This window comes from Vombatus ursinus, unplaced genomic scaffold, assembly GCF_900497805.2.
Source record: "Vombatus ursinus unplaced genomic scaffold, bare-nosed wombat genome assembly UNPS02014813.1, whole genome shotgun sequence".
Taxonomy (NCBI): Eukaryota; Metazoa; Chordata; class Mammalia; order Diprotodontia; family Vombatidae; genus Vombatus; species Vombatus ursinus.
In genome coordinates, this window is record NW_020954591.1 from 21,260,641 (window position 1) to 21,404,819 (window position 144,179).

A 144,179-nucleotide genomic window follows, 5' to 3' on the forward strand; every position below is an offset into this window, starting at 1 on the left:
TTTGTCTTTCTTTCTCTTAGTTAATGGAGGAGGGGAAGGAAAAGTGTTGTCCTCAGGTTAGGAAAAGTGATATCAAAAACAAGACTTTTGAAACATTTTTTAAATGCACAAAAGAGAACAGAATGTGATTCAGAAGGAAGCATAGACAAGCAGGACAATTTTGAAAGTAATGTGTAGAATTTGTATGTGTTAAAAATAGCAGATGATACAAAATGGAAATTCAGCTTCATAGAAAATACTCTTGTTTTCTGAAATGTATGGAAATACTCTTTTTTGTGTTTAAGTTCAGAATTTTAAAAAGAAAAATTTTAAATTTATGCTAAAAATCCCATAATTGGAGGTAGTCAATATTTACAGCTAGGTCAACTAAATAGTAAGTCTGTCAATAACCATTTATTAAGCATCTACTATGTACCAAGAACAATGCTAAGTGCTGAGGATACAAAAAGAGGCAAAAGACAGTCTCTGCCTTCAAAAATAGAGGAAATATGTTACTATGTCCTCAATTAAATTATTCATGGGATAGCAATCAAAAAAAACTAATGAGATATTTCATAGAATTAGGTAAAATGATAAAATTTGTCTAAAAAAACAATCACGAGTATCAATAAAATTTATGAAAAAAGTAGAAGGAAGATAGGAGACAAACTGAGATCTTAAATTGTACTATAAAGCAATAATTATTGAAATTATCTGGAATTGGATTTTAAAATGGATCAATGACCCCCATAAGGTAATGCAGAACTAGCGCCAAAAGGGTGCAAAAGACTGATGTTTGATAAATTTGAGAATACAACAGAATGGGGAAGGGATTTATTATCGAATAAAATTTGTGGAAAAATTGGATATGATATAGGATATTGATACTACTACAATTTCAGACAGAATTTATATGATGTTAATAAATTGTCATTACTAGGAGAACTGAAAAACTGCCTGATTCAGCAAACACTTGCCAAATGAAGAGACTTTGGAAGTCAAGAACAACATCAGTTTAGAATATAAAGTCATTTGTAAAACCTTACGGGGAAAATTATGAACAATATCTCCTTATAACACAGTGAGAAGTGGTGGAAGAAAAACTGGTTTAGGGAAAATTTGGCAAGAGACCAACTAAGCAGAATCATCCTGGGTGCATTTAAGGATAAAACTTGAAGGAAGACAACAAATAAATGAGAGAGATGGAGGAATGTTACAGAGATGTTTGTAACAAACTCTGTTCACCATCAAGGGCAGTGGAACTAAAATTTTTAAGGGTTCTAACTCAGATGTGCTTATAGAGGAGGTAGAAATGATATTAAAGAGGACAAAGATAGGAAAAGCAGGGCGACTAACCCGAGTGCACACAATGGTGAAAGGATTAAGTGATTGATTCTCAAGGTATCTGAAGGAAGGTGTAAGACCAAAGGAGTTTGATTCAATAGAGAAGAATTTCACCTTAAAGGGTGACCCTCCCTCCAGCAATGAGGTTTCTCTCATACATATGTTAAATAAAATTCTTGAAATTTCATATATAATGAGTAATCTTGTTTAATGACCCTGTGACCATTAACATCAAGCTAGAGATAAAACAGGGAAATATGCTTGCTATCATCATGGAAGATGTCTATTTCAGAGTTCAAGTTGACACAGAATTCCTTATGGCAAGGTCCCCCAAATAATGTTTATGGATGACATTCTGCTGACTTCATCAAGCCCTAGAGCAGTGGTGTCAAGTTCAAATAGCAATGAGGCAACTAAACTGTACATAAGGATCCCTGCAGAGCACATATTGACTTAGAAAACCACATATTAATGAAAGAAAGAGAGAGAAAGAGGAAGGAGGAAAAGAGAAGGAAAGAAAGAAAGGAAGGAAGAGAAAGGAAGGAAGGAAGAGAAAGGAAGGAAGGAAGGAAAAAAGAAAGGAAGGAAGAAAGAAAAAAAGAAATGTTTCAATCTGCACTTTGAGTCCATTAGTTTTCTATTTGGATATGAAGGGCATGTTTCATCATGAGCCCTTTGGAACTGTGGTTGGTCATTGTATTGATCAGAATTCCTAAGTCTTTCAAAACTGATTATCTTTACAATATTAAAATAAATAACTTAATGGGCTCTTGGTGGAACCATGAACTGGTTCAGTCATTCTAAAAAGCAATTTGGAATTATGTCCAAAAACTATTAAATTATGCATATCCATTGACCCAGGGATACTGCTTCTAGGTCTATATTCCAAAGAAATTAAAGGAAGAGGAAACAGACACCTGTGTACAAAAATATGTATAGCAGCTCTTTTTATGGTAGCAAAGAATTGGAAACTGAGGGGGTACTCATCAATTGGGGAATAGCTGAATAAATTATAGTATATGAAGGTGATAGAATACTATTGTGTTGTAAGAAATGATGAAGATGGTTTCAGAAAAGACCTGGGAAGATTTGTATGAACTGATGTAAATTGAAATGGGCAGAACTAAGAAAATAAATTACACAATAACAAAAATTTTGTAAAGATAGTCAACATAGAAAGACTTAGAAACTGTGATCATTACAATGACAAACCCAAATTCCAGAAGACTCATGCTAAGATATACTATCCACCTCTAGATAGAAAGCTGATGAACTCAGAGCAGATTGAAGCATATTTCTTTTTTTGTTTGTTTGTTTGTTTGTTTTTTGCAGGGTGTGGGGAGGAGAGACATGGCTAATGAAGGAGTTTGTTTTGTACGTATATATACATATTTATAATGAGTTTTGTTTTTCTTGACTTCTCAATAAATGGGGGAGGGTGAGGAATGAGGGAGAAAACTCAAGAGCTGAAAATAAAATAAAATAAAATTGATTTTTTAAAAGATGAGAAAGGGGAGCAGCTAGGCAGCACAGTGGATAGAGCTCCAGCCTTGGGGTCAAAAGGACCTGAGTTCAAATCTGGCCTTAGACACTTGACACTTACTAGCTGTATAACCCTGATCAAGTCACTTAACTCCAATTGCCTCACCAAAAAAAAGAAAAAAGAAAACAAAAGATGAGAAAGAGAGCAGCCTGAATTTTCTTTGGGAAATCATAAAATTCTTTTAATGACTCCAAACTTCTCTCTGAAATAAAGACAAATCTTTTTATTTTTATTTATTTATTTTTTTTTTGGCGAGGCAATCGGGGTTAAGTGACTTGCCCAGGGTCACATAGCTAGTAAGTGTCAAGTGTCTAAGGCCAGATTTGAACTCAGGTTCTCCTGACTCCAGGGTCAGTGCTTTATCCACTGTGCCATCTAGCTGCCCTGATAAATCTTTTTAATACCAATATTCATCCAATGTAGTTATGTGACTGAGAGTCATGGGACACTGCAGCCTCTGAAGAATTGAAATGGAAAATTCATCCAAAGGCTAATGGAGGAGAAATAAATTAAAGGATGTCATCAAAGAAATTTATGGCTGAAAAAGAGGATGATCTGGTTATGTGACAAGACTAAGGGATAACCATTGGGTGGCCCATGTGCTCCACTGATAGCTTAATGATGTAAAAGGAAAATGAGGAAGGTCCTGGCATATTAGGGTTACTCCCTGTGATGAATTTGTGGGAAGATATGGATGATCATGCAATATGGACAGGAATGAATAGATTGCAGTCTTTGTCACTGGATAGGATACCCACATCAATGGGTCACACATCTTGGGTATTAAAGAATATGACATTCTTAAAGTGGAATTTGATCTAGATCTGACAGCATGCACTAAAATAAGTTACAAATTAATCACTGATCTAAACATTTTAAAATCATTTTAAGTATCATAATGGAATATTATTTTTATAGTAATAGTTATAAAAAAGATAGAAAATTCTTATCTACTCAAAAAGTAGAGGAAACTATAGTGACAAAATTGATGAATCTGAATATATAAAAACAAAGCTTTTATACAAATAAAAATGCATTCAAAATAAAAGAGAAAGAAGCAGGTTGGGAAAAATTTGACAAACATTTGATAATTCTGATAGCCAATATCTACAGAGAATTGAAAATATATAAAATTAAAGTTTATTTCCAAATAGATAACTGGTCAAAAGGTATGAATAGGCCATTTTCTTTAAGTAGGCAATTAATTAATTTATTTTTAGTTTTCAACGTTCACTTCCATAAGCTTTTGAGTTTTAAATTTTTTCTCCCTCCCTCCTCTTCTCCCTCCCCAAGATAGTGTGCAATCTGATACAGGCTCTACATGTACATTCTTATTAAACATATTTTCACATTAGTCATGTTGTAAAGAAGAATTAGAACAAATGGGAGGAACCACAAGAAAGGAAAAACAAAACAAAACAAAAAAAGAGCGAATGCTCTCAATCTGTATTCAGACTATATAGTTCTTTCTCTGGAGAAAAAATACAAACCATCAATATCCATCTAAGAAAATGTTTACACACTTTAATGATTAAAGAATGCAAATGAAAACACCTTATATCCATTAAAGTACCAAAGATTATATTCACTCTGTTATAGTTATTAGTTTATTTTGAGTGTACAAGCAATATAATGGCACCTAAGGTCCATATGATTCCCTCTACAGTTTAGGAACTTCATGTTCGACAAAAGTTACTAATTCAATCACAATTACTCCAGGCCCCTAATTAGGAAGATGACTAACATTTAGGTAGAAACTGGACTCTCTGCCTAAATTTATATTTGTATCTGTCTCTACCTACACCTCTTTGTAACTGAAGCAAAATTCAGTTTACTAGAAGCACTTGGGTAACAAAAGGATTTACATTATAATGCCTCTGGACTGACAGGCATTGGAAGGGGAAGTTGGAGAAAGACCAGACCTTGTCTCAGGATTTCCTTTGTCCTTGAATGCATGACAGCATCGGTGGCATTAATCTAGATCTTCTGCTCCGTGAGGCCAGTGACCCTCCTTGAAACCTCCTTTTTCTGATGCATTCTGTTCTCTTTTTATTGGTTTTCCCAGAGCTATCAGTTCTTGGCTTAGTTCTATATGACTCTGCGCCTTCCTCTCTTCCTCCAGACCTTCAAAATCTCTCTGATTCTGAGATAATGGGTGGAGCAAATCATGGTTTATCATAATGAAATATTATACCCTAAGAAATAATGAAGATTATTAAAGATATGAAGAGAAACATTAAGTGATATCAAGTGAAGAAAGTAGAAGCAAAAGAACAGTATACACACTGATTACAACTATGTAAGCAATAACAGTAATAAAATCTATAAAATATATAGAAAATTGGGGGAAGAGACAAACAAATCAGAAGAATGCGAAATTACTTTGGTGAAGTTAATTTATATAGTTTGTTGAACTGTAATTGATGTAAGTTTGTGATTTTTATACTATCTTTTTAGCTTTTGTTTATGCACTTAAAAGTTTGTATTTGTTGCTTTCTGCCTAGATTATAATGAATTTTTTAATTAGTGGAAAATATGGCCAAAACTGCATAGAGATTAATCTAGCAGTGATATGAAGAGTGAATTGGAGAGAGGAGAGAGTGGAAGTACAGTGGCCAGTTGGAGGGAGTAGTCCAGAGAGGTGGTAAAGTAAATAAGAAGGTGTACTTGAATGAGGGCAGTAGGAACAGAGAGGTGATAGATATGCATTGCAGCATTAGAATGGACTGGAAATTATAATGAATTGGACATGAAGGTGAAAAGAAACAGTCAACAATATCTTCGAGGTAAGGTTTTGAACATGGGAAAACGAGTGAGTGGTGGCACTACTTGTGAGGATGGTGGTCAGAAGAAAGGGTAGGTGTAGGAAGAAAGGTAATAAACTCGATTTCAGATGTTTTGAATTTGATGTGCCAGTGGAACCCTCAGGTAGAGATGTACTGAAGACACAGATCTGGAGCTCAGAAAAGAGGTCATGATTAGAGATCAGATTTGGGATTTTGATTTTCCCAAGGAAAAGAGTAGATAGCCAAGTACAGACCCCTGGGGAATACCTGAAGTAAGAGGCCAAGGAGAGAATGAGGAATCATTGAATGAAACGGAGAAATGGTAAGAAAAAGGAAGGGGAGGAGGAAAGTGTCAGAATTGTCCAATACCATAGCAGGGTAAAGAAAGACAAAGACTCAAAACAAGACCATTGGATTTGATGATTAGTGGGGCCAGTGGCAGCATCCTAGAGAAAAATCTTCAGTAGAGTGATTGAGACAGAAGCCAGATTTTGCAAAGGTCTGGGGGGGGTGGAGAGGAAGGGGGATAGTGAGGATGGGGGAGGGGGAGAGAGAGACAGAGAGAGAAAGGTCAGATGTAGAAAACTTTTTCAAGTTAAGTAATGAAGAAATGGATGGTAGCTAGATGAGGTAGAAGGGTAAAAGAGGGTTTTTTTTAAAATATTGAGAGACCTGACCATGCTTGTGGGCAGATTTGAAGAGGTCAGTGGAAAGAGGATTAATATTTAATGAGAAAGAGGGGAGGATCAAAGGAATAAGATCCTATATCCTTACTCCTCTGCAATGTGAGGAAAAGAAAGAGAAGACTTAGCAGAAACTGCTAAGTTTTGGTTACTTGAGGCAGTTAACGTTAAATCCTCTCAGTAAAATGGGTTTTTATAAAAGGAGGTAGAGAATGAGCAAAGAGGAAAACTTCAAAATAATTGTTGTGGGGAATGAGATACAGAGGATTGCAGTTGGAATGGATCTTGGAGGTCTTTCTGGGCTCCAGATTTGTGTCTTCCTTCATTCAGCCTTGTCCTGAAAACCTCCAGTGAGTGTGAACCTCTTACTCTCTTGAACAGCTCTAATGGTTAGGAAGTTTTTCCTTATACCAAACCTAGATTTGTTCCTTTGCAACTTTCAACCATTGCTTCTACATCTGTCCATTGGGACCAAGAAGAACAAATCTAATTCCTCTTACACATGGCAGCCTTTCAAATGCTTAAAGATGCTTATGTCATTTATTCAACAAATATTTATTAAGCACTTACTAAGTACAAGGTCCTGTGCCAAATGTTGGGAAATATAAAAACAAAACCATTTCTGGCTTCAAGGAATTTATATTGTCCTAGAGAAATCAGGCACATAAATAAATAGATCAAATGCGAGATCAAAATGCCCAAAGAACATTTGAAGAGGGAGATCATTCAGAATCAGGGCAGGGTTCATAGAAGACATTACACTTGAGCCATACCTTGAAGGAAGAGAAGAAATCTAGAACTTGCAGATGAGGTGTGAGTGCATTCAAGGTATTGAAAATAGCTTGCACAAATGCATATAAGCAGGAGATGGTCTGTCAAAATTGGGTAATAGCTTAGTAGTCCAGTTTAGTTAAATAACACTGATTACCTTGGCCCCACTGCTTGAAGGCCGTGTTTGTTACATTTTACCCCTCCTCCAGGTTCTCCAGTACCTTTAATGGGGTTTAAGGTATCTAAACTATCTATAAATGGCCCAATCTCCCACCAATGATTTTCTTTTCAGTGTAAGTAAAGTCCTCTGTACCTCAGTTCCATTTGAGCACAAACTGTTGGATTATCTTTTACAAAGGATTATTTACTTCAAAAGGTATAAATCACAAATATACAAACTTACTCCCCCAATATGCAAAAGGCATAATCCTTCTCCTCTTCCCCATACCACCTCAGTCTCTAAAGAGGGGAAGGAGATTGAGTTCATAGTTCAACTCAGTTCCTATACAGTATAGACCTAGTTCCAAGTAAATACCTCCCTTTGGGCTCAAGTCCCAGGTATTCTGACTTCTCAGGGCTTCCCTTCAGGGCTCTCTCTCTCTGGCTAAAACACCCTACCTGCAATCCTGGCTCCACAGTCAAAGAGGGATTCTGAAAATTAAAGGAGAGTTTAACAAAATTGAAAGTTTGAAAAAACCCACTGATGTTTAATTGGGGGATTTTAATTTGTTGGTTGGTGACAGGGAAACTTAAGACACAAACACAGAAGAAAATAATGACTTGAAAGCATCTGCAGGCAAAGCCCTCCCATCCTACCCTAAAGAAAAATGTAAATTGTACACAAACCAAACAAGAATTCCTAGAAGAGCTAAAGAAAAAGATTTTAAAAAGCCAACAAAATATGATTTTAAAAACCAAATAACAGTGGTAGAAGAAAAATTGAAATAATGCGAAAACAAATGAGAGTTAACCAAGAAAGTTATAAAAAGAGAATTAATAGCTTGATAAAATGCAAAAATCTTTCTGAAAAAAAAAACTCCTTAAAAATTAGAATTGGCCAAATGGAAACTAATGACTCCATGAGACAACAAGAAATAATAAAATATGGTAAAAAGACTGAACAAATAGAAGAAAATATGAAATATCTGACAAGAAAAACAACTAACCTAGAAAAGAGATCAAGGAGAAATAATTTAAGAATCATTGTCTACCTGGAAGCCATAAACAAACAAACAAAAAGGATCCTAGACGTAATATTTCAAGAAATCATAAAGGGAAATTGCCCAGATATCTTAGAACCAAAAGGCAAAGTTGAAATGGAAAAAAAAACCCGAAATGAAAACTTCAAGAATATTATATCCAGAATCCAGAACTCCCAGGTCATGGAGAAAAATATGTAAGCAGCCAAAAAGAATGAATTTAAGAACCATGGAGCCACAGTCAAGATCACACAAGATGTAGCAGTCACTACACTACAGAAACAGAGAGCTTGGACTATGACATTCTGGAAGGCAAAGGATATAGGATTACATCCAAGAATAACCTACCCAGCAAAACTGTGCATAATCTCCTCAGAAAAAGAAAACTATATATCAATTTCCCTAATGAATATTAGTGCAAAAATTAAATAAAATATTAACAAGAAGATTATAGCAATATACCATGAAGATCATACACTATGACCAGGCTTGATTTATACCAGAAATGCAGGTGCAGTTCAATAACTGGAAAACTACAAGTATAACTAACCATATTAACAATAAAAACAACAAAAGTTGTATGATTACTTCAATAGATGAAGAAAAGACATTTGACAAAATATAATACCCATTCTTGTTAAAAAACAAACAAAAAACACTAGAAAACACAAGAATGAATGGAACTTTCCTTAAAGTGACAAGTAAAATCTGTCTTAAACCAAGAGTCAGCATTACATATAATTTGGATAAACTAAAAGCCTTTCCAATAAGATCAGGGGTGAAGCAAGGATGTCTACTATCAGTATTATTATTCAATATTGCACTAGATACCCTAGCTATAGCAACAAGACAAGAAAAAGATATTGAAGGAATAAGTACAGGCAAAGAAGAAACAAAACTATCTCTCTTCGCAGATGATATAATCATTTTCTTAGAGAACCCTAGAGAGTCACCTAAAAAACTAATCAAAATAATTAACAACTTCAGCAGAATTGTAGGCTATAAAATAAAGCCACAGAAATTATCAACACTTCTATATGTTATCAACAAAAACCAGAAGGAAGAGATAAAAAGAGATGTACCATTTAAAGTAAATACAGACTGTATAAAATACTTGGGAGTTTACCTGTCACGATACACATAGGAACCATATGAATATAATTACATAATACTCTTCACACAATTAAAGACAAATCTAGATAACTGGAGAAATATTAATTGCACATGGGTAGACCAAGTCAAAATTATAAAAATAACAATACTACAAAAATTAATTTACACTTTTAATGCTATATAAAACAAATGATTAGGATACTTTATAGAACTTGATAAAAATAACCAAGAAAATGATTTAGAAAAAACAAAAGATCTAGAATATCAAGGGAAATGATGAAAAGAAGTAGGGGCAAGGGGAGAATAGCATTTCCAGGTCTCAAACTATATTATAAAGCAGTAGTCATCAAAATCATCTGGTGTTGACTAAAGAATAGAGAGATAGATCAAGACTAAACAAGGGACATTCAGAAACAATAGAACTCAATAATCTAGTGTTTGATAAAGTGGAAAACATAAATAGGCAAGGGGAAAACACCATATTTGATTTTTTTAAAACTGCTGGGAAAACTGGAAAGCAGTCTGGCAGAAATTAGGCTTAGGGCAACACTTTGCACTATATTCCACAATTTACACTAAATTTAAATGCAACCTTAATATTACAGATCATATAATACATAATTTGAGAAATAGATCATATACCTCTTATAACTATGGATAGGAGATAGAGTCTTAAACAAACAAGAGATAGAAGCAATTACAAAAGATAAAATAGATAATTTTGATTATTAGAAATTGAAAAGCTTCTGCACAATACAGGCATCTAGAATAAGAAGGGAAGGGATTGAATCAGAAAAGCCTTTGTATCAAATTTCTTTGATAAGGGTTTGATATCCAAGATATACAAATAATTAATAAATATCTATAAGACTAATAGTCGTGCTCCAATAGATAATGGTCAAAAGCTATGAATAAATGGTTCTCAAAAGAAGAATCTCAAAGTATTCAGCACCACATGAGAAAGTGCTCTAAAAAATAAACAGACAACTTAGAGGCAACTAGGTGGTGCAGTGGATAGAGGACTGGCCCTGGAGTCAGGAGGACCTAAGTTCAAATTCAACCTCAGACACTTACTAACTACGTGACCCTGGGCAAGTCACTTAACACTGATTGAACAAAGAAAGGAAGGATGTTCCAAATTGCTAATAATAAGACAAATATAAATTAAAAATACTCCAAGATTCCAGTTCATTTTACAAATGAGGAACTGAAGCAAACAGGGTTAGGTGACTTGCCCAGGGTTGTATGAGGCTGGATTTGAACTCAGAAAGATGAGTCTTCCTGACTCCAGGCCTGGCACTCCATTCGCTATGCCAACTGTCTGCCATTGCTTTGACTTTATGGGCCTTTGTTGGCAAGGTGATGTCTCTGCTTTTCAGTATGCTGTCCAGATTTGTCATAGCTTTTCTTCCAAGGAGCAAGTGTCTTTTAATTTTCAGGCTGTAGTCACCATCAGCAGTCATTTTTGAGCCCAAGAATATAAAATCTGACACTGCTTCTATTTGCCAGGAAAGAATGGGACAGTTGACAAGATCATAGGTTTTTTTTTTTTAATGTTAAGCTTCAAATCAGCTTTTACACTCTCTTCTTTCACCCTCATCAAGAGGCTTCTTAATTCTTCACTTTCTTCCATCAGAGTTGTATCATCTGCATATCTAAGATTGTTGATACTTCTCTCAGCAACTTTCATTCCAGCTTTTGATTCATCTAGCATTTCATATGATATACTCTGCACAAATTTAAATAAATAAGGTGACAAAATTTTTTTAAAAATGCTCCAAAGTTTCACTTCACACCCGACAAACTGGCAAAAGTGACAAAAAATGGCAACAGTCAATGCTGGATGTGCTGTAGGACAGGGACTTTAATACATTGTTGATGGAGCCATTTTGGAAAGCAACTTGGAATTGCTAGGGGAGAAAAAGTTATTAACATGTCCATATCCTTTGAACACCAGGAACTATATTCCTGGGCTTATATACCAAAGAAGCCATAGATAAGAAGCAAATCTCCATATACTCTAAAATATTTATAGTAGCACTTATTGTGATAGCTAAGGATTGGAAACAAAGCAGATGCATATCAATTGAGAAATGGCTAAATAAACTGTAATACATGAATGTAATAGAATACTGTATTACTGTGCTGTAAGAAATGATGTTTGAGGAGCAGCTAGGTGGCACAGTGGATAGAGCACTGGCCCTGGACTCAGGAGGATCTGAGTTCAAATTCGGCTTTGGACACAAAACACTCACTAGCTGTGTGATCCTGGGCAAGTCACTTAACCCCATTGCCTCGCCAAAAAAAAAAAAAAAAAAAGAGAAAGAAAGAAAAGAAAAGAAATGATGTTTGTGATGGATACAGAGGAAAGATCTATACAAACTGATGCAGAGTGAATAAAGTAAGCAGAAACAAGAAAACAACATATATAGTAAGCACAGCAATGTAAACAGAAAAGATGACACATCAAAAAATCAAAAGTAAATGTAACAAAATTATAAAGATCCAGAAGTACTTGAATGAAGAGATAGGAGAAGACATTTTCACCCCACCCCTTCATGGAGGTGGGAGGTCATAAGTATTATCCATTGCACATTATTTTGGACTTTTTCAATGTATCAAATTAACTGTGCTGATTTTTTTTCCTCTCTAAAAAATACTATTTGCCATATGGGATGGCTCTCTGGGGAAGGGCGGGGGGGAGGCATATTTGGAATAAAGTTTTCCTTTATAGTCATATTACGGTAGGTCCCTCCCCTCCTGCCATATAGATACCTATGAGACCAAACTTATGTTCTTGCACTTGTCTCTAGGTTTTTCTGGTTTTTTTGGTTTGTTTATTATACATGCTATTTGCATTTTTGTATATTGGCATTCAAGCCAATGGACTTTTTTGGCTGGTTCTTTCCTTAGAAATCATCTCTTGTGAATTATTGGTTCTATCTGCTGTTACTCTCTATGACAGTATTTTCTGAAGTGAGGGCTCCACACTCAGAGTAAATTTAATTAATCACATGGAGAGTAGGAAGATGGGATATATCCAGGAGCATGCTGGTAAATATTTAACAACTGGGTCTTGCTGGGCTGGGTGGTGGTGGTGGTGGATTATATACACTATATACTTTTAAGTTTCCACGTGAGCATTTGCACCTCAGAAATCAGCAAAACACTGAAAATTTAACAATCAGGTAATATGGGCTGGGGCTTGCAAGCACCTAGATGTCACATTTTCTCTGCAATAGACAATCACGGATTTGTATCCAAAAATGACCACAAACACACCTTCACTCTTATGGCTCAACTCTGCCCCACTCTACACTCTCCCAATGCTAACTTCCCCTGTGCTAGGCTTTCACCCTTTTGGGGGGGGGGGGGTATGTGGTTACAATTTAACTCGGACTCAGGCACCCGTAGGAGTTGCCCAGCAAAATTCACTGACCTCTCCCCTACCCCAGGCTACCACACCCTACCCCTCCCCAGTCTGTGACTGCCATAGGCACCCTCAGTGAGCAGTCTTGTACTCCAAAGCAATGGCCAATAAGACTCTTCCTCCCCTCTGCCCAGCACAGACTTCATTTTTGTAGTGGGGAAAAGTGAGTAAGCACAGGCTGTGCAGATATGGATCGGTTACAACCTTCATTGTGGATCTCATTATATTTTGCCCAAAAAACCCGCCTCTCTTCCAAACTTCACAGTTTCTGTGGAAGTCACTATCCTTTCAGCCTCCCAGGTTCTGGTCCTCCTAGTTATCTTTGACACTTCATTCAACTTCATTCAACTCAACATTCAATTGCTGTCTTTAAAGTTATCAGTGATCCCTTAATTGACAAATCGAATGGCCTTTGGCCCAGTGGATAGAGTGCCAGGCCTAGAGTCAGGAAGACCTGAGTTCAAATTTGACCTCAGACACTTACTGTGTGACCCTGGGCAAGTCACTTAACCCTGTTTGCCTCAGTTTCCTCATCTGTAAAATGAACTGGAGAAGGAAATGGCAAACCACTCCAGTATCTTTGCCAAGAAAACCCCAAATGGGGTCACAAAGAGTCAGACACGACTGAACAACAACAATGACTTTTGCTACGTCTTTATTCTTCTTGACCTCTCTATAGTATTTGGTGTTTTTGATCATCCTCTCTTCCTAGGAACTTCCTATATTTTCTTTAGGTTGTCTACCTACCAGTCTGGCTACTCCTTTTCTTTCTCCTTTGCTGAATCATCATCCACATATGATAACGCCTAATTGTAGGTGTATCCCAATGCTCTGTCCTAGGCCTTCTCTTCTTCCTGTAGTCTTACACTTGATGACCTCATAAACTTCTGAGGGTTTAATTACCATTTCAGTGCAAATGAATCAAAAATATATAGTTATCCCTTCCACACCATGACTTTCCCCATCACAGTTTCAATACATTTCAGGTCAGTATAAGGAATCAAATGGGAATTTTAGAGGAGTTTAGCAGAAGCTGCAGATGACACACAAAAGCCAGCAGATGATGCAAAAAACTTCAGAAACTCAGAAATGCATAATATATACGTATGGTATCATATAATATCAATATATTTCATCTTTTGATACCATAACTCAGACTTCTTCTCAGTACAAAAGGAGAGCCAAAAAATTTTACATAGATTTTCCAGAATGTGGAGGTGCTATGTCCCTAAACCCTGCAATACAGAAAGTATAACTGTATATCTATCCCTGGTCTGTCTCTGAACTTAATTCCCACATCACCAGCTGCCCATATGGATCCCTATGTCCCATAGACATCTCAAATTTAACATGTCCAAAATAGAATAGTGCTTTGCCCCCCAAACCCACCCTTAATTTCTGTTTCTGTCAAAAACATCACTATCTTTACAGATATGCAGGTTTATTTAACTTCTCATTTGCCTTTATCCCACATATAAAGTCAGTTACCAAATCTTGTCATTGTTATTTCCATATCATCTCTTTTATCCATTCCCTTCTTTCTAACACAGTTCATTCTAATGGGTCCTTATCATCTTGTGCCTTAGTTGTTGCAATAGCCTAATTAGTCTCCCTGACTCAAATCTCTACACTCTCTAGCCTGTCCTCTACACTGCTACACGTGATTTTCACAAACCACAGGACTGATCATGTAACCCTTATACTGTTCCAAGGCCTCCCTACTATTGACTTTGGGGTCAAATCTTATTTCATCCTTTTTAAATGACCATTTTGTGTTTTATGAGTTATTAGTATAGTTCTACAGGTATAAATTATAACTAAGCAAATAAATATATTAGGGGCACATGTTCAAAAATTTCTTTGCTAAATTTCCATCCCTTCAAAGTTACTTTACACATATTTGATATTATATTGTATGTTCTGATTTATTCTGTTGTTCCTTCCATTTAAATGTAAGCTTCTTGAGGGAATAGACTTTTTTTTTCTTTTTCTCTTATCCTCAATGTTTTAAGCACATGATAAATGTTTATATAAATGTTTGGTGATTGTCTGATAAGGATGTATAAGTATGGAAAACAGTTGTATGGTAACAGGCTTGATAGACATAAACAAGCAATTTTCTATTTTCCCCTTTTTTCAATTTAAGGTTCTCTTGATCAGATTTGCAAGACTACAGGCAAATACATTTTTATTGGCCCTTGTTTGGCATATTCATCCTTGGTCAAGGGTTCATAATTCCTATTTTTCAAGCTTTGGCCCAGATATCCAAATTCTGCTCTCAAACACTAGCTGATCAATAATTCTTCACTTTCTAAACATACTTATCTCTTCTGAATCCTCTATCTTCATCAGGGAAGAGTAATGAAAACACCACTTATACACTTAAAAATTTCAGATTTTCACCCAGGGCTTGATTATCCTTAGCAATATTTTCTAGGTTCTTTCTGAAACTATCGTTTGTCTCCATATGAATCACTAGAAGTGGTCATCAGATTTAACAAATCTTTGCTTCACGGCATCTTACCAATCCTGTCTTCGAACCCTTTTGCAATCTATTATCTCAGAGTCTAGAATATACTAGAGACACCCATATGACTTTTCCTTAGCTATCATGAGCCATATAAAGGAGGGATTACTTGCTTATTCTCAGTCTCTTCTCATGTACAAACCCTGGGTGGTGTGAGCTGGCTCCGGCATACCCTTGGATTCCACACTATCTGTCAAGTAGACAAATAGCTACCTCCATACTCCTAAAGAAGGAATCATTTGTTTGGTCCCATCTTTTGTTCAAAAATGGAAAACCATTCACCCAGTGACAACTAGGGACCCACATCATCATTCCTCCTCTAAGTTGATAGGAAGATGTGAGAGAAAGATAAACAGATATTACTTAGTTCTTCTTCCCTTTCTTCCATGTCATATTCTACCACCCTACTCCCCAAATTAATGGCACTGGTTAGGATTCCCTCTGCTTCTTCACTTCCTTTTTTCCTTCATTTTTGTCCTTGTGCTCCACCTCCCCAACCCATTTTTTATCAAAAAATACTTCATTCTCCCTAATTACCTGGTGGGTAGAGATGTATTCCTTTAGCCTAAATTTACCTTTTCTCCCATAGGGAGAAGACTTTGCATAACAAAGGGGTTTCTCAGTACCAGCAGAAAATTAAATATTACCAATCCCTGAGGATCACTGCAAAATTCCTTGTTTGAACGAAGAACTTCAATCTCTTGTTTTCTCTTTAGTAGCTCTCTGGGCTAACCTTTGTGGCTAACTACTAATGCAAGCTACCTGATGACCAGGCTTGGTGACTAGTGGAATGAAGGGTATTAGTCCTTGAAATTTTAATCTGCTAAGGTACCTTTAATGGGATGTTACCACATTGCTGCCTAGCTTAAAGATATCCAATCATCTAATTAGGTCCACAGCTCATTAAAAATTCATGATCCCTAGGTTCATTTGTTCTTTTCTCTTACTGGACAACATTCTACTTCAAGGGTCAACTTTTTTTGTTGTGGATCCCTCTGACAGTCTAGTGAAAACTACAGGCCCCTTCTCAGATTTAAATGAATAAAATAAAATACATAGAATTACAAAGGAAATCTATATTAAAATAAGGCTAGCAAAATACTTTTTAAAAATTCACAGATATAAACTATTTGGAAAAATAGGCAAAGAAGGAGTCCTATCAAATTCATTCTATGACACAAATATGGCACTGATACCTAAACCAGAAAGAGCAAAAACAGAGGAAGAAAACTGTAGACCAATTTCCCTGATGAATACTGATGCAAAAATTTAAATAAAATACTAGTAGGGAGATTTCAGCAATATATCACAAAAATCATACACTATTTTATACCAGGAATGCAGGTTCAATATCAGGAAAACTAATTGACTATATCAATAATAAACATAATTGACTGTGTCAAGAATAAAATCAACAAAAATCTTGATTATCTCAATAGATGCAGAAAAAATTTTTGCCAAAACACAACACTCACTCCCATTAAAAACTCTAGAAAGTATAGGAATAAATAGAGTTTTCCTTAAAATAATGAGTATCTATCTGAAATAATCAGTGTGCATTATCTGTAATGGAGACAAGCTAGAAGCCTTCCCAACAACATCAGTAGTGAAGCAAGGATGCCCACTATCACTACTACTGTACAATATTGTACCTGAAATGCTAGCTATAGCAAATAAGAGAAGAAAAAGAAATTGAAGGTATTAAAAAAGGCAACGAGGAAACAAAAGTAACACTCATTGCTAATGATGATCATATACTTAGAGAATCCTAGAGAATCCACTAAAAACCTAGTTGAAATATTTCAGCAAAGCTGCAGGATAGAAAATAAACCCATATAAAAATGTTCACAGATCCAAGGTTAAGAGTCCCTGCTTTAGGGGCAGCTAGGTGGTACAGGGGATACAGCACAGGCCCTGAAGTCAGGAGGACCTGAGTTCAAATCCGGCCTCAGACCAAACACTTGACACTTACTAGCTGTGTGACCCTGGGCAAGTCACTTAACCCCAATTGTCTAAAAAGAAAAAAAAAATCCCTACTTTAGTTCTTATTAATTTCAAATCACATGCCCCAAAACAAGGAGTCGAATAGAAAGAACCTGGCTTTGGGAATCATACAACCAGGATTTGAAAAGGAACTCTCTCTACTGACTAGTTATGTGAGGTAAGGCAGATCATGTCTACCAAACCAGAGGCAGTATGGTGCCAGTCAATAAACATTTATTGAGACAAAAAAATTGTCTCTGCCCTCATGGAACACATTATATGTATATGTGTATATACAAATATACACATACATGTGTGTATATTTATATTGTATACATATGCATGCGTGTGTGTGTGTGTAAGTTAATAGAGGCAGTTACGTGGCTCTGTGGATAAAGTTCTGGGTCTAGAGTCAGAAAGACCTGAGTTCAAATCCAGCTTCAGATACTAGCTTGTATGACCCTGGGCAAGTCAACTTAACCCTATTTGCCTCAGTTCCTCATCTGTAAAATGAACTGGAGAAGGAAATGAAAATGGCACTCCAGTATCTTTGGCAAGAAAACTCCACATGGGGTCACAAAGAGTTGGTCATAACTGAATACACACATACATACACATATATATACTATATCTAGCTAGCTATCTCTTTGAGGGAGCCACTTGGGCAAATGACTTAACCTTCCAGACTTAGCTTTCTCTTCTGTAAAATTAAGGGATTGGATTAGGTGACCTATGAGGTCCCTTCCTGCTCTAAATCAATGATGTGACTATTCAGAACTCTATTCAGAACATGTACCAAAGCTTCACGAAAGCAACAGAGGAACAATCTATTCCTCAATAATATTAGGATGTCATTGCCAATTTACTTTTTTTTATTTTTGGTTTGGAGATGGTACATTAAAGTACATTGTATATTACAACAATGTAGGATTTAAAATTTTTAACTGCATTACTCAAATTAATCAATTACATTTTGCTTTCTCTAATATGAAATTCTTTCAAACTTGTTTTGCATGATGTTCCTGATTTTTCACTGTTAACAAAAGAGTGGTTACATCAACATTTCATTGTATGTTGTGCCCACTCTGTGGTTACAGGGTCTTTGTTGTGTATTGACTAGAAGCTAGGTCATATGATTGTCTCAGACACTTACTACAAAAGGATAAACAGCCTTCTTGTCAGCATCACCAGATCTGGGGAGGGAGAGGGAAAGGGAGGAATGAAGGTTGCATACAATTACCTCTCATTATAGGACTCCCCTTTTACAGAAAACCCTTTGAATTGGTGGGCCTTCATTGCTTAACTGAAAAAAGAAAATTAACATCCCCAGTACTTCAAGTATCCTTTACTATATTAAAAAAGCCACAATGGAATGGATTCCTCTTCTAAGATAAATCTAAATCTTTCTAAAGTTGAATCACAAGACTTCAAGCCGGAAGGTACCTTCAAGTTTACCCATTCCTAATTTATTTAACAAATGAAGAAATTCAAGACCAAAAAGGTGAGATGGCTTTCTGAAATTCATACAGTGAATTTATCAGTCAGAGCCTGCCTAGACATAACCCAGGTCTCCTGAGCCCCAGCTGTAATCAAATCAACAAGCATTTCTTACTCTTCTATGTGCTAAACCCTGAGAATATGACAAAAGCAAAATAGTCCCTATACTGAAGATGTTTACTGTTGTGGGAGACATGTTCATAAATATAGACATGTAAAATAGATAAGTAAGGGTTTTGGTGAGAAAGCGAGAAGCATAGCAGCTGAAGGGATCCAGGAAAAGTCTTTTGTGACGCTAGAGCTGAGACTTGGAAGAAACTAGAGGTTCTAAGAGACAGAATTGTGTAGAGTGCATTTCAAACAGCCAGTGCAAATGCACTGGAATAGAAATATTTCTCATTTTCAGCAAGTTGAAAATGAGACAAAGATGAGGGTCATTTCATAAATTTTGACTTTGAAACAAATCCTCATCTTCAGAGAGGAAACAGTGGATATGATACATAACAAATGCATATAAAGTACAAAATACTATTATTTGAACTTGGTTGAATTACCAAAGTCCTCAAACTGAAATAGGCTTTGTTTTCCTATCTAAAGGAATAAAGACTTTCCTTAAGCTGAAGCATATGGCAGCCAACTTCAGAAAACACAAAAGGAAGATTCCCTCTGCCTCTTGGGTGGCTTTTTCTCCATGAGATACAGGTTCTAACCCTTTAATATCAATGATCCTCAAATTTGCCATTTTCCAACTAAGGAATTTCATTACTCTAGTTAATTTCCTAGCACTCCTCAAATAAAAGTCTTACTATTTTATGTGTAGCTCAAGTGTCTCTACCACAATGGAACCTGGTGTCTTCTCTGACTTCTCCCAATACATGTTAATTGTACCACGTTTTGGCACTTAGTAACATTGTCAATGCTTTTTTTTTTTAAGGTAATTTGAGTTTAGAAGAGATTTTCAACTCAACTTTAAAATTTCTGAAAGGCATGTGTCTATGTATACACACACAATATATATATATATATACACACACACACATACTTGTGTATACATATGTAGTGTATGTACAATATACCTGTGTGATATGCTTGTATTTTCCATGGTCCCTTGCATGTTAGTCTTTCAGAGTAAAACAATTCTTAAATACTATACTAAATTGAAACCTTAGTTATCATGGGAACTATGGGGATACCCATCAACTGACAAATAGCTGAATAGCTTTTGGCCTATGAATGTGGAGTATAATTGTGCCATAAGAAAAAGATGATTTCAAAGAGACATATAAAGACTTAGATAACTGATTTAGAATGAAGCAAGCAGAATCAGTACAATTTATACCACGCGTGTGTATGGGTGTATGCATATGTATATAATATATATGCATATATGTATCTGTAACTCATGTAAAGCCATTATGAGAATGTTTTTTTTGTTTATTATCAGAAATGTAGCTTTTTTCAGTCAGGTAAAAGGGTAGAGGAAAAAAGTTTTTTTTTTTTTTTTTTTTAGAAATGTGGGGGATGCTAAACATGTGAGATATTGCTTGTATTTTCAGATGAGGTTTTTATATTATTAGTTTTACTTAACTTTTTAACTTTGTTACAAAATACCTCACAAAGTAGGATTAATTTGAAAATATTTGTAATGTAAAAACAAAACACGTCAATAAAACTTTTTTAAAAAATCACAGTGCAATAGATTCATAGAGCTAGAAGGGACATTAGACCACCTAGTTCATGGGTTAACCTGGGAGGTCCAGGAACTAGGATGGGAAAAAAATTACATTTTCTTTACTGAAACAAAAGCTTTGTATTTCCTTCAATTATAAATGTTGGAAACATTCTGAGTCAACCCTTGGCTTCTCCAGACTGCCAAAGGGATCCATGACACATACAAAAGTAAAGCCCTAATGTAGTTCATTTCAAAGATGAGGGCTCTGAGGCCCACTGATGTGGCGCCCTCAGGCTACAGGTTACACTAAATCAGTGACTTAACTGGGACTAGAATCTAGGTCTCCTGTCTGGGGCTCTTCCCACCATATCAATATCTCGTACTGAATAGACCAATAGACTTTGTGTTGTTGCTTTTGAGGTGGTTTTATCATCCAACATCAAAATGAAGTTTAATTCAAATATCCAACGTTGGTGAAGTGGCATGGGCTACGTTGCTCTATTTGGTAATATCATGGACTTGGTAATCATTAATAGATCTGGCTCTTCATCTTTGAGGAGCTTTACAGATTAGCCCAGATTAGACTGTTAGCATAGCATTAACTGCTCAGAAACCATCATAGATACCATGAGGTGGAGAGAAGCACCAGTCATGTCCCCAGCCCCAGAAGATAAGTCTTTAATAAAACACAAATATAAATGAAACTAATCATAGAGGTTAATTGTGCAAAGTCGTGTAGTATATATTATAAATACTGTAGGTGTTCTGAATGGATTTATTTACAATTAGGTGAAGCAAAAGCAGGGCATTTGCTGGGCCACAAAAATGTGGATTTAAACACGCAGAGGAAACCAGGGTGGTAATTAAAGGCAAAACCAATGAGTCAGAAAAATAGCAACTGCGTAATGTGAAGCCTTAGCATTATCCATCTATTGAGTGTCTAGTCTAGATGTTCTGTAACACGGTCTAGCAAACCATGGCCCAAGGGACAAACCTAGCCTTCCAGGACATAAGCTCAGAATTTTGTTTTTTAATACTTTTAAATACAGTAAGATTTTAAAACATGAAAACCATTCTTAGCTCACACACAGTAGGTGAGTTTGCCAACCCTTGTTCTAAACCGCTTCTTCTAGCTTTAAGAATGGATTCTCAATTTCTGAGAACCTAAGGAAACTGTCTTGACTAAAACATGGAATGTGCTTATGAGTAGTGGGAAGTAACATTGGATAGGTAGGATGACAGCTTGGAAATTCAGAAAGAGTTGAGATTTAAAGCCACAGTGTTTAAGGAGCTATGGAAGGTTTTGGAGAAGGTTAATGACAAAAGCAAGTGTTCATGCAAATTGAATTATTGGTAGTTTGTATGATGGCTCTGGAGTCTGGAGGAGGCTGGAATCAGAGAGGTGGTGGCTCTGGGCATCAGCCTTGTAATCCTACTTTATGCTTAGGTCTAATTATCCTGCATACTTTTTTTCAAGCTGCTTTCTCTGCTAGGAAGACCCTCGCTGCACTGTCGGGTTAATTCTTGCCTACCCTTAAAAATCCCAATGCAAGAACTCACTACCCTAAGAAGCCTTTCCTGACCTTGACCTCCTCCTTACCTTTGCCATTCAGATCTCTGTCTTTGAGGTTTCAAATCTACATTGTTGGGAAATAGTACCAGAGGAGAAATGCATGTACAGATGGCTGCGGGTACAGGTTGGTTTGGTTTTAGGCAGATTCAGTTTGACCAGACTACAAGTGGAAATCACAAATATAGAAAATGTATACAAGATAAATATGTATTGGTATGTACAAATGTTATAGTTTGGTTGAGTTTCTATTCTTTTACCGTGTCAGAGAATGCTTCATAGAAACAGCAGATTACACTACATATACTATGGAAAGTGAGAAAACATTTGGCTATAGGATTCAAGGCCAGCGATGCATCAGTCTCACTGGAACAAAGTGGTAGCTGTTTAATGACTAGAGGAAAGGTCAGAGATCTTCAACCATAATAATCAGTTTTCAGTCTCTTATTCACAAAGCCCATTATTTTACACGAAGATGCTAACAATCAACAGTCAACTAGGCAAGTTCCTAGCAGAGATTAAAAATACTATCTTTACGATGAGCTTTAGCTAACCTTAATTTCAAAAATTATTTGACCTCTTCCAGTCAATTTTCATATTTTCAAAATTTTATCCAATAAGGACTACTATATTTAAGTGTTTCATTAAAACAAATGCTAGTTATTTTAACATTATTCTGGAATCTTTATAAAATGAGCATTTTCCTTGATTTGCTGTCCCAGGAAAGCATCAGTTAAAAATTGTCTCTTCATCAACACTTTTGAAATAAGTAGTTTAAGTACTTTACTAAATTTTCCTCCATTATGTGCAACTGTCATCAACTCGAAACTGAATCACATACAAAAAAACAAAGGATAGCTGCCATAACTACCTCATTTTCACATCCACTCTGCCCCAAATCTGTTATCAGAATACAGGCTCTAGCATTCAGGTAACTTTGCACAAGCTGTTTGAACGGCCACACAGAGTTAGGAGTACAGAAGGATAAAATTACAGCATCTTAAGTGGTATGGCAGACCGGCTCTTTAAGTTCAGGTAACAAGTTTAACAAGATCCTCTCCTTTCCCTTCTTCCCCTTAGTGCAGACAGAATTGAAAGACACGAAGAGGGAGATTAGTGGAAGTTGTGCTACTTGGGATTGTTCTCCATCTCTAACATTAACTGCCATATGTTGTGTATTTAAAACACAAAAACTTTTTTTCTCAGAAGGATACATGCAGACATATCTGTGCCAGATGAACATGTTGTTTTGTTCTACACTGGCAGAGTACCTATAGAATGTAACCCTGCACCTGTGAAATTTCCAATTCCACAAGCACTGAATCTTAAGTCCATAATCCTCCAAAACTTCAGAAACACTGGAAGAACAGACAGGAATGCTAAAAAGTAGTGGCAGGAAAATGAAACATACTTGTCCTATCCTTCCAAATGGAAATTAACAAATATTTCTTCATATACCCAAGGAAAGGACTTGAGATATTGAAGCATCAATGAAGCAGGACAATAACATCTAGGTCATGCTTGCAAATTGTTTCTTTTGGACTTCAGATTTTCCAAAGAGCTTTTTATATATTTGGAGGTACCATTGAAAAAATGCACAAAACCTTCACTAATCATTTTCAATTTGTAGTAATTTCCAGCTGGCTGGTTTCTTTTTGACAATTAGCAACAAGAGATAATGTAATAAAGTATCAATTAATAATTCAGATTACTGAGGTCTCCTAAGCCAGGTTACCCATCTACAACTATTGCCCAGGTCAAAGGAAAAGCATCCTTTTCTATTACAATCAATCAAAAGGCCTTTGCAGCCTTGCTAGCATGTGTATCATTCAAGATGCTCCATAAACTAAGATGATTTGTTAACACTAAAATCATAAAAGTTTTATTTGGAAGGCAAACATAGGCATTGCCAATATTCATATGATTTCTAAATGCCAGTACCTAGAATGGAAAGTGTATGACATCCGTTGACCTTAATGTTGCACAAGAGTAAGACAACAGAAATGAAAGCATTTGAGGGAATATGTGGATAGAGCACTGGCTCCAATTAACATAGGTCCAAATTCTGCCTCTTCATTTTTGTGCGGCCTTAGGCAAATCCAACTCCCTATGCCCATTTACTGCAGAAGGATGGGGCTGAACTACATGGCCTTTGAAATCCTTCCGAATAGATGATCCTGTGATCTCACAATTTTAGAACCAGCTATCTTGTTGGTCTCTGCTGCCATCTTCTGGCTTCCATGCAGAACTACAAACACACAGGTACAATCCATTGATGAAAACTGTGAACATGAGTCACGCTCAAAATAAACAGCCATTCTTTTATCTACAGTGTCCCTGAGAAGTTGCCCTAGGCTTTTGCACTGACACCCCAATTTTCCATTTGCATACTGAAAAAAAAATTTCCAATAGAAACAAAATCCCCTGTGGAATTAGTTACAGTTCGGGGTAGTTTAAAAAAAAAGAAAGCATGGAGGCAGTTAAGTGTTCAAGAAAGATATGGGTTGTAGCATAGACGAAGCTTGTGTTTCAGCAATACTAGATTGGCAAAAAATTGCTCTACCACATTCATTCCAGCATACTTTAACAAAACATCATCCCTATGACCTGGAGAATCACCTCGTTGGGTCACAAACCTTTTGGCCTGACCTTCGGGTCAGAACTCTTTTGGGTCCCCTTCCACATCTTTTTAAACTAATCCTACTAGACCAAGGCCAGTTAGCATCACTATTAGAATCAGATTATTTTTTGTGAGGTTGAAATTAAGAGCGTAATGGCATTTTTTATCAGCTGGGAGTTGGGTGGGGTGGAGTTGAAAAATCTGCTCAATTCTAGTATGCAATATAGTTCCCATATTAGAAAAGGATCTACTCCTTCCCAGATTTCATCTTTCCTTAGCCCTGCTCCACAGTAATATTTCACCTTTCTATGGCAGTCTTTTTTGAACCATACAGGCCAAAATATGTAGTAACATTAAAAAGCTGTATCTTTTGCTTCTTTTATTACACCATACACTAATAAGGTGCCAGGAATAGAATAGGCATGTTTAATAAATGCTTACTGACATAACTGCTAGTGAGTTTACATGTATTAAATTTATTGTCTTTAAGGATACCTGTGTATATAGGTCCTTCAAAATTCGGTTTCATATATATATATATATTATATATTATATACACACACACACATATATACATACATATATATATTTGAGAGAATGAAAATGTTTGTGCTATTTTAGGAAACTAAGTCCCTAAGAAAACTAAATGGATGTAGAAACTTCAAGGATTAAAGTTACTTTTTGTGCAGGAATAAAATCATAAATCATTTGTTCACAAATCACATCAAAAGCATTAAGTCATGCATCTGATGCCTTCCAGTGGAAGTAACCAGCAGTGACCATTAAAAAAAAAATGCCCTGAATCAATAATTTAACTCAACTAGAAAAGTGCTTCTATGTCTATATAACTTCTATGTCTAAGATGTAACACTGCTTTCTATCACCTACAATGAGCAGAAACTGAACTTTGTCTGAATATAAATCCAGGGCTATTTCCTTAGGACAGAAATCTGTTAAGTATTTATACTGAAGCTCTCCTTGGCCCTATCATTATCATCTTACCATCTGCATGTTAAGCATTTTCTTTGGTCAGTTTACGCTCAAAGTTTCATTTTATGAATCACTTTAGAATATAACTTGGTTTACTAAGGATTTTATACCGAGATCTTCAGGAAACACTTTATATGGCCAGAACTGTTATTTCTTGGATCTTTATGACTGCCAACTAAATATAAGGAGTAAGAGTTAGGGGGCAGATAGGTGGCGCAGTGGTTAGAGCACTGGCCCTGGAGTCAGGAGATCCTGAGTTCAAATGCTGCCTCAGACACATAACACTTACTAGCTATGTAACTCCGGGCAAGTCAATTAACCCCAATTGCCTTGACAAAAAAAAAAAAAAATTAGGCTGCTCAGCTATTCAGGTAAAGAAACATAACATAGGAGGAATCTTTTCCTTTACTACATCCCCGCCCCCAACTTTAAGATATTACAACTAGCCAATAAAAAGTCTGTTTCTGAATTTGAGAGGTAGATTTTAATATATTTAGGCTGTGGTCAACATTTGAATATTTATGTATATGAAGGGACATATATTACTTAACAGGAAGCTGAGAGAAGCTGGTAAAGATTCCACTTCTACATGAATTGGTTGCTTACAGGTGTGGGAATAACAGGCAAACTTGAGTTTAAGAAAAAAAGCAGGGTCATCACTAGGAGTTAAATGAGAAAAATGAGAAATTTTAATACTAATAAAATTTCACCTCTCATCCCTCCTGCAGACAGGTTTTCATTGAAAGCAAGGGAACACAGTGAAAGAGAAGAGGGAAAAAAGAGTAATCTAGGAAATAGGAGAGGAACTTATTAAGGGAAAAGTCCAGGATTAAAATTGTAATTGAGGAAAGGAAATTAATTCTTAAATACTAAAAAACAACTTAAGTTTTCAAAATGTTCGTATGTACTGAAGATTGACTGGGAATGCCTTATGGGCAATGCTGACTTACTGGAACCAAGAGTAACTGACATATTTGTAAGAGATAAAATTAAACTGTTCCTTACTAAATGCTTATGATAGTTTTAGACAATAAAAAAAATCTTTTAAAAAACAGGCCCAGGGCATTGGTGAATGAAACAACCTAAAATTTCTCAACTTGGGGATAGCTCTTCTATTTATTTTTTAAATGTTATAAATAAACTTAAAAAAAAATAAAATCCCAGTAACTGCCAGGAAAATACTGAAAACATCCAAATGTACAGTACAATACACACCTTCTTCCCATTCCAGAATTTCACCATGTAACACCATGTAAATTAGTAACAACTTTTTAATAAAAAGAAAACCATGAACCAGTTCTTGCAACTTACAGATAAAAAACTATTTAAATATCAAGTATTATTATAGTGATAAAGATATTAAACTTCTTACCTAACCAAACTCTTTTAGTATCTTTGCCTGCCTTCTAACAAAAGTTTAAAAAAACAAAACAAAAGAATGAGTTATGGAGACTCAATTATCTAAGAAAACCATTTTACTTAATGTGGTGAGGATAACTTGTACTCAATGATGGCAAAACATACTCTGTGAACAAGCTCCCCACCCCATCCCAAAGAAAATCCAGCAGCTCTCACAGCCCAGCATATTTAAGACAATGCAAAGTCACGTTTACCAGATGCTACATTCAGAAATCACCAAAGAACAACAGAGAACTTCCATGTCCTCAATGGCATCTATAACTACACAAACAACAATCCAGGAATGAATGGAAATGTGGTTGGGAAGAAGCAGCTCAGACTAGTAAAACTTCCATTTTACAATTAACTAATTTTGGAAAATAAACAGAACAATTGCTGGGCTAAAATAAAGTTTATAATTTAAACCTTGAATTGTGTCAAGGTCTGAATTATACTGCCAGTTCCTTTAAGAAAATAGATATTTTTGAATCATTGTTAAAATTGTGAAACAAAAATGGTTAATGTAAATAGCAGTATGGCAGAACCTTCTTGCTCACTGATATCATGCCAGTTGTTTACATTTGGTTAACTGCATGTTAGATGACATTTGGAAAAAAAACATTATTGCCCTTGATAAGATTATTAGCACCATTATGCGGAATAAAAGAGTACTGGTATCAACAATTTTCTAATGTCATCAAAATGTAGCTAAAGCATAAGTATTCATAACGGCCTGATTATGATTAATGTTCTGAAAAATGGGAAAAGATTGAGACAGTCATTTTTTGCATTATAAATTGAGACCTGCTTACTCAGCTAAATAGAAAAGTAGCAATCTATTTTAGATAAGCGGTATCGAGATTTGCTACCGGCAACCTGATTTTTTTTAATCAACAAATATAAAACACATTAAGGAATAGAAAAGTTATTAAGACTTATTAAAAATCTCAAGGACATGGAGCATTATAAAGTAAGTTTCATAAGCCCAAAACAATTCAAATAATTATTGCCTGAGTATATATTATCACTGGACTTGTGAATTTTTTCTAAATGATTAATATTTTTGTAAGGTATACTAAATATCTTTCTGACAAAACAGGACAGAATATCCTAGGAATATGTAGCAATTTCTTGGGCACTGTGGAGAATAAGCTTGATTTTCCCAGCAAGCATAATAATCTACATTAGTTATCATGATGTTTCAGTAATTATAAAGAAAAGATTACTACATATATGCTATAAAGTTAGCCATATGTTCTTACTGATGATCTGCAATTAGCATTTTTCTCAGTATCATGGAAAAGTACAATTTCAAATGAACTTCTTTCTTTTCAAAGAAAGGGTCTTAAAGTATAAATTGCTATGCAGAAGCACAAAGCCTTTTAATGCAATCTTCTATAAGAAGTAATTTGAATTTTAAAAGACAATCTAACAGCAGATATGATTCCCACTGAGATACACCTCAATCCTTTCTTTCCTCGTTCTCTATTAATATTTGAACTCTAGACATTAATGAGCTGTACTAACAAGCATCCAAAGTATCAGAATTACCACACTGGAAATTTTTGTAGAAAAATTGTGAGACCATCTTATTTACATGAGCTCAACTTCTGTTAACTACTGCTTCTGGGGTTGTATTGCTTAAAACAACTCTACTCAATATAATATTTCACCAGTTATTTTTGAGTGCAGATAAGTGAACTCAAGAGATAAATTGGTAAAGTTTCAGATTATTCCAGCTAATACTGCATTATGGTCCATTTACTAGGGGCAAAAAAATAACCCTATAATAGAATGCTAAGGATATTCGGGTACTTATGGTTGGCTAGTGAAAACAGAAGACAGTTAGAGCAATTTCATCAGACATTTTTACAAAGTAAATGTCTTGATGAGTATGTGCTTTAAACTTATAGTCATTCTTTATATTTATTTTATTTATTGGGGCGATGCAGAAAGTCACAAATGAGGAAAGGACACTAAGGTTTTAATGAGGGGAACAGAAGAGTTGTTTTCACCAGTATAGATTCACATTACAGTACACCAATATTGACAGCATTCTTTTGTCTATTTTTGGTACATAAGATGGAATCTCTCTACATAACCTCGTAAGGCTTCAGAAACTAAAAAGTTAAAAAAAAAAACCTATTAGTTTACAGTTTATTTAAAAATTCTGAAAGACACTGCAAGTTCTAAACTTTAGTAGTGCTAACCCATAGACAGCCATTGGGCTAAGAACCCAGTAAAAGAGCCCCCTTCCAAGGAAGCTTGGTGACAGTGGAGTTGTGCAATATGGATGTTTCTTACTACAAGAAAAGAAATTACACATGGCACATTCTCATTCATATTCTGTAATGTAAAAAGTTACAAACATACCTAATCAAATAAATAATAAAAAAATGAATTTGAATGTGTTTGTTAAGTATCCTAAAACCACTACATAGAATAATGGCAACTTTCACTCACAGATTATTTACATGGTAATACCCAGTATGGGTACACTGCTACAAAACTCAAAACAGAAGGAGTAAACTTGAAATGTTTTCCATAATAAAGATCTAGCAGCATGACTATCTAATGCTGTTTTATCCCAACTGCTTCCAAAAAGTTTATTTTAATCCGTGTCTTCATCCAGTTCATAATTGTCTTTATCATAAATATCTTTTACTAAAAGAACCCGTACAAGCATATTTTCCAATGTGTTTCGGTCCAGTGAAGTAGAAGTATACCAGACAGGACTATCTGTTGAACTTGAACACTCTGGTTGCAAATAAAAAACATCCGTTCTTTGATTAAGATTCTGTGGACTATTAGAAAAAGAGAGAGAAAGACAAAGAGAGACAGAGAGAGAGATCATTTTCATATAATAAATATATATATTTCCCTACAATATTCTCTTTTCCCATTACAGAATCTAACCAAGACCCATTAATCTCAGAATGTTACAATTATTGCTCTAACATTGTTTTATAAAGTACATGAGACAACCATATAGTTACAACATTAAAATCATGAAACAAAAGAAATATTTTTAAATAGAAGTCCCACACATACAAATAGCTATTGCAGACAATTGCTCTTATTGTACCGGCTGTCAGGGCCTCTCCTGCCACTATACTCATCACAAAACTATCAACTATTAATATGGTTTGACTACATTTTTTAATTGTACATTTAGCAGTTGGCCTAGTTACCTAATCACCACCTGTATTATCATTCCTATAAAAATTCAAACTATAAAATGAACTTCTAGAAGAGAATCTGTTTGTAAAATAGGAATTGCCCACATTAGAAAAAGATGGGAAACATCCTAAGGATTCTAAATTGAAAAGTAAACACAGGGAATAAAAGACAATTTTTCTCTTGATACTGGAAAAAACCCTGGTCAAAAAAAAAAAAAAAAAAAAAAAAAGATATAACTAGTCACTACATTCACTTCTGTTTCCAAGTACTACTGCTTAAAATCTTATTACTGCTTGATTCCCACTTTTGTCTTTTCTTTTCTTTTTTTTAAGGCAATTGGGGTTAAGTGACTTGCTCAGGGTCACACAGCTAGTAAATGTCAAGTGTTTGGTCTGAGGCTGCATTTGAACTCAGGTCCTCCTGACTTCAGGACCGGTGCTCTATTCACTGCGTGACCTAGCTGCCCCACAATTTTGTCTTTTCAAAATAGCTTTGCAAGACTGGTATCACAGAAGTTCAAGTGCAGAAAGGATAACAAAGCACTGATGAACATTCTAATAGTTTGGAGAACCTTCTTAAAGTTTTACTTGGATTCCAAAATTCTCACTTGGCTGATCTACTAAAAGGTCTAGAAAAATATGAGTGAATTAGGAAACTAAAGAGGAAAGAGTTAAAGGCAGGAAATCTAACTAAAAATAAGAAAAAATGTAGCAGTTCCTGAAGTTGTAAAATCCTAATCCCACTCTTGAAGACATAGCCAGTTGACTTCACATACGCTACTATACATTATTATGCACTACTATTTACCTTTTTGATAGATAGCATTCAAACATTTTCACAGGACATCTAGAAGGATTGGCTGTGTTTTCAATTTGTTCAAATACTGGCTCATCATCTTCATGTTTTCTTTTTCCAGTAGTAATTTTATCTTCAAAAAATAACAATAAGGAAAAAAAAAACTTCCTAAGCTCATTAACATAGAGTAATAGCTATTTTGTCGCTATAAACTACAACAAAGACAGCCACAAAGGCAATTTTAATCTATGGAAACTCATGGGTTTTAAAAACAAGAACCACCAAGTAGCTGAAATTGGTAGCCACTATGTTACAAATATTATTTTTGAAGAAAAGCAGAGCTATGAACTGCTTAAGTTTTGTTAAGTATAACCCTTGGATACCTGGCATATCAACGGGGTCCCCTCAGTTAGACAAAGTAGGGGCAACCCTGCCATAAATAGTCCCAAAATGAAAATTGGCTACTCTACCTTCACTATCAGCTCCACACAAGGAAGACACTTGGTATCGAAGACATGCTTTGTTTTCCATTGTTACAGAATTTTTTTTCCACTGCCTAAATACGGTGCCAAAGGAAAGCCTTAAATGTTGCTCCACTGTTTTCAGGCCAAAATATTTAGTGTTAAAGTAGAACAATGTGTTCAGAAGAGCTACTGGAGAGTGTGATCCTAGCTGTTTAATCCTCCAGAGATAATCTTCTTCAACACGAGAAAAAATTGACCCTTAAAAAAGAATAAGTATTAAAGGCAACAGACAATAGAGGTAGAGATTAGGTATGACCTTAAGAAATATTAATCAATCTTCTGTATCCCTCCCCCAAGCCCATATCATGCTTCTGATATGTGCCAATCATAAAGAAAATACTGAGAGATTCCAGGGATTTTTATCAAACTGATCAAAAAAATTCCTATCTGAAATTTCAGGTTAATTTTAAACTGCACAAATAGATAAAAGATGGCCCACTCTTATGCTGTGACCATCAACCTCTACTCCCCTCCATTTCATTAAGATAGAATGAAAGCAAGAAAAGGGAAACATTTTCCATCAATTGGAAAATGGAAGAATAAATTATGGTGTATATTAATATACTGAGGTATTACTGGACCATAAAATGATGAGTATGAATTGAAAGAAACTTAGGAAGAAGTGTAAAAATTGATGAAGAGAAAAGCAGAAATAAGAAAAAAGACACCAGAAGGCAATGAACAATTTCAACCTGATTTCCTGAGGACTGATAAGAAATAACTCCCTTCTCTCAGCAGAGACTTAGTAGTACAGGTGAAGAATAAGGTATACAGTAACAGCGTGGGTGGATGTGTTAGTTTGGTAATCTTATTGTTTTTGTTACAACAGAGGAATCTATAGGGATAAAGAGGGAGTTATGGGGAAATGATAGCATCATTTTTTTTTTAAAACATCAAACTTTTTATTAAAAAGAGAGTAAAATCAAAATATGGCTCCATTCCAGAAAGGATGAGCAGAACATTCACTTTTTAAAATACGAAAAACATTTCTGTTGCATGATTGAAATTACTTTATGGATTTTCTCTGAGCAGAAAAATTATCAATACCTTTATCTGACATATCTTAATTTCTTTATACTATCCTTAAACTATATACAATTTAACACCTTATATCTGTTTATTTTAAATAAGCACACAAAATATTAGGGAAAATATTCATAGCAAAAAGAATATTACCATCTGGAAGTATACTTGGTTGCCAACTTCTAAGAATTTTACTTAATTCTTGTTCAAATGTCTGGTAACCTGGATCAATAAATATGTTGTCTTTTCGATTACTACCACACAAGTACTAAAATTTTAAAGAAATAAGGGGAAAAAAAGAATTAATTCTATTAGAATCAAAATAGCCAGTTAGGAGCATCAAGAAATTATCAGGGCTTTACTTCCATCAGTTTATTCACTACAAACACAGTACCTGGAATATAGTAGGTGTTTAACAAATACTTGGTCCTCCACTCCCTCTTCCCCACCCCATATAAAAAAGAAAACCATTGGCTTTGGGTAATTTACAGCAGAAAATGACCAGTACTTAATGACTCTAAATTAATCATGAATTACCACTGAAGTACTATTTTTAAAAGTAAAAATAATCACTAAGGACTGCAAAATTATCTTCCTACTAGCCAGTTGTCAGTTTCAGATTTCAGATTATTAGAAATGAATCAGAAAAAGTTTAAAAGGAAATATGTGGTAATGATAAAAAGTGTGGAAAAACATCCAGGATGATAATGGTCCTGTTAACTCACCTATAGACCTCTCTGTTCTCCCTTCATAAGCTTAACTCAAAACACACATTTCACATCTGAGCAGCAAAAAAGTTCGCATTTTGTTGAGAAACTGAGTTTCATTAAGACAGTAATTTAAGAGTGAAGGTTGTTAATGAAAATGACTATAGAGTAAAAGCTATGAAAGCCCATCTCATGAGCCTAGACTAACTGTTGTCTTGTCAGTTATTTGAATAGTGCATAGAGCTAAGTGAGTCATGGGTTAGACTATCACTTGGAAATGAACTTTGTCTCTCCTTGGTTACATAAGTCCAAACTATACTACTCACCCCATCCCTCCACTCTTGCTGTATCTTAAAAAAAAAAAAATGCTTTCTTAACTAAGTTCACAAAATTGCACTAATAATATTCATAAAGCTCAACATCAAAGCTAACTTTTAGTATTCTACCTTCATATTCTGGGGCTACCAAATTACTAACCTCTTGGATGCCAAGGCAAAGATAATAGATGCTGTCAGGTGCATAATTCTCTCCATTTGGCCTTCGGATTTCATTGACAAAATGGGCCAACCCATAATTAAGTTCAGCTGTAGTGTGAGACAGTAGATCCTCTTTTAACTTTACTGACTTAGCTAGAAAAAAATAATATAGCAATGTGGTTAAAACTAATTTATGAGTATTACTTAAGACTGCTTCAAGCCACAACCAAATACATTAAGATTCAATCTAATTCATACAGATTTCTTTTTGGTTGGGTTTCTTCTCCCACCCCTCCACCCCCCATACGAAAATAACAATCAAAAGCCTAGTTCAAAAGACAAAATTCTAAGGAAACAGAATCAAAATACTCACTGGATTTTAGTTCATCTGATATCAGTAGATCTTCATCAAGTTGCCTAGTTTTGACCCAGTGTTTCCACGCATTCACACCATATGTATATTTGAAAGGAAAGCTGCATTCCGAATTATCAGAACTATCATCATGGGACTGGTATCCTGATACAGCTTTTCTCTTTGCTCCCTGTTAATGAAACATCACTGTAAAATCTTTTTTTTTTTTTTAATTTTTAAACCTAAATTCTTTTGCATGTAACAAATCACCACTCTTAAAAACAATTTTCAAACTGTTAAGTAAAGCTTATAACAGTTGTAAATTTTGCTGAATGCAGTGAAATTACGACTGTTTGGCCCAAAGAAGAGATGTAAGAAAACATCCTCCCCACCCACCCACCCATAAAAAGTGGGTAACTATGGAATGCTATATATAAAGCAAGACTCAATATTTTTATTAGCTTTGGAAACTGCTTTCCCTTTCCTTCTAATATGGGATTGTCTCCTGAGGAGAGAGAAGAGATACACTGAGAAATGTAGACGAAATAAAACACATATTACAACAAGCTGCATATTTTGAATTTAAAAACATTTCTGAGGATAAGAAAACTTTTTCAAGTATCACCAACATGTCACTTCAGGAATACCACGTTTCTAAAATCACTCTGTTTCTGAGAAAATATAACATGAGTTTAAGTATGTTTGCCTTCCAATGGAAGTTAACGTAGGATGGGTATTATTTTTTTAGAAAACATCCTTAAATGAACACATAACCTAAAAATAATTGTGCACCAAAAAAAGAAAGGAAATTCAAGAAGCTACTGTTGAGACATAAGCACGTGTAATCAGGTTCCCTCCAATTATTATTTTTGAAACTACCAAAGTTAGTGTTTCAATGACCCATAATGGATGTGATATACCTCAGAAAATCTAAATCTAGAAACCTGGTGATAAAATATTCAATGATACTACTGGATTGGCTAACTTAAGTCTGCCTACCCACAACTCCTGCAGGGAAAATTATTGGTCAAATCAATTAGGTTAATTTCTGTATACCTCTAGTCCTAATAGCCATTTATATTCACAAACCACCTTGTTCAAAGAACTGACTTTTTTGAAGCAACTGTTTAACGACAGTATATTATGAGAATAAGTAAAATGTTAAGTGAAGTAACTTATTTTTAAAAAGTTACAGATGAACAAGATAGAAAAGGTCCTTGTAACTTCAAAATAACCTATGTATGACACCTCTTAAAATATTTTTTAAAATTTAAGAGGAAAAATGTAAAAGATTGCTTTCTCCTTATCTTAAGGGTATATCAAAACCACACATAACTGCTATTCTCAACAGCCAAAGAAGACAAGAAAGCAGATAGCTGTAATTTTATACCTTCTTTTTAGACCGAGGTCGCGGCTGCTCCTCATATTCTTCCCCAAAGACAGGTGGTAATAGAAATTCATTTTCCATGTCAAGCTCCTCAGCGGCTAAAAAGTAGATTAAGTTATTTTTTCATAAAAATATAAAGTGTCTTACGTTCCAGAACTACAATAATAATGGGGACTAAGATGGACTGCAAATCAAATGAGCCCTGGCTGGGCAATGGGTAAGGATGTGTTTGTATTCTGTACCTCCCAGGAGAGAGGTCAATCACTCCCCCGCCCCCCCAAAAAAGCAAATCTGCTTTTTTATAACCAAATCAAAACTATAGAGACAATTCCAGCATGAAATCCATAGAAGAGTATTTAAAATAAGTTAAGAAAAATTTCATGAGCTCTGAAAGAAAAGATGCTTACAAGAGGGCCCAAAATAGAACTGTTGATCAAAATTACAAAATTTCATATATGCCTTATGGTCAAAAGTAACTTCTGACAAAGAATTCACACTGATACACATATTCTGGTTATTTCATTTCATTTTTTATTTTACCTGGATAATACCTATGAATTTGATACTTCTGTGACATGGTAGGACAACTTCCTAGGCAGATACGTAAAAACTAATCTTTTCTTCCTTAGTGTAAATATATTGTCTTGATTTTCAAAAAAGTTCCCCAAGACACTACCTGTTCAATCCCCACTACTTTAGAACCACTCTCCTATGATTCTAGTGAAAACCTACAACTGTGTTCCCTAGATATGTCATGCTCATTCAGGTTAGCCAATTGTTACTGATACCAAATAAATCTTCTATATGGCATTTTTGCTATTTCTGTGCCATCCCAGGTAGTGAGTAAGAGCACCAGGCAACAAAGGCAGTGATGCTACAGTTTTAAGTGACTGAAAAATTATAAAAACAAAACAAATAAAAATACAATGAAAGTATATAATGATATTTCAGTACCTCTAGGAAAATCAATTTCAATGTCCAGATCTGGTTCATATGGAACATCAGGCATATTTGCTTGTGTTTCTGTGTCAGAATTCTTCATGGCATCTCTATCTACTATTACATCTGTTTCAATAATTACACCTGAAATAAGTTTGGAAATTACATGTGGAAAAATACCGACACAAAACACGTAACATATTCAAAATTATGAAATCCCATCCCCATTCAATTTTAGAAAACACAAAATCAAGGGAAAGCACTTAACAAAACACACTAAACATCAAAAGAAATGGAACAAATCTGCCAAATTCTCATAGAAAATTCCAGAAAGGATAACAATAAACAACTGTCTAAACCTACAAAATTTACACTTTCATAACCAATAATCATACCATAACAGTCAAATCTAAAAAGTCCTTAAGTTCAATCTACCTAATTTCTTACAATTAATGACGAAGTAATAATATAGTCTTAATGTGCAGAGTATTCTGGAAATGTTCTGATTAATAATACTCAAAAACATTTTAGATTAAAACGTGTTATTTCATATTCCAAGGGAAGCACAAATACCCTCACTGAACAACAGAATCAATTATTCTACATTCATTATTAACGTGTTTATCTAAACCACTGGTTTTATCTAAACCCTTTATCATTGAATCCAGAAGCTCCCAATCAATTGTTTATGGTCCGTCTGTTGTCTGTCACCAACTGGCCCAATGTACTAGACTGCCTCCAATATAGCTTTCACGCTTTTTATTTTTTGTAGTGTCCTTCATTTTTACCTGGAAGAAGGGTTCAGTATATTATTTTTTTCTATGTAAACTCAATGACCTCAAGCTTATAATTAATATTTTATTCTGAACTGACAGGCTAATGTGTGAAGAACTGGGTAATAATATGATTTAAGGTAAACTTGTCAACCAATAATCCCACTGTAAACCACCATAACAATGAACATTTTTGACCTTCTGGTTCACTCTCTATCCAGTTAATTCAGATGCAGATGATAATCATGGAATATACATGTTCCACTACTATCAAGATTTCCTAATCATGTATGCATACAATGTCTTGAATGTTATCTAAATGTATTTCTTATTCACCTGGATATCTATCCCCAGCTATCAGTCCAAGGACCCTTGAAAAGCCTTTGTATACAAAACAAAAATAATACAAAAAGAAAATGCATGAAGTGATCAACATGAAACAGAATGTTGTTTTAATATTCAAGGTAGCAGGAAAATAAAAATAAAACTCTAATGTAGCTATGAGCCTAACAGTTTGAGGAAGATTCAATGTTCTTTGTGGATAGTGATTCAAAACAATTCTACTAACAGTTTGATTTCAGTTAGCATCTGCTATTTATACTCTTCATGAAATCAGCACACACTTTATTTATAGTTATCTTTCATATAAATGCATTCAAAAGTTCTTTTTATTTAATGCCTTTAGGAAATCCATAAGTTTAGGTATATTTGTGGACTACATATAATCTTTACATTCTTCCTGAATTATGTCACCAAAATTATTTCTTGCAAAACCAACACAAAAATCTGAAGGCTCAAAAAGTTAATGAGGATTGTAAGGCTTTATGAGTTATAATTAAGAGGCAATATGGTATAATGGAATTAATGTTTCATCTACAAAATTCATGTCCATCCACTGAGAGGTCTAAAAAACATTCTAAAAAATAAATAAAATAAAAACTAAAAAAGTTAAAAAAATTAAATGAAAACATTCTATCACTGTGGCCATCATCCTACTACCCTGATGGCATATTAAGTAATTCAAAAGATTCATGATCACATTAGTATGACAGTGTCTTACTAACACAGAACAGTCTTCAGCCCCAAAGAATGGCATTCAGGAGTTGCTATGGCCAAAAAATTAGAATCTGGTGGCCTATTCTATGATGATGAGCATCTCTTAATTTAGCTAGAATTTAAATTAAGATAACAAATGCTAAGCTGGCACTCCAAAACTTTCTAAGTAATAGACTTTCAAGAAACTACAATGAGGAACTGGTGAAGGATTTAAGGGAAATGTCAAATTATTTGTGCTACTTTTGCTTAAAATATAACTATGATGATTATCTACTATCAAAAAAGCATTATTCTCTAATGTCAATTACTGAATTACTGGTGCCACTGCTCTCCTTCCACTATCACTAATGATGCAAATGTATCTCTATACAGAACAAATCGTGTTAAAATAAAAATGCTAAATGTTGTAATGTAATGTCATTACCATGAACATTGTTTCGAAGACGTAAGTCATTACTAACAACAGGGAACATTGGTAAATACATGATTAATAAAAATTTGAGATAAAGAAAAAATGGGAGAGGGAGGGAAAATAGGGGATAGAGAGTAACAGGATTTAAATTATGAGGACCATTTGGATACCTGTTTGAGTAAGGATAGCCAGGTAGACCAATGGATAGAATAGCAGGCTTTAAGTTAGTAAAATTCATCTAACCTAGAAACTTACTAGGTGTGACTCTGGAGAAGGAAACGGCAAATCACTCTAGTATCTTTGCCAAGAAAACACCAAATGGGGTTACAAAGAGTCAAACACAACTGAAAAACAAGTCTGAGTAAACTGGCTTACACAACACACATTTCTCACTACTGTACTCACTACTGTACTCACTATTAATGTCAGTAGCTTCTGTTTTTTCTTCTTCCTCAGCCATTATATCTGCTGTCATCGTAAGCAGCTCACCACCAAGGGGATCGGAACATACTTTATTTTTTAACTCTTCAGGTACTACAGGAAATTTTTCATTACTCTCTGGTGGAGTAGGCAAAAATATAGGTACTGGCACCTAATAAACCAAAGTATCCACTGTTATTATAAACTAAAAACTGTTAGTAAATATCTTTTACAGTGAAAATGATTTTGATACTCAATTTACTTGTACTATGCTACAATGTGTGCAACTTTCAAAAGAACATCTGTTTTTTAATTGCGACTATTTTTCAGGTAAATATAGAAACGTTCTTCAAGCATCTACAGAAAATTACAGAAAAGAAAGTTTTTGGAAGCTGAATTATTCAGATACCCAGTGATAGACAGTAGCAGAACATTATCAACAACAAAATGAACAAGAGATAAAACTGATTCAGAAAGAAATAATGAAGTTTAAAGCATTGTGATCTAGTCCAGAATTAAAACCAAAGGCAGATGATATTCCAGCATTTGAAAAAACCTAAAATAGTACAGGAATATGGAGGAGAACTGACAGAGTGAAGTAAACAAGAGCCAGGAAAACAATGTACACAATGAGTGCAATAAACTTAAAAGGAAAAAATGATTACAAAATATCCAAAACTGAATGTTGCACAAGCAGAGACAACAAAACAAGCTTTTTGCTTGCAGAGGTCAAACATTCTATATAACATATTTTTTTTAAAGTGCTGATCTATTTTGCTGCCTTTTCTTTTCATTCTCTTGTTCTTAAAAAAAATCTTATATGGGATGACTCACTGGGATGGGGAGAGGTACAGGGGGAAATCTAGGCTATGTTGAAACAAAAAATAAATAAAATCTATTTCTAAAATGTGGAGGAAAAAAAAGAAAAATCCTAAATAACAAAATGTTGGGGAAAGTGAATTAAATTTAAAAACTGTTGGGGAAACTAGATAATATGGGGAAGGAGGAGAGAAAAGGCACACTGAGCTTAGATCCATATCTCATAAGACAATCAGAATAAATTCCAAATATAACAATAAATATTAAAACATATGATTAAAATATTGGGGAAAAAGCAATTTGAAGTTTGAAATTATGGAGATTATTTACTCAATGAACAGTATCATCAGGAAGAAAGTAAAAGGATTTAAAGATACCAAGATGTTTTCCATGTTCCTTCTGTGTTCATCATACTGAGTTTAAAAAATTTTTTATTGGTGTCTCTTTTTTTAACTTATCAATATTTTCCCCCAGTATCCTTCTCCCCTCCCTCAAAGCCCCAGAGACAAAAAGAAAGAGGTCTTAAAAAAATCATCAACACAGATCAAAATACTACAAAATTCTGAAAATATGCACAATGCACCATGCTTATGGATCTCCCACCTCTTTGGTGGGGATAGCTCTTCTTTCAAATCATTTGTAATTTTGTAACATTCGCTTTTATTTTTTTATAGCCGGTCTTTCCATTTGCATTGTTGTAGTCACCAGATACATTGTTTTCCTGGCTTTGTTTACTTCAATTTGCACTAGTTCATAAAGATCACTCAATGCTTCTCTGTATTAATCACATTTGTATTTCCTTGAACACAAAATATGCCTTTGCATTCATGTACCTTAATTTCTTTAGTCACTTCCCAAGCAACAATTACTTTGTTTCCAATCTTTTTCTATCACAAAAAGTACTGCTAAAAATACTTATCAACGGCCACCTTGGGTATAAACCTAATATTAACTCTGGGTTAAGGGGATACAGACAGTTTAGTTACATAATACGTATTATTTCCCAAATTGCTTTCCAAAACTGCTACACTGATTCACGGCTCCACTAGCAATGCACCAGGGTACTGTTCTTCCCACAACTCGTCTAACAGTGAAATATTCCCCATCTTCTGTCACCTTTAACCATTTGCAAGGTGTCAAGTGAAACTTCAGGGTAATTTACATTCTATAATACTATCATTCAGGGATCAAAACTTGAGTAGCCTTAAAGTACCCAATAGATAATGCATCAGCTTTGTTAATTTCTTTGAACTGATTACAAAAGTGAAGTAGAATCAGATGACCAATATACACAATAACAGTAAACACAAACATAATCAATTCAAAAAACTGTTGCCAACACTATAATGAAAAAATTTATACTCAAGTAAGTGTGAGGTGGCACCACACTACCTTCTGGGCAGATAGAACAACATATACCCAAATTATTTTTCCAATACATTGTTATTTTTTATGAATGTTTTCCCTCTTTTTTATCCTTTATTATAAAAGATGGCTCTCTAGGAGGTGGAGGGACACCTCGACCAAGGTAGGGGATGAAAGGTTTTTACAATTAATACCCACTTCTCTAATAGTTAAATAGTCAAAAGACAGTTACGAACCATTCTAAAAGAAAGAGAAATTATCAGTATCATATCAAATTAGGAATAAGTCACTAGAATGGCAAAAAGGGACTTAGGAATACATATACATCAGATTTTAAAAACTGAACAAAATCCCTCTATTTCAGCAGCCTCACTGTGCTCAATCAAATTACTATCTTATTTACAAAAGCCTGATGGATCTCAAAGATTTAACTTACTGGAACAGGAACAGTTGTAGGAACAGGAATGTTCTGACTGTACATATGCATGGGCACGGGGATATACACAGGTACAGGTATTGGAACTGGAACATATTCAGTCTTCCAACTATCTTCTAAAAAGTCAAGATAAGTAAGTTTAGGCAATGATATTAAATACTACTTATGTTAACTGGTAAGAGTCAAATGAATTCAGAGAATGATAACATTCAAATAAATATGAGTAAACACCATTTACAAACTCCACCATGAGAAAAAGAAGGCTTACAAAAATAATTAAGAATTGGATCCTCTTGAAGCTCTGATGTTCCTGATGTAGAAGAAGTTATACTTCTCCTGATATATGCAAAAATGGAATTTAGGCATCCACAACACTCCTCTCCCTCAAACAAATGGACACAGAAAGGAACTTTTTAAAGTATTAAAAGTCCTAAAGAAAACGTTTGGTTCAATGAAACAGTCCATTGGTCAACAGATTAAAAGTGAATGAACCTAAGGTTTTTATAAAGAACCAGTGCTTGCAATATTACAGTTTATATTAACAAAGAGATAATTTTTTCTGTGTTTACTGAATTCATTTTAAGGAATGAGAAAACTGAAATAAATTTTAATAGACTTAAAAAATGATTTGTCTACAATCACACAAATTTTATTTTTAAAATAATGAAGGGAAACCATCATTCATACATTTCTAACACAACAAGCAGTTACCAATATTTTTTCAATTTCTATACTTCATCATGACTATCGTATATTTTCTCAGAAAATTCTTATTTTTCATTTCCATTATTTAAAATGTTTGTTATACTGAAGCATGATAGGATTTCCCAAGAACTGACAAGCCAAATTCAACTCGCAGTTTTTCTGAAACTGAAATGGATCTGTTCCACTTAGTGAAGTAAACCAGGAGTGAAATGTACAATAAGTCACATTGTCAAAAAAACAAAACAAAATAAAAAACAACAAACTTACCTGTCTGACAAGATTTTGTTTGCATGTGAGGTTTACAATATGTGGCTTTTGTCATTGTCAAAGGTTTACAAAGAACTGCTTTGTTCTTCATCTCTTTGTTAGGCGTTGGAGAAGGAGGTGGTGCTGAACTCTAAGAGAGAAACATACAAGAACTGATTTCTAAGCTACCCACTTTGCATACCCAAAAGTTAGGAGTTAGTTTGTATTTTGAAGTTATGTTATGATTCTATAAATATTAATGTTTATTATCTTAAGAAGTAAAAAATTCAATCAAATTTTATACAAGAGTAATGGAAATCAAATACCAAGTATGAAAATCAGCTCTCTTTTTGGAAATCCATCAGTAGATTAAAAAAAAAAATTAAAAGTATATGCCCTAGAATTGTAGGTCACATGCAGCATCTTTGAAATAAAAGATTACTTTATTTTGTCAAAACGTATGACAGAATACCGGTTTTTAATAAAATAGTACAATGTCAGACTTGAACAAAAAGTTTATATCATGCAGTAGAAAAATATTCTGAATTCAAAAAAGACTTTTAGAAGAAAAATACTTCTTCCTGAACAGCTCAAGTATAAACTTAACATTCTAGCCCCCTCTACTGGATAAGTGCAAAGTATTTACAAAGGCAAGAAATTTTAAATAAGAGAAATATCTTTACCTCACATTAGACTACTTTGATGTTATGAGTACAGTTTCAAGAAATAGAGGAAAGGAAGCTGTAATCAGTGGGATCAAGGCACATTAATGGATAGGGGAAGCTAAAAGACTAGAAACATTTCACAACTGACAAAATAACAAAAATAGGCTTGAAAGACCTATTGCCTCTTACAAAACTACCTTTTCCTCCCATCTGTCTCTCATGAAGCAATGGTTCTAAATTTCCTTATACCAATATGATAAATCTCTGATACAAGAAATGCAATGGAGCTGACGGCTAATTTCCTCTATCCCAATGTACATAAAATCCAAAGAACTTAATAGAAATAAAAATTAAAATCAAAATCAAAATCTTTCTTAAAATAAACTTGCAAGGACATAAGAAGCAGGAATTAATTTAGTATAGGTAAACCTGTAGTTCATTTTGCAGCACTCACTGTTTTTTAGCAGAGTAAAACATAATCTTAATATTCAATAGTATCATATGAGGAAAGATAATTTGGTGATTTATTATGTTTGAATATGTGTATTTGTTGCAAGGTTTTGTTTTTATTTTTCCCCCAAGGGAAAGGGGCAAGGAGGAGGTAAGAATATGGTAGCAAAAAAAGAAAAAGGGGGGTGAAGTAATTAGGGTGTTGAGGCATCTTTAACAAAAAAAAAAAAAAAAAAAGACAGGAAAAAAGCCAAATAGGATAAATTCGAAAGCGACAGGTTGATCTTGTGTGTGTGTCTCACACACACACTTTGTCTCTCTCCCTCAACAAGAATAAGCCTTACATAACAGAAACCTGAAGTTTCATGTAAACTCCTCTTTTTCTCTTCTCTGTACATGCAATTTCCCATTCTACTTGGTGTGTGTTATGTTCAGAACAAGAAGAAAGATTATTTAAAATGAAGTCAAAAAAGTAACAAATTTAACAGACTTACTGTCACTTTCGTCCGAGGAGTCTGGCAACCCTGGTCTAAATACAAAGAGAATGAAAATAAGACACCTTTATTTCATTCCATAAATCCTTTAAAGAAACATTACATCAATAAGACCTGTGATGTTGTTAGTATGAGAACTGCCACCCAGAACATTAATCTCAACTCTTCTGAAATTTACAGGATGCAAAGCTGCCCGACAATCAGAGAAGTAAAGTGATTATCTATAATGACATCATTTATCAATCAAGAAAAATTTATTAAGGGCCAGGCACAGTGCTCAGTACTGAGGAGATAAGGATAAAAATACCATAATCACTACACTCAAGTTTACATTCTTACGCAAAACATAAGTGTAAGAAAGGGGATGTGAACTCAGGTCTTTCTTACTCCCGAATCCAATCCATTATGGCACATTATCCCTCTAAATTAATATTACTTCTATTAAATTGTAGTGAATTTTAAAATAGTAATTTGAAGATCAAGTTCCAAAATTCTGGTATATTTAGAATGGAAATTATTAAAATATCCTAGAGCTTATCTGGCATAATCTCTCTGCTAATTAGGCAATAAAATAGGTTTGCTGAATGAATTATAAAAGGAAAAATAAGCTTATCTCAGCAAAAATGGATTTTCCTTTATGCCATTATGAGTGTTCCATATATAAGACACAGTGCTAGATATATTTTAAAACACAGGAACATAGTAAATACAAAAAACCATTTTAAAAAAATTATTTCTTGGGGCAGCAAGGTGGCACAGTGGATGGAACACTGGCTCTGGAATCAGGAGGACCTGAGTTCAAATTCGGCCTCAGACATATAACACTCACTAGCTGTGTAACTCTGAGCAAGTCACTTAACTCCAACTGCCTCACTAAAACAAACAAAAAACATTCTTCCTTTTAGTAAGTTAAATTTCAGAAACAGTTTTTATCTCAGATTCTTTCTTAAGAAGTAGTAATTCCCTAATTTCAAAAGCCCTGAGATTTTGAAACATGGGATGATAAAAGATAATGAAGCAGCTAGCCAAGTGGCAAAATGGTTTGTTTTCTAGATCTGGAAAATCTGAGTTCAAATTCAGTTGCAGACATTTATTAGCTATGTGACCCTGGGCAAGTCACTTAATCTGTTTGCCTCAGTTTCCTCAACTGTAAAACTGGGATAAATTCACCAAATCCCAGGGCTGTCGATAAAAGGAGATATTTGTAAAATGTTTTGTAAAGTTTAAGCCACTACATAAATGCTAGTCATTTTATTATTGGCAAATAAATTAATACTAACATTTATAAGAATGGCTACTAACATGGCTTTGGAGATTTGTCATGTTTTCTTTATGGTATTTAATTATTCAGAAGCTATAAAATTAGGTAGAACTTAGCCACACACAAATTCAAAAATATCTACAAGCCTATTAAAAAGTTCAGCAAAACAGCATTTTCATTTAAAGCTGTAGATAAAAATATGCGTACGTCAATAACATCTGGAAATAGGTGTAAGTGTTAACACATTTTGCACTATTTTCATGAAGTGCCATTTAAGGAAACCTGATTTCAGGTAACAAAGCTTTCGAAAAATGTCAATCTTGAACCTTGCCTCAAAGTCCATTCCAAGTAGAATAGGAAATAGATTGTAGACAAAAATAGATCCTTCCAACCTCAGATTCTCTGATTCTAAGCTATATTTAATTTTGTCCTCAAAATCTGCAAGAAACGGAATACTGTATGGTTTCAAAATGGAGAAACAGAAAACTTTGCAGAAATTTTCCAAGTTACTACCTGAAGCATTACATACCATAATGTAGGTTTTCAGGTCCTTTTTGGGTTGCCATGTTAGGTTCATTTTGCTGACAATAAAAACGCAGTAAGCAGTGCTGATCACAGAAATGCTTCATTTCCCCACGCCACTGCACGCGTTCTTTAAGAGTTCCTTGGGACTTACAACAGTCACACCTTGCAGCCTTAATATAAAAGGAAAAGTTTCAGATATTTTCAGTAAGAGGTCTTTTAAAGAAAAATCCAATTGTACACATATGCAAATTAAAAGATCTCTTAAATTAACTTTTCTCATCAATTTCAAAATTCAAATCCAAATGAGATTTTTACAAAAAAATCTGATGAAAAAAAAATTATGCCCCAAGTTATGCTGTATATACATGCAATTTTATTAACAATCTAAAAAAATTCTTCTTCCTCAGCGAAAAATGACTGGTTCACCAAATTTTCAATAGTCTCTTATTACTTACCAAGAGTCAAAAAGACCAAAATCATAAAAGTATCGAACTTGTGTGTTTTATTAACCCAAGTTGATATGTCAATACCCAAATTTAATGGAGGTATAGTTTTAGGCCCACCTGGATATACTTAAATTGCAGGCTAATGCAAAATTGCCAAGTCACATGTAAATACACCAGTCAAAAACCATAAAAATCTAACAATAAAATTAAATTTGATTGCACAATAAAAGATTTCCTTTCCAAACCTCAACAGATGTTGAGTAAAAATAGAACGTATAATAAGGATTTTAACAATCCTTAAGAGATCACTTCGAAAGGCTTTGACCTGAAATACACCATTACAAGCAACACTAAGACAACTATTTGTATTAAACTAGAATAGCATCAATTAATGCGTTGAGGTTAAAATTTTTTAAAGAAATTATTTTTAAGAAGGTCAGTCTCTAATCCCTCAAGTCAAGATGTGGCTAGGTCTTATTTCAAACATTTCTAGAAAGAAAAAAGAGTAATTTATGATGAAAACAAGGAAATTATCACGCTATTAAAAATATACATATACAAACAGTAGTTCATTAATGTGAAACTATCCAGGGATATATATATTTTTATTTTGGAGCCTATCCTTGGCCTGTTTTCTCCACCCTTTGATCATTTTCACTATCCCCTAACATCTCTACAAGAAGGCAAGCAAGTATGGGAAAGATAAAGGTTGAATTTCAAATTCAGTTCCTGTCAAATGTTTCTAAATTTCTTGCAAATAAAAAAAAATTCTATGCAATTTTAAAAAATCATCCACCTAAGTGCAGGTAAGGTTGAATAACTGTAAGACATCTATACCCATATACTTTAAAATTTTTTCTGTAGCTTAAAGCAATCCTGGCCATGATTTTCCCAGATGACCCCAAATAATCAAAGAACTGGTAAATGGCTTCTATTTACTTAATAATTTAATTTATGGCTAGGGAGATCTTAGAAAAGCTGCAACTTCAAAATTCCTGTTCAAGAATGTTGACTGTTATGTTCTTAAAGTCTTACGTAACAGACATACCCAAAGATTAGAACACAGGATCTTTTTTTTCTCCAGGACAGGTTTTTCCCCTGCTAAATAAAGGTTGAATAAATGATTCTCAGTATCAATTATGAATACCAGTGATGGCAATGTCACTTCTCATCAGCAAATTTCTGAGACCAAAATTATAATGCTACCTAGGAGTCATTATCCATACTTACAAGCCAAAAAATAACATTAATATTTAGTTAGACATAATATTAACACAGGTAATATTTTAAAACTGACCATGGATTAAATAACACTTTCTGAATACTACTAGAAATTAAACTGTCAAAAGACTGCTTTCAATTGCCCTATATTACACTCAACAAATAACAACTAAATACAGAAAAATGGTAACTTCATCTAATCTACAAGGGGTTAGAACACAACAAAAGTTGTAGAAAATTCTTGTCTGCATTATTATTAATGATATGATTATCTCCATGAATAAGTTTTTCTACTTGTAGAGGCTCATTTTCACACCTGTTTTATTCTCTGCAATCTTTATTCATTCAATACATTGCAGACCTACTAGTACTATTAGATATTGTCAGTATCTGGCTCTGGGTACATATACTGTTTTAATTAGAAATCTAGAGGTCAGAGGTATACAAAAAAAGTCTGACTAGTTCTAATTATATGATGGGAACAATGAGAAAACCATAATCTTTCATTTTATAATTACTGATTTCTATAATTTACACTGAGAATTTAACATAATCAATAAGAAAATGTATAAAACCCCAAAATAACACCCAACTGCAGACATGCATTTTCAGAGCACTCCAAAGAGCAATTACCATTGTAATCCCTTCTTTCCAAACACATCCACCGCCCACACACACACTTAATGGATGGGTTTCTGTTGTGGTTTTTTTTAGAGTAGTGATTTGCTCAGCATTGAATGTATGCAATAAAAAGCCAAAACTCAGAACTTAGTTCAAGTTTAGTTGTATTCCAAAGATAAGTGTTTTCTAAAGTAGCAGATACTTTAAAAAAAAAATTTAGAGTGTCCCCATTACCTAAAAATCTTTGTTTAGAATATGGGTCACTGAATGTGTTTCATGAATTAAACATAAATTACCTACTACACTTTTACTTTTCATGGTACTTAGGGTTTAAGGATCCCTGGCATTCCGTGGAATAAATTTTGAAAATCACTACACTAGACTTAAAATCCAACCAAAATCCAACTGAACAATCTACTGGGCAATATTGTCATTTAAAAATTCTGACTACTTGTTCTGTTCACTCCTGATTCTCACCCCACTCCCAATCTTGATGACTTTCACCATTCTAGGAGAATGAGAATTTATTATTTTTCATAGTAAAAACATGTGTTTCTCTTTAGTTACTGGGTAAACCTTGCCTCTCTAATGATCAGGCACGGACAGAATAGAAAAGAATGTAATTTTAAAAGGGAAAGACCATCTTCCCATCCACTGTAGGAATCCTTTCAGGTACATCTCTAGAATGTTGTTGATCCAGCCTCTGCTTGAACTTATCCAATGACTGGAAAACACCCTACTCCAGGAGGTAGTCCCTTCCAGAGTTGGACAAGACTAACTAAATTCATATCAACTTCTTCCTTATATCAGGATGTTTAGGTCTAACCTAGTTCCAGTTCTGAATTCTGCAGCAATAATCAAACCCCAACTTAAAATTAACCTCAGGGAATGGGATGGAAAGGTGTTAAAATCTAAAAGATGTAAAAAGATTTTTACAAATCTTTTGTTAGGAAGCTTTTATTATTTTCTAATTACTCTTTTGACTAAAAAAACATACTTGGTAGCCAAAATGAGGCTACCAGGCAAGTGGATAACTTCGCACACTGCCAAGTACCAATAATAAAATGGAGTATTTGCAGTTGAGTAACTGTGTATTTGTAAAATGGCTTTCAAAAATAAGTAATAAATAAAACCATATTCATAACAGATTCTGGAGAGATGATGATCAATTAGATGCCATTTCAGATATTCTAGGAAAACAGCTTAAAGGGACCCGTATTAAATAAGTTTTTAATGTGGTCAAAGGTCATAAAAGCTTTTTAAAACCATGAGAAAGCTCCAGTGGCAAGGGGAAAAAAATGTCAGATTTCTATAAAAAAGTTTCAGACAGCCCGAACAAGAAAAAGAGTAGGGGCATCTTGCAGAAATAGTAGGTCTTTTTCAGAATGGAGACTTTTATACCAGTCTATACCAGTTGTTTCAACTGGTAGGTGTAGAGAAGGAGCAATAAGGGAAGAAAGAGGATGATGGTGAGATAGTAAATTGAAAAAAATTCTAGATAAAGGCAAAAAAAAACCCCACAATTAAATTTGTGCCAAGACACCAAGAAATATTTATTTTGGGAAACAGCTGAAAGATACTGCCTATCTAGGCATGCACGTGAGAGAAAGGTCACTAAATTTGTTTCAAACATTTTTGGCTGACTGAATGCCAATACATTTGATTCCACTCTAAATGTACTTTTCACAAGATGACAAGTCACTTCAATTTTAACTCCTACTATGTTGTAATAAACCAAGGAAAATAGAGAACATATACTATGAAACTTGATCATCTAAAAGTACAGTATAATCAGGAGCTTAAGAGACCATAAATGTGAAAATTTCAAAAGAGTACCCAACAACTCTATCATTTGTGTCAAATAGTACAAGTATAAGATAAGATATGCTAGTTTTGTTTATGATTGATACAGCCTGGATTAATTTATATGATTAAGGCCAAACTCCAAACTGAATTAAGATAAAACTATGGGTATGGTTAAAGAGAGTTCAGTAAGAAATTTTTGTAGAAACCTTAAATAAAAAAGCTGGAGTAAAATAACGATATATTTTGCCAATTAAAAAAAAATCCTTGGAAAAAACTGAATGAAGGAGATTAAAATAAATGTATTATTGCATTTAAAAAAATGGCTCAGCAAAAACAACAATCAAAAAAACCCTCTTTCTACTCTGCCTCTAGGCAACCTTATCTAAGATACCTAAGATAAATCATCTTTAGCTCCTTTAGATCAACCAGCACATAGCTGACTGTGTTAAGATACCAATTTTTTTGGTTTACTCAGCTGGTCCTTGTCAGATAACTTGCTACTTTACTCTCATACCTTGGATCAGTAAATACAAATGTTTTGCCTGAATAAGAAAATTACTATCTTGAAAAAAATACTTTCAAATATACAAAAATATTCTGGGCTTAAAATAAGACAGAAAATACATAATAAAAATGTGTTTAATGGATAGAATACTGGCATTAAACATGACTACATAATTAACTGGCTATTTCACCAATTTTTTAATATTTTGAAATAAATTGTTTTATTGACTTTCCAACATTGGACATTGCATGAAAGAGAACATTAAATACAATTATCCTTTAAACAAGTGGCAAAATGAACAAATTACAACTTGTTGAATTAGTCTGCATATTTAATGACAAATCATTTATGTCTGCTTCTCAAGAAAAAAAATTAACAGATTTCTACATTTAGCTTACGGTATGAAAATAAACACAAGGTAAGACCCTCAAAGAAAGCAATAAACTAGAGACAGGGACATTCATAAAGTTGTGAACACATTACAAAATTCTGCAAGATAATCTTAACCACCTAAAAATATAGAAGGCTTAGGTTCACAACATGCCAACAAGGCACCAAATTGCACAATAACTACAAATCATCACAGGGTTAACAATTTCTGTCTCTAGTATTAAAATGTAAGATAAAAATTAAATTAGTGGCAGGATCAAGTTTCTTAGTTATGATTTTTCCAGTACTAAGCTGAGCCAATGTTAATGTGGCCCCCCCCCCAAAAAAATCCTGAATGCAAAAGTAATTTTTAAAAATTTTAAATCAGGCTCTAAATTCTTTCAGTGTTTACCTGAAGCCAATTAAAAAAAACCCTCAAATGGAGTAAAAACTCATAAATGGAATACAATACAAGAAACGGATTAAAAAACAAAAACAAAATTCTAAACTCTTGTCATATTACAGAAGGTATGCGTCAACCTATGTATTAGAGGATATTTTATTTCTCCCCTGCCTAGCTTTTCAATTTAGACCTGAATTTCAAAGATTTAGATCACTATCAACAAAAAAAAGCAGTAATTTTTAAAATGACTTTTAAACAAAATAAAACCTTTAACCTCAATTTTGCATACCTGACAATTCAAAAATTATATATTGCTTAATGTTCTAGAATGGCATATTCAAAAATTGTTAAGTGCTGCTTTTTGCCTAAAAAACTTAATAAGTAACTATATATTTAACTGCAGATCTTCTGGAGTCATTCCAAGTTCAAGTCGTCAAGAGTTAGTTCCATTTCAATGGCAAATCAATTTCATAAATGGAATGCATAATATTCGCCAACATTTCAAACTCTTATTGTTTATTTCCTCAGAAGTAGCTCACAATTTTGTAAAGGTGGTGATGAATTCTGTCTTCTTATGCTTTAGAATTGAATCCATAATGTAGCTTTAGTTATTGAGATGGCTTTCCATGTTGCTGGCACAGGAACTAGTAAATACTTTCTCCAGGGTAATATTTGACTACCTCAGTCCAATTTTATACTCTCTCCCACCTATAAGATAATCAATGCTGTGCAAAATGGACTGAAATTATTAAACCTTCCTGAGTATTAAAAAATAAAATAATTGGATTAAAACTTCAAAAGAAATGCCTTTGGTGTCTTGTTTTTCCATTGAGAGTCCTTTCACCTCGAAAACACTGAAAAAAACAAAATCTCCAAAATTCACAATTAAATTTAGGAGTAGGTTGAGGTGGCAAAAAAAGAACACATCTAAAATACATCTCAACTATTCAAAGCAATAATTGCCTGCTAATATTTCTAAATATTTGTAAATGGCTATCAAAAATATTTTTATTAATTAAAACGAATGGTATAAAAATAACCTGATTTATAAAATTAAATTGGGGAACAGATATCTATTGTATTATTTAAGACTACACAACAAGGTTCACAACATGCCAACAAGGCACCAAATTGCACAATAACTACAAATCATCAGAGTGTAACAATTTCTGTCTCTAGCATTAAAATGTAAGATAAAAATTAAATTAGTGGCAGGATCAAGTTTCTTAGTTATGATTTTTCCAGTACTAAGCTGAGCCAATGTTAAAGAAAAATGCTACTTCAAGTTACAAACATCGACGGAAATGACAAAAACCGTATTTTTACTGACTGCAAGGAAGAAACTATTCTAAACTCACTCAGTGGACATTTTAAAGAACTACGGATTGTAACATTTGTAATGAGGTATTCAAATGTAGCTGTTAGTGACCACTTAAAGTAGCTGGAGGAAGACATCTAAAATTGTGAGTTACTTGCCTTATAGTACCAATCTTGAAATTTTTTACAGCATTCTTCACCGCAGAAATCTCTCACCACGCCATCAAGTTCTTTAGTTGCTCCCTTTTTACAAAGCTGGGAACAATAGTTGCAAGTAACACATCTCAATCCTAAACGTCTTGCAAAATCTTGTTTATAAAGCAGCTTGCAGCCTGAAAGAGATATCAATATTTAATATCGAAATAACCATTATGGGTCATTTTCTTCAAAAGGGGGGGGAAGGTGAGTCATCTGTAGCATCCCCATAAAAACACATGGTGCTATATTACCTACACAAACAGATTCAAATAATGCGTAAATTGCTGAATTTAAGAAACTTGCAATCTAATGTGATAAGATTGAAAAATCAAAAGTACATTATTAAGACTTCATAAAATGATTAAATGGCAAGTAATACATCATTAGGTTGAGTCAAATAAGACCTTAGGGTAGTACAGAATCATATTTGGCTGCCCTTCACAATTTTATCTTTCTCTATTCTATTATCTGATGAATGATAAATAAGCAAACTCCTTCACTATCTCCTAAAGAAGCCTTTCCATTTCCTACCTCTGAGATTTTGTTTGGACCATTTCACCAAAAAGCCTATGTTATCACACCAATGTGAAATGATTTCCCTCCTTCCTAAACTACTAAAATAACGTAAGCTCCTAACCCAGGGTCCATGAACTTGTTTTTTGCAATTCTCAATAACTGTATTTCACAATAATTGGTTTCCTTTGTAATCCTAGGTATTGTATTTTAGGCATTTAAAAATATCCTGAGAAAAGGTTCATGAGCATCATCAGATTGCCAAAAGGGAATATGACACAGAAAAGGTTAAGAATTACTGCTAGAGCCAGCTAGGTGGCACAGTGGACAGCGCAGGCCCTGGAGTCAGAAAGACCTGAGTTCAAATCCGGACTCAGACACATAACACTCACTAGCTGTATGACTCTGTGCAAGTCGCTTCACCCCAACTGTCTCAAAGAAAGAAAAAAAAAAAACACTGCTATAGGAAGTTTTTTCTTTTAGTTACCAATTTCTTCTGCTGGTACAAATATTGTTCTTATTTAACCTTGTTAATGTGTTTTTAATCACTAACCTAAGCACTAGCTTAGGGCAAAAGTCATGAATTATATTTACCTGTATATCATCCACAGTGCCTTGAACAATAATAGACAATGAAATTATGTTATGACAGATATAAATATTAAAGAAATCAGTATCAACTATTTTACCCAAAGGGACTATGCTACTTGATCAATTTTTATTATAATCTGAAAGATTACATTTCAATTCTTTCTTCCCAAATCAAAAAACAATAATCATACTGTATTTATCATTCCAAAGGACTTTCCCAGCATTTATAAATGACTTTAATTTTATAATTTCCCTGAAAAGATAGAAAGGTCAAATAACTATTCCCATTTTATAGACAAGAAACCTCTGATCCAAATCTATCAAACTAACGAAACAATCAGTACAAAAGACAAAAATGATTTTTTCTACTGGCCTGCTTAAAAAAAGGTTTGGCATAAAAATTACCCAAAAAATTAATGTGAAAGTTTACAAAGCACCTACCTTCACTACAGAATGGCCTCTTAACTCCAGAGAAATTTACTGTTTCATGCAGGGTTTTCTCCTCTTGACAGTATTCACAATATGTAACAATGCAATGCAACTTTTTATAGTCATCTGAACATGTTTTGCTGCAGAACTGATATACTTTGTTCTAAACACAATTAAAGCAAGAACAAACTTAAATGCCAAGTAAACATAGTAACTGCAGTTAATTTAGCTTGGGGGGGAGGGGCAGAACCATTACAAAAAAATTTCAGACTCAATGTGGGCATATATATACGTGGACCATAAATTCCAGGCACCTAATTTACCTGTCTTCCCTGGTATACCAGGTATTGTCCTCCAAAATGCTCGCTCCTGCTGTCTTTAAATTAAAAAGTAGAAACAAGCAAGCCAGAAATCTAGCTTTGCTAATAACAATATGGAGTAGGAGCAAAACAAAAGTTCAAAATTATGAAGTATTGTAAGATTTATGAGTAGTTACAATCCTGAGAGGTAGGGTAATTCAAGTATTCAAACCATCACTTATAGTTTCAGAATGGTTACATGACTAGTTCAGTATCACACAGCTATTTAAGGGTTGGAAATAGGATTGAAACAGAGATCTAATCCCAGTGTTCCTGATGACCATTCTCATTTCTGCCATCTACCTCAAAAGCCTTACTTTCTACTCTGGGAAGATCAGAATTTCTGAGCAGGCATACATCCATTTTCTACCTCTGAACTATCACTAGCGGCACCAACTGCCTTATGAAAACCAACCCTTAACCACCTACTTGTAACAGTTCCACCTTAAATCATTCTGTAATTCACCTATCTGCTTACGTTACATACTTTCCACCCCAGTGAAACCTAAGTTACTTGAGAGCATAAATCATGGGTTTTTCATTTTTGTGTTCACCAAACAGGCCTAGTAGAATTCTAGGAGTCCACATTAATTAATTTCATTGATGCGTGGAACTCCCAGTGTGTCAAGTAGTACTACTGATACATGTCAAAATCTCATCTGACGTACAACCGTAACTGGTTAAGTAACTGGTTTATGTCTTTAAAGCCAATACATAACTGAAGCAGGATATGGACTCTGGCCTTCCTGACCACGTTGACCCAGAATGTTCGTTTTCTCTCAGGTTCCCAATAACTGGGTATTAAAATCAAACTGAAGACAAGCATGCCCTTTCTAAACCAAAATTAAGGCCAATCAATGGTAGCAGAGTTTTCAGTGCTGAAACTCTTAATAGTGGAAGTAGCTGAAAAACTATAATAAAACAAAAGGGTATGCTGAATTAGTCCTACAAGATTGGGCAATGACTAGTACTCTTCTCCCAAATGATACTGTGCAAGAGTTAGGTACAATAACCAACTGAATATGTAGCCTGATAGCTTCATAAGAGTGGGAACTTGGAGAGAATAATTTTTACCCCCTTAATGAGAAGAGCTTAAAAAAAAGTACTTCAACTTGACAATCATGGGGTAGTGGATGAAATAGACAAATTGGAATGAACTATGTGCCAAACACACCCAAATATACATTGCAAAAGCAATGAGGGTACTAGTATATCATGATTATCTGAGAACTAAATCTGATAGCACTTTAAATGTGTTGAGCCTTCATGGCCATAAAAAAGCACCTACTCTCAACCACTGAACTCACTCCAGAAATTGACATTTCCCTTCTCCCTGTTAACCAATGGGATACAATGACTAAACTATGCCTCCCATTAAAGTAATATTAAACCTTCTGCTAGACTGGACTCTTGGTTCCCAATGTATACAGCATCAGAACACAGCTCTAACAAAGATCTTGGGTTTTTTCCACCCAAACTCTGCCTAAGATTAGAAGCAATTAAGGTGAACAATGAAAGATGCTGGATTTGGACCAGGAAGACCAAGTTCAAATTCTGCCTTAGATATTTACCAACTATGTGACAACAGGCAAGTCATTTACCCTGTACAAGCTTAAGTTTCTTCACCTATAAAATGAGGGTAACAAAAACTTCTACTTCACAGAGCTCCTTTCAGGACCATATGAGAAACATATGTAAAGTACTTCAAAAATTTTTACATGTCATTAAAAATCTAGCTATTATTGAGAAGCAACTGGGTGGCAAAGCTCCACGGCTAGAATCAGGAAGATCTAAATACAACTATAGCCTCTGACACTTCTTACTAGTTGTGTGAACCTTGTCAAGTCATTTAACCTGTCTGCTTCAGTTTTCTCAACTATAAAATGGGGATAATAATAACACCGACCTACCAGGGTTGTTGTAAAGCGCAAGCGACATATTTTTAAAAAGTGCTTAGCACAGTGCTTGATATATAGTTAGCACTATATAAATGTTTATTTCTCTCTCCCTTCCCAAATTTTAACTGTTTCTTTTTTCAAAGATATCAAATAAGTGTTTTCACAATCAACCTCTTAGAGAACACCCTACCATCAAACATGGGCTTAACTAAGGGCTTTGATGATTTCCTAAAGGTTAAAAATCAAAAATACAAATAAATTTTTAGATTAAAAAGGGCCTTAGAAAGATCATCTAAGCCAATATACTGATAATATGGCTGAGGAAACGGTGAAGACCCAGAGAAGTGATTAAAAAAATATTGGTCAATTTCAACTCAAAAGCTAGATTCTACACAAGTTAAATATATGCCCCAAAGACAAGACAAGCTTAACTATGAATGTAAGACAACACACCTGAGTACAGAATGTGCCTTAAAAGGCAATCATAACCAGAAAAAAAATTCCCTAATTGGGATACATATTAACAAACAGAACCATAAATGGGAGAAGATCAAAGAAAAGGAAAAGACAAAATGGAAAAGGAGGGAAGGCTAATGAAATAGCAATTTTTAAAAATATTTAACAAATTAGGTACTTAATATCTTAGGACACAATTTAAAAATAAAAACCTGGTATGACAAAGTTAGCAAAAGCTAAAAATAAAAGTAATTATTTATAACTAAAGAAAAAATGTATAAATTTCTGGGGAAAGAATGTTTTTACAACAACTAAAATTAGTATTTATTTCCTACAAAGAAGTACTCAATGTAAAAAATAAAGCTAACCAAACCAATGTTACTGTGAAATGCGTACTTTCTTTTGACTGATCACATTTACTCCATTGACTGAACTGTTCCAAAACAGGGAAAAAATTCAAGAAATTATTATTAAACACTTAATAAATGCTATATTATTGTACTGTAATGACTAATGTTAACTATTCATTATCATTACTATGTTTAAAGTATTGGACTAAGACCTGAGAAAACTAAATAAAAGACAGTTAGTACACCATATTTAATTAATAACTGAGTCAAACATCTAAGTAATTTTGACAAAAAAAAATTCTATATATCTGCAAAATTACTCATTCTAAATGATAAGGCTAACTTTAAAATAACAACAACTTGCCTCCCATTCCAGTATCTCAGGTTTGGAACAAAAGGAATTTTTGCAGTAACTGCATTTCAACTGAATATCACTTGGTGCTGCAAACTGACCATTTGGGGATGACTGCATACTAAGAGCCTGAAACACAAATGGAATAAAAATAATTTTATATTTTAATTAACTTAATGATTCTTGAAATGATGTGAAATTTATAGATCATAAAAATATGAACTTGAAATTAATTTTTAAAAACCAATGATATATTCAATGATATATTAAAAAGACAAAAAAGAGTTTTTGTATATTTAAATTCAGAAACCTTGGTAATTCACAGCTAAAGTTACCTTAAGAAGAAATTTCTACAATTCCCTCATGACAGACATTCAGAAACTAAAATACAGAGCAGTTACATAATTTTCCTGAATTACCTGAACCAGGAGTGGCAGAGCTAGAACTAGAACCAAGGCGTGAACTGTTTGTTACACCAACAAATCTATCTACCTCCCTTCCAATCAGAAAATCCTTCTTCAAATGTCCATTTTAATTTTAAAAACTCTAAATTAATTAAATGTAAAGAAATTCTTTTATGATTAATCATTCTTATCTCCAAATTAAAAATGTAAAGATCTGAACTTAAGCCGTGGCACAAGACCAGCTCGCAGTTTGAGCCTAATATACCAACACAAGTCTGTGACACCTAAACTATGAGCTTATCAAGTCATAAACTTTGGTTCTAACTATATATCAAGAAATTAAGGGCAACAAATGCCAGTCCCAAGACGCATCTGCAACAGGGATGCCAATTAATTTGGGGAGCCATATGCTATGGCAGCCCAAAGATTTAGGGTAAATCATACCACAGCAACCTCAGAACTCTATAATGGACTAAAATATGTTTGACACTATCACATGAAATTAATTCTTTTTGATAAAATATAGTTTATCAACTTCATTTATACATAATTTGTATGCAAGTATGTTATATTTCACCTCTTGAATATCAGGGGTGTGAAAAAATAATACAGATGTATTCTGTATTCTCTGGCTCAGATTTTATGCACTACATTAAAATTTTCTGTAATACCATCAATAAAACCGGTGTACAAAAAATAAAATTTTGATTATCCAGTCTAATTAAAGGAATGTGGTTAAAAAATATAAAATAAAGGATAATACAAAAGTAATTTCTATAAAACATTCTGGCACGTCTCCTCCAAAACTGGACACAGTTTTAATTAAACTTTCGTGTTAGTATTCTGAGGCCCAGTAAAAGAGAAGTATAAAGACAATTTGGAGTTTTCATATATTATTTCCCTATCAGAATAGGTAGGAAAGCAGAATTAAACAGTCTAAGAGTTGATGGCACATACAAAAGTAACCTATACCACGTATGTATATGGATAAAGATTACATAAAACAAATGTCAAACCTGAAATTTAGCCACACAACTGGAATTGCAAAAGTTGTACAGTTTTCCATCAGGCATTGTGGCTTGGTACTGAGGTAAAGAATTTCGCTTACAAAAGTGACAAATGATTCCCACACCTGAGAGAGAAAAGGTCCACATATGATCTCCTTGCAAATTAAAGTGATAAAGTAATTGGTTTTAATGACTAAAAAAATAACTCATCTATTTAGCACTTTAAGGTTTCCAAAGTGCATTGCTCAAAACAACACCATGTGGTAAGTAGTACAACAAGCATTATTATACTCATTTTAAAAATGAAGAAACTGAACCTCAAACAGGTTAAGGGAGTCATAGCTATCAAGTTTCTAGGGGTGGGAGTTTGAACCCAGGTCTGATGATTCCACTGTTTCCTATCCATGATGTTACACTGATGCTCATGAAGTAAAATCTAAAGCACCTTAACAATTTTAGAGGCTATCCAGTCTGGTAATTATGTGATATAAAAAGAAAACAATAACTGTCATATGGCATACTTTTCATAGGATCACAAGATAACAGACTATGGAGCTGAAGGAATCCTTAAGGGAATCCATCTATTTCAAGTCCCTCATTTTATACAGATGAGGAAAATAAGAAATAAGAAGGGATGACTTTAGAAAAGATCTGAACGCAACCTTCTCCTGTCCTCAATCCTTAATATCATATCACACTGTCAATTAATTCGTAAGGCTAGTGTCCTATATTTTAGTTAGAAAGCACAAGGGAAGATATAAATAGTTCAGTCTTTCCTACATTTTAGAAAAACAAATGGAGCAAAAATTTCAGCCATGAGGATAAAGAAGAGGGCATAAAATTTTACCAGTATTTTAATAACCTGGAATTGGTAGAGCTATGAAAAATATAATTTACTTTGAGGTTTTATAATTTCATTGGTTTGGTTACTCTGAATCCTCTAACACTTAAAAAGACTGAGAGTTCTCTATAATTTGGCAGATAAATTAAGAATTGCTGTGACTGAAGATTTCATTACCCTGCAGCTAAACATGGTGAAGAACCATATTATGATAATCTGGGGCCTCAAAGACTAGGCCCAGAGTGAAAGTTCTGATGGGTTCTACTGAGCTGGTTAAGCTCTGAATATTGGCCCTCCTGTCCAAGGAGACCTCAATGAGAACATTTAAAGAAAGGATCTTTTTAGTGGAGTATGAATTACTATTTTCTTACTAAATTAATAATGTCTTTCTTAAATAAAGAAATCCAGACAGATGTCCATGGGAGGGGGAAATGTCATTTACACACATGCGCGTGCGCGCATACACACACACACACATATATATATACACATATATATATATTTCTGGGGGGTAATTTTTAAAAACTTTAAACTTACTTGGTGATTTTGCATATTTTGTCTTGTGTGTGTTCATGCAAGCAGTTGAACAGTATGGTTCCATATATCCATTAGGACCTATGCACTGAGTCATATCAAAAAACCGGCATTGAGTTCTACAACCAGTACAAGCTGTCAATTTGCCATATTTCTAAAACATAAAATAGAAAAGTGTCTACTTAAGACATTAAAAATCAACTGAACTAAAAATTATTTTAAAAAAAATTAGTCTATGTATTACGGCATGATGATGGGAAACTTTTATATAGGTAAGCAAAGATACTTAGATATTTAGATGAATCAAAAAAACTTATTAACAAAATACTAATAAATTCAATCAAAATGATCTCATTTAATTATATATACTACACATACATACTATATATACACACACACACACACACACACACACACAAATACACACACACACAAACTTTTTAAAATAAAAACAAATACATCCGAAACAAAAGCAACCACAGTCAGGAATTCAGTTTACCTACAAAACATCAGTCCATAATTATGCAGACATTTGGGCGTGAACTTTTTTTAAAAAGAATTTCTTCAAAATTATGGGTGCAGATTACTAAAACTTCAACAGTTTACAGTTATTTTAAACAAAGATGCTAACTTCAAAAAAAAAAATCACTTAGGTCTCTTTTAAAATACAGTTTTCTTCTCCACCAAAATTCACATCACATGTAATCTTGGATTACAGATAAAAGACTAGACAAGAATTCAAAGATCTCAACTTTGTGCTTATTTAAGAAAGACAGGATACACATTTCTATATTAATTGACAGACAAATTAATTGTGGCTAATAAAAATAAGGAAGTGAAACTACTAATCAGTAGAACAAGTTTGTAGGAGTTTGAATTCAACATATACAAACCATAAAATATATAATTGCAAATCTAGGTCTATTGCCAGAAAACAAATTCAAGTTAATAAATCAATCCCTAAATTAAACTCCAAATAACTTCTGAAGGAATATTTGTCGCTTTCAAGAATATTCAAAAGACTGCAAGGCAACTCGTGAAGACTGAAGCAATATTAAGAGCTGCAATGATTCCGAGCTATAGAAGGAATTAATTCAAATTTATGGGAACAAAAGCCTTTCAAATTAATGTATGTTCAAAAGATATTAAAAGATGGTTCTCGATCCGATTAATAACATGTTGTGAAAAAATGCTGAAAATCAGTAACAAAAAATGCAAATTAAAGCAATTCTAATCTAAGGTTCTCACACCCTTCAGTGTCAATAAGGGATGAATTGTAGAAAAGCAGGCACTTTAATTTAAGACCATTAATTAAGGCCATTAATTAAGACCAAAACCAGAAACTATTATTATGTACTGTTCCTTATAAAGTGGTAGCTAGGTAGCAGTTAGTGGCAGTTATGTGGCACAATGCGCAGAGCACTGGGCCTAGAGTCAGGAAGACGTGAGTTCCATTTAGGCCTCAGATACTTATAACCTGAAAAAGTCAGTTAACCTATGTTTGACTCAGTTTCCTCATCTGTAAAATAGGAATAAATAATAACTACTTTCCAGGGTTGTTGTGAAGAAAAATAAGTTAATTGTAAAAGCAGTGCTTAGCACAGTGCCTGGCACATAGTAAGCTCTATATAAATGCTGGCTATTATTTACTAGAACAAAGAATAATAGATTGTGGGACTGGAGAGAACCTTAAAGAATCCAACTACTGAAAGAGCTGTGATTTGTTCTAGCCATTCTAGAAAGCAACTTATTTGGAACTATGCCTCCACAACTCACTAAACTATGCACACATACATTACAATGAGATCCCAAATTGCGTTAAGAGGAAAATGAACTATATATACACCAATATTATAGCACTTTTTTTTGGTAGTATCAAAGAACTACAAATTAAGAAAGTGACCATTAATTGGGGAATGGCTGAACAAATGCTACATGAATGTAACAGAACATTACTGCACTATAGGAAAAAATGAAAGGGACATTTCAGAGAAACATGGGCAGACTAGTATGAACTGATACAGATTTTACCTAGACCATTATGACAAAAACTAATCATGCCTTTAAAACCATAATTCTTTTATGTAGTTGTTCAATCATTTTTCAGTCACGTCCAACTCTTTGTGACCCCATTTGGGGTTATCTTGGTAAAGATACTAGAGTGGTTTGCCATTTCCTTCTCCAGCTCATTTTACAGAAGAGGAAACTGGAGCAAACAGGGTTAAGTGACTTGCCCATGTTCACACAGCTAGTGTACTTTTTTTTTTTAAATGCCATATAGCATTTGCTTGCCTGCTCGCCAATGAGGATTCTGTAAAAGCTTTATATTGTAGCAAAAGATTTAACTACAAGAAAACTTGTTTAGATAAACCAATGATTCTGGAGGGAGGGGATGTTTCTGCACAGGACAAATTAATGATTTTTCTGCAAATCTACTTGTAACATAGCTCCCGAAACAAGTGGTATTGAAAAATGGGATTTATATTTCTATATGGTTTAATACAAAACATGGAAGAATGTTTAGGGAAATTGCCATGAAGAATATTTAATATATTTGCCTGGTGATCAGTGGATCAAAAGTGTTTCATATGAAACTAAAAATGAACAAACAGAAAGAAAGCAGATCATATAGAACCCGTAAGCCAGGTAACATGGAATCATACCAAGTATGCCCTAGGATGAAGTAGAAAAGTAGTATTTCTTATTGGTTCATGTCTATAAACTAATAAGCAAAGTATAATTATTAAAATGAGTTAAGTGTTTACCAACAAAGTAAATTTGAATCAAACATTTGTCACAAATTTAGTGGGATGTGACACACAACTAGAAAAACAATGGAAGTTTCATACTAAGGTCAAAGTTGTTTAATAAATTAAACTGAACATTTTAAAGACTAGATAAAATGGGGAAGAGGCAAGATGGCAGGGTAAAGGCAAAGATTTGTTGCGCTCTCCCAAATTACTCTGCAGATAGCTTTAAAATTGTATCTCAAAACAAAATCTGGAGCAGCACAATGAACAAAAAGACAGGGTGAAATAATTTTCTAGCTCAAGACAACTTAGAAAGACAGAAAGAAAAGTTCTGTCTCACCAGCTAAGAGCACAGTAGAGCACAGGCCATGCTCCATCAACGAAGTAGCAGCCCTCAGGCATGTGTGCGTTGATGGTAGCTTCTGGAGCTCTCAGCCCACAGACCAAAGTATGGGGGTTGGGGTTAGACAACTGGTCAGAAGGAGATTACAAGGGATCTTTGGTTGGCACTGGGTACACGACTCTTGCATTGTAGGTCAGAGTCCCAGAATGAGGAGGAGCTGTAGCACACTAGAGCATGAAGCCACAAAGGGAACAGAAACCCTGGTCACAGTTCTGGAGAGGAAAAGAGTACTTGTGGTCGCTCACAGGCCAGGAGAATAGTGACCACATCTCTCCTTTGGAAGAACTGAAAACAGGACCATGAAAAACCTGAAGCTTGGGTCTGTGCTGCCTCACTTTAACATAAAGTCTGAAGTCAAAAAATATTCTGGAAATAATGAACAAAGCACAAAGGAGAAAACAACAACAAAACCTAACCTGACGGTCACATAGAAAGTAACTGTGGTGACAGGGAAGAACAAAACTCAGAAGAAGGCAATGAAGTCAGAACAGCTATACTGACAGCCTTAAAGAAATGTGAATTGGTCTCAGGCCCAAAAAGAATTTTTGGAAGAACTCAAAAACGATTTTAAAAATCAAGTAAAAGGTAAAAGAAAAACTGGGAAAAGAAATGAGAGTGATGCAAGAAAATCATGGGGAAAAGTATTAATAGCTTGGTAAAAGAGGCATGCATACATACACACACACACACACACAGAAAAAGGTAACACCTTAAAAAACAAAACTGGCCAAATGGTAAAAAAAAAAAAAAAAAAAAAAAAAGGCACAAAAGTCCAGTGAAGAAAACAACTCCTTAAAAAGCAGAATTGGTCAAATGGAAAAATATGCACAAAAATTCACTGAAGAAAAAAAGTAGAATTGGTAAAATGGAAAAGGAGGTACAAAAGCTCACTGAAGAAAATAATTCCTTAAAAATCAGAATTGATCAAGTAGAAGCTAATGACTAGATGAGACATCAAGAAACAATAAAACAAAATCAAAAGAATGAAAAAACAGAAGAAAATGTGAAACATCTCATTGGAAAAACAAATGACCTGGAAAACAGGCTGAGGAAAAATAATTTAAGAAATACTGGACTACCTTACAAGACTTTATAAAAAATAAAGTAAAAAAGAGCCTAGAAATCATATTTCAAGAAATTATCAAGAAAACTGCCCTGTTATCCTAGAACCAGAGGGTAAAATAGACATTGAAAGAATCCTCCAATCATCTCCTTGAAAGAGCTCCCAAAATGAAAACCCCCAGGAATATTACAGTCAAATTCAAGAGCTCTCAGATGAAGGAGAAAAGACTGCAAGCAGCCAGGAAAAAAAAAAATTCAAATATCGTGGAGCCACAGAGAGGATAGCACAAGATTTAGCAACTTCTACATTAAAGAATCAGAGGGCATGGAATATGATATTCCAGAGAGTAAAGGAGCCAGAATTACAGCCAAGAATCACCTACCCAACAAAACTGAGTATAATCCTTCAGGGGAAAAAATGCTGAATAGAAAACCTGACTCAAGAATACAAGACTCAAGAGAATTACAAAAAGGTAAACAGGAAAGAGAAAATATAAGGAATTCAATAAGGTTAAACTGTTTACATTCCTACATGTGAAAAAGATACTTGTAACTCCTAAGAACTTCATCATTATTAGGGCAATTTGCCAGAGGGCATGAATATGAGTTTACTTTATAGTACAGATATTATGGGATACCTAAAAAAAATAAAATTAAGGGGTTAGAAAAAGAGATGCTTTGGGAGAAGGGGGAAAGGAGAGAAAGAACAGGATAAATTATCTCACATAACAAAGATGAAAGAGTTTTTACTTTAAAGGGAAAGATGAGAAGTAGAGGTAGCAGACAATGCTTGAACCTTACTCCCATCGAACTGATTCATAGAGGAAATAACATACGCTTTAAGTTGGGTATAGAAATCTATCTTACCTTACAAGGAAGCAGGAGAAGAAAAAGATAAGAGAAGGTGGGGAGGGCAGACTGGGAAAGGTGATGGTCACAAGCAAATAACTTCTGCGGAGGGACAGGGTAAAAGGAGGGAGGTTAGGGGATGGATGACAGAGAAAGAGAAGGATAAACAGGGGGGGAAATAGGATGGCGGGAAATACACAGTAACCATAACTGTGAATGTGAAAATCTAGTGCCTTCCTATTGTCTCTAGATTAAAATATAAATTTCTCTGTTTAGTTTTAAAATACCTATACAATCCATCCCCAACCTTCATTTTCAGCCTCACTAGATGTTACTCCCCCTTCCAAACTCTGTAATTCAACCAAACTGGCCTCCTTTCTCTATTCCTTTGAACAATCTCCCATACCTATAATGCAAACCCTCTTATACATCATGGCTTCAATGTTATCTTTCTGTTCTCATTGGATATCATCAGCTTTCCCACACCGTCATGTGATCTAGTCAAACCCAACTTCCCTAAGTTCATCACATACAAAATTCTATACCCTCTCTCCATGCCTTTTCACTGGCCATTCCCCATAATTAGAATTCACTCCATCCCCACCACCCTCCCCAGAAATCTCTCTCAGCTTAGGCAGCTGAGATGGTAGAGTTTCAGACACCATCTTCAGCACAAAACCTTCCCTAATTTCCCCATCTACTGGTAACATACTTCCCAAAATATCTTGTATTCAAAACTACGTAGTTATATTTAGTCATTTTATATTTATGCTAGGTATTTATAAGTTATTTGTTGTCCCTCTCAACAAGAACGTGAAGTATCTGTGTAAAGAGAGTGTCAGTCTTTGTATCTGTATCTCCAGAGTCTAGCCCATACTAGACAGACAGGCCCATACTAGGTACTTAATACTTGTTGACTGACTGACTGTCCCACTGGTAAAGATAGAGACAAACGGAGCTACTTTCAGGGCAGAACGAAACTGATTGGTTGCTAAGGTAAAATGAAGTGAAAGGAGGTGATCACATTGTCTTAAAGTTCATAAGAGAAAAAAAAGTTCAATACAGTATGATGTAATCTAGATCAAAGAATTTAAAATTAGGATACTCATAACACTCATTTTTATCTTTTCTTAGTGAATGATTCTTTTTCCTACCACCTAAAGATATAAAACTCCCCTATTATATAAAAACAAACCAATAACTTCCTCCAAACTTTTGTCCTATATTAGATAGAACCTTCACTGACAAATTCCTAGAAGGTTTACATAGTGTATAATAATCCAGCCCATCATTTCTTGACTGCCCACATATCCCACTATTACAAGTGAAACTCAAGTGCAAGATTACATACCTCTCACTACCTAAATCTCCTATCCTCTATCTTCCTTAACTTCTTGACTAATCAATCTCTTGAAGTCCTCAGACCAGAATGTTACCTTCACAGTTTCTTTAAAGACAATATTTGGGGAAAGGAAAATATGACCACTTTATTAGATTGTTAGGGAAATCCACTAATAGCTGATAAATTAGACAATATATTAGATGCAGTGAACCTTTTTTTATCTTTTATATCAGCAACCCTTCACCCAAGGTTTTTAAAGAAAAGAAACTAGATTGGCTGAATGGATTGCGCAATTAGGGAGTCTCCTCCACTTGACAATCAATGTTATCCTGCTACGTTATGCAGAATGAATTAATTGAATTTCTATTAGGGAATAATATAGCAGACAAAGGGTAGGATCCATCTCTGTGGTTCAACTGAGGTTTAAATGCAAGCTCCATATCCCATCTTTAGGGAAAAGGTATCATATCCTTAGGGTCACTCCTTTGTATATGGGTTACTGTGTACAACTTATCCGCACATAACTTGACAAAAGTCTACTGTATGTTTCTAAGTGATTTACCAAATAAAATGAAAATTCAGAATTGACTTAGGCTTATTTTTACACACACACACACACACACACACATACACACACACACACACACACACACACCCCCCACTTACCTCCCCAACTCTTTCCCATTCCCAAGTCAAAAAATAGCCAAACAAGCAAATACTGTAAGAAGGTGTTAAGTATAGATCAGGATCACTGATTAACTGACATTTATATAGCACTTTATAGATCCTCACAATAAACAATCCTATGAAATAAGTACTAAAATATCCTTATGTTTACTTAACTGACGAGGACACTCTGTATGGATACAATTGAAAAACACGCTGATTTAAAACTCAGATACATCCTCCTGCTAAGCTGACTACTATGAACTATTTCTATAATGTCTTCCTAATCGATAAAGAATCATCCATTTCATCTGCGAAATACTCTATCCCATACTTGATGATAAACCTGTCCCCCCATCCATCAAACTGAAAAGTAATTTCTTCCTCGTTCTTGCATTTTTTAGTGATGACACCCTTTATATCTAATGTACATGTACCCATTTGGTGTTTATGTTCTTATATGCTGCAAGACACAAGGCTATAACTTAAGTCTCTACCAGACTGGTTGCCAATAATTTCGTCAAATGGTGAATTCTTAACAAAATTTGCTGAGATCTTTGGGTATACCAAACACTAGCCCTACTGTGTTCATCTGCTTCTCTTTATTGGGTGCCTAATCAGTCCCACAGATTGACCTATTTCTTAGTCAGTACTGAATTGTCTTGATGATTACTGCTTCTTGACATAATTTAAACATTGGCTAATGGCAGGCCCCTTTCCTTCACTTTTTCATAATTCCCTTGAAACGCTGTATCTTATGTTCTTCCAGATGAATTTTGTAATTATTTCTCCTAGCTCTTTAAAGTAATACTTTGGTAGTTAAAATGGCATGGCACTGAGTAAGTCACATTAGGTAGTATCATCATTATTTTTATATTGACATCCTTATATACAAGGATTTAATATTTCTCCAAATTATTTAGATCTGTCTTTATTTGTGTAAATAATTTTCTATGGTTGTATCCACATACATAGTTCCTATATGGGATTTGGCAAATATTTTATGCTTTCTATAGTGATTTTAAATGAAATTTCTTTTTATACCCCTTCCTATTGCATTTTGACAGGCACTTACAGAAACAGTGATAAATTCAAGAATGGCTAAATAAGTTATGGTATATGAATGGAATTTATATAGTGCCTACTAGGTGCCAAGCAACATTCTAAGTGCTTTACAAATATCATTTTATTTGATACTCAAAACAACATGACCCTAGAAGTTAGATCCTATAAATTATCCCCTTTTTGCCATTGATGAAATTGAGGCACACAGTGATTTAAGCAACCTGCCCAGGGTAACAGTGTCTGAGGACAGATCTAAAATCAAATCTTCCTGATCTCAGGCCTAGTTGCCACTTAGCTTCCTCTAATAAATAAGATACAACAATATGATATAACACACTGTATTTTAAGAAATCATGATAAGGGGACAATTTCAGAGAAAATGAGGAAGACATTCATGAATGAGCAAAATCAGGAGAACAGTTAATACAATAACAATAGCATCATAAAGACAAAACTTTTAAAAAAAATGTAGGAATTCTGATCAATGCAATGAACAACTATGACTCCCAGAGGACTCATGATGAAGCTTGCTACACAACTCAAGACAAGGGGTAATGGACACAAGAATTTAGCTTAAGATACATTTTCAGGGAAGGTAAGAGGAAAGACAGCCAATGTGGGAATTTGTTTTGTTTCACATACATGTGTTAACATATTTGGGCTTTTTTTCTCCCTTTCTTTCTCAAGGGTAGGGGGAATGTGAAATGTTGAGGAGGGAAGGTAGATTTTCACTGATTGAAAAAAAATTAAAGAAGTAAATGGATGAAATTTAAACAAATTGTTCACAAACACGGCAAAAATTTTACAATTTAATGAAGAAAAAATTTTATTTAAAATAAAAAACTTATAGAAAGTACATAGGATTAACAAAGGAAACCAACTATATTGAAGTTCATGGATCCCCATTAAAAAGCTGTGCTATAAAGAATTTTAAATTACTGTTCAGAATTTTTTTATTCTATTAAAAATACCAAATTTTGTCAGCTTATCAAAATGAAAAGTGGGAAAGATATGTGACCAAATTAAAAAAGATCACCTTCACAGTCATTACAAACCTTACACACACATACACATACACACCCCTATTCTCTCTAATCCGTTTAATTATTACAATAAATACATTTTGTAATGTTTAATGCTAAGGAGGTGTATACAGCAGAACAAATGTGTGGGCATTCACAATAACAATAGAAATCAAGTAGGGTGTCAGATTTCCATGGCATTATGTTTAAAAAAATAATTATTATTATTTACTCTGGCTTCTTCTCCTGCACATGTAATAAGAATCTTGTATATAAAAACTGAAATGGAATCATGTGATTTCAATGTTTTAACTAGACAACACTGGTACTGGCAACCTGAGTTGAGGATTTCCTATATTCTAGATAAATCATGTGCAGTAAACGATGTGAAGGTTAAAATCTCATCTTGAGAAATCACAAACTATGGCAATATAGAAGAATACTGTCAAAAATGGAACACATGTAGAACACAAAAAGGAAAAGCCCTTTGTAGTATTTTGGTAACTGAAAAGTAAATCCCAGAAGGAATCATCAGGACATCTACCAAAACAAGATGATTAGGTAACTGAAAGTGGGGGTTGGGGGGGGTATAGGAGGGGAGATACAAGTAACAAGTAATTACTATTGGGCTAACCTAAGGTCTTTCTCTACTACATTGTACGTGTCTAGAGGGCAGGGATGTCTTTTTCATATTTGTTATCACTAGCACCTCATGGCACAATAATAGATGCTTAATAAATGTTTAGAGAATAATTGACTCATTCACCTTGTTTAAAAATGCAAACACCTAACCATTTTAGGAATTTACCAAGAAGAGTGAATATTAAATATGGAAAGATTTTGTCAGTAAATTGAATAAGCAAATCCAAAATAAACACTGATTTTAAGAACAATATTATGTTACAGGACCACAGATTTAGAACAAAAGAATTTCAGAGGCCTTCTAGTCTAACTCACACTTTTTAAGTGAAAAAACTGAAGGCCAGGGAGGTCAAATGGTGAGACCATTACAACTCTGTTATAACAGAATTCAATTAAATTTAATTAACAAGTAAAGGAGAAACAAACAAGTATGCAAAGTTTAGAGAATTTGGAAATAACTGAAATATGGTAGAAAACACTTTCATATATCAACAAAAATGTATCTTCAGTCTCTATTTTATTAAGCTGCATTATTAAACTCTCTGTAAGACAGAAAATTTAAAAACAACAGGCTCCTTACCCCAAAGGAATTTACAATTCAGAGAATATACTACTGTGGGGCTACATACTTATGTCTTGTAATTTTGATACTCCTAAAATTATCCATTAGGCTGTTCTAGTCTCATTTAAGAAACCTACTAAAACTAACCACATTATTTACAAACAAATGGAAATGTTAACTCAAAAGTTAATACAATATATTTACAACGCATTTCCCTGGAAGTAAATTACAACACCAATGCCTAGGTTAACTTCTGCATGCCCTCAATTTCAGAAATGCTAAAAACTCAAAGCTGAAGTTTGGTAAATCTAATTCATTCAGTAATTTTTTTGCTAAATGAAAATAAAATAATGTAAAGCTATTATTACTAGCATACACTGGAAAAATCCATTGGAAAAATTCAATGGATACTTTTTGCAGCCTTGATTATTAAAAATGGACAATGGGCAGAGTGATAACTGAATCAAAATAATTATACATAAGGTCAGTCATAATACCCAGGTTGCTGGCAATAATTTTGGTAAATAATTTCATGCTACATGGCAAAGGAAAAAACTTAAATTCACAACACAGGAAACTAATGAATTAGGGATTATTTTTCAAGAAAATGAATCAACTTATGAAAAGCATATTTAGTAATTATTATAATAGGCTAAACATTGAAAATCCTTAGTAAAGGATCTTTATGTAACATTAAAGATAAGACTGATTTATAATTAGCACTGTTCATTAAGGAACCTTTTGAAAGTACTAAGTATTTAAAACATTCCCAGTGAAATCTCAATTACACTAGTAATTTCCTTAGCAAACCTTCCCAACAATTAATAAATATTAAGAGCTTACTTTGTGTAAGACACTGTGCTAGGAAAATGAAACAATCCCTACCCACAATGAGCTTACATTCAAATGGAGAAAAACTAATAATACATCCAACATCTCACCCTACCACCTCCACCATGAAACTAGGAAGGCAGGAGTCAGCTTAGGCTGGCAAAGGAAAGGACCACTCGATCAACAAACAAAAATATCAAATGGAACCTACAATATACAGTATGGGAAGGGTAATGAGTTAGGCACTCTCTGTTCAGTCATCTATTTGGACAAGGAATTTCATTCTGGGAATAACGGGTTCGCTTACATAAGCCTAGACATGAAAAATCTTTAACACTTCTACACCTCAAGCTACTTTCAAACTTTGCTAAATTTGAGAAAATAGTCTATAGACTACTTATTACCAACTGCCTGCACTTCTTACTGCCATTCTATCAAGCGTGTCTTTAGCATTCTATTAAAAGTGCTCTAAGGTCACTGAAAGACTATCATCAAATCCAATGGGCCTTTTAGTCCTCATATTGACTCCTCTGCAATTTGACACTACTGAATACTCCCTCCCAAAGAAAGGTCTTTGCCTCCTTTACCTTCAAATAGATCATACGCTCCTGGTTCTCCAAATTTCTAATTTTCCCTTATTTCAACTCTCATACTTGGCCAAACATTTACTGTAGGTGCTCTTAAGGTGTCTGATTTTACCTCCCTCCCCTTTGTTCTAAAATAGGCAATTCTCATTTCCACCTCTTCAAGTCTAACTTCTAACAATTTGCAAACCTTTATCCTCAGTCTCATTTTTAAAGCTAATCTCACTCTTGAGCATCAGATTGGCATTCCCAACCACTTAATAACTTTCTCCACCTGAATCATGCACCATCATTACAACATGCCAAAATGAAGTTTGGTATCTTTTCTCCCAACCAAGGCTCATTCTCACACAATCTCTCAATACATCTCCCATTACGGTATTTTGTCATGTTTTACTTCATGACCCCTTTTGGGGTTTTCTTGGCAAAGATGCTAGAATTATTTGCCATTTCCTTCTCCAACTGATTGAACAGATAAGGAAACTGAGGCTAACAGGGTTAAGTGACTTGCCCAGGGTCACACAGCTAATAAAGTGTCTGAGTCCAGATTTAAACTCAGGATGATGACTCTTCCTGACTACAGGTCCAGAACTCTATCCAATAAAGGTAAGCCTGTGGCTATTTTTCCTCTCATTTTTATTCCATTTACAAAATCTACCTATGAAATAGTTCTAAAATCCAACCCCTTCCTCTATTGTCAAAATGCCACCACTCAGATATAGGCCTTCATTATTAACACCTTGTCATAACTTAACAACTAGTCTAACATACTCTACTCTCTACTCCTTATAATGTTAACAAAATAATATTTTTATATGGAGATCATACTCTGCTAAGGTTATCTTCACTGATTCCACAAGGCATACCCATTGAAATGCCTTTGCTTTTTAGTCAAGGTCCTTTAAAATTTAGCTATCATTTGCCCACTCTATTTCCAAAGGAAGCAGTGTACAGAATTTCCTATAAATCTTCTACTATAATATGACTTAAAATGTACTCTTTTTTACTCCCTTTCCAGCTAAATTCCTGAATATAAATGCAGCTTCTGCTGTGCACCTTTCTCAGTAACTCTGTGTTACAATTTATCATTTAACATGTATGTGTAAGCTCTAAGAAGGCAGAAATATTTAAATTTCCTATTTACCCTTTAGGTTTGAACAATGCTTTGTACAGAGCAAGCCCTTAGTTTATGTTTAGTTAATATGGAATATGAAGGAATTTCAACCAAAAAAATCAAAGACTGTATAACCGTAGTAAGTTTGAGGTTAAAGAAGAGTTGACAAACTGTATGTACTTCTCTCCTTTCACTGCGGAGGTAAGGCATAACAAACGTGGGACAATGAAAATGTTATAAGACAAGGTTGATGTTAGTTATTTTTGTTAAGCTGCTTTTTTTTTCACCCTTTTAAAATCTTTGTTACAATGGATGGCTTGCTAGACAAAGAAATTAATCAAAAACAAATTATATAAAACCAAGAAAAAATAATAAAAATAAGATAAAAAACATCCTAAACTTCAAGAATTCTAACAACATCATACAGTAAAGGAGTAGCAGAATTCTTACCTCTGACTGCATCAGGAAGGAGTCCTGCATGTGATCTCTAACCTCCTTCAAGAAGCTGGGATGGCTACCTACCTGGAAAAAGATTAAGAAATCAGATTTGGCCAGAATTTAATATTGGACCATTCAAATTTAGGTAATCCTTCCCAACTAATGAAGAAATAAAGCTGGAACAAAAGAAATAAAGCTGGAAGTAAATAGAGCAGCTAAAACACAGGTAACTCTCAACATGATGCTTTGTGAATTTCCCTTGACCTATCCCACACTCCCACACAAATAAACCCAGTTAGTTTATGTTTGGAAAATTCCAACTTTAATTATTAGCCTAAAGAAAATGTAATTACAACAATGATCATCAACACCACAGAGTATTAAAAGAAAAACAGATGACAAATCAGGAGAACTGGGTTCTATTTCTAGTTCTTCCATTAAATAGTTGTGAATATTCCAAGTAAACAGAGTATAATTGAGTAGTTTCATCTTTAAGATTAACAAAATACTTCCAATGTTTCTTTCTAACTCTGCTTCTAACACCTTTTTCTAAGGAAATCACGCTGTTGAGTCATTTTCAGTCATGCCCGACTCTTCGTGACCACTGGAATGATTTGCCATTTCCTCCTCCAATTCATTTTATAGATGAGGACACTGAGGCAAACAGGATTAAGTGACTTGCCCAGGATCGCACAGGTAGGAAGTGTCTGAGACCAGGTTTGAACTCAGAAAGAGTATTTCTGACTCTTCCAGGTCTGGAACTCTAACCACTGCACCACCTACCTGTCCAAGGAAATGATATGGTTTCTATAAAATCAAAGAAGTCATTTTTGGGTCAATTGTATGATCTAGGACATTGCTTCACTTTGCTAGCATGGAAAATAAAGAATTATTGCAATGTAAGGCTAAGAATGTATACTGCTATGCTAAAGTGGGAAAATATAGTAGAAGGATTTGGCACAAGATATTTCTGATGCCAGCTTTAACTTGTGACAAATGAATTAGCAATTAATTATTAGAATAATCCATAAATCAAAGAAGAGAAGAAGAAAAGGTAACTTGTACAGATCAACTGCCAATTCGGGGTGGGGTAGGGGTGGGGTAAGAGGACAAAGGGTAGAAGAAGAAAATAGATGTTTTCAAATTCAGAGAACATGAAGTAATTTCAAGTACTATCCTAAAGCAAAATACAAGATAATCGCATAGACAAATTAAATTCATACAGGCTTTTGAGGAAGGGACAGTATCTGCTTCCAATTTTACCAAGAATTATCACTTTGGGCAAGTAACATCTCACTTTGCTAAGCGTCAATGGTGGGGTTTGAAACCAGTTTTCTGCTGAGTCAAAATCTAGTGTACTTCTCTTTACACAGCCTTGGGATATATCCACTCTCATATCGTACTTTTCAAGAGTCTGCTTTAAGTTGATCAGGTTTCTCTGATCAGCTTTACATCACAAATTACTGATGGCAGACTTGAAAGACAGAGGTCAGAAGTCTTAATATTCCAGATAGTATTCCAGAACAGAGGAGGAGAATATCAAACTAAATGACAGCCCTAAACACAGAAAACTACTTACCAAGGACAAAACAATAAACAATTTTCTGCTGAGGCTACAAAAGATATTGTACTAACAACTTTACTTCATTCAACCACCTAACTAGAATTTGTTTTAAGCTGCAGCAAAGTATTTACTAGAGTATTTACTGACACTTTAGAGTTTGTTATTAGAATACCTTCCAAGCACAGACTATGAAAATGACATTTTGCATGGCCAAGTCACATTATGATAATGTTCAAGAGGAAAACTAACCTAAGATATAAGTTAAAAACAAAATTTTGCATTTTAATTCTAATTAAATTCAATCTAAATCTTTCATTTTCTTCAGTCAAGAGAAACACACAGACACACACTTTCAAAAGTTGTATATAGTAAGATTGTGAACTTTTAGCATTACAAACAGGAAGCACTATGGTTATAAAGTAGAACACTAAATTTCTTTTAACATTTTTAAGTATAATCAGTTTTACCTATTTACATAATCTATAACAACAATCACTAAAAAAGTTCTTGCACCAAAGCCCTCAAAATTGACACAAATAGTTCAACATCAGAAACTGATAAAATTTTATCAGTAGAAATGACTAATTAAAGAGGTATGGTCATCTACTTTGTACTACAATTATAAGGACCATGGGACTTTTTCATTTGACTTGCAGCTAAAACCTTCCAAATGTATTCTCTTCCGTTAGAATGTGAGGACCTTAAAAGCTAGAACCTTTTTTTCTATTTGTATACCCAGTGTTTTGCACCTACTGTGTTTAATATAGGTTTTAGTCATTCATTCAAGAAAAACATGGTGGAGGTGCAGCAATCTAGTCTCATCATTTAACCTAATATTACCAATTTAATACATGATTTCTAAAACCTAGAATCACTGATAGCCTTAGAATTCCTTCCCATTATGACTACCAAACTAAATCTGTTGCAACAGTATATATCAAAGAGAAGGGAAGTAAAAAGAATAAGCATTTATATAGCACCTAATACGTGTCAGAAACTATACTAAGCACTTTACAAATATTTATCTCATTTGATTCTCACAGCAACATTGCAAGGTAGGTGCTGTTATTACTATCATTTTACAACTTAGGAAACTGAGGCAAAAGCGACTTGCCCAGGTTCACACAGCTAGTTGTCTGAGGGCATATTTGAACTCAAGTCTTTGACTCCAGGCTCAGTGATACCATACACTAAACCACCTAGCTGCCTCAGATGATTGCCTATCAGATCTTGTTTCAGCTTAACAAAAAAAAAATGGTTGGATAAAAACATTTTGTTTATATAAAAAAAAGAATTATCAAAAATTTCAATTATTCCCTCTGGATAACTGGTCATAAATTTAGGCATCACAAACCAGAATTTAAATTCATAGCAATTAAATATAAACAAAAGGACAATTAATACAGTAATAACAAAAACATAAAAACAAAGAACTTTGAAATACTGAAGGAAGTTGATCAACTCAGTGACTAACCAAGATTCTGGAGGACTGATCAAAGCATCTTAAGTTCAATACACGATAAAGAGGTAGGTAGAACAGCAGCTAAGATACAATATAATCACAAAGTAAGATTTTAATCCCAGGTCTACATATACAATCTAGCACCTACTAGGTGCCAAGTTCTGTGCACAAAAAGACAAAAATTAAATGCTCTGACACTACCCTCAAAGATTTTACCTTGTAATGGAGAAAAAGCAAGTACAGATAAGGTAATTTTAGGAAGAGGAAATAGCTGTTGGGATCATGACAGCTCTTGCTTGTGTGGGTGGTACTACAGCTATGTTTTGAAGGAAACAAAATTTGAAGAGGTAGAAGTTAAGACTAAGTACATTATAGGTATTTAATGACAGCTTGTGCTAAGGCACAAGGGTGGGGAAGGGAGGGAAGGTGGGAAGGACAGGAAGGAAATGAGAGAGGAAAAAGGCATTTTGGAGTGGACTTCAGAGTATATGAATGGAAACAATATATAACGTAGGAAAGAAAAAACTTGGTGTCAGATCATGAAGGGCTGTAAATGCCGAATGAAAGAGTTTTACCTTATCCTAGAGGCAAAGGAGACACTGAAGCTTATTGAGCAAGGGAAGAATGTTAGTTTGGAATGTCCCACTAGTGGCAGCTGCAGAGGATGAAATGAAAGAAGGAAAGAACTGAATCAAGTAGGTCCAACAGGAAGGCACTAGAATAGTGCAGACGAGATAATAAGAGACTCAACAGGGGTGATGGTTGTCTAACTAGCGAAAAGAGAAGAGATGGAATAGAATCAAGGAGGTAGAATCCTCAAGATTTAGCAATTGGTAGGATAAGAGGGAGTGACAGAGGGCAAAGTTGAAGATGATTCTGAGAAAGCTGAACTACATAAGTACAAGAGTGGTAGCACTGTTGCTGTCTGAGAGGTTTGGACCCCTCAAGGACTAGAGTATATGACAGGGTCGTCTAGAATGAATTCACAGACTCGAGGATTCTTTAAGTCAAGGTGGCAAAGATTTATTGTTGTGCTATACAGCAGGCAAGGAATCTCAAGGATTCTGCCCACCTGCTATGGTGGGCAGAGCTCCTTAGGGAACTTGCAACCTAACAAGAATGATGCTAAAGCTTACACAGGAAAAGTAGTGGATTATGTGGCAAGTATGCCAATTAGGAGATAACATACAACTACGTCATTCATTACTGGAAACCAAGGATAGAGAGAAGGGCTTCCCTATGGGGTGTGTTTTTGATCTGTTATGTCTGTAACAAGACAGCTTCAGAAGTTGGCATCTATAGCTTGACCTCTGGATTGTATACGGTAACTGTGGGTATCAGTACTTGATAGTTCTGCTGGAACAAGATAGTCCTGTTCATCCAAGGGAAATTCTACAGAAGTCAGCTTGTTCTCATTACAAGGAGAGATAGTTTGCCTCGCTGGGTCCACTCATGAATTATTGCCAGAGACAGGGTCCTTGAGAGGGCTGGAGGGAAACTGCAGGGGATAGTGTTTCTGAGGCCATGGAAAAATTGGGATCCAAGCACAGGCACCAAGTACCCCATCAGTACCCTCAACAGAAGTAAGTTACAAAAAAGGGGTGAGTTGGTTGGGAAGTGTGGCAGGACAGAATTGTTTGTAAATGTTGAGTCTGACATGATGCTTGTGAAGCTTCATCTCACACTCAGCAAACTGGCAAAGAATAAAGATGGGAATAGTCAAGAAAAGACAGGAACACTAATGCACTGTGGGAGGAGCTTTGAATTACCCCAATCACTCTGGAAAAAAATTTGGAATGACATGAATATGCCTATATGCTTTGGTCCACAGATTCCATTGCTAAGAATATATGCTGAGGAATTCAGTGACAAGAAGAAAGGTCCCCATATACACGTTGTTCAGGTAGAATCCACTAACAACTGGCAGGATGGGGAACAAAAGGAAAGCTAACCTAGGTTAGTACAAAGATGGTAGTACACTCAACAGAAATAAGAAATGTATATATAAGGGGGGGAAAAAGACATTTCTAACATGTCTTAAATGTATGCTATGTCATTCTACACTACTAAAAAGAAGAAAACTTCTACATTTAGGTCAGAAAGGGTAAGGCTTAGTGTTAAATCTCTTATTTATTTCAACTGTGTTATATTTGTCTCAATTATCTACAGTGAAAAGATACGAATTTACAAGTGAGCCTTTCTTTGCCTAAAACTAATTAAAAAACACAGTGTTGAGGGAAAACTGGTTTTGGTTTTTGTCTATTTCTAACCACAACTTTCATCTAAAAGTCATTTCAACTTTCCTGCTTTTTTGCTTTCATCTTATAAATTACAAAATTACAGTATTATACAGAACTCTCTGCTCTTGAAAAAAATTATACTAATTTAATTTGGGTTTATATAATTCTAATTTAACTTTATAAACATGTACTAACTTACCCTATCACACCACAAACTATCTCAATAGATCATTTGATGATCTATGTTATGGAGTACTACAAAAAAGGCAAAGCACATAATAAGGAATTGACAATTATTTTTTCTTCAATAAAAACTATCTCGGTAACACAGCTCAAATATTACCCTTAAAGATACTTCTCTGAAATAGCCTAGAACTCTTTATAGACATTTTCCTTACTATTCCCCATTCCCTTAATTTCTCTTTATTAGGCTATCAGGGTGCTTAAGGCTACTCCTAAAGCAGCTTTATCTACAAATTCTTCATGAACTAAGAGACTTTCAACCAAATAAAAAAAATAGTAGAGAATGTCTTCTTCCAAGGATGCCTGCCTAAATCAATTGCAGTTAAAACACTAACTAAGCTGAAATCAGGTTTTTATACTTTTCAAAACCTAAAACATGGTCTTTGTCTTCACTCAGAACTTGGAGGCAAGGGCTACTATTCTTTCAATATCATTGGAGGTCTTTAAGGAAAGGCTAGGTGTCCACTTGGTGTATTATGGAGAGAATTCATGTTGAGGAACAGCCACTGAGAGTCCTCCTAACGCTGACATCTGTGATCTCTATATATGCATCTTTTAGTTCTGTTACGCATAACTTTTTTAACCGGAAGATTTTAAAAACCTAAATGTTAAGGACTAACTTTGGATAGTTACATAACATCTGTACTACATGGCATAATGAAAATAACACTAAATTAAAAACAGGGTCTCAGTATTTCCAAGATAAGCCTGATGAAGATATAAAAGATATGCTACTTCATCTCACAATTTTTCAAATTAAAATTACTCATATTAGAACAATTACCTGTTTGTATTCGCTGACACAGCTTTGACAGCAAAATCTTTTCTGCTGGCCATCGATGATAAGGACATTGTTTCCAGCACCTTTGCTAGGCAAGTACTCGCCACACTGTTCACAGCAATTCATTATTAAGCCATTTGCCATTCTATATCTATTAAAGCAGTGGTCACTACAGAGCTTATGAGTCATGTTTTTAAAGCTTACTTCATGGCGAATCTGTAAGAAAAATGCAATACGGCATTAAGGTGACACTTAGAAAAGAAAATTAGTTAACATTATGTAAGAACAAAAGATCTGTGACTCCTCTGCAGAACTTATCTTTAGAGAAAGTCAAAGTAGATTAGACCTAGAAGAAAATTTTTGAAGTAATTTAATTGAACCTCCTCATTTTAGAGAGTTCGTCCCTCTCCCCCAAATAAAGTTAACATGCTTATAATCATAGGACTAACTGACTTTGTGAATTGATAATTCACAAACAGAAACAGAATTGACAAACAACTGACTAGCTTTGATGGGAATGATGATCTAGTAAGAGGAATGGACCAAGAATTCTTAAAATAAATATTTTAGAGATAATTTTTAAAAAACAAACACCAAACCCAGAAACAAGGTGAACTGCTATGTACCATACGTTTTTAAGAAATGAAAACATCTTTGTTTAAATGCTTGATAATGTCCTTCTACCTGAATTCTGAGCAAGATCATTGCTTAATCTCCCTCTGATCCTACCCTGCTGCCAAACTCTTCTCAGTCTACCCTTATATATGGGGAGGGGAGAGGAGAGAAGTGTGTGAAGACATGAGGAAGAAGACTATAGATATTAATAAACCCACCCCTACAAAGAAATTACCCAAATAAAAAATGTAAAATTCATATATTTAACTAGAAAAAAGTTACTCATTTCAGCCAAGTGGATAATTACACAGTACTGATAAATCTATCTGCAACTCTTCCATCAGACTCTACTAGTACAGTACTTTGCTAACCAAATTCAAAAAATGTATACATGTTATGATGTAAAAAATAGAGCTTAGAAAATTTTTATCATGAAAACTATTTTAAACATACAGAATACAAACCTCCGTTAGTTTGCCACAGATTGTGCATCTTGATTTATTTAAAAGCCCTTTTGAAGGATTCTGTTTGTCTTCATAGAGTGATAAGCATGAAGTACTACAGAATTCCTGGAAGGATTCACTTGAATCAACTTGGGCAACAATGGTACCTTTCATTGTTGTTATATCTCTAAAAAAAAAAAAAAAAGTGTACATCATATTTTAATAACAGATCATTTATTTTTTAAAATTATTAAATCCTTACTACCTTCAAATGTATATTCATACAAATCAACTAAACTCTACCAGATGGGGGTCCCAATAGGATGCAGGCAAAAGACAACTTTAAGATGTTTATGGTACTAAAAAAAGAGACTAAGTCAACTACAAATATATGTGAACACAATGTCTATTAGTGGTTAACACATCTGGTCCTGAAAGACAATATGATTGAAGATAAGAAAGAGTATATGAATTACAGCCAGTATGTTCAAGTCTGTAAAAATTCCACAAAGCAAATACAAATCAATACACCTCTGGCTAGAATCAGAAAATTATATAGGAATATATCCAAAAACCCATTCATTTTAAGGTTTGATCTCAATTGTAGGTACAAAATAATACAAAATTATAGTATTCAAGTTGGAAATGATAATAGCCAACATTTATATAAAGCTTACTATGTGCCAGGCACTGTGCTAAATGCTTTACAATTATTATCTCATTTGATTCTCACAATAACCTTGGGAGACAGGTGCTATTATCCCTCTTTAACAGGTGAGGAAACTGAGGCAAACAAAGATTAAGTCACTTACCCATGGACATATAGATATTAAGTGTTAGAGATCAAATTTTAACTCAGATCTTCCTAACTCCAAGCCTGGCACAGTCTATCTATTGAACCAGCTACCTGCCTCATATTGTGATGAAACCAAAAGCTGCTATAAATTTTGAGATTTATAGTCAGAAGAGAACTTTGAGTCCAACCTCCCTCATTTTACAGGTGAGGAAACTGAACCTCCAGGTCAGCTGGCTTGCCTAAGATTACAAAGATAGTAACCAGCAGATTTTGTAACCAGATTTTTCCAAACACAGATACTATGTTCCTTCTGCTACATCACATCTCTTTTCTAGCACAATTTATTAATCAATAGATCCTTATAGAAATCAGCTATTAAATGTTTTCTAAATTATGCAGAGCTAAAAATAACTCTACTCATCTAGGAAGATCCCACTCTGACCTGACTGATTATTATATACTCTTTTCTACCTAAGCTACATTTAACTTCTGAGTTGAGTTAAAATGGCAGGGCAAGATAGATCCCGAGTCAAAAGAAAACTTACATGATGTAAGGCAAATGCTTCTCAAAATAAAACTAAATTGTATTAATATAACTTATTCAATGTTTTAAAATAAATTAAATATATAATAAATATATAATAATGTATATATTATTTTATTATAAATTTATTTTAAAATACATAAACTACAAATATATACAATATAAATATATTTATAAATAAATGTATATTTATATAAAATCCAAGTACATTCCTCTAATCTGGTTTTTTAAATATACCAGACCAAAATTTTATCAAGTCTATAAAAATGTATACCCTAAAAAGCTATAAAATCTCATTTGCCATTAAGAATCCACTTCACTCAACTAAAAACACAGAAACCTCCAATTATCATAAAAGGGCTACCCATACCATCATCTAACCAAATGCCAAAGACCTCTCTGTCTAAAGTAGCTTAAGTCACCAAACTCCCCAGAAGTCCTTCTGACCGTTACTCTCCAAATATCACCTGTGCAAGACTTTTGGAAACAATAAAAGAGATAGAGAGCATTGTGAGATACAAATGGGTAATTTTGATTACATTAAATAAAAAGGTTTTATACATATAAAATCAACGTTGCCAAGATTAGAAGGAAAGCAGAAAATTAGAAAAAAAAATTTTAGATAGCTTCTCAGATAAAAGTCTTCTATCTCAAATATACAGAGAACTTTGTCAAATTTATAAGAACGAGTCATTCCCCAATTGATGAACAGTCAAAGCATATGAAGTTTTTCAAGAAATCAAAGCTACATGTATCATGAAAAAATGCTCTAAATCATTACTGATCAGAGAAATGCAAATTAAAGCAACTCTGAGATATCATCTCACACCTATCAATCAGGGTGGCTAAAATAATAGAAGGTGAAAATGACATATGTTGGAGGGGATGTGGAAAAATTGGGACAGTAATATACTGCTGATGAAACTTTGAACTGATACAACCATTCTGGAGAGCAATCTGGAATTATGCCCAAAGAGTTATAAAACTGTGTATACCCTTTGACCCAGTAATACCACTATTAGGTCTGTTTCCCAAGGTGACCAAGAATAAAGAAAAATAACCTCTATGTTCTAAAATATTTATAGCAGTTTTCTGTGGGGGCAAAGAACTAGAAAAGTGAGGGGATGTCCATCAATTAGGGAATGGCTAAACAAGTTACGGTATATGATTGTGATGGAATACTACTGTGCTATAAGAAATGATGAGCACAGTGACTTTAGAAAAAACATGTAAAGACTTGCATGAAATAAGAGTGAAATGAATAGAACCAAGAGAACATTAGATGCAGTAACAATAATATTATTTAAAAAAATAACTGAACTGAGCTATTTTGAGTATCATAAATATTCAAATCAACAACAAAAAGACCTATGAAGAAAAATGTTATCTACCTCCAGAGAAAGAACTGATAAATAGAAGTATGCATAGCATATCTGTGTCAAATGATGGTCTTCTCTAGCGCAGGGTAGGGCATGAAGGAGGAAGACAGTTTGGAACTTAAAATGTAACAAAAAAAATTAAATTAAATTTTAAAAAAAGATTTGGGGAGGCAGAAATTGGCCAGCAATAAACACATATATACAATAGTGCACTTCATTTCTCTACTATAGCTTGCTCCCCTCCCCCCAAAAAATATGTCCTACTCACCTATATGTTCAATAAAAAACAAAATTGAAGATATCCCTTACTTTTTGCACATGACGCAGAGTTTCTTTGGAGCAGGCTTGTGTGAGAAGGAGGAAAGACAAGAAGTAGAACAAAACAGGTGAGCAGATCCTTTTCGTTGATAGGCAGTTTGTCCCTTCTGCAAAGGTTTTTTGCAGTTTGCACAAGTAACTTTAACTGGTTTAGTAGGTTGCTGTTGTGAAGGAGGCTGGAAAATCTGCTTAGGAAGTGAGGCCACTGGTGACAAAGAATCCACCCCAGGTTGCTTCTGATTTCGGGGAAATGAAGCTGACTGAGAGATCCAGGAATCTTAAAGACATAATACACATATAAGAAAAACTAAAATAATTTTCAATCAAATTTTAATATCATAAAAATATTTGTAAGCTCTCACCAAATAGCAAGATTTAGATGAGGAAAAAAAATTCTATTTCATAAAATCACTTTTGTGGATAGTTTAAACTGAAAATATGCATGTTAATAAAGAAAGATATATCTGCAATCCTCAAACAATGCTTTCTGTGAATAATCAATATTTAGGTATTTAACTGAGGATTCACACTACAACCAGATAATAATAATAGAAATCAGAACTGAAAGAGATTATCAGGAATCATCTAATCCAAACCCCTCATGTTACAATTTAGGAAATGCGGGCCTAGAGGGATCTTGTGGGGTTTTTTCCCCATGAAAATCTTTAGAAAATATACTTTCTTGACTTCTAAAGTTATTCTCTGCTATCATCAAAGTATATAATGTGAAACATGGTATTAAATGACTTAGTCTGTGACCATATTAGTGTCAATAAATGCTCCCCCTACTGTTATAAACCAAAAAACATTTTAACTGTAATAGAGTGCCTTCAACAAGGAACACTATGACTACAGTACTGCATTATCAGTGGGTGTCCTCCCTGCCTTGGCTTCCCCTAAAGTGTAGGATTGTTCCATCTTTAACCTCACTCATTAGCTCCCACCAATGTTAAGACTTTCTAGCAGCTTACCCTATATCCCTCTTTAAATCTAATGTCCACTGGCTGCTGTTACTGCCAATACATCCATGACCTGTCTGCCAGTAAGTCTACTGTCCTGTTCCTCCTCTTCTTCTTATTTGGTGTTAATACTTTTTTCACCAAGAGCTTCTCCAGTACATCTAAGTTTGGGTTTTTTGGTCTTTTTTTTTTTTTTAAAAGCTGTCTTTTTACAGTTACCACCAGCCAACAAGAAGACTCCTTTCTAGCAGGCCAACTGACTAATCACAGCTTCTTAGATGCAGACTTCTCATCTTCTTGGTTGTATCATTGATAGGTGCTCAAAAGTTGCTTCTTTATTTCACATCACACATAAAGTTGAGGAATAGAGGAGAAAGGGAAGATTCCAAGTAGGACAGGGGAAAAGAAAAGGTTGGTAACTTCTGAGTTCCGGGACATTCTGGAGGTCCAAGGACCTAGAAAGCTGACTCATCAACAACTGACAAATTTTTACTAGTACTTCAAGAACAAAAATTATAAACATTATCTGTAAGGTAAAAATAGCATATAGTCTAGGATTAAAATTAAATTCTTCCCATATTACTAAAATAATTTTTCATTTAACAACAAAAACAAAAAAAAGCTATTAAAAGTGTTATTATAGTTTTACGGGGGAGAGGAGTGGATGAGCCTTTCAGAAAAATTTGTAATTAATTTAATATGCTACAAAGATTTAAAAGCCCCAAGGAATTCACTTTTTTTATAAAGTGTATTTATAGTAATTCATAGAAATAATTACAATACCAGACACTGAACAGAAGTATTTATTCTTTTCAACTAAATTCAGCAGCTCATTCTCTGTACATATCCTATTTTGAGTAGCTGAGGTCAGAATTTGCCTGACCAAAAGAAAATTTTATACTCTAAAAAAACCAATTAGTTAAACAAATCTTTAAATTTACAGACTTAGAATTAAAGCTGTAAAGAGCCTTGGAAATCATTAAGTATGGGTCCTTCACCTTAAAGCTGAGGAAAATGAGCCAAAAAGCTATATATGCCAAACATCACAAAATATTTTATCAAGTATTAGAAATACGATTACACTCAAATCTCCTGGCTGAGTCCAGTTACTCACTCTACTATGCAGCAATGTTACTGACTCAGAAAATCAGAATCTTAACACAATGCAATGGCTTTCTAGAGATGGTTCTTTCTGGAGAAAGGAGTAGCAATGAAAGACTGAGTTAATATATAGCTTAGTTTTAATACTATCTGTAAGGCAAGGAAAAAGTAACCTCAAGGTCTTGTCCTAAAACCTAGGACTCCATAAACTATTTTCTGTGCCTAAGATATAATATATTCTTTCTTTGTATAGCATAGGACAATTCAAGACATAAAAACTTCAATATATTACTTGAGTGATGCCTATATTAACATACCTTGACATCTGAAATGAACTTCTTATAACTTTCTTCGCCAGTAATGTCTCAGAGAACCTTTGCATTATAGCACCCAAAAAAGGTTCATGGCAAATATTATGCAATCACTACAGAAGTGATTACCTGAAGGTACTAACAATACTATTTTTAAACTCAACCTATTAAAAAAATGTTAGTAACACATAATGCTAACAACTCATAAAACCAAAACTTAATTTTTGGTTATATCTTAAAATATACAGATTTTGCTACTCTTTAAACTGAACAAAACTATGCTTTTTTAAGGATGGTTGCCTGCCCTGTGATTTCATCAAGATAGTAAATTTCCAAATTATAAAACCCCTCTACCAACACAGGTTAGCACCTCTCTGCAATGTTTGTTCTTAAAGGATTGCTTAGGGTCCTGCAAGTCCAGGATTACACATCCAATTTGTAACAGAGGAAATGCTTGAACCCTTGTCTTCCTGCATGGGAGGCTGATTCAATATATTTCTCATGATGAAAAATAAATAAATCCAGCTTCATATTACTTCCTTTACTTTACTTGAAAATTTTGCTTTACCTGAAAATTGGGTAAGTTTTCTACAACTCTATCATTAACAGAATATTATTTTCATGCTTTAATTATTCAACATAGTCATTTATTTTATGAAATGATGCAAAAGTTAAGAGAATCAGGAAAACAATATATAACACTACAATAATGTAAATGGAAAGAACAAGTGAGTCAAAACTGAATACTGTGAAATTATAATGAGCAAGTGTGACTTAGAAAAGAAACTTCAGAATCTATCTTCTTCTGTTCCTTGAAGAGGAAGTATGGGAAAGGAATACTACACATCAGACTTGGCTAATGAGTCAGTCATTTTTAAGGTACTTTTTTTCTTCTTTTTTATTTTCCAATATAAGTTAGGGACTCTAGAAGTGGGAAAGGGAGAGAATAGGAAATAATAGGTAACACAAAATGAGAAAAATATTAAGTCTGCACTTTCCTTTCTATTTCATCAGAAAGTGGAGCTAAGTTGGTTATTATGGTACATGACCAATTGACTAAATGGGAAAAAATAGTTTTGTACATATGACCCACACACCCCTGGAAAAACTATAGCTACATTTCATAATTACAATTGAGCTATCAGTAAAAATTTCTTCTCCTGTTTAATAAAAACGTTTTCTTAAGTTGCTTCCTTTTTCACAGTAGAAAAGATGTAACAACTTTAAAGTACGCAAATTTGGTTAGTCAAATATCAAACATAAAATCATCTTCCCATACCAAGACTCCCATGGAACAAGATAATTTTTACAAAATACCACTTCCCCCCTCAATTATCCATATTAATCAGAAGACATAGATTTGTGACATATTTTAATACAAGGAAATTTTCTATCCGAATGTTAACATGAATATGTCCAATGGTTTAGGAATTCATTCAGAAAAATAGTGTAATTATTCTGATTCTTCACTCAGACTTCACTACTTAACTTGTTTAATTTCTCCTATTTCGCTTCCATTTTATTTATCTGATTTATATTCAATGGCCAGGGCAGGCCAGTCCATCCCTTAGTTAACACAAAGTTCCAAACTAAGCACTTCCTTTAAACTCTTCCTTAGTAAAAATAATTGAATGTTGCCTTTGCTCAGATTAAAGTTCAAGCAATGGAAGACAAAAAAATTATCTAAATACTAATCAACCATCTTAAATACAATATTGTTATCCATGCTGACAATCCTTATTATAGTCATTTATAAAAAACTACCAAAGATACCTAAAAAGTATCAACACTGACTTAGTTACTACTCTCTTCTTTTACTCCTAAAATCTAAAAAAGACGATCATTAGTTTTCTTCTTATATTTTCCTCGAATATAAACTTGGAGCTATTTGATTTGGAAGCAAACTTTCAAAAAAAATTATTTGCTTTCTTTCAAAAAGCAGTAACAATAAAACATTAAGGAGAAACTAAGTTTTCAGTCTACTAGTAAAAACAAGGAGCCAAATATAAACACAATAGCCAAAAATAAGTACTTTTTCCTTCGAGATTTCTAATCCAACCATTGTTTTATTTGGACATGAAAACAAAAATATTGACAAAGTATTATGTTGAGTCGAATTTACAATTTCTAAAGTGAAACACTTTAGATAATACATGTTTTTTGACACACAGTTGATAAAACTTTTGAAGAACAGCTAGTATTGTACTTATTCTTGTTGACTAAAATGGAATTTTAAGAAAAAGTCACTGAAAAGGTCAAATCTGTTTCATACTCTGAAAAGAAAAAGCACTAATTCTGGTAAAGGCAAAAACACTTTTAATCTAAAAGTAAAGAACCCACAAAACTAAGAGAAGAGAAAGCCAAATAACATAATTATATGTAAGAAACTACAAATGCATGCCATTAAAGTTAACACTTACCAGGATTATGATGAGTTGCAGATTCTCCATTCTGAAAAACGTCTCCTGCCACATTCATTCTACCAGGATTAAAAGGTCCTACTCCAGTCTTGGTCTGTGAAGTTAAAGACGGGGTGTATGTTTGTATATTAACACCAAAATTACTTGACTGCAGTCCGTTAGAGACATCTCCCAAGTTGGTATTCTGCAGTGATGTTACATGTGTAATCATTAAGTTCATATCACGCCCATCAGTATTTTCTAATTGGCCATCATTCACTGAGCTTACACCTGTTTCTAATGTAGTAACATTAGCAATCTGAATTTCAGAGTCTGGTTCTGTGGTGATACCACTACTACCCATTCCTGCATTTACCTTACTTCTTGAAAAACTGGAAGCTGAGAAATCCAAATCATTGGTTCTGTTTTTAGTCTCAGGAAGTCTCCGTTCAATAAAACTGGAAGCATTTTTCTCTTGCCCTTGATTTGTTTCAATGTCCTCTTCATCATCAATGATAATTGTCTCACTTACACTTCCCTTTTGAGAAGTCAAATCTTTTGAGGAACAAAGTTTAGAATCATTTCCTTGTTGCTCTTCATTTTTTGATGATGGAAAAGTGATGTTTCTTTGATCAGATACCACTGGCGCAGCAGTTGGTGGGGGTTGTATTGGTTCAATAAAGACAACATCATCATCATCTTCTACTGATGTGTTCGGAAACTTATTAGATCTAGAAACTAAAGAATTAGTTGGACCTCCAAATGAATTTCCTACATTTGTGAGACTAGTTGCCATGGCTGTAGTCCCTAATAAAACAGGAGTCTGTTCCGTCAATTCTAATCCTCCCACTGAACTTGTGTCCATTCCAGACGACCTGTTGGAAACAGTAAGGAAGGAGAAAAAGATAGTACACTTCAGCAAAACACCACTATTTTTTTTTTAAACAAAAGCAAACAATGAGAACTAAACTGAGTTTTTTCTTAAATTTAGTTGATCCAAAGGAGGAGTTACAGTCCAATTTTTCACACAAATTCCCTACAGTATTATCTTGGGCTCTTTTATGTAAAATTCACCTGTTCACTTCTCTGTAATACAAACTGAATAATAATATCCATGCACCCATCACCTTAAAATATAATTCTGGCTGACGGTACTAAGAACCAAGAAAGTGAAATGTATTTGTGCAAACATAAGACTGAACATTTGCCGGGTAATGGAAATAAAAGGAAAACAGAGGTTTAGGAGCTTATTTTGTTTTTTAAATCTTAGAAATGGAAATTAGCTAAGAAATAATCTTAGAAGATAAAGGATCCAGAATCAAGAGATCCAATTACTTTTATTTAATGTAGTCAGGAAGATCAGATGGCCTATACATATGACACTAACCCCCAATTTTTGTGGTATTACAAATACTTTTCAACTATATTTTCTGCTTTCCCAATACATGTTTTCCTTACCCTCAATATCAATTTTTGGCCATCTGAATTTATATCTCCCATCTTCAAATTCTAAATACTCATTCTTATATTAAATAAACCTTTAATCTGTGGACTCAATATATAATTAAAATAGTACCTGTATTCTTAAAAACCAGTGATTCCAAAAGATATAAACAGATATTTACTATGAAGTTAACCAATTCACTATTAGTATAATTTTACATAACTTTCCACAAAAGATTTGGCAAAAATGTATCAAAATAAATTCATCTTAGGAAGTCATAAACAAACATAACAAAAACTGACAATTTTTAAAAATGAATTTTTCTATTAAGTAACCTGGTCTAACAACATATTGCATTTATGTAAAAAAAAATCAAAATTACACTTAACAAAATAAGTCCTTTTTTTCGAAGAATGTGTATAAATTATGTGACTTATAGAGCTCAGAATAAACATGAACTATTATTAAGAGGTATTTGCTGTAACAAAACATTAAGCTTCTTGTAACAGTGAAAAACTTGGGCCTGTGATTTCTCTAAACAAACTGATAAAATTTTGTCCCGCTATATAAAGAACATTCTGGTAGCTTGGTTTGTATAACACTATAAAATGTAGAAATTAATTTCCATAGTATTGTCATTTTCATTAGTTTGGCATGCACTCGTTGAACCTCATCGAGTTATTTTCTTCTTTATCTCTTTCAAGAGGGAAAAAAAAGTAGTTAATATGTACCTTTCACAGCTTTGGCATGGGGGTGCGGTTGAGGGGTGGATGAAAACAGGGAGGCTTGGCATCAATTTTTAACAAAAAGATTATTTCAATTGCATGAAATTGAAAACTTTTTGCAGAACAAAATTAATGTAACAACAGTAAGGGAACTGCTATGCTGAATATCATTAATACAGAGAAGCATAGAAAGACTTGCAGGAATTAATACAAAGTTAAGAAAAAATATTGTGAATACACAATGACAACAATATAAATGGACAAAATGATCAAAACTGAATGCTGCCAAAATTATCGTGTCTAAACTACCCCTTCTCCCCAAGAAAAAATATGAACACAAGAAGATGCCTCCTTCTGTTCTTTGCAGAAGGAATGACACATGTGAGAACACTATGGATATTGACATGTTTAATTTTGCTGAAAATATTTTTCCCCTTTGTATTCTTTGTTATAAGGCATGGGTGGGCATGGAGGAGAGATATAGTGGGAAATAAAGATGATAAAAAATACAGCAATAAATATTTTAAATAACTATGGTATATAATTAAAAGAGCTGGAACCTAATGTATTTAAATAAAACTGACAATGAAAAATGGGAAACGGTTAGAACACACAAAATTAAATTTAGAATCAATCACTACAATGACTAAAAAATTCAGCCAACAAACACTTAATTTCCTTGCCAAGTAGATAAGACAACCACTGAAGGAAGGAAAGAAGAAATAGAGGAAGGGAAGGAGAGAAGGAGGAAGGAAGGAAATCTTAAAGTTTAGAGGGAAAAAGATTTTAAATAGCACCACCTCACAAAACAGCAAAAAGAGTAAGAGAAAAAGTAAGTTCACAAAAGAAAGCTTGGCAAAAGGACCAAGTAAGAGAGAGTATGCCCAGCACGTTGAAGAATATAAAGCTATCAACATTTCTGCAACAAGATTATTTCTTTATCACTGATACCTAAACCACTGTACTTGGACATGGTGGTCATCGCCTCGCCAATCCCCAATGTGTCAAATAAGGAGAATAGGAAGATCAACTGCAGAAAATTACTCTATATAAAAGTGACAATTCTGATAACACTGTATTTTGTTGTAACACTTTTTAAGCTATCGGAAGATGAGAAATTACTAAACTGTTTGGAAAAAACCACTGACCTTAATTATTGACCCTCAAAAAAGATGCAACTAAGACTTTCCTATGTCTACAAAATCCGTTTAAGATTATTGTACACCTATTTTGAGGACATCTTTGATGAAAGCATGAGAATAGTACACAGCAAGCTAATAGCTTTAGAAGACATCTTATAGCGGGGTATGGAAGAGAGCACTGTTTAACTGATCAACCATAAAAAAGCATTTCATGGGGCAGCTAGGTGGCGCAGTGGATAGAGCACTGGCCCTGGCTTCAGGAGGACCTGAGTTCAAATCCAGCCTCAGACACTTGGCACTTGCTAGCTGTGTGACCATGGGCAAGTCATTTAACCCCACTGCCTAGCACAAAAACCAAAAAAAACAAAAAAACCATTTCATTATGGGAGTAAAGCAAAATGCCACCTTTTAAAGGTTCCTCTCCAACAAAGACAGTAATCACATATGGCAAAAACTTTACAACAAGATTCCATCATAGATTAACAACATTAACTCAACAATATTCTCATTATTAGTATCAAGCTAGTAATAATACAAAGAGCCATATGCTTGCCAAAGATGTTTGCCACTATCGTTCAGGATATCCAGTATAAAGGCCCTATCAGACAGGGATTCCCCATAAATACTGAGATCTTCCAGATGTTGCTGACTGTAGATGGTATTAGGCTGAATGCATCAAGCACCCAGAATATTGCAGAACCACATATTACTGTGTCCTATCGACCCAAGAAAAATCTAGTAGATGAAGGTCTTATATTCAGACTGAAAGATTACAGTCCATAGAGCTGGCCCATCAGTATACACAAAACCTAGAGAAACACTTCAACCGAACAATTAAATGGGACCAAAATTGAATAGGAGGAGACTAGATTTTCATTTGGGGAAAAGATACAGGACCAAGATTCTCCCTAAAGCAAAGGCTCATCTTCAGTGATTCAGCATAGCTGTATACCTTGGCCACAATCTCCAAAGAATTAAAGTTGTAGAAACCTAAAGGACAACAAAAATAGATGCATATGTGGGTGTGAGTAGGCTTTTTCTATGCCAAGAAATCTAGAAGGTCCCCAACATGTTGAGTGGATCCCCATGTGGAAGATTTTTCAGCAAGCATACGTATGCTTTAAATGCTGATGTACAATACTGGGCATTTAATCTATGAAAGGACATAAGAAAGATCCTACTAGATGAGGAGTAAATGAATTGTCATTTGCACTATGAAGTTAACCTATCCACATCGAATATGTTATCATTCTGAGTCTTCCCTTCTCTCCCCAGTTAACATTTACTAGAAAGTACTAAGTCTCCTGACGTCCAAAGTTCTAATTTAGCTATCACATACAAAAACAAAAAATGTCCAAGCACCACTTCATTCCATTGTTCCTCAGATATAACTTTCTAATTTTAGATCTATTTTATTTGTACATATATTGTGATTACTATTAGTATTGATATTAAGACCATGATGTTTAAGCTTCCTAGAGCAACAATACCATATCATCATGGTTGATTTTACAATTCCCCACAATTTTAGAAAGTGCTTGGTGGCATTCATGTTACTTTTAATGACACCTTTTTTAATTCACAGAAACAATGTGATATAAAATCATGTTTTTAAACACTGACCTAATGTTTAAAAGACAATAGTTTATGGAAAAAAAATTAACAATGAAATGAAAATAGCAGTCCAAAAGTAATGCTCATGTACTTCAAGATATCAATGCTTATTTTAAATAGATACGATATATTAAAAATTGAAGAGTGGTAAAAATTTTGGCAGTATTTGCCGTAAGACCTCTCCTGCCACTTTACTGCTAACAATCTGTTTTCTATGTATTGATCATTTAAGTTCCTGCTTGTAACTCAAAGCATTCTATTAATTCTGTCCTTTTGCTTAATTATGTTTATTTGTTCCAAGGGCTTTGTTTTCTTTTTCTCCAAAGGAAGGGGAAGAGGGACGAAAAGAAGGAGAAGAATATGGAAGAAAGGAAGGAAAGGAGGGGATACGGAGGAGGGAAGACAAAGAGGGACACCAAAAATATTTTTTAACTAAATTTAGAGAACAGAAGGAATGCCAAACACAACAGCTTTGAAAACAATTGGTGAATCTTATATGCTTAAAAAATAACTAGCTAGATAAAAGAGAATTGCAGTTTCATGTCTAATTCTTGATGTCTATCCTACTAAGTAATACAAAAGTCCATTCTATTTGGTGTTCAAGTTTGGAATAAAAATAATATTTATAGTAAAAATAATGTTGCATAGTTTTAATTTGCTGATTCCATATTCAGTACTTATACTATTTTTTTGCAAAAGATTTGAGAAACCAACTATAAGATTCATAAAAGCAGAAACTCCTTCTTTACAGAATGGAAATTCAAATTGCCAAAATGCTTCATCTGATCACATTGGGCTGTTTCCTAACTGTGTAAACACCCTGAATTTTCCTCCTTGGTTCTGCACCAACTACAATAATTACTTTAAAAGCCATGATCAACCCATTGGGAATCAATTATTATTCTCATAGGCTTCACTATTGGAAAACAAAATGCCATCATTTGATATTAGTTCTAGTTCATTTGATGGCACTGATGCAAACTGTTCAATAGATGAAAATGATAGAGCAAGACAATATTAACCCCTTCATAAAGAAAAAAAGTATTACTGACTTGCAAATTAATTTAGGTTTTCACAAATTATGTTTTAGTTCCCTACTATCATTTGCCCAGATAATATTAAGAAAGTAAGTTTGCACTGATTCATCAGTCATACTACACTGATTTTTAAAATTTGCCACCAGTTTTGTACATTCTTGCATAATAAAATTTATATAACTCTTTATGTGAAGTAAACAAAGCAAGTTTAATAATCTTCATGTCAGGAATAATTAAGAGAAATGAGTCTCAGAGAACTTTAAGAGTGAGATTTCCAAGATCACCAAGCTATCAGTTATCAGAGCGAGGACTCAAATAAGTATTTTCTGAATCTAAGTCCAGTGCTCTTTTCAAGTGTACCAGGCTGTAAAGTCTATCAAAAGGCATAAATACATCTCCTATTGACACACAGGTACTAATGTACCAGTTTGCTGATTTAACTGTTGTATATTTAAACAACAACAATAAAGCTGATGATTAATTGTTATAACAATCCTTTACAAAAGTCCTATTCCAATGTCTCTTCATGGCATGAAGGTCACGTGATCAAAGGCTATATAAGCAGAGCGATAGCTATTTCAAGTTATCTACCAAGCACAAAAAATCTTTAAGACATCCTGACAGACTGTTTGAAAAGGTAAGACCAGCTTATCTAAATATATAGTCAGATTCATCACCAAAGGTTGGCCATTAAGTGAAATTTTTTGGTCATATCAGTTCATTAAACTGATAAAACTATGAAATGGCCATCATTCTGATATGTCCCCTTTCAGATTCCTCAGTTACAGTAGCAGAAAAATAACACTTTTATTCAAAATAAACATACTTTTACCTTTGGAAAACAAAATGTATAATCTTTGTCAAATCTTCAAGTTAATAACAAGTGGAAGATCTATACCAACACTCATTCTAGATCAGAAACAAAAAAGAAATTTGTGGTTAAAAGGAATAACAATTCACAGTTTACCCTTAAAAAAGGATGACTAGTGGAGATTTGAGTTAGTTTTATCATACAAAGACAAGAAGTAATATTATATCATTATATCATTAAATACTTGGTTATCTCACCTTAGAATCAACGTTCACAATGAACAATTACATATAGAAATTGGTTTATGATCAAGAAATGAAAGAGACCAAACCCTTAAGTCTCCTCAAAAGCTTCAGCCTGTTCTTTATAAAAGAGTCTCAAAACACACTGGAAATGGCAAAGACTGAATAACAACAAGAAAACTGATTACTAAGACAGTAGTCACTTCAGAATCAGCTGACTCTGTATAGTCAAATCAACTAGTTAGAGCAAAAGTCAAAATTAATATTAGAAGTCTAAAGAAAAGACATCCTGTACATTTACAAGTGCTCTAATTGGAATAAACAAGGTATTTGCTCCAAAAGATCACCATTTCTGAGAGAAGTTGAAACGATGCAAAAAAAAGTTGCCAGAGCTAAGACCAAAACAAATACCTCAGAAAGCAGCCAAAGGTAACATCTCTCTCCAATACAAGTCTCTTTCTTCTTTTTTTAAATCATGAAAGCATAGATCAGAAGATTTAAAAGCAATGCCACTTCTAAACAGGAGGGGGAAATAAGCCTGCAGATAGATTGGTTTGAGGCCTAAGTCAGACAGGAGCAAAAGCAAGTGAAACTGGGAAGAACAAGCAAATGTGAAACAAGACACCTCCATCTCAATAGAGATATATTCTTTTAAGAAACAGTCTCAGAATCAGGGCCCAATGCACTACTATGGAAAGTAACTATGACCGTTAAGATGAAGATCAGAAGAGCAGGTGGATCTGACCACATATATTCATATGGAATCTATGCAAGACATAGAAGCCAAGGTCCCAAAAGAATGAAAAGGATCAAAATTAGACTTAAATACATCTTTTTCATCACTAAAATGTATTTTTAAAAGTTATCTATACACATATGAGGAAATAAGAGAAAGAAACCAGTTTTTGCAATCTTCTACCATGATTCACATTTTCATAGTTATACTAGGATCCAAAATTAAAATTTAAAAAAAAAGATACGGTTGTGTTCATTGGGTGATTTTTTTTTCTTCAAGATTCATCACAAAGTGTCTCCCACACATGCGAAAACAATTTAGATGCAAAGAGTTTAAAAACCAAGATTCCATAAGAATACAAAGATTCTTCAAATTCCCGTTTACATGATACTAATTGTATCAAGTCAAGGACAATAAAAAGCCTCAATTAAACGCACAGTTATTTGAAAGACATTATTCTAACCATTCAAAGTTGAGAAAAACATTGATGAAAAGCACATTATAAGGATTGCATTTTGCTGTCAGTCATTATAACAATAATAGCAAGCATTTATATAGCAGTTTAGGATTTGCAAAGCACTTTATATACTGTCTTGTGTATCTTGGATAGTCATTACGGATGGATAGGCTAGGGCAAGAACTAAAAAAGCAAAAACAGGCCCCATCAGATTTTGGAAAACACAGGGCTTTTAAATATGTCAATTCTGCTCAGTCACAAAAGCTCATCTTAACAAATATTCTACCGGTTAAGGTTTTTAAATCAACAAATCACCTAACACCAGCACATCTAAAGAATCATAACTTTACACAGCCCAAAGCCAAACCAGAGGAGTTATTAATTAATTAGGTCTTAAAATTTCCTACAATCACTCCTACTCACTCACCTCAATTACATCTTTCTCCATCCTCCACACTCCTAATATCCCCCCAAAAAACATTTTAACTATAAATAAAATATATGCTAGATGTTGAGTTCTGATCTCCACTGGAATCCTATTTTGTTTAGCATCACAAGAGCAGTCTAAGGCAAAATCAGTGTCTTAGGTTTCTTCACTTGTCAAGATGTATAAACTGGCCAAAATTTGTATAAGCTATCATTTCGGTAAAAGGAAATTCAAGCAAGAAAACATAACATTTAGAAAGAGAAAGTTTAAGTTTCAAATAGTATCTGAAAGAAAGGAGTTTGTTTATTCTAATTAAATACTAGTTTACGTCCCCAAATTAAATTCTCAATAGTTCATACTGGTACATCATACGCATTTCTCCAGCAGAAGCAAAAAACTAAATCTCTCATTTCATACATACAAAAGTGTGAATCAACTTTAAGAGGGAATACAAAAAAACCTGAATGACCATGATACTCAAATGTTTGCAGATCATAAATAAAGTATTAAAGGTACAGAACAGAGTTCCCCTAGCTTAAAAGTTTAAATTAGATAGGGATTACATAACTATGAAGTACACAGTAACAGCTTATTTGTACAAATCTTTTATTTGATGCCTTTGATGGTTCAAGTAATCCTTTGCAAGACATATTCCATTATCTAAATACAAGAAGTATCTAAGATAACTGCATATTTACCCCTAATATACAAAGTTAAGATCTAAAAATGTGTTCAATGACTAATGTGAAAATAGGTTTAATAAGAATATATATGTTGAGCCTATATCAATTAACATGCTGTCTTGGGGTGGGGGGAGGGGAGATATGCGGAGAAAATTTGGAACTCAAAAAATTATGGAAGTGAATGTCGAAAACTAAAAATAAATAAACTTATTATTAAAAATGTGTTCATTCATTGTTAACTGATCACCTGCAATGTGTAAAATGTGAGACCTTACCCTTACCTTCCAAAACAAGCAAAACTTGATCAACACAAGATTTCCTACTCAAAAAATTAAGGTATTAAAAATAGAGGCAAAAACACCACCATTAATAAGTATTACTGAAACACTAAAAGTAATACCAGAAATAAAGCTACAACAGTTAAATATTCTCTCTACTTTACTATGCTAGCTCCCTGCAAAATTAATGGACACAACAAAATCTGACCATATTTGATGCAATATTGTGCACCTTTAGCCTCCCCCCAACACACACACACATTTTTCTACTTCAAAGACTAAAGTTGCATTTATTTCCAAGTCCAAAATTTGGTCATCATCATTATTCAGCGTTTTACTTTCATTCCAAACTTTTTTTTTCATTTAAATTATTGTAGGTGCATGTCCACAAGCACCCAAGTATATAACATACACACACAATCCCCTGCCAGAATATAAGCTTCCTGAAAGAAGGGATTCTTTCATTCTCTATCTTTATACTCCCAGTGACCAATACAATATGTTTTAAAACGTATGTTTTTAAAAAAAATGCCTACTGGTTAATTTTTTTTACTTGTTTTGCTTACTTCATTCTGCATTTATTCATATATCTTTCTATGTTTCACATTTATTGCTCTTTACAGCACAATATTCCACTTCATTAGTATGCCATAATTTGTTCAGCTTTTTCCCACTAAATGGGCACCCACATTTTTTCGAGCATTTTAATACCACAAGGAGTGCTGTTATAAATAGTTCGAGCAAGACAGTGACCTAACCTCCCAGGAGAGTCAAGCCACACAATTCCCACTACCTTGGGTCAAGGCAAAACCCTTACGTTCTTACCAAAAGAAACTGAATAAAAAGCAGGAATATACTAGTGGAGAAAAGAAGGGGATGGAATATGCTGGGGTTTTTTCCACAATTGGGGGTACATGATAATATATAAACATGGAGATCACAGAGGGATAAAATAAACACCAAAGGAACCCAAAACAGACAAAGGAGAAATGAACAAACACATAAACTACACAAAGTTTGGTACAGAAATTACATTTCAAAAGGGAAACAACATCTCACTAAAGAGATTGGGGGGAGGTGTTAAGAAGGAAGATAATATCAGGGAGGTAGCAGTCATAAACAAAACAACCCCCCTGATTTGGATGACAGGGACTAAAAAAGGGATAAAATGGAAAAAAAGCAAATAACTAGATGGAATATAAGGCAGTGTCTTAGATTGTGATTTAGTAAATTAGGGAACATATGTTATATAAACATAAGAGAATATTATGACAAAAGAATCCTGGGTAGTATGAAGCAATGCAAAGTGAAATGAACAAAACCAGAAGAAAATTTATACAAGGACAACATTTTAAAGAAAAACAAAAGAAAGGACTAAGAACTCTGATCAAGACAATAATCAGGGGCAGCTAGGTGACACGGTGGATAGAGCACCAGCCCCGAGTCAGAAGAACCTGAGTTCAAATCCAGCCTCAGACACATAACACTTACTAACTGTGTGACTCTGGGCAAGTCACTTAACCCCAATTGCCTCCAACCCCCCCCCACACACACGACAGTAACCAACCATTCATTGCCTGAAGGACATGAAGCATGTCATCCAACAGGTGACCAGCACGAGATGCAGACATACATTTTTGGACATGGCCACTATATGTATTCATTTTGCTTGACTAAGCTTATTTATTTCAAGGAGGTTTTTTCATCCATTTCTCTTACTTAATGGGGAGAGGAGGGATAGTGTGAGAGAGTATCAAGGGCTTAGCAATAATGATGTTTAATGGGAAAAAATAGAGGGTCATTTTTACATTTAAAAATGCACAGAAGATAAACAAGCAAATTCAGAAGACAGAAGAGAATTAGGACAGTTTTAAAAGCAACATGCAGAATTTATTATATAGTTAAAAATGGAAGATTTAGTTTCACAAGAAATCTTCTTTTTGTGTTCTGCTGTACAGAAATGCTTCCTTTTATGGTGTTTCAATTTAGAATTTTTAAAAAAATTTTTAAGTTTGAAATACGTGTAATACAGACTTCCAAATGTTTTTGCATACATTGTCACTGCCATTTTTCATAGTGTCTGTCTTAAGTTACCACAATCTCTAATTCTGTCACATGACCAAGAGAGTATATCCAAAAATAACTTATATAAAAACAAAAGGTATCATTTTTTTAAAGAATAAAGCAAGGACATTCCATTTTCAAGTATCAATCAACAAGTATTTATAAGCTCCTACTTTTTTTTCAGGCCCTAATGATACAAATAGAAAAGAGTGATTCCTACTTAAAATCAGCTCATGTTCAAGTACATATAAAAATATATACATCATTAACAGTAAGTTCATACATACATACACACACATATGTACATGCATAAAAATTAACTACTGAGTAGTCTAAAAGGGAACTAATACTAACAGACGGGAGCATCAGTAAAGTATTCAGAAAGAAGATAGTAGCTGAGCCACATCTTAAAGGAAGAGAATATAAGGTGAAATTCATTCCTGGCATGGAGGGCAGAAAATAAAAAGGCCAACTGGCATGGATTGAAGAGTTCAGGAGGGGAAGTAATGACCTGTGAACCTTTAAAGATAGGTTGGGAAGCTAAATAGAGTTTATATTTTATTCTAGAGGAATTAGGAAGTCACTGATGCTGGCTGAGGAATAAAGTCATATGGTCAGATCTACACTCTAATTTTTCATTACTATTATTTGATATAGTTCTACAAATGGTAACTACCATAATAATAAAAAATAAAATAATTGATATAATACACAAAGAAGCAAAATTTTCAATATTGACAGATGACATATTGGCTTATAGAAATTTAGAGAATTAACTATTAATAAATTCAGTAAAGTAACAAAATCTAAAATGAACTCAGGAAAATCATCAGCCTTTCAGAACATCAGCAACAAGATAGAGAAGAAACTGTCTTTAATTGGAGAGATGTTAATTGCTAATAGTTGACCATGCCAACATAATAAAAATTATAATACTAGCTAAATTAATCTACACATTACTGCCATACCAAACTATTTTATGGACTTAGACAAAATAATAAAATTCATTTGGAGGAAGTAAAGGTCAAAAAACTCAAGGGATATATTGAAAACAAAAGGGAAGGAAAGGGAAGGGTCCTAGGATCTCATACTATACTACAAAAGCCAGTACCATCATCAAAACTGTTTAGAACTGGTTAAAAAATAGAAAAGTGAATCAATACAACAAATCAGGTACACAATACCTAGGAGTAATCAAATGTAGTAGAACAGCATTCAACAAACCTAAGAACACAACTATTGGTTGTATGACTCATGTGACGAAATACAGGGCGAAAATTGGAAAGCAGTCTAACAGAAAATAGGTTTAAACCAAATTACATATTCTATGCCACAACAAACTTCAAATGGATATACTAACTAAACATTAAAAGAGTAGGGAAAGGAGAACTTTCTTAATTATGACGGGATACAGTTCTTGACTAAACCAGGGACAGAGACAGATGATCACTGGAGACAAAATGAGCAATTCTGATTAAATTGAAAATCTTTTGCATAAACAAAGTCAATGAAGTGATAATTAAAAAGCAAATAATGAACTGGGGGAAAAAACTTTTGCAAGATATTTCTCTTATAAAAATGTGGTATCTAAATGCATTTGGAATTGACACAAATACAAGAAGAGCCATTCCTAAAGAGACAAATAAAAAGAGAATTGGAAGAGCCAAGCTATTAACAACTATATGGAAAAAAATGCTCCAAATCACTAACAATAATAGAATTGAAATTACAGAACTCTGAAGTTTCACAAAGATGCTGATAGTAGCACTTTTTGTTGTAGCAAAAAATTGAGAAATAAGACGCTTGCCATCAATTGGAAAATGCTGAATATGACAAGATTTGGGGAAATTTGGTAAGATTTATACGAATTGATGCAGAAAGAAATGTTCAGATATAGAAGAACATATGACCACAATGAGGTAAAGAAATGAGAACTTATCAAAGTAACTAACAATCATGACTTCAAAAGACTAATGATGAGGCATACTTCCCGTCTCTTGGTAAAGGGATGATGGACAAGACGTTTTCAGGCACATCCAAAGTATTATTTTGCTTAACTATACTTTGTACAAAGGAGGACTTCTTTGAAGGGAGAAGGGAGAATGAAGTTGTTGTTAATAAATACAAGATTTACAGATAAAATTCAGAAGTTGATACAGAAAGCCATGGCAATTTTGTTTCTAAATGTTCAATTTAATCTAAAATAATAAAATATGTAAGTTCAGTTTTATACACATTTGGATTGTTATTAATGACAAACTTTTACCACTTAAGGAACCACATAGAATTAAAAAGGTAAATTATACTGATTTGAGGATTTAACATGTATGCTGAATGATAGAAAGTCGTTATTGTCTTTTTGTCCCTGTAAAGCTTAAATGGAAATGAAAATTCAGAAACATTTAAAACTGATAAACTAGGAGACTGTTTTACAAAGCAATCGCTATAAAATCTTTCTGAATTTTTTAAACATAAGATTCATGAAAATTCCATTTTCACAAACTTGTCAAGAAAACCTCTAATATACAATGCATAAATTTTAGCAATAGCAGTTCAAATTCCAAAATCAGTTTAAATATACTTGCAAATAGAATTTAACTACATAATTTTAAAATGTTATTAAAGTTAAACAGGTGTTAACTTTAAGTAGAAATTATGACCATAACAACTTTGCACCATTTAAGTAACAGTCTGGCTTACAATCTTCCCTTGACTTACTCTCATTTCACCACATAACTACAAATCTCAGTTTTATATTAGAGGAATATTTTTCAGACTCCTACTACAGCCACTCCAAATCACAACCACAAATCAGCAATAGCAATAATCTACTCCCTAGCCTCACATTTCAAACAAAACCAAAAAAATGCTGTGAAAAGCATGTTTTTGTCTTATCATTGCCATCTACTACCAATAACTATGCCATATCCCTTGAAGTTGCTCTCTCCACCCCATCCTGGCAATGTTTCTGTCCTTTCTTCTCATGCCTTTAACTTCAAAATTATTATAAGACACTAGATATAGCAAGGCACTATTTTACTCTGAATACGTCACTTTAATCTTCAATTTCCCAGTGCATTTCCTATCTAAACGATAATTTTAATAGCTAGCATTTATATAATACTTACAAGGTTTTCAAAGCAGTTTACAAATATTGTCAATTGATCCTCAGAACAATCTTGATGGGTAGTGCTATGATTACTCCATTTTATAGAACAGGAAACTAAGTCAGAGAGATGTTCAAGTGATGCTCAAGCCTATGGTCAACACAGTGTTTGAGGCCAGATTTGAACTGTGGTCTTCCTGACTCCAGGTCTAGCAATCTATACAATCACCTGGCTGCCTATAGGACCATATATCCAGAATCCTCTGAAAAATAACATCCATTTGACAAAACTCCACACAGGATCCATCCTGAGTTCGCTTTAAGATCTCTAATGAAATAAAATTCACTACCTCAACAAAGTAGCCCATTTACCTTTTTGATTGCTTTAAGCTTGTAGAAAAGTTCTAGCATAAATCAAGCCTAAATTTGCTATCTCTTTACAACTTCCAAATATTCACTGCTCCTAGTTCAGCCTCCTAGGCAATCTAAATTTTTCTCCCTTAGCAGAACAGTGTGCAAAGAATTAAGTGTTTAATGTTTGAGAACTTGATTAACAAGATCGTATGACTGATTAGAGGGGAAAGGGAAAAGGAAGAATCAAAGACAACTCTAGATTTAAGCACCTACAACGATATGCCAGGTAATATGCTAATCTTACAACCAGCAAGTGAGGTGGGTGCTGTAATTATCCCCATTTCACAGGTGAGGAAATTAAAGCAGACACAGGTTAAGTAACCTGCCCAGGGTCACACAACTACAGAGTTATCTGATGCTAGATTTGAATCAAGGCCTTCCTGACTTCAGGCCCAGCACTCCATCTAATGCATCACCTAGCTGCCACCAGCTAAGTTTTAGGAGTAATGTCAGATGTATGTTCTAGTTATTTCATATTCATAGATTACAGGACCATAGATTTAGAGTTAGAAGAGAATTTAAAGGACATTCAGTGCCAAACCTTCTCATTTCAGAGAAAAAGAACTGAGGTTCACAGAGTTTGTTAAAAGACTTGCCCAAAGTCAAAAAGGCAGTGGGTAAAGCCCAGATATGAACTTGGGTCTTCTAAATTCAGGGCACTCCATACCACAACTATCCAGGAGGCAAAGTTGGGAATAAAGACACTTTAGCAGTCATTTGCACTGATGATAAATGAGGCTAAAGGATAAGTGATAAATAAGTAGGACAATATCACCCATGGAGAAAAGATAAAGAAAAGTGCCAAGACCAGGGCATTTGGGAAATATATTCTCCAAGAAACCACAAAGGTAAGGAAACTCAGGAGAGGTGGTCATGCTCTGGAAGGCAAGAACGGTAAGGATTTCAAAGTGGTAGTGTCACAATGCTGAAAAAAGGTTATGGATGAGAACAAGAAGATGTGGGATTTAACTATTAGATTACTAGTGATTTAGCAAAAGCACTTCCTAAAAGACAAGTGCCAGAATGCATGTAGTTGAGAAGCAATTTAATAATTAGGAAAAAAATATAAACTATGAATTACTCAGTTTATGAGTTTATAAATCAGTTTATCACTAAAAGAGGGGATATGAGATGACAGCTGTAGAGAGTAAGTGTCAAAAGAAAACTTGTTTTTTTTTTTTAAATAGGTAGCCATGTACAAGTTTGCAAGTAGGTGCAGAAAATTAGGCATGAAAATGAATGTAAGAGTAGAGATAAGTAATGGAATTAGATCCCCAAAGGGGCAAAAATCTATCATTTCATTTTTAAACCTGAAGGAAGAGGTTTGGTGTGTATTTTAAAGTTTTAGAGATGAAGGAACTCATATCAGATGCCCTCAATCTCTCCCAGCAAGAAAGGAGATGAAGTCATTTGATCATAAGATAGTAAAAACTAAGTTATAGGTAGGTCTGGTCTGAAATAACTTAAAATAGCAAGACACGATACACATTCCATTTGAGAATAAAAACATAAAATATTAATATACCCAACTCTCAGTTACTGACAGGTATCCAGAATCAAAATTTTAAAATAAATCTTCATTTTAGACATTAGCTTCAACTAACCTCCTCCTCATCTAAATATAATTAAAATTATTCTTTAGAACATGTAGAAAAATTACATTAATTTCGTAGGTAGAATATGAAAAAATTCTTCGTTAGCGAATTTCTCAGAGAGCAGTTTTGGTAGAACTAAGATATGTGTCCCATAAGTCTCAGTCCAGTTTTATGCAAATAAACCTTAAAATAAAGCTTTAAATAAAATCTGGGACACACTATTATAGATAAGGTATACCTAATAGCAAAAAGCATTCCCCAATAGATAAATGACCCAAGAATATGAAGTTTAAGTTTTCAAAAGAAATTTCAAACGATTTGACAAGGTTCCAAATCAATCAAGAGAGAAATGCAAATCAAAACAATGCTAAGGTTTTATCTCATCCCCAGCAAATCGGCCAAGAAATAAAATACTGAAATAATCACTATTGACAGAACTATAGGAAAACAGCACACTAGTGCATTGTTGGTGGAAACTGGAAATCAGCTTTTGGATAATAATTTGGAATTATGTAAAAAGTTACTTAAGTGCCTATATTCTCTGATCCAACTAAAATCCCATTTTCTACAGGAAATCTTTTCTAATCCCTCTTAATTCTAATATCTTCACTCTGTTGATTATTTACTATTTATTCTATATATATACACCTTGTTTTTAAGTATCTGTATGCTTGTTGCCTCCCCTATCAGATTGTGTGAGCTTCTTGATAGCAGGGACTGTCTTCTTTTGCCTTTCTTTATATACCCATAATTTAGGCACAGTACCTGGGACATAGCAGGAGCTTAATAAATGCTTACTGACAGACTGAGATTCCTCTATTAAGCCTGAACACCAAGGAAGTCATTGGGAACAAAATCATCACATCCAACAAAATATTTCTAGGCAGCACTTTTTTGTGGTAGCAAAGAATTGGAAGCAAAGCAGAAACCGATTGGGGAATAGCTACATAATTTATGGTACATGAATTTAATGATTATATGAAATGAGGAATAAGAAGAATAGAGAGAAGCATGGAAAGAACTGATGCAAATTGAAATAAGTTGAGCCAAGAAAGCAATATACATAATGTCAATGTAATACACGTCAATGTAAACAGGAAGAACTACCACAAATCAAAAATGAATGTTGCATGTATAATTGAATCACATTTCTTGTCTTCACAGTGGGTGGGGGAAAGGTTGGAGGGAGGGAATTCTAAACTCAATTTTTTTTCCTTCTTTTCTTTAAAAAAAATATTATATAGAATGTTGGCTCTCTGGGAGGGGAAAAGGAAGGATAGGGCAAAAAATTTTGGCGATGTAAAAAAAATACAAATAAAATTTTATTTTTAAAGAAATCTCAATTTTAAAAATCTCACATCCTACCCCTGTACCAGTGAGTTAAAATGTTTATTAAAAATGCTAAAGGATAATAAATGTTAAAGAGTTAGAGATTAGGTCAATATACATGTGCTATTCTGGGGCAGATGACATTAAAATAAAAAATATATTGAGTTGTTTTATATAATAGTGACTAGTTGAACTAAGCCATGGACACTTGCCCAATCTCCAAATGAGAAGAAAGTAATGTTATTTGTGAAATGGCTGGGTAAAGACACAAGTTCAGCACACAGTTAAAAGACTGATCAGCCCTTACAAAGGTCAAACTCTCAGAGTTAAAATGACCTTGTAGGCCATCTGGCCCAATCTGAAATGCATATCCCTTCCTTTATCACCACCAAGTGGTTAGGTACACAACCTTTTCCTTAACACCTCCAATATCACACCATGAGGTCCAAATCTGTTAATTTCTTGCCTATTTCTACTGTCCTCCAGAAGGATTCTGGGTTACAATCTCCTAAAAAATGTAGGTGCCAAATTGAGCACAATGTTCCTGATGTAGTCTAACAAAGAATACAAACTGATTATTTCCCTTTACTTCTAGGAGTGACCAGCAGATTTGGGCTCAATTTTAGACCTTCCTAATCGATAAAGAGATATCTGAAAACATTATAGATAGTCTTTAAGGAAGAGTTCCTTAGTACTAAATATGTCCAAGCTAGAAACAAAGCAACTACTTTTGGATGTTGAAGGGGATTCACACATTAGCTAATGTGCGGTCAGACTAGATTAACTGCCTCTTCCTTCTCTGAGAGTCTGATTTACTTTTAGGAAAAGAAAACTGTTCTACTACCACTCTTCTCAGGCATCTCACAAATGCATGTATTTTGTCATCAAAGGAGAGAAATACAACAGAGAACCTACCACTTACAAAATAGAATACATTTAAAGGAAGATAAACTAGTGGACAACCAAGACAGAGAAGCCCTCATGAGGATATAAAATAATGAGAAGAATTTCCTCAGCCACACATATAAATCAGTCTCTTTTGTAGTTCCTCAAACTTTTCTCTAACAAATTAACTGGCCCACAGAAAAGAAAAAAAAATCTATCTTGTACCAGTAGCTCCACGGTCTCTAATCAAGATACCTGGTACCTGACCCAAATACTTAAAATATTTTTCCTAACCAATCCAAATATGATTAGAGAATACTTAATTAACCACTGGGACTAGTGGATATACTAATATCTCTTCCACCTGCTAAAAAGAGAAAAACTAAATTAACTCAACCTACCCTATCCAGTAAGATTATATTATTGGCATTCATTTACATTCGGTCACTACTGCAGAACTTGCTTGAAATACTCATTTTACAATTTCATATTTTTATGGAACACAAAAAACTTCAAGCATAAGAATTTTTCAACTAGCACAACTTTAAATTTCACAAACTTACACCTAGAGTCAATTAAGAAAACAAAGACAAAATTAAGACCTCCTAAAAAAGGGTTCTTAATCTGTGGGCCATTAACTTTTTTAAAAAATATTTTGATAACTAACATTTCAATATAGTTTCCTTTGTAGCCCCATGTATTTTATTTTATTTGCACTCACTATTATAAGGAATCTATAGACTTCACTGGTCTGTCAAAGAAATCAATGACACAAAAATGGTTAAAAACTCTTGCTCTAAAGGAAAAGTCATTCCAGTTAATATCTGAAATGGAATGAACTAAATTCTTTAACATTTTGGCAAACCTTCACAGATCTTCGGTGGAAGAAACCTCGGTATATAAATATAAGGTGTTATGTTAATATGTAACAGATCACCCCAACAGCTTAAATAATTTAAAATTACTTTCAGGAATATTTGACATAAACACTCATATAAGGAACTTTAACCCAATCCATTAAAACAGATTCCCAACAATTTCAACCTTCCACTATCATTAGTAATTAACCCAGTCTTGGAAAAATCAAGCCATTCATATGTCTTAAGAATTTGCTTTCTATTGCATTCTATTCCAGTACAAAGATTATTTTTGTACCTTTCATTAACTGAAATTTAACACTACAATTAAATGTCCATGAGTGCTATTTCACTGACCTGAGCCTGTTTCCTTCTCTGCAAACAGAGGGGGTTACCCTAACTCTCAAATGTTTCTTGAAGCTCTTAAAACTCCTAGGATTCCATGCCCACATAGGACTATAAGAAAACACATCAACCTGAATAAAAGAATGTAAAAATTAAAGACAATAATTATATAGAAAGTAATTCTAGTTTAAACTGAAATGCTTTACATTAGAATATTAGTTTAAATTATCAAGCTTTCTGGTAACATTCAACATTTATTAAGTGACTCATTATGATTTGAGGGAACAACAAAAGACAGACTCTCTGCCCTTAAGGTGCTGACTAGTAGGGGCTCCAAGAAAAATACACAACAAAAAAAGTAATACAAATTTGAATACTTTAAAGTAACTAATGAAAACTGCAGAAAGCTAGAGGATCTAATGAGATAGAAATGACTTCCAGGTAACCCCATCAGGGACAATTCCTTTAAGGATAAGCAGGCAGGACAATCCAAGGCAAGCTAGACCAGGAATACCCCAAGGTCCAAGTTACATCGTCTGCTGTTTGCTCACTGTGCTTAAACTCACTAACTTCATGTTATTCATGTGTATACCCACTCTTTTATGTAAATCAGAATGTTTCCCAACTCTCTCTAAAGAATATAAAAAAGAGGAACCATTCATTAGAAGTTATTCCAATTTTATAATAAAGTCAATTAGTTATTTTGTTGATTATTCAAAACAATTAACCTGAAATTTTAAAATGGTTTTAGAAATAAAAATTTCATATTGACTTAAGTAAAACCATAAAGGCAAATCTACTATAAAAAAATTATTCATTCCAAATAAACAGCTAGGCTCAGAGATTCTCAAAATGGGTGACACAGCCTCCCCCCAGAGAGGCACTGGAACAATCCAGGGGGAGGTAAGTAGCCTTGGATGCAATGGGGGGAATAAAAATAAGGGGGTAGTGAAGCATTAAGGAAAGAGAAGAAAATTCTGAAAAACCGTTTGTACATGTTTCATCTGTTGTGTAACAGAATTGAAGTCCTAGTGATTACATTATTTTCCAAATAAACACACAAAATGCAAGTTGTGACTGATCAGTGGTCAAAGTTGCTGCCGACAGGTCTTAACAAGCAAGTGTTGGCAGGCCAGCCTGAGGGGCACTGTCAGGAAGTTTAGTATGCATAAGCAGGAATATGTTCGTGTAATGACTTGTTTACAGTATGATGCTATAGGAAGCAATACTGTGTCATCAAAATTTCAAGGAAAGAAAAAATCCACAAATTTACAATAAATTATTAAATTTAAGATGCATCTTTTTTAAAAAATATTTTTTTAAATATGTACTTCAACAGAAACTGTTAAATGGTTAAAGAAAGTAGATTTCCATGGAAGCTGAGAAATTGTTTTTTTTTAAAGGGGGCAGTAGTCCTAACAAGTTTAGGAACCTCTGAGATGGGTGGTATAGTGGAAGACAGAGAGACTTGGGAGTCAGGAAGACCTGGTTTTAAATCTCATTTCAGAAAATAGCTATTTGGTCCTGGGCAAGTTACATAACCTCTGAAGCTCAGTTTCTTCATCTGTAAAACAGGAGTATCAACAACCCTATTTCAGAGTTCTTGTAAATATCAAATGAGACACCCTATATACAGCACTATGCAAGCCTTAAATGTTAGTTACTATAATTAATATTTCTGTATATCGATGCCGCCACCCCCATTAATAAGATAAAGCTGATCATAGCAAAGGCACTAAAATAAAAATGAACTTTCATCTCTCTTTCAAAGATCTACTAGATAGCTCTTCATTTGTGTTCAGTATCACAAATAATGTCCATCTGTCCTTCCCTTCCCCTATGTTTTTAAGTAACTACAAGATGAAAAACACATGGGAAAAATATCTGAACACTAACCACCTTGAAGTAGTTATGATTCAATGTTATACCAAAAAAAAGGTGCTGAAAAGGAACAAGGTGTGAAGCATGGTTCTGTATCTATAATTTTTGTATTAACAGGTTCACCTACTAAGAAGAGTTTATTATTAAAATATTTTAAAAAGTATTTATATGCCTTTTCATTTCAAAGAAAGGACACGAAAATCAAGTTAGTTATTAGCTAGGTGAGTTTGGAAGCTATATTTCACAAGCCTAAGATTTTTCCATTTTAAATGCAATTATACATCCCTCCATTCTCAGAAATACCACACTTTAACATATGAAATTCCATGGCTTTGGATTGGATGTGATCAACTTTTCTTGAGCATTTGGTGTTTACTGCGTATTTATGCTATAACCCGCAAAAACTGATGCAGCGCCCCTAGCGAGAGTCCTATAAAGCCCGATTAAACAAAATTCCATGGGTTCCCAAAATACATTATCGTGAGGTACAGTATTTACTTCTGTCACTCAACCACTTTATAATCTGCAAATCTTAATTTTAAGGAAAAGAAAAAAGTTTCATATGCAACGACAAATTACAACCATTAAATTCTAATTCTCATTTAACTAAGAATCAATACACAAAAATATATCTAACATCAAATCAAGGCAAATAAGGGTCATTAGTGTGTTCAGCATTTAAACGCACTAGGACTGAAACAACAAAAGATCTCGGTACCCAATCTCAACACTTTACGAAGCATCTCATCACCCACTCGACGATAAGACATCCATTTTTCAGCAAAGTGGACACCAAATAAAAGATCAGTTTTCAATTTTCCCGTCTCTCCGGTGCGGCCCGCCTGCGCCACAAGCCGGAGAGAGATGCCTCGGACATCTCCGCCTCGCATCTTCGGCCGGCACAGGCTCCCACCCGCGGACTCTAGGGGGCACCAGCAAAGTGCCCTCCCGGCGCCCCCTCCCCCCGGTAACGTGAGCAGCTGCAGCCCGTCGTCGGGGAGCTCGGGCTGAGATCGCGGCCGCAGGAGCCGCGTCTGCGGCGGCCGCGGCACAGCGCCCACCCCCGCCGCCCGCCCAGCCAGTCCTGGGTCTTCGCCCCGGGGGCAGCTGCCACCCGAGCAATGGCTCCTCCTCCTCCAGACAACAGAGACCGGCGGCGAATCCCAGAGGTTTAACACTCCCCCCATCACCCCGGGGCTAGGCCCGCTAAAGGAGACAAATAATGAGGAAAAGGACTCACAATGGGGGATTCTCCTCCGTAGTTTCGGCCAATGTTGCACCAGATGGGGCTGGAAAGGATTCCTGGTCCTAGGAAAACAGAGAAGAGATTTGAACGAGAATCAAGTGGACCCAATGAGGCCGCGTCCCAGGCCCGCGTCCCCCCGCCCCGGGGGACCGGGTGGAGGAGGTCGGCCCTTATTTCTTCCCTTCGAAACCCCGAGGGCCGCCCCCCGGCCCTGCACCAGGACCGTGTCGAGAGAGGCGACATCGGCCGGCACGCATCCGCGCCCTCTCCTCAGGGAGGGGGAAGCGAGAGCCTCGACGCCAGGAGGAAGAGGACGTTCTTTCCGAAGGGGGCCCGGCTGGCCTCCTCTTCCACGAATCCAGACGTCCGCACCGCACTCCTGGACAGATCACGTCACCGCCGGGCCGCGATCTCCCCATCTGCCCCCAGCAGTTGCCCCGGGCCCGGGGTTGGCCCCCCCTGCAGTCGGCGGCCGGCAGCGCTGCCTCCCCGTCCGCCATTAGAGACCCAGGCAAACAATACGGGAGACGCAGGAGCGTCGCAGGGCAGCGCCTGGGACGGCGGGGGGCTGACGACCGGGCTGACTCTCCCGGGGCAGAAGGGGTAGCCCCCCAATAACTCGGAAAAACATGGGTGGTGATAGCCCGCCCAAGGAGGGGGGCACTCCGGTCTTCACCGCCGCCGCCCCCCTCCAGCTCCCTCATCGGCGCCTCCCCCCCAGAAAGAGACGGAAAGGAAAAATACCCCGGCCTCCGAACGCCCCGACTGCCAAGCCCGCGGGGCTGCCCCCTCCGCGGCCTCGTCTCCCCGCCGGCGCCCCGGCCCTGCCCCTCGCTCCGCCTCACGGCCCGCGGGGCCGGACCGTGTTGTGCCGAAAAGGGCCTCGGACCCGAGGGGAGGGAGGGAGCCCGGGGCAGCCCCCGAGGCCCTGCGCGGCCGCTGCGCCGCACTACGGGGTAACAAGCCCGAGGTGGGAGGCTCCTTCGGCGGCTCACCCGTCTCCGCCTCCCCAGTCGCCTCCTCCGGAGGCAGTGCTGCCCCCAGCCACCCCCACCATCAGCGGACCGAGCTGGGGAAAGTGGGGGATAATCCTCACCCGGTTCTGGCTGCGGCTCCTCGGAACGAACCTCCCCTCCCCCGCCCCACCCCCCCCTTCGGTAACACGCACAACTCCACTCGGTCCAGTCCCGGGCTAAGCGCTGGCGAGGAGGAGGAGGAGGAGGCGGCACAACCGAGCCCCACGAGGCTCCGCCTACCCGGGTGCGGACTGGCTGCCGGGAGGCACGGGCGGGGGTGTTTAGAATGCGTCGATTGGCCAGCAGGATTATCTTTCACCGTCCCGCCTTCGCAGGGTGGTCTAAAAGGTCGTCCGTCAAACTTTGGCCACACCCACAGCCCCCTTCCACTCCTGTCCCTCTCCCCCAAACCCCCTCCCCCAACCTCATTCCCTCCCCACCCCAACCCCTCGCTGGATCTTTCTGGTTATGGCAAATGTGAATTTGGTTGCCCACTACCACCAGCCAGTGGTTGCTACCTAGGAGCACAGGCGGTGAAAGAATAAGCTGTAGCAATGGGAATTGGGCTAAAGGGCCATTCTCTCTTCACCCAGGCCTGGGCACTCAGTCTTGTGCAGCAACTGCAGCAGCTAAAAAACTCTCCCTACAGGAATAACTGGGGAAAGACACCAACAGCCCAGATGCCCCCAAACCCTCTTACCCACCCCCGCTCCAGTATCCCTCACGCCCCCGAAGAAGGGGCAAGAAGTGGACAAGAGCTGACATTGGGGTGCCAAGCTAAAGTGCAGGGATGGGGTAAAACTCTTAAAGCCTCTTGAGGGAAGGAGAGCCTCACTCTTCTCTCCACTCCACCCCCCCTGGGGAATACCCCCCTTCCCTCCCCCCTTGTCATGGCTGCAGGAGGAGGAGACGCCGTCCTCCATTTTGTCGGAAGCTGCTGTGGGAACTTGGGACCAATTCAAAACCAAACCCAGTGGGGCTAAAGCCACTTCCCCCTGCTAAGCCCCAGCCTGGACCGGTCGTTCGACCGTGGGGGCGTCCTCTGCCTTGAGCATGTGGAGGTGAGGGGCTAGAGGAAGCAAGGGGGGCTGGAGAGGGAGGTGAGAGATCAAGGCGCTCCTCCCCGCCTCCATCAACCAAAATGGAGGAAGCTACGGACTCCCCTGGAGCCTGGACTCCCGCTTGTTGGAGGGGCTGGAGCTTTCCCCTCGGTCTGTCACAAGACGGTGCCGCTCCCTGCGCCCCTGCAGCCTTCTCGCCTCCTCCTCCTCCCCCATCCTCAGGCGGCCGTCTCAACAGCCTTCCACCACCTCTGGTCGTCCAAGGTTGGCTAGAGCTCCAGCCTCCAGGCTCCTCCATGGCCGGGGGCGGGGCGGCCACCAGGCCCCCCGGGCACGACCAGTGCTTGGGGGGGGGCCCTCTGCCCCTCCCTGCCCGCCCCCCCCAGGCCTAGGGCAGCCGGAGGCCCCAAGAGTTCCGCTCCAGTATCCGTCTGATGCCGGTGGAATGGTGGCGCTCCATTTCTGAGGCTCCGGCGTGCTCTGCGGGTGAGCGCCCGCGAGGGCGCCGCAGCCCGGCCCGAGCAGGGGCTCGGGGGCTGGAAATGAAGAGTGGCCGGGCGAGGAGAGGCCGGGGAGGCCGCTCGCCCGCCTGCAAGCTCAGCATTGTCTGTCTAATCGCGGGTGCCAGAGCGCCCCGGCGACTGAACGCCCCGACTCGAGGCCGGGCGAGCACGAAGTTTTTAATGAAGTTAATCATGCTTGAAGGGCGCTGCAAGACTGATGCACAAGCCTTCCTAATAGATTCAATTTAGAGAGAGTAATTTGGTAGAAATTGAAGATTTCTTGAATCAAATTATACAGGTCTAGTTAGTCATATTGGAAAAAAAAAACTGAGCAAGTCCTTCCCTGGGATTTAAGGTCCTGAGTGTGAACTTTTTTTTTTTTTAAATAAAATAAGCACCACTTGTGCGACCCTGGGCAAGTCACTTCTCTCAACCTCCATTTCCTCACCTGTAAAAGAGACATAACTGTACTCACTTTATGAGGATCAAATGAGCTAAGGTTTTGTAGAAGAACTTTTGCAAACCCTAAGCCTACATAAATGTTACTAATATAATAAGCTGTTATAAGGGCCCTACATAACTTAGCCTCCTCCTACCTTTCCACTCCTCTTACACCTTACTTCCCCAACGTATACTCTTCAGTACAGGGACCCTGGCTCCCTAGCCGTTGCACCACCAAGACTCTTCACCTCTCGGCTGTGAGCATTATCTCTAGCTATCCCCCGTTTCTGGAATGCTCTCTCCTCTGCTCTAACTACTACCTTCTCTAGCTTTCCTTTAAGTCCAACCTAAAATGCCACTTTCTACAGTAAAGCCTTCCCCAACCCCTCTTAATTCTATGCCTTCTCTCTGTTTAATCATTTTCTGTTTATCACGTATATAGCTTGCTTTGTATATATTTGTTTGCCTGTTGTTCAATCACCACCACCCACCGTTAGATTGTAAGCTCCTTGAAGGCAAGGACTGTCTTTTGCTCCTTTTTTCACCCCCAGCACTTAGCACTGTGCGTGGCACACAGTAAGTGCTTAATAAATGTTTATTGAATTTAACTGAATTATCAAAATAGACCTTTACTAATAGTTCATAGCACTATTCTCAATAGGATTCTTTTTAAAGATGATTTTATTCCATGGCTGCATTCAAGCTTATAATTCTTTCAATACTATGTTATTGAAACTGATATACTTGCTACACTTCTGTTCTGATAAATCTAATGTCACCAGTCACCATTAAAATTCCCTTCCCCACCCCCAACCTCATTACTTGAAGTAAATAAATAAAGCCCAAGTTGAACCATGATTATAATGAGTGTAGAAAATGACACCATCCTTAGTTGGTAATAGTCGGCAATCCACCGAATTTAGAGTGAGAGAGTCTCTGATAAGAAAGCATTTGGAATTGAATTTCTCAAGGATCTGAATAGGTACCTTAGAGTCAGCTACCATATGCTGCTGACTTTTAAGCATGTAATTTAAAGCTCTCTTTTACTTCTCTCCCTCTCAGGCTTCCTTACCACAGTCCAAGACTGGAAAAGTAAAAGGAAATAATATACTATTTGATTGAAAAGGATAAAGGACATAAGTTCAGTTCTATTTGCCCATGAATACCTTTTATATAATCCTGAAAGCAGACATGGCATCAGGAAACCTAGAAAAATGTTCCCCCCCTCCCCACAAAGAAAGAGGAATGTTTTCATATAATGTTGAATATTGCATTTAGTTACTTTAAATTTTATATGAGCCCATCACTGAAGGAGTACTTACAAGAACATACCAAGTGCTATACCTATGATACAGAAAATTCACAGAACTTGAAGTTAGTAGTGCTTATTATGCTTTTTCAAAATCTTTATTCCATATTTTCCCATTAAAATTAAAGTGAACTTTTGTATATCATATATATGTATATATATATATATATGTATATATACATAATTTGAAAATGAAATGCTGGGCAGATTTCAGAAAAAACTGCCAAGACTTACATGAACTGATGCTCAGTGAAGTGAGCAGAACCAGGAGATCACTGTACTCAGTAACAGCAACATTGTACAATGATCAACTATGACAGATATAGCTCTTCTCAGCAATACAATGATCTAAGGCAATTCAAAAAGACTCATGTTGGAAAATGCTATACACATCCAGAGAAAAGACTGATGGAGTCTGAATACAGATAGAAGCATACTATTTTCATTTTCTTTGTTTTTTGGGGGGGGAGGTTCCCTTTTATTCTGTTTCTTCTTTTATATGACTGATGTGGATATTTAGCACAACTGCATATGTATAACCTGTATCAGACTGCTTGCTGTCTTGGAGAGGGGGGAGGACAGGGAAGGAGGGAGAAAAATTTAGAATTTAAGAACCTATAAAAAATGAATGTTGAAAATTATCTTTACATGTAATTGGAAAAAAATAAAATACTACCTATTTTAAAAAAAGAAAATTAAATGCTCAATACCACGAGGAAATTTTGTACCATGCACCAAAGGTATATATACTTAAAACATGTGACTAAAGGAACTGCCTTCCAACAATACTAATAATATTCAAAAGCTTAATCTTTTGGAAACCAAGAGCTCACTTGCTTTTCAGAATTGCCTTGATGCTGTCTGAAAGAAACAATTTCTAAAATATTACAGATAGAACCTAAACCATATTTAACTTTCAAAGTCAAAATTAAAAATTTGAAAAGGCAGAAATAAGTAGACTCTGCAGCAGCACATAGCATTCTTGTAATTCATAAGTGAGCATTCAGTGATTCATAAGTAAGTGAGAATAATATTTCACCTAATTCCCTCAGAATGCATCACTAGGAAACCAAAACACGGACTTGGACCCAATAAGGAAGAGACTAGAAAATTTACCCAATCTAGGATAAAAAGAGAAAACCCCACAAAAATTTTCAGTCATTAAAATTAATCATGTTCTGCCAACAAACATTAAGCATTTCCCACGTGCAAGGCATTGGGCTATGGATTAGGGATGCAAAAATAGATGTGAAAAGTAATTTTTTTCCTTAAACCCAAATCTGACCATATACTCTTTCTTCTCAACTCCAAATGGCTTACTCTTTCTCTAGGATGGAGTATATAAACTTTTCTGTTTAGCATTTAAAATCCTACAAAACCTTACCGTAACAAATCTTTCTAACCTCAGCGAGGATTGCTTCCTCTTCCCACATTCTAAAATCTAGTAAAATTTGCTTTTTCTCTCTGTTCTTTAATCACAGCGCCCTATCCCCTTCCCCTCTACCTCTTCACTGGTTGCCCTCTGTAGCTGGGATGCACTCCCTTCTTACTTCCGCCCTCAGAGTCCCTCTCTTCTTTTAATTTGCAGTTCAAGCACCATTTTCTGCATGAAGCCTTCCCTAATCACCCCAAATACTAGTGCCCTTCCTCGCACTATACCTTGTCTTTAACTACTTTGTGTGTATATATGTATTTATTAATTTTATCTATACTATATATATTTTATATGTACTCATCTCCTCCATTAGAATGTAGGTTCATTGAAGTAATAGCTAATAGCATTTACATAGCATGTTAAAGCTTGCAAAACACTTTACAAATATTATCTCATTTCGTCCCCACAACTACCCTGTTATTATCCCCAATTTAGAGATGGGGAAACTGAGTAAGATAGAGGCTAACTTGATCAGATTCACACAGCTACCATCTAAAGCAGAATTTGAACTCAGATCTTCCTGACTCCAGGTCCCTCACTCTATCTACTGCACCACCTAGCTGATTCTAGCTAGCTCTAAGTAGGGATGTTTCATTCTTTGTATTTGCACAATACCTGGCACATAGTAGGTACTTAATATTTATTGCTTGACTAACAAACACCATACTGTGAAAGAATGTGCAATCTACTGGGAGAGGAACATGTATGTATGTACATGTACATGTATATTTATATATGTGTATGTGTGTATGGCATGACCTCAGACACCTCACAATACAAGATATAGACAGGCAACGTGACTGAGGACTTCTCACTGTACATTATATGATTGAGGACACCCTGATGAAGGAATCTGGTCCATCTGACAAAGTTGAAGGGTGACTTATTCTTCTGCCTTTGAAGAAACCTCCTGATTTCCTCTGGCATTAACTGAATTATGATAGGTAATTGAATTTCAGACACTGAAGATGTGAGGGGAACCTTTGGACTTGGGTCTATAGAAGGAAGCCAACAAGTCTGCAGGAGATCGGAGAACCAAAGAACAGAAGGAAGCAAATAGTAGTATAGGAGTGTACACTGTGTGCTCTGGTTCCTAAAGTTTGAAGCCCCCAGGGAATCCCCCAGCTTCAGAGACAGCAGACATAGAGAACAGTGGAAAAATGGCCAAAGAGCTCCTGGATCAAGGAGGAGTCACATGGCCTTAGACACAGAGCAGCCCACAGCAGCAATGGAGTGGTGGGAGTTCCTGGACCAGTTGGTCAAAGAGAGGACAGGGGATTTTCTGGACAATGTAAAAGTTCCATGTATCCAAAAGAGAAGAGAGGCGAGAACACAGCTCAAGAGAGTACCAAGGGCCTCAGATTAAGTGAAAAAATCAATCAACAGGCATTTTTCAAGTGCCCACTAGGTACATGAATCATGGCCTGCACTTAGGACCATGAACTATGCAGTCTCTATAGGTACAGCGGAAATAAGAGCTGACACTGGCAACATCAAATGTAAAACTTCTTGGAGTGAAAAACAAGTCATGAAAACCTTCAGGTAGCAGTCAGTTTAGAGAATTCTGTGGATCTCTAAGGGAGTATGGGTCCACGGAACAAAGAGAGATCATTTCCATTCGGAGGGAGATCCAATCACAGTATGATACTAAGAGTCTGGATTACTGTCTATAGGTGGTTCCTGTGAGGAAGGTAGGATGAACCAAAGGGGGAATGAGAGCTTCCTTAACTATTATGGGCTACTGTGGGTCCTATTTCTACATTCTTTCTATGAAGTAAAATCAATGTTGTCCTATATCAAATAATATATTGTTAGCCAAGTCCTTGCATGGTAGATAAAGGACCTTTTTACTTCTGTAGAGATCTAGACGTGAGCTGTGAGCTATTTGTATCTCATTGGTGGAGAATAATTATTTAATACTCCTCATTTTCCTAAGGGGGAGAGTTGCTAAGGGGAGAGATCTTTGGGCTTCAGGTTTTCAGCTTTGAAGGAGAAGACTCATGGGGCAGCTGGGTGGTGCCGTGGACAGAACACTAGCCCTGGAGTCAGGAGAACATGAGTTCAAATGTGACCTCAGGCACTTACTACCTAGCTGTGTAACACTGAGTTACTTAAGTCACTTAACCCCTACTGCCTCAAAAAAAGAAAGAAAGAAAGAACACAAAGTTTCAGGAGAGAAATCTATCAGATTGTAAACTCCTTAAGAGTGTTTTCAGTTGTGTCTGGCTCTTCATGACCCCATTTGGGGTTTTCCTGGCAAACATACTAGCGTGGTTTCCACATTTCCTTCTCCAGCTCATTTGACAGATGAAGAAATTGACACAAACGGTGAAGCGACTTGCCCCGGGTCACACAGCTAGTATGTGTCTGAAGTCAGATTTAAACCCAGCAAGAGGAGTCTTCCTGACTCAAGGCCCTCTATCCACTGTTTCATCTAGCTGTCCAGTGGCTGGCATATAATAGGTACTTAATAAATGTTTATTGACTTCGAGGTCCCTGGAAAGATAAAGAGACTCCAGGAAGAAGCTGTCTTGTAGAAGAGCTGTCCGTATTTCCATTTTGCCACAATAGAGATTTTGGGGAATTTCCCCATGGCTGAGACTGGGAATTCTCTCTATTTTGGTTGAGATGTCTTGCTCTCAGTGAGAAAGCTCAATCCACTGTGTTATCTGATATATCTGTACATAGCTTCTCTGGATTTCTATTTGCTATCAGCTTGAATAACTGTGTTTATTCTCTATTCATTATGTGTGATGATAGTCTTTGTGTAACCGGTATTTGGTAGGAAGGGAGTCAAGCCTTTGGACTTAGCATGGGGCACTCCTTTCCTGTTGGGAGAGCAGATCAGGAGAATGGTTTAACACTATACATTATTTCCCCTAGACTAATAATATTTATGGGGTCAAACAGATATAATTCTAGGCTGGTACTTCCTCTCTGGAAACAGCCAAGTAGCCAGCCTCGAGGTTTCAATCTCCTGCTCCTACCCTGGCAGAAAACAAAGTCCTCCTTGGAGAAGAGTAGGCAGAGGAGACTCTAAAGATATTTATTCAGGCCTCCTTGCAAGCCACATCTAGACAGACTCATATGGACACACACCTTACAGAGTTGCAGCTGCTCTTCCCTAGGGAGACACTCAGTGGAAACAAAGTGAACCAAATTCTGAGGTTGCCAGGGGAGATACCATGTGAGAGCAGAAGCCAAAGATCTACGTAGGCAGCCCCGGAGAATGAATTCAGTCCAAATAAGTTTAGAATGGGGGGAGCTAGGCCATAGATTACATAAGGAACAATATGGCAAGTATAAATGGGAGGTCCAAGTAAACTGCTAGGAAAGATCTGAGGAGAGACATAGCACTTTCATCCACCACAGTGCATGGTAGGCAGTCAGTAAAGTCTTCATAGAGGAGGTGGCACTGGAGTTAAAGATGGGGCTAAAATAGACAAAAGATTGGAAGACGGCACAAAAACAAGAGAGTAAAGGACTAGAAAAGTGAGGGCTGTGAAATAGTATGAAGTAAGATGAGAAAGGTCACTGGATGCCAGATTATGCAGTCCAGTCTGACCTTTAGTTGCTAAAAGCTCTCCAATGTATCCTTATTCCCTCCCAAGTATAAGCCACACATAAGGAATATCTGGCAGAACAAAGATCAATTAAAGGGGAATAGAGACTGGAGGCATATTTCCATACATCTGATTGAAAAAAAAAAAGACACAAACACCACAAAATAAGAAGGGAACCTAAACTATTTCTCTAACACATTTTCCCTTTAAACAAACCTTCTCAAAAACTGCTAGGAAAACCATGCTGGCAGAGATTAGGTTCAGATCAACATCTTAATCCACATGGCACAATAAGCTCCAAATGAATAGATGATCTAAGTAAGAAAAGTTACATTATAAAAAATTAAAGAAAAATAGAAGTACTTTAGTTCCACTATGGTTATGGGGAGTTATTAACTAAATGGACAGAATGGGCAATACTGATTACATGAAATTGAAAAGCTAAAATTAGAAGAGAAGCAGTTAAGTGAGGAAAAAAACTTCACAACATATATATTTGATAAAGGTCCAATATCTAAGACATATGGAGAATTGATACAAATATGTAAGACCAAGAGTCATTCTCAATTGATAAGGGGCCAAAGGATATGAACAGTTTTCTTTTTTCTTAATAAATTTTTACTTATTTTGTCAAATATTTCCCAATTACATGTAAAAAAATTTAACATTCACTTTTTAAAATTCTGTATTATGAACAAGATATCAAATATATGAAAGTATGTGCCAAGTCACTAATGTGAAAAATGCAAAATAAAACAAATCTTAAGTTTCACTTCATACTCTTTAGATTGGTGATGATGACAAAAGACAAAAATAGTAAATGTTGAAAAAGCTGTCAAAAGACAGGCACATTAATGCACTGTTGGTTTAGCTGTGAATTGGCCTATTTCAGAAAATCATTGGAAATTACACCAAAAAGTATCACTAAACTGTACATAATTCTGCTTCTGGAGCCAAGATGGCAGAATAAAAAGGTAGTCGCTCTCACTCTCCCCTATCAAACTCTGAAAACCCAGAAAATATCACCCCAGAAAAAACCCTGGAACAGCTGAACCAGAAGAAAGACGAGGTGCAGCAGTACAGTAGCCCAGCAAACGGGTCTCCCAGTGCCTCAGCAAAAATAAGGGAAGCAGCATTACAAAGGGCCCCAGGCAGATAAGCACCCTGCAGCATTGTCTGAAAGGAGCTGAAGAAAGCAACCTAGAGTTGCCTGAAAGTTCCAGCCTTGTTGATTCCAGCCCAACACCAGGTAAGCTGTCAGAACCCTACAGCCTCCAACTGCCAACCAGGAGGAGATCCTGAAGCCCAGGTGGTCAAGCAGGCAAACACCAACAGCTGGACCTCCAAGTGCCTCAGTGAGGGTGGGGGAACCAGTGGAAAACAGCTCAGATAAACCACCAGGTGCCTCAGCATCCTACAACAAAGAGGTGTCCCAGTACCTCAACAGAACTAAGGGAGGCAGCACTTGCAAGGGGCTCCAGACAGATAAACACCTAGCAGCATCCATCTAAAAGGAGTTGAACAAAGCTAAAGGAAAGGAAAAGCGGGCAACCTAGATTGCTTGAAAGTCCCAGCCTTGCTGATTCCAGCCAACACCAGGTAAGCTGCCAGAACCCTACAGCCTTCAATTGCCAACATAAGAGGCCCCAGCACACAAAGCCACTGACCAAGACCTAGGCTCCCAACACAAGAAGCTTGGGTCAGTGCCCTCTGCTCCCCAGCAGGAGAGCATAATCTCTTTAAAGGCCAGGGAATAAAGAAACACCATGAGTAAAAAGAAGCATACAATAGATTCATATTACGAGAAGAGTGAAGATCAAGATAGAAATTCTGAAGAGGACAACATTGTCATCAAACCCACATCTGCAACATCAAAAGGGAATATGAACTGGTCTGAAGCCCAAAAAGCCTTCTTAGAAGAGCTCAAGAAGGATTTTAAAAGTCAAATGAGAGAGGCAGAGGAGTCCTTAAAAAATCCAATCAGCCAATTGGAAAAAAAGTACACTGAAGAAAATAAGTCCCTAAAAAACGCAATTGACCAACTGGAAAAAAAGTACACTGAAGAAAACAAATCCCTTAAAAACACAATTGACCAACTGGACAAGAAAGCACAAAATCTAACAGAAGAAAACAGTATGTTTTTGAACAAATGGAAACATTAATGACTCTATGAGAGAGCAAGAATCAGTCAAACAGAAACAAAAAATGAAAAAATAGATGAAAATGTAAAATGACCTCATGGGTAAAACAACTGACCTGGAAAATCGATCTAGGAGAGACAATTTAAAAATCATAGGCCTACCTGAAAATCATGAAGAAAAAAAGAGCCTGGACAATATCCTTTAGGAAATCATAAAGGAAAATTGCCCTGAAGTCCTAGAACCAGAAGATAAAATAACTATAGAAAGAATCCACCCCTCCCCGCCTGAAAGAGATCCCAAATTGAAAACGCCAAGGAATATAATAGCTAAATTCCAAAATTACCAGATTAAACTGTACATAGCCCTTGACCCAGAGACAGCACAATAAGCCATGTATGTACCCAAGGAGGTCAAAGACAAAGGGTCCCATATATGTAAAAATATTAATAGCAGCATGTTTGTAATAACAAATAGCTAGAAATAAAGCAAGCAATTTCCCACCAATTTGGGAAATGGATGCATAAATTTGTTGCATATGGAAGTATTAGAATAGTATTAAACAGTTAGAAAATGACAAATATGAACAATTCAGAGATAACTTGAGAAGAATTAGTATGACTCAAGAGGGAAATATGTAAAACTAAGAGAACAATTTACATGATTACCAGAACAACTTAAAAGAAAACAAGATCAAAAGACTTGGAGGAGGCAGAAGGGAAGGAGAGGACACAAAGGTGGGAGAAAAATAAAAGCTTAATTGAAGTGAAAGAATGTAAGTTTTTTAAAGACTTCAGCAATCCAATCAGTAATGACTTCAGAAAAGTGATGATGAAGCATCACTACCTACCTCTCACAGAGGTGGTGAACTAGATAGACAGAATGAGGTTCATTTTCAGGTATGGACAATGTGTGGATTTGTTTTGCTTAATTATACTTATTAAGTAAAGGGAGAGTTCTATGGGAGAAACCACAAATTTCTTCCCTCCCTTCCTCACTAAATTATCCTAGAACCTGGCTTTCACAAAACAGTGTATTTTGGAGGGACTAAACAAGGAATTACATTAAAGATCTGAATCAGGAGAAGCAAGTTGAATAAATCTACAGTGACAACACTAGAAACTAGTAGTAATCAAAAAGTATTCTCAGTTTGAAAAACTCATTCAAACTCCATCTACAAATGAAGATCAGCATCAACTATGAAACTTAAGAAAATTGAGAGGACTAGTGATCTGCCCAAGGAAACACAAGCAGTATATGTATCCACAGGGCCCTGAACCCCAGGACTTCTGCAGCTGAGCGGGCCCTATCTCTATCTACTACACCTACATTCACTAGCAGCACAGAAAAACAAAAAGGCCCGAGATATGTATCTGTGAAATATCTATACAGATATATAGACACAAATGGGATGAAATCTAAATTAAGATCTCTTCCAGTTCTGTGCAAATTATACTTGGTGTTTTATGTTTACATATGAAAAACAGTATAGAAAAAGTCTGCCAACCCATTTACCTTCTTTCTCATCTTAGTAAAGACTTATGAAAAGTCTATAGATATACCAAAAGTATTAAGCAAGAAGGCTTTTGTAAACAATTTCTACAGCAGACCACATCTTCACAGACAGATACAGATATCTTCAAACTGGCTATGCACAGTGCCCAAGCTTTTACAGCTTAAACCAACACTAAAACTTTTGGAAGACCTTATACAATACCCAACTGTGTTTATTTGCTGATTTTTTTAACTCAACAGAAGAAAATGCAACCTTAAAGGTTTTCCTTAAAAGTGTTTTCCAGACTTGTATGGTCTGAGGCTGAGTGAAGTGAGCAGAACCAGGAGAATGATGTACACAATAACAGCCACATTGTTCGATGACCAATATTGATAAACTTAACCCTTCCGAGCAATACAAGGAAATAAGACATCTCCAAAGACCTCTTGATGGAAAAGAAGAAAGAGCTATGGAGTCTGAATGCAGATCGAAGCATACTATTTGCTATTTTTTTCTTCTGTTGAGTTTTGTTTCCTCTTTCTGGTAGTTCCTCCTATTGGTTCTAATTCTTACTTACAACATCACAAATGTGAAAATATGTTTAATAGGAATGTATATGTATAGCCTATATCAGATTGTGTGCCGTCTTGTGGAGGGTGGTGGGGAGGGAGAGGGAGAAAAATTTTAAACTCAAAAGCATATGGAAGTGATTGTTGATAAATCAAAATAAATTAATTTTAAAAGTCTTCCACATGTTCCATACATTAAAATTAGAAAAACTCTTACAGCAGATAGTACAATGAAGAGAATGTTGTCCAATAATCCACTAAACAGTAGCATCTTGGACAGACAAGGCAGATGGAAAACCATGGTATTTTATTATGGGCCCCTAACTGAACAGGAGGGAGGACATTGGGCTGAGAAATTGTCAGACCACATCTGGAATACTGTGCTGGGTTCTGGGATTCTGTTTCAAGAAGGAGATAGACTGGAGCATGACAGGAAACAGAATAAGGATAAGACTAAAAAGCATATTATATAAGGATTAGTAAAAAGAACACGGGAGGGAAGTTTAATATGGAGAAGAGGACTATAGGTACAGAAAGGTACAGAGGGTACATAACAGCTACCTTTGAGTATGTGAAGGGAAAGACATAGGAAAGACACGAGTTCTCCTTGACCCAAGACAGAATAACTAAAAGCAATAGGCAGAAGTTGCAAAGAGGTAATTTTGGTGTGAGGTGAAGAAAAACTTCCTAAATAGAGCTATCCAAAAGCTATCCTCTAGACCAGCAGAGGTTCTTAACATCTTTTGTGTCATCCACCCCTTGGGCAGTCTGGTGAAACCTATGAATCCATTCTCAGAATCATGTTATTAAATTATTGAAAGAAATGCTAAATTAACAATGAAAATAAAGATGCAAAATTTTTCCCCATCCAAGTTCACAGACTTCTCTGAAATCCATCCATGAACTTGTTGGGGACCTGTAGATCAAAGTGGAGAACTGTTCTAGGGGTAGTAGGATCTCCTTACAGGAGATCTCAAAGTATATAATGAATGGCTTCTTGTCAGCAACATAATATATGGAACCGTTGGTTGGGTTTGAGTTGAAGGCATGTACTAAGGGCTTACTATATGCCAAGCACAAAGCTAAGTGCTAAGTGGTGATATGAATACAAGTAAAAAGGCAATCTTCCTCAAGGAGCCTACATCCTAATGAGGGAAGGCAGTACAGAAAAGGGAGCAGAAATGGAGAGGACAAAAGGGGAAGGGCGTGTACCTGCCAGGGAGGCAAAACTATTCTAGAAAATCAGAAGCAGAGCGAGGAGGAGAATTAAGGTTGTCTGGCTTGGGCCTCTCCCCAAAACTGAGCCCTCAGGGGAAATTCTCCAATGGAAGAAGTGGGCCACTTGGCTAAGTGATGTTTCAGGGTGAGACAGCTTCTGAGGCACAACAGAGAAGCCCAGAAAGTTAGAAGAGCTAGGAGGGGGCTAACCAGGTTTGAGGTGCCTTCCAAATCTTAATATAAAACTAAGGGTCAATTAAAGCATTCAAATTACCCCCAGCCCATCTAAAGGAAATAATAAAATGCTGTACCTTCATACCTTTACCAGGTAAAAATCAATCATCAGCTCTTGACTAAGTGCAAACTGTTTTTAATTGATGAGGAAGCTCAATAACTCCATATTGGGCCTGACTAAAATCAGGAGCTAGTTCAGAACCCTGGAGAAATTGGAACAAAGGGGAACATTCTGGCTAAACTCCAGAGAAAGAATGTGGGGGGAGGGCAGAACAGAGCCTCAGGCTTCGGGCTCATTGTCCAACCCCCTCCCCGACCCTGACAAGAAGGGAGCCTCATGAGCTTGAGTCCCAAGAATTTTTCCCATCTTCTAGCTGCGTCCCCGGATCAATTTCTAGCAATGTTGCAATTAAGAAACAAGTACAGACGATGCAGATTCAAGGCTCTATCAAGGGCCTGAGAGAGAGGCTACCCCATATCTAAAAGGAAGTCTCTTGAAGTCTAGCAAAAGGATTTCCAGGAGTCGTGAGTTACCCTTTACCATATGTGCTCACTAAGCTTCCCCTGGACTCTAGTAAGTGCTGATGTGACACTATCACAAACTTTTGGGGGGATGTGTTGTACCAAATATATTGTACAAATATACCAAATAAAATATTCTTTTCTAAAAGGTAATTAGGTCTGGTTAATTGATAATCAACCCAGAATCATGGCAGGAAGCACACCAGTGGAGACTCAGGAACTGTATGTACTAGAAAATACACTACCACCTCCAAACCTCTTAGAGGTACCCCTCCAACCCTAAGGGGAGACACAAAAGTCAGCCTTGCTCTGAGTACCTGCCTTATATCAGCAGTGTGAGTGGGAGTTGGGATAGTAGCTCTAGAACAAGTGCAATTATCTCTGATTGACTCTCAAAAGTGGCTATTCCAAACCTCCTTTCTGCTCAAGTCCCCAGTTACACAACAATCACCCACTACCCTCAATAAACAACCTTACCTCCTATTTTACTGATAATCCTAACTCATTCAAAATGAAAAGGACCTTGAAGACCCTTTATTCTACACACCCTAATTTTACAGTTGAGGTAACTAAGGCAGAGAGAGGTGAGAAGACTTGTCTAAGGTCACACTAATTGGCATTAATATTAAATGGCAGATCCAGGATTTGAAATCATGTCAGAAGATCACAGGAATTGGGGAGGTTTAGCATGGAAAAGAGAAGGTACATGATAGATACCTTCAATAATCAGAAGAGTCATAGACAAAGCTAGAAGAGACTTCGGAAGGCCATCTAGTCCAGTCCCACATTTTACAAATGAAGGCTCTAAGGCCAGAGAAGTTAAGTGATGCCCAACATCAAAGAGCAGGACGTGAACCCAGGTCCTCTTGACAGTCTTTCCACTGTATCGTGACATTGCTCAGATTAGGACCATAAAACAAGAGCTCCTTTTTCCATTCCTCAAAACCTTTTCTCAAGTCCTTTGCTCCAGTCTCTGAAGATGAGCTGCCAAGGCTGATTACTGTATTTATGTTATAATGAGGTAAGTGGTCATATGCTGTAAAATGAGCTGGAGAAGGAAATGGTAAATCTCTGTAGATCTGAACTCAGGAAGATGAGTCTTCCTGACTCTAGCCCCAGCACTCTATCCACTGCACTACCTAGCTGCCCATTTCCACTACCTTCATTTACAGCATATGAGCAGAGAGCCTCAGACAGTGTCTTTCAATATGGAAGAAGCTAGAGATTTGGCTTCTGGGAAAATCAGGATGAGTACCTTGGAGAGAGAGTGGAGCATGCATAGACATTCTGTGACTGGTTCTGGTTGGCTAACCATTAGGTGAAGATGAGACTCTCTGGTGAGGAGGCATTCAAAATAGCCTATCAGCCTCAGCCTGGGCCCTGCCCTTTCGGTCATTTGTTCTTTGCCTTAATATTCTTGGGAGAGCTCACAGTAACCAGTGAAGGGAGCTGATCCTATGACCCCATGAGTTCAAAAGATCTGCAGAGCCCCTCAGCATCCCAGCATTCTAGTCCAGGTCTGCAGACAGTGCATCATTAATGCTCCCAAGACAAGAGGGAATGGAGCCTCCCTCAGCATCCTGACTTTCTACAATACAGGGCCGCAGTTAGCCTAGCACCAATAGCCTGAAAACCCTAGCCCAAAACAAGGACTCATCTAGCAGGGAGGTTGCCTTTAGATACGAACTTGCTGAGACCGCACTATATTGTAAATGAGTTAGGTTAAGCCTATTCTTTCCAGAAACCAAAGTATTGTGGAGGAGAGTAAGTCCCCATATTGGGGGAAATGTTTTTATACTTTGTTCCTGCTACATATTTAAAGTAAATATCCCTTTGCCTGAAGGGTAGATATGGTGGGCCTTGCTCAGAGGGAGTGAGCCTGAGTGTACCTGATACAATTCCTATGATCAAATACCCTTTTCTCTATACTCAGGGTTTATTTCATCAATAATTCCCTGTTCATCGTTGTTTTTTAGGCATTTCAGTTATGTCTGACTCTTCATGACCCCATTTTTTGGGTTTTCTTGGCAAAGATACTAGAGAGGTTTGCCATTTCCTTCTCCAGCTCATTTTACAGATAGGGAAACTGAGGCAGACAGGGTTGAGTGACTTGCCTAGGGTCACAGCTAGTGAGTATCTGAGGCCAGATCTGAACTCAGGAAGATGAGTCCTCCTGACTCTAGCCCCAGCACTCTATCCACTGCAGCGCCACCTAGCTGCCCATTTCCACTACCTTCGGCTTTTTAGTCTGTTCCACTCTTCTTGCTCTTTCTGTGCCAACCACAAACAATCTCAGGTGGCTTCTATTCTGAAAAAACATTCATTTGACTCTGCTACTTCCTCAGTCCATTATCCTATATCTAATCTTCTCTTCACTAAATTCTAGAAAGAGTAAACAACATCCACTCATTTATCACTGGGAAGACGAATGATATAATAGAATGGAATTTAACACGGATAAATATAGAGAAGACCTATAATTTTAAAGTTGCAAACTCTGTGGATCCTCACTCTGTCATTTCAATATATTAGCCAACTCTCTGAACTTCATGTCATCGCCACAATGGGTAGATGTGCCACCTGCACTTCATCCAAATCACTGATACAAATGTCAAACATAGTTAGTTCCCTGGCACACTGTACCAGAGACCTTTACCAAGTTGACATCGATAATGGCTACTCTTTGGATTGAGACATTTAACCAGTTCCAACTCCAACTAATCATCTAGCCCAAATCTCTCCATCTTGTTCCTAGGAGAAAATAAGAGATTTTTTTTCAAATGATTCTCTGAGCCCCTGAAATCTGCAGGATTTACCTGATCTACCAATCTAAAAATCTTGTCATAAAGAAAGGAAATGAGTTTTAGTCTGGCATGGCTCTTCCTTAAAATCATGTGGGTGCTTAGTGATTTACTGTCTCCCTTTCTAATATTCACAACCTTTCCCTTTAAAAATGTGTTCTATAAATTGCCACAACTAAAATCGAGCTCATTGACCTACAAAGTTTGAAGACGTCATTTGTTTTCCAACTAGGATAGCTGCCTTTTTCCAACAGCATCTTTCTCTTATGTTCTCTATGACTTTTCCAAGTCAGTAAGAAGTTCAGCAATTACATTTACTAGTTTGCTCAATACTTTAAATGGAAATTAATGTAGCTTTGATGAGTTGAACCACTGAAGAGGTTAGATGCTCTCTTACCTCAGGCATCGTAGGTTTTAGCTAACCATTACCTATTTTTGTTCTCTTTCTCAGTCTGAGGATCATTCTCCTTTACAGAAAACACACACACACACACACACACACACACACACACACACGTAAAGTAAGAGTTGTAAAGTTCTAACTTATTTAAGTAATATGTATGGGGGGAGAAGGGGAGGAGGTGCTATCCCTTCTTTAACTCCCTCTTGCCCCCTACAAAGCTGAAAAATCCTCTTTCTAGTAGGATTCCTCTAGTAGCTCAAGCGCAGCAACTCCAAAAATGAGTTCACTTCACTGCCTGGCCCCCAGATTCCCCTATTTCTGTTGACAGCACCACTCTTCTTCCCAGTCACTCGGGCTCCAAACATCCTGTGGGTTTTCTCTCAGACTCATCACCCACATTACATCAGTTGCCAAGTCCTGTTGATTTTATCTTGACAATATCTTTCACATCCATCCTCTCATTGCCACCTCTCATCTGGACCACTGTGAAAGCATCACAGCTAGTCTCCCTGCCTCCAGTATATCCCCTGGGAATTCATACAGGCTGCATGCCCAGAATGTATTCCCTTTTCCTTCTTTTCCTTCAAGACCCAGCTCAGATGCTGACTCCTCCATGAATGCTTATTCCCTGATTCTGGCATCCAGAATCAGGAAGACCTAGTTGTTGAAGTCCCACTGCTGACACATCCCGGCCATCTCACCCTGAGGAGGCACAATATGTAAGGTTGGTGGGTATACCCGCCTTTGTAACATCATTGATCCGGCCAAGTATAAAAGTTTATAATCATAGAGCATTTTGCATTTATTATTCCATTTGATGTCTTAAAAATAAGAAGCCAGAATAATAGAGAAGCTAAGTGGCTTATTCAAAGTCACGTACAGGCAGTAAGACAAAAACCCAGATCATGCCAATAAATGCTAGCTCTTTATCTTTCTCTGAGATTTTTTTATTATACATTCATGCACAAGTACATGCATACATGCACACAGACACACATATATAAACAATATGAGAACCATTTGCCAATTGATAAATTGGTCAAAGGATACAAACAGGCAGTTTTCAGAAGAAAAAAAATCAAAGCTATCTATAGTCATATGAAAAAATGCTCTAAATCACTACTGATTAGAGAAATGCAAATGAAAATAGCTCTGAGGTACCACCTCATACCCATTAGATTGGCTAACATGACAGAAAAAGAAAATGATAAACGTTGGAAGCATTGTGGGGAAACTGGGACACTAGAGTACTGGTGGTGGAGTTGTGAAATGGTCCAACCATTCCAGAGAACAATTTGGAATTATACCCAAAAGGCTATAAAACTATGTATACCCTTTGACCCAGCAATACTACCATTTAGTCAATACCCCCCAAAGAGATCAAAGAAAAAGGAAAAGAAACAATATATACAAAAAATATTTTAGCAACTCTTTTTGTGGTGGAAAAGAACTGTAAACTGAGGGGATAGCCATCAGCTGTTGTGATATGATTATGCTGTGATATGATTAAGTTGATCATATGTGATATGATTATGTGGTGATATGATTAAGTTGTGATATGATTATGATGGAATATTATTGTGCTGTAAGAAATTACAAGCATGTGGCTACATGATTTAGACATAAAGGGTGATACCATAAACAAATTATAAAATCAAGGAATAATTTACTTCTCAGAACTATGGAGAAAGGAAGAATTTATTATCAAACAAGAGACAGAAAGCATTATGAGATGAAAAATAGCAAGCTAATTTTCATTATATTAAATTAAAAAGGGTTTGCACAAACAAAACCAATGCAACCAAGATTAGAAAGAAAGCAGAAAGCTGGGGCGGAAATTTCACAGTATTTCTCAAATACATAGAGAACTGAGTCAAATTTATAAGACTACAAATCATTTCCCAGTTGACAAATGGTCAAAGGATATTAACTGGCAGTTTTCAGATGAAGAAATCAAACCTATCTCTAAATCACTAATAGAGAAATGCAAATTAAAACAAGTCTGAGGTACCACTTCACACCTATCAGATTGGCCAATACGACAGAAAAGGAAAACAATAAATGTTGGAAGAGATGCGGGAAAACTGAGACACTAGGGCATTGATGGTGGAATTGTCAATGGATCCAACCATTCTGGAGAACAATTTAGAACTACACTCAAAAGACTACAAAACTATGCATCCCCTTTGATCCAGCACTACCACTACTAAGTCTGTATGCCAAGCAGATTTTTTAAAAAGGCAGGGGAAAGGACCTATTTGTACACAAATATTTATAGCAGTTCTCTTTTGTGGCAGCCAATAATTGGAAAATGTTGGGAAGGCTGAACAAGTCATGGTATATGATTGTGATGGAATACTATTGTGCTATAAGAAATGGCCAGCAGGATGATTTCAGAAAAACCTGTAAAGACTTATATGAACTGATGCAAAGTGAAGTGAGCAGAACCAGGAGAACAGTGTACACAGTAACAGCAATATTATATAATGATCAATTATGAATGATTTACCTATTCTCAGCAACACCATGATCCAAGACAATTCCAAAGGACTCATGATGAGAAATGCTATTCACCTCCAGAGAAAGAACTGATGGGAATCTGAATGCAGATCGAAGCATAATATCGTTCACTTCCTTTATTTTTTGAGGAGTTTTTATTTTTTGGTTTCTTTTTCCTTTAACAACACAACTAATATGGAAATATGTTTTGTATATGTATAATGAGTACCGTTTTCCTTGCCTTCTAAATGGGTGGGGGAGGCAATGGAGGGAGGGAAGAAAATTCAGAACTGAAAATGAAATTTGTTTTAAAAAATGGAGTACATACTAAATTCAGTTCTATAAGTCAATCAGTTTGCTAAAATGTTAACATTTCTGGAAATATAATTATGTTATGAATCAGAAAGACTACACATTATTTTAAAACATGTACTAGATTAAATGTATAGGCTGAGATGAAAATGAATTCAATTAAAAAACCTTAACAATCAAACAATGTGAACAATAAGCATTTTTCATACTAGCCTCTCGGTGAATATCAAACTCTAAGTCAACAACTCTATTACTCATTATTCTCCAAAAGATAAAATCTAGGATCTTCATTTTTCAGCTAAGAAAAACCTTTGAGACTTAGTAATAGAAGGAAAATATTTTAGGAAACTAACAAAAACAGTAGGAATTGTTGGGGATTAGAAAAAGACCTGAAGGAAAATATCTTTTCCTCCTGCCTCATCTTTTTCCATGTTTTTTTCTTCCTTCAGAAAGGTTAAGTAGTATCTATTTCACTAGAAAGGAAATCTTACCACTATGAACACCAAAAAATTAGGATTTTTCATATTGTGCTATCCTGGGGACTCCTGCCATAAAGCCATCCTGAAGGTTAAAATTAGCTTACTACAAGGTCCTTTGTTTTTGTACGTAGACTGAAAGATAACCCTGAGCATACTGAAATTCCATTCAAAAGAACAGCATTATAATCAAAGTACAGTATCTATATATTAGGGGCAGCTGGGCAGTGAAGTGGATAGAGTGCTGGGCCTGGAGTCAGAAGATGCATCTTCCTGAGTTTAAATCTGACCTGAGACACTTAACTAAAGCTATGTGACCCTAGGCAAGCCACTTAACTCTGTCTACCTCAGTTTCCTCATCTATAAAATGAATTGGAGAAGGAAATGGCAAATCACTCCAGTGTTACTGCCACGAAAACCCCAAATGAGGTTACAAAGAGTTAGATATTTCGGGGCAGTTAGGTGGTGCAGTGGATAGAGAATCGGCCCTGGAGTCAGGAGGACCCAAATTCAAATCCTGCCTCAGCCATTTAGTTGTGTGATCCTGAGCGAATCACTTAATAACTCTGTGACCCCTGGTTTCCTCATATGCAAAATGAGGATAATACAAAGAGCACCTATCTCACAGGGTTGTTGGGAGGATCAGATACGATAACATGTGCTTTGCAAACCTTAAAGCCTTATATAAATGTTAGCTGATTTTTTTTAAATCACCCATACCCATGAAAGAAAGTACTGGAATATATCATTAACACCTATCTAGCAAGGATAGGAGCTTTGACCCTCTAAGGAAAAGGGTTGTCATTTGTGGCCTTTGGAGGCCATCTGTGCATCTGGTTGAATTACAAAGTTGTGCCCCCTCCTTTGGGGAACGTGGAAGGGTCAGAGTTAATTTAGATAACAAGAGGAATATGGAAGGAGCATAATCATAGTACATATTCCTTGATAGCCCCAGTGGCTGAGAACGAGCCTAAAATTGTAAAAGAGAAAGATGACCATTAAAGAACAGGACGATAATATTCTTGAAGATCAATCTAAGGAAGGTGGTTCTCTTCTAGGGCTGGGAGGGAACCTGATGAAGAGAGGTGGGACTTTCATCAAAGGCCAAGCTAAGCCTAGAGAACTTTAGTTAAGGATTTGATAGGTAGCATTCTAGCCACCAAGCTACAACTGAGTAGTTTTCTTCTATCTACAATTATATTCACCTTACCCAGGCATATTTATTTCTAAATATGAACATTTTCCTTTCCAATTAAACCCTGCAAAATAGTCTTGTCACTCGGTATAAAGGGGGTAGTAAGAAGGGAAGTAACAGTGGAAACCAGACCAAAAGTCTAGTTATGAAAGCAGTGGTACAGAAAAGGGTGGTAGGTAATTAAAGGCATAGATATGTTAGGGATATCTAAACTGCAGGAACAATGGAAAGTCGGGAATCAATGTGACTTGAGTTGGAGGATCAGTGGTCATTAAAGGTTTAGAAAACATTGAATGGTAAAACCCATGGGCTTAGAGATACCCTAGACTTCTAAGAAGAGGAGCTGGCCTGGCAAATTGATGTTCTTCAGCTGCTGGAGGCAGACAAGCAAGAATTATCCTGGTGCCATATTACTACCTAAGGAGCAGCATCCCAAAGATCTTCAGACTTTCAGGACACCCTGTACATAAATATATGCAGCACTCTCAGGCTGCCCCCATAACTGTGCCTCTCACAGGTTAAAGTTTTGAGTCTCCACGTCTAAAACTATAACTTGTGAGTCCCCACTGGTGTGTTTTGTCTTATCTTTAGTCAAGTAGATAACACAATTAGCTTATTAGATCATTTGCTTAAAAAACAGAATACTAAAAACAGTAAAATAAAAAAGAAAATCTCCATAAACCTACTGCACGTGTTCCCACAAATACATACCATGTCAGGAGGAAGAGAGAGAACCCATTTGCTTCACAGGTAGAGAGGCATGCAAGGAAGGAAACCATGTGTTCAAGGCACGTACAAAGAGGGTGCAACCCGTACTGGTTTCTGATGCCTATAGAACAGCTTAATGTCTTGACCCTGCTTCTGCTGACCATGGCCTCACAGTTTCCACTAGGTGCTGGTTCACTGTTTGCATGTGGCCAATCCAGGGGCACATAGTCTGCTCCCAAATCCCTCACCCCCTTGTCCTATCACCACTTGCTCTTGCTAAATCTCAGCCCTGAATTATTCCCACCATCTACCTCCTCCACTCCTACTCACGTTCTGCTTGGCAGAGCTAGAGGAAGTTACATAACTGTGCCAACTATGTACAGTATAAATTCATGCTATGCAACTTCATCTGGGCCCTCATTGTAGCAAGGCAATCCTTTCACTTCTCCCTAATTGATTCTCTAACTCACCCCCACAGAAACTATTCCAAACCTTCTCTTCTTTCTTGTAATCCTCCCACACCTTTCTATCTGATCTCTCAGCTAAGGCCTTTACCTCTTTACTGAGAAAATCGAGGCCATTCAATGTGAGATCCCTTTTGGGATCTTTTGTGCCATTCTTTTCATCTTAAAACTCTTTGAAATCATCTCCCATTCTCTCCTCCTTTCCTCTAATCTCTGACAAAGAGAGTCTTTCTCACCCCTCCCATCTTTTCCAGCCGATCACATCTTCAATCGCTCCTCCCTTAAAACTTCAACCATACCCTACTGACTGGATCCTTCCCTACTTCATTCAAACATACCCAAATTTCCCCCATCCTTAAAATACCTTCACTAAATCCTGCAATGCTTTCAAACTAACATTCTATATATCTTTTCCCCTTCTCACCCGAACTCCTCGAAAAAGTTCTTCTCCTCTCACTCTTTCTTCAATCCTTTGCAATCTGGCCTCCAACTTTATCACTCAACTGAAATGGCTCTTTGAAAATTTCTTAACAGCTTAATCTGATGGTCTTTTCTCAGTTTTCATCCTTCTCTTCACACTTCATCTTCTCTTACATCTACTGCAGCTGACATAGCTGATGGCCAACTGCTCTCTTCTCTCTGGGGTTGCACGACGCAATTCCTTCCTGGTTCTCCTCCTCCCTGTTTCCCTGCTGCTTCTCTATCTCCTTTGCTGACTCATCAATATCATGTCTCCTAATACAGATGTTCCCTAAAATTCTGTCTTGGGCCCTCTTCACTTCTCTACACATTCTCACTTAATGACCTCATCATCTTCCATGGGTTTGTCATCTTTATGATCTATAGGTCTGGCCTCAATCCCCAGCTTCAGTCACACATCACTAATTACTTAGTGGACATTTCAAACTGGGTATCCCAGAGACATCTCATACTCAAGACAGAACTCATTAACATTCTCCTCAAGTCCATCTCTCTTCCAAACTTCACTGTTTCTATGGAAGGAACCACCATTCTTACAGTCTTGCAGGTTATAATTTCAGAGTTATTCTTAATTCCTTATTCTACCTCATGCCACATAGCCAATCAGTTGCCAAATTTTCCATTTTTACCTCCATAGTCTTCCACCTGACCCCTTCTCTCTAATCACATAGTCACCACCTTAGTTCAGTCTTTCGTCATCTTTACACTAGATTATTGCATTGACCTCCTAATTGCTATCCTGCTTCATCTTCCCCTATTCCAATCCATTCTCTAACCAATAAACTCTCATGGCCCAAAAGATCAAATATGAACTCTATTTGATTTTTAAAGCCCATTATAATCTGCCCCCAACCTATTTCCCCAGCATTACTGAACACCGCCTCCCCTTCCATGCTCTGTGATTAAGACAGACTGGTATTTTCTTTGTTCTCTATACATGACACTCCATCTCCTAAACCCTTTACACTGGCCGTCTACCATGCTACAGGACAGTCCTTCCTTATCTCTACCTAATAGATCCCTCTTTTCCTCCAAGGTTCAGCTGAAGCACTATCTTCTATATGAGTCTTTCTTGATCCCCCCAACTGGAATTACCCTCCTTCCCAAATTACTTTGCATTTATTTGTATTTATCCTCTTTACATTTATTCTATACATACTTATATGTGAACTTGCTGTCTTTGCAGTTGGAATATAAGCTCATTGTGAGTACAGACTGTTTCATTCTTTGTAATCGTATCCCCAGCGCCCAGTATCCCACATAGTTGGTGCTTAATAAATGGTTACTGTTTAACTGATAGTCACTATTGTCTCCATCTTCTAACTCCTGATCTAGAGTTTTGGGATGATTTTTTTCTAGAAGGTGCCAGAACCCCTTCCCAGGAACCAGCATAAGCCTCCCTTGTTCTGCTCCCTTGGAGTCTCAATTTGGCAGCCTCCTTTCTTCCAGGGAGAGCCCCAAACCCTAGGCTCACTCTATGCAGCTGGACCACACTCCACTGGACACTTCTATATGCTTCTGGATCAAGATTCATTACAGGGGGGAGTGAGGAGAAGGGAGGGTAGAGACAAGAGAAATCCCCTCTGGACTTGCTGTCCTATCCAAGAGAGACAATCAGGTCCACAAAAGAGGCACTCTTCCTCCATGGATGACTCTTTTCTTGCCTGACTTCATAGTAGAACTGCTTTTTGAAGGCCACCAGGAACAAGACTAAACCTAAGCCTGTCACCTTCATCCAGTAGCCAGAGATTTATACTTCTGTTGACAGAAGAATTTCAGTTTTTTGTTGAATTACAAGAAAATTTGAACAGAGACATTAGTCTCCATTCTTCCCTATTCCTCATAAATACACACACATACACACACACACACACTCACACACACACGGGAAACTTCATTACTAATATCATATTTGAGGATGACTTAGTGAGTTATATTTAGCCATACACCTGAGACTGGCCTTGAAAAAGGGAAAACATACACAAAACCGAGAGAAGTAGAGAGAAAAAGGGATACAGGTTAATCCTAGAAGGGATAGCCTGTGTAGTTACTACAGCTCCTCCAAATCCAAGGTAAAAAGAAACCACATGGCCAAAGATTTGGCAACAATGAGCAACAGGGGAATTCCCGGACAAGTGGGGACCAAGCCTCCTTTACAGATGTTCCTGCACAACACCTGGACCAAGTAGGAGATGAAGGTGAGGAATTACAAGACGAAGAGCTATGATAAGGAAAAGCAAATCCAGATCCTGCCACCAGTGCTGTGACCTAGGCCGACTGTGTCTTTCTCCCAATTTCTTTCCCTTTCTAAGGAACACCAACAAAATTAGGACTACTACCAAACTACTAGAAATCTGGAGGATTTTATTTTTTTTTAAGGCAATTGGGGTTAAGTGACTTGCCCAGGGTCACACAGCTAGTGAATTGTCAAGTGTTTGGTCTGAGGCCACATTTGAACTCAGGTCCTCCTGACTTCAGGGCCAGTGCTCTATCCACTGCACCACCTAGCTGCCCCAATCTGGAGAATTTTAAAGACCTCTGGGTAAGATGGAAACCTACTATGAAGGGGTTTTGTGTTTTGCATGAGCTTGGATGCAAGTACTTTACAGGTTGTGTTTTCTGTTGGGTGAAATAAAGCCTGTCCTGCACTGATGCTATGTTAGTCTGAGTGCTTGCATGGAAGATGAAGGCCCTTTTGCCAATATTTTCCATAGATCAAGACACAAGCTATATTATGATGTTCTCAGGGGAAATCCTGTGAAGAAGAGGATTGGGGTAGGGGCAGGAAAGGAGAGTCCTCAGAGTTAGCCTTGTAGCAAGCAGTCTCTGCATGTGCACACACATTTTGACTGGAGGACTTTGAGAACTTTGACGATTTTTTCTTTCTTTACAAGAGAACAAATGACTTACAAGAAAGCCCTCTCCCCCAAAAGAGCCTTTTCAACCTAATCCCAGAGATTTATTCTGGCCCAGAGGTTAAACAGCAAATCCTATGACCTAGAACTGAATTCCTTATTGACCCCCATTCCCTGTACCCACCAATTTGCTGCAGAGAGCTAAGCTATTGCCCTGATACTGCTGCCATTCTACCCACCTGGGGTGGAAGCAATGTAAACTGGGGCCAAGAGAGTAAAAACCCCTACTACTGAGAAGAGGCATCATGGCAGAGATACCTTCTACCTAGATGAGTCAAAACTGGGCAAAGATGCCAAAAATCTGATCCAGGCTGATAACCTGGTAGCTTAGTACCAGGGCATGGCTCAGAATGCATATGCATAATCTGCCTATGTATAATCAGAAGTTGCCTGTATCTTGCCTCCTTGACTCTAAAACTACTGATAAAAACCATTAAACAGTGCGGCTAGGTGGCACAGTGGATAGAGCTCCATCCTTGGAATCAGAAAGACAAGAGTTCAAATGTGCCCTCAGACACTTGACGCTTACTAGCTGTGTGACCCTGGGCAAGTCACATAACCCTAATTGCCTCACCAAAAAAAAAAAAAACCAAACAAACCATTAAACACAACTTTGTTTAGAAAACTGTTTTACAAAACTATTAAGTTTATTTTTCTGATCAGTTGTGTATTTCATTCCTAAGAGAAGAGGCCTTGATATGCATCAAAACATAGATCATCTGCTCTTAAATCTCCCACTTACATCTTAAAATACTACTTCTGTGTGAGTATAATTTCCCAATTGCACAGTAAAATCAAGTATTTGGAATACAGCCTTGAATAAAAAAATTACAATCTTTACTTAAACTTTAAAAAAAAGTTGAGTGTCAATAAACTAAGTAAGTCCTCATATATCTCTGAGATAAAACTTCCAAATTTTCAGGGGTTCATTAGCTAGTATGTGACTTTTTTTCCTCTCCAAATAAATATATTTATCTTTTCTACAACCTTCCTGTTGTTGTTCAGTGTTTGAATTATGTCCAACTCTTTGTGATCCCATTTGGGGTTTTCATGGCAAAGATACTGGAGTGGTTTGCCATTTCCTTCTCCAGTTCATTTTATAGATGAGGAAACTGAGGCAAACAGGATTACGTGACTTGCCCAGGGTCACTTAGCTAGTTAGTGTCTGAGGTCAGATTTGAACTCTGGAAGATGAGTCTTCCTGACTCCAGCACTCTATCTACTAAGTGACCTAACTGCCCCTCACCTCCCTAGATTACTGTAATTGATTAATTAATTGATTGATTAACATATTGAGTCCCTGATTCCAAACAAGTTTGTCCTCAGGGTATAAATCCTGCTCTATAACTTTATTTAAGAAATGATTATGGGTGCCACACTTGTGGCAAGTTTTTTGCTTTAAGATAGTCATATTGTCATACTTTTTCATAATCAGAACACACTACATATCACTAGCTATGGTAGTTCTGGAAATAGGATCATAGTACTTAAAACTGCAAGGGATGCAGAAATCATTAAGACCAGGATTTCTTACCCCAGGGTCTATAAACTTGTTTTTTTATATATTTTGATTACTGTATTCAATATATAATTGGTTTCCTTTGTAATCTTATGTATTCTACCTTATTCATTTTCTTTAATGACTTTGAGAAGGGGTCTATAGTCTTTACCACACTACTAAAAGGGTATATGACACAAAAAGAATGTAAGAACCCCTCATCTAGGCCAACCCCCTCATTATGCAAATAAGAAAACTGAGACCTAGAAAAGTAAAGTGACAACAACAGTAACTGACATTTATGCTTTACTGCTTTAATATACAATATAATGACATTTATCCTTTAAAGCACTTTAATGTTTGGAGATCATTTTACATATTTTATTATCTCATTTAATACTTAAAAAAATTCTGAGAGTGAGGTCCTACACTTGCTATGCCCACTTAATAGATGAGCAAACAGTTCACAGAGCTGCCCATGGTCACACAGCTATGAAGAAGCAGAACTAAGATCTCAACACAAATTCAGTGTCTCCAAATCCCATACTCAGTTGATGCATTTGAAACATGAAGAAAATGTAACTGTTTTCTGATTTGTTTCAAATGATCAGCCAAACTTAGTGGATTAATGACACTGGCTCATATTGAGATTAATGCAATTAAAAGATCAATGATAATTTATCTTAAAATAGAAATCGATTGTGTTTATCCTAGAAAGAAATTATTTTTAAGTGATGAGCCTCTCTGCCTTTCTTAAAGTATTTTGTTGAAACAAAATGTACCATTATGATTAGTTTCTTGGTAGGCTTGCTCAAAAAAATCTTGTCATATTTTACCTTTTATAGCACAACATTTTATAGTTTCATTCTCCATATAGCAACTTACAGTTCTATAATAACTTAGAGTTTATAAAGCACTTCCCCGCCCCATAACCATATAAGGTAAGTGGCAAGAAGGGAAGGAAGAAAGGAAGGAAGGAACAAAGGAAGGAAAAAAGTTTGTTTTTACAGTACTGGGGATGCAAAAAAAAAAAAAAGTTCTCAAGGAGCTCGAATTCTAAGGCCATACAACACATGAAGGTTTAAGCTGCAAATCATATGGAAAGGTGTGACGGTTCTTGAGGTACAGAAGTAAAGGAGACAACAGCATACTTTACAAATGAAGAAATGGAGGTTCAGAGAGGTCATATAACTTGACCATGGTCACACAGCCATTAAGTATCAGAGACTGAGATGGAAACCAGGCCTTCTGACTTTGTCCAGTTCTCTTTCTAGCCTTTTATACTTTAACTAGATGAAACACATCTCAATCAAATCACAGGCTTTAGACCAAATGGGGAGAGTCTCTGAAAGCCATTTGATGAAGTGAAACGAAACCATTTAAGAAATCAGTTCCAATTGGTCAAGGAAACCTCCTTGGTATTATCTATAAAATTCCCTTGGGATTATCTACAAATTATCAAGTGAATTGAGAAGGGAATCACTTTTGAAACAAGTGTCATTTTCTAGCAGAGCCCTGAGGAAGAACCTTTGGGAGAGGGAGGAGAGGGAGTGGTAGAGAAGAGACTTCTCACCTTCTCACCTTCAGCCATGGACATATCTCTTGCTGATTTTGGAAAAATTTATATGTTTCAAAGGGTCTGGAGAATGTTGAACTTCCCATCCTCCCATGAGCATCTTAGCAGTATCCCTGGATCAAGTGATGGCAGTGTCTACATTAGGAACCAAGGACAAACTTCAGTTTTGACATAGCAGTGTGCATATTCATCATGCTTAAAGGGGAACTTCTTGAGCACCCCACAAATGGCAGAAAACAAATTTCAGCAACCAGGAGCTGCCAGTTACGCCTTTGCCAAATAAACTCCCTCAGCTCGAGCCCCACCTTTCCTTGGACTCTATAGGTGCAGGTGGGAAAGTATAGCACAGAGTTTTAGGGCAAGGTTTTGCATCCACTGCTCTTACTATGGCTCCCTTCTCAAAGCAACTTAAAGCTGCCTGACAGAACTGATTCTCAAATGTTAATCTGGGGGTAAAGCACACCCCAGGCGGGGCTGGGTCAATGGCATTAGAGAACCAACCCTGACTTCCTGGGATATCTCCAGAATCTTGAAGGAGAGATTTATCTGTGAGGGTACAAATGGAGATAAGGATTCTCAGAGCTTACATGAACTATGTAATATATCACACTGCCTCTAAAAGTTCAAATTCTTAGCTTTTTTATAGCACTTTTATAATAATTCCTATACCTTAGAGAATCCACAAGCCCCTGTTACCTGGAAACTGGTCACCCTGGAACATCCCTCTGCTACACTGGTTCCTTTCTCCAACTGGTGACTTCTTCTTGCGGCCTCCATTTTGTGGGAAGGCTCATGCTGGCCAACCTTCAT

General features: G+C 35.9%; 1 protein-coding gene across 3 annotated transcripts; it reads right to left on the reverse strand.

Annotated features, from left to right (window-relative positions):
- Window positions 1-27,164: 27,164 nt before the first annotated feature.
- On the reverse strand, window positions 27,165-113,717 carry ZMYM2 (zinc finger MYM-type containing 2). 3 transcript variants are annotated; one of them, XM_027877645.1, is made up of 27 exons: window positions 113,635-113,717; window positions 112,533-112,600; window positions 109,424-109,542; window positions 89,597-90,095; window positions 89,242-89,335; window positions 84,442-84,727; window positions 81,435-81,600; window positions 80,359-80,571; window positions 74,078-74,149; window positions 60,739-60,889; window positions 59,370-59,485; window positions 57,962-58,078; window positions 54,547-54,697; window positions 52,963-53,135; window positions 46,120-46,285; window positions 44,330-44,364; window positions 42,742-42,871; window positions 41,770-41,885; window positions 39,147-39,321; window positions 36,504-36,632; window positions 35,553-35,647; window positions 34,184-34,352; window positions 33,812-33,963; window positions 32,781-32,895; window positions 31,551-31,802; window positions 31,093-31,213; window positions 27,165-29,909 (listed from the first exon to the last, which is right to left on the reverse strand). In XM_027877645.1, exons 3-27 carry the CDS (start codon window positions 109,516-109,518, stop codon window positions 29,717-29,719), a joined length of 3,981 nt encoding a protein of 1,326 aa, XP_027733446.1. In that variant the 5' UTR covers window positions 109,519-109,542; window positions 112,533-112,600; window positions 113,635-113,717; the 3' UTR covers window positions 27,165-29,716. The 3 variants fall into 3 exon arrangements, with proteins under 3 accessions (XP_027733446.1, XP_027733445.1, XP_027733444.1); XM_027877644.1 differs by having other exon boundaries at window positions 60,739-60,823; window positions 89,242-90,095; XM_027877643.1 differs by lacking the exons at window positions 112,533-112,600; window positions 113,635-113,717 and having other exon boundaries at window positions 89,242-90,095; window positions 109,424-109,481.
- Between the last annotated feature and the right edge of the window lie 30,462 nt (window positions 113,718-144,179).

What these genes read in the sequence shown, in the direction of transcription:
- ZMYM2 (XM_027877644.1), bottom strand. Translation starts at nt 109,518, where the DNA reads ATGTGGGCATGGAATCCTAGGAGTTTTAAGAGCTTCAAGAAACATTTG. An exon ending in TGCAACTCATCATAATCCTG is followed by an intron (nt 84,728 to 89,241) that starts GTAAGTGTTAAC and finishes TATGTCTTTAAG; the next exon opens with ATTCCTGGATCTCTCAGTCA. An exon ending in GAGGCCATTCTGTAGTGAAG is followed by an intron (nt 53,136 to 54,546) that starts GTAGGTGCTTTG and finishes TATCTCTTTCAG; the next exon opens with GCTGCAAGCTGCTTTATAAA.